The sequence below is a fragment of the Pipistrellus kuhlii genome, unplaced genomic scaffold (assembly GCF_014108245.1).
Source record: "Pipistrellus kuhlii isolate mPipKuh1 unplaced genomic scaffold, mPipKuh1.p scaffold_m20_p_82, whole genome shotgun sequence".
NCBI classification, from domain to species: Eukaryota; Metazoa; Chordata; class Mammalia; order Chiroptera; family Vespertilionidae; genus Pipistrellus; species Pipistrellus kuhlii.
This window is the reverse complement of record NW_023425587.1, coordinates 629,915-765,487: the sequence shown is the minus strand read 5'-3', so window position 1 is coordinate 765,487 and position 135,573 is coordinate 629,915. Positions and strand designations below refer to the sequence as shown.

Below are 135,573 nucleotides of genomic sequence, written 5' to 3'. Positions count from 1 at the left end.
CTCAGGAGCGGGGGACTCCTCCCTCACTCAGGCAGTACCCCTGTCCCACCTTAGTGCCTGGGACTCCTTCCTCACTCAGGCAGTACCCCCCTGTCTCATCTTAGTGCCTGGGACTCCTCCCTCACCCAGGCAGTAACCCTGTCTCACCTTAGTGCCTGGGACTCCTCCCTCACCCAGGCAGTACCCCTGTCCCACCTTAGTGCCTGGGACTCCTCCCTCACCCAGGCAGTACCCCTGTCCCACCTTAGTGCCTGGGACTCCTCCCTCACTCAGGCAGTACCCCCCTGTCTCACCTTAGTGCCTGGGACTCCTCCCTCACTCAGGCAGTACCCCTGTCCCACCTTAGTGCCTGGGACTCCTCCCTCACCCAGGCAGTAACCCTGTCCCACCTTAGTGCCTGGGACTCCTCCCTCACCCAGGCAGTACCCCTGTCCCACCTTAGTGCCTGGGACTCCTCCCTCACCCAGGCAGTAACCCTGTCCCACCTTAGTGCCTGGGACTCTTCTCTCATTCAGGGCAGTAACTCCTTCTCACAGAAATGCCTGGGCTGAGGCAGATATTTACTGTTCTTTAATGAATGAGGGCTCGGATGGATGGTGGGATGGTGGGATGGTGGGATGATGGGATGGATGGATAGATGGGTGGACAGATAGATGGACAGATGGATGAATGGACAGACGGATGGATGGATGGATAGATGGATTGACAGATGGGTGGATGGATGGATGGACAGATGGGTGGATAGATAGATGGATAGATGGGCAGATGGGTGGATAGGTGGGTGGGTAGGTGGGTGGATGGATTGATAGACAGATGATGAATGGATGAATTGATGGACAGATGGATGGATGGGCTAATTTTTCAGTAACTGGAAAGCTCTAGGAGCATGGTTCCTTGTCTCAGCAGCGGCAGCCATGACTGGAAGAAGCTGATTATGGTCCACCACTGGCCTGCGACCGTGTGCAAGGTGAGTGTGTGCCTCATGGCCCTCTGACCAGGGCCTCCCCTAAGAAGTCTCGCTGTCTCCTCTCTGGGGCTGGGGCTGTGACAGCGCCACCGCTGGGGGCTCAGGACGGCCGACATTGGTGCTCTGGGTTCTGGAGGCTGATTCCCGAAGGGACCTGCAGGAGGCACCCGATCAGTGATTCTCTCTCCTCAGCGACGTTTCTCTCTCCCTCTCCCCTCCTCTCTGACATCATACAAATATCTGTAACACAAGTGTCTCCCGGAACACAGCAGGCCTGCCTCCTCGGCCTGCTCTTGTCACCTGTGGTTGGTCTTTCTGTCTGTGCCTCTTGTCCTGGGCCCCGGCGCTTACGTGTCACTTCGGAGGAGCCTGCGTGGGGTTTGTGTTGTGCCAGCCCCGTCCCTGGCTCGCGGCGAAGGAGAGGAAGGGTGCTCAGTCCGTTTCAGTGACGGCAACGCGCCGACTGCCTCTGTCTTCTTCCAGAGCACTGAGCATGGCTGCAGAGAGCCTCCGGACTACTGGACCATCCACGGGCTGTGGCGAGTACTCGCGGCGGGAACCACGCGGCGCCTGTCCCGGGCGCTGCCCTCGGGAGGCTGCTGGGCTCATTCCGGGAGACCCCGGGCTCATTCTGTAGATCGGCCCTCACCGGGAGGCTTCGTTCCCGTGCTAGCATGGCCCCGTTCTGCTGCCCGGGGCTGTTCTCAGCAGGAATAGGCTGGGCCCGCGGTCCACAGAGCCCACTACCAGCAGCACAACGATGGAGGTTTCTTCGGAGAGCCACATTTTTTAAACTTAAACTTCTTCTAACGCCACTTCTTCAGAATAGACTCGCCCAGGCCGTGGCATTTTGTGGGAGAGCCACACTCCAGGGGCCAAAGAGCCGCATGTGGCTCTCGAGCCTCGATTTGCCGACCACGGGTCTAGGCTAAATATGTATTTAAGGGTTCTGAGTATGTGTTAGGGTTACTGAATTTTTAATTTTCTCATTTGGGGACAGTAAGTACCATATAAATATAAATCACACGCATAATCTGTATTAGCGACACCTCACAGCCGCCCAGATCGGCTGCCTGGCTGTGCCTGCATTCTGTGCAGCTCATCTTCATGCTGTGTGTGCACGGAGTGTGCTGTGAGTCACACACATTGTCCTTGCCTGGCTGAGAGGAAGCCCTCCCGGTGTCACTGTGCACCTGTCCCTCGGGGCGGGGTCAGCAGAAAGCAGCTTAGAGGGGGCTTGGGGACCTGGCCCACAGTCCCCTTCCCCCGGGCTTGTCGGGGGCCCTGGCTCTCCGGGGTCCTCGCCTGTGAGCGGGGAGGTCACCGCAGGGTGACGCTCCGTCCCGCGGTGAAGGTGGAGGCGGAGGCCCGGGGCCGGGACAGCTGTGGCGGCTGGACACACAGCTGGTCTGGGGAGCAGGTGGGGGACCCCACGGCCTGAGCTGCCAGTGGGCACAGGGTCAGACGTGGGGACAGGGTCACCGCGGGGAGGAGGGCGTGGGCTCGGCACTGTGAACGGTCACCCCAGCGGTCTGCCCACTTGCCAGGCTCTGAGCCTTCGGCACAGTCTCACCTCCTCAGCCTCACCTCCTCTTAAAGGGGCAGGCCTCCCGCTGGCTGACTCTTGGGCTGTGGAGCGGGCTAGCAGGGGGCAGGTCCCTGGGACCCACCGGAAACCCCTCCGGGGACCCCTGCGAGTGCCGTAGGCTCCGTGCTGTGTGCACAGGCCGGCCTCCACCAGTCTCCCCACCAGCTCTTTCCTGGAAGCGGGCTGTGAGGCTGCCCGGAGCCGGAGCCGGTGCAGACAGGATGGCCTGTGGCTCCCAGGCCCCCCTCCCACGCCCGTGTCCCCTGCGCGCTGAGCCCAAGGGCTTCCTCGTGTCCTCCAGAGCCCGTCCCACCAGGACTGACCTCTCCTGTCTTGTTCTTGCATTTCAAGGGCTGACAAAGCGGACATGTGTAACCGGTCGTGGCCCTTTAAGCTGGACGAGATTAAGGTATTCACATGGGTTCTGTCCCGGCCGGGGTGCCCCGAATGCATTCGCCAGGTCGCCGCCGGCCCCTCAGTGCCCTGGGTACCTATGGCGGTCCCACAGATCCACGGGGACGCCCTCACCTCCTCCGTCCACACCCCGAGGCCGGACGGGCCCGGAAATTAGCAGCACCCTGTGGGCCCTGGGGACTGGGGGGCAGAGCGCCCCTCTGTGCCGGGACCAAGCTCCGCTCTCCGCCAGGACCTCATGCCGGACATGAAGATGTACTGGCCGGACCTGCTGCACCCGTCCCCCAACAGCAGCTTCCTGTGGTGAGCGAGCTCGCGACACGTGAGAGCCGTGGGCGGGCGGGTCCCGGGGACCGTGGGCTCGGCCACAGGGTGGTGTGTGTCCCCGTGGCGTGGTCCAGCCGGAGGTGTGGACGGCCTCCCTCTCGCCAGCGAGTGGCAGAGGAGGGCAGTGGATTTCCGTTAGACACTCGTTTTTCATTGGGTCTTTCATTCATTGCTTTGCTTTTTTAAAATATATTTTATTGATTTTTTACAGAGAGGAAGGGAGAGGGATAAAGAGCTAGAAACATTGATGAGAGAGAAGTATCAACCAGCTGCCTCCTGCACACCCCCTACTGGGGATGTGCCTGCAACCAAGGTACATGCCCTTGACCGGAATCGAACCCAGGACCCTTCAGTCCGCATGCTCTATCTAATGGTTTTGGCCATTGCTTTGCTTTTAAAACCGTCTCTGTTGAGGTTTAAATAACTTGCGTATCTCAGGAGCCGTCTCTCCGGATCAGACGGGAGGGACTAGTTCTCAGGGAAGTGCTGCCGCCATGCAGTGTGTGAGGGAAAGAGCCCCGGGTCCGAGTGGGGGCGCCATGGGGAGGAGAGGGGGTCGCTGAGGCTCTGTCCTCCGGCCGCGCCAGCCAAACCCTTTGCTTCGGCACGAGCTGAGCGACGGGAACGAGGCTGTTCCGTCAGGGCGGCTCCTAACGCACCGCCTGGAAGAAGGCACCTTGGACGCGCTTCATGTTTGTGCTTTAGGGGCCGAGGACGCCCTCATGTCCGCCTGCTCACCCCGTGTGCCGCCTGCAGTTCAGGTCGCCGCTGATGGGAATTTGGCTAATAAGGCTGATGGGACCGGGGAGAGTTCTAGGCTTCAGGACAGGAGCCAGGGTGTAGAGAGAGGCTTTGAGCAGGAGCGGGGTGGGAGTGCCGTCTGTGGCCGGTCACTGGTGTCCGGGGCAGCTCTCCCTCGGGGGCGTGGCTGCGGGCACGTGGAGGCGGCCCGTGGCTGTGCCCCGCCAGCCCCTCCGAGCCTCAGTCTCCCCTCTGGTAACAGCCTGGGGAGCTGTGGGAACAGAGCATGTGGAAACCCTGGCCACACCGTAGAGACAGTCAGTAGCCATTTCCTCAAACACCAGTCGCTGTGCCGTGGCCGACCCCGGGCTGGGCTGCTGGTCCACGGATGTGGACGCCCGAACGTGGGCAGAGCCGGCCAGGCCGGCGTCTCAGTGACCGCCGGGCGCTGGGAGGGACCGCGCCGTGAAGCCGGCTGCGGGCGCTATTGGGGGGGGGGTGCCAGGTGGCGAGGGGGCAGCGCCTTCCTTCAGGGCCCCCCTCTCGTGCTCCTGGGAGGAGAGGGGGGTCCCCAGGAGTTCACAGGTGGCGCCCGGCGTGGGGGGCGGGAGGTCAGCACCGGGCGGCTGGGGAGCCGGTGCTTTCACCGGGAAGGCACCGCAGGCCTCCGCGGGCGCCCGCCGGGAGAGGGTGGGGACCCCCGGTGGTGCTCTGTGCCAGGGGAGGGTCGGGGACCAGGGACCGTCGGTGGGCGCCCCGGCCGGGAGAGGGCGGGGACCGGGGACCTCCTGAGGGCGCCCCGGCTGGGAGAGGACAGGGACCCCCGGGGGCGCCCGGCCTCCTGAGGTCCCAGCGGCGGCGCCCCTTCCAGGAAGCACGAGTGGGAGAAGCACGGGACGTGCGTGGCGCAGCTGGAGGCCCTGGGCTCGGAGAGGAAGTACTTCGGGAAGGCCCTGGACCTGTACCGGGCGCTGGCGCTCAACAGGTAGCATGGCCCGCCTCCCCCGCCACACACACACACACACACACACACACACACCCCCGCCTCGCTGTGACCGCCTGGCCCCGAGGGCGGGGGCCCGAGCCGCTGCGCCCGGAGCCCTGGTGGAGCTGCCCCTGCAGGACCGGGGCTCCTGTGAGGGTCTGAGACGCCCTCTGGCCCTTCAGCCTGCCCGGGCCCTGGCCACGGCCACGGGCTGCGGCCACGGACATGGGCCATCTCTCCGGGCGCGGACACTGGGTGCGGGGGAGGGGTGCGGGGTGACGGGGGGGAGAACGGGGGGCGGGGGGGGGGCAGCCACCTCGGCCACGCCCTGCCGTCCTCACAGGCCGCCTGCCGGTCCCGGGAAGTGGGGCCGGAGGACGTGGGACTGGGTCAGGGGAAGTGACGCTGAGAACGAGGAGGAGAGGGCCTGGCTAACAGCCTGTCCTCGCTCTGCTTCCAGCATGCTGCAGAAGCTGGGGGTGGTCCCGTCCGGGGGCAACTACTACCAGGTGAGTCACTGCCGCGTCTGCCCGCTGCGTCCCGCCACGTCCGCTCACCGGCCCACACACACACACACACACACACACACACACACACACACACCCCGGCCTGGGCGCTGAGGCCAGAGGGAGCCACTTCCCTCCCTGCTTGGGGCGGCTCCAGCAGACGTTTATCACTGATGAGAGAAACACAGATCGGCTGCCTCCTGCTCGCCCCACAACCCGGGCGGGCACAGTGTGGGTGAGGAGGGTTAGGCCAGCAGGAGTTCGGGGTGGGCCCGTGGCCAGACAGAGGGTCACCCTGCCCACGGTCTGCTCCGTGGCTGGGCCCGGGGGTCTGTGTCCTCCCCACGGAGGGGCAGGGTAGGACGGGGCCGGGGGACCGGGTCTCGCTGCCCTGAGCATCCTCCTCGGGGGCCCTGAGTGGGTGCAGGCCGTGGGGTTTGACAGACTCTCCTGGAGCGGATGGGGGCCTGACGTGGGGCTCAGGGAGGTCCGGCCACGGGTCCCGGCCACAGGTCTGGCTCCTCTGGGGCGTTCCCCTCTGACACGTCGCTCCATTCCAGGTGTCAGACATCAAGGATGCCCTCACCGGCCTGTACGGGGTCCCACCCAAGATCCAGTGTCTCCCGCCCGAGCAGGTCAGGGCCGTGCGCTGCGGTCTGTGCCGGGCAGTGGGGGCCACACTGCTGGGCTGTGTGCTGCTGTGTGTGTGTGTGCACGCGAGTGGTGCAGGCATGTGCTGTGTGGGGTATACACGGCATATGCTGTGAGTGTGGTGTGTGTGTGTATATGTGTGTGAAAGTGTGTGTGAAGAGTGTGTGTGTATGTGTGTGTGTGGGGGAAGTGTGTGTGAGTGAGTGTGTGTGTGTGTGTGTGTGAGAGTGTATGTATGAGTGTGTGAGTGAGTGTGAGTGTGTGAGTGTATGTATGTGTGTGTGTATGGGTGTGTGTGAATGTGTGTGTGTGTGAGTGAGTGTATGTATGAGTGTGTGAGTGAGTGTGAGTGTGTGAGTGTGTGTATGTATGTGTGTGAGTGTGTATGGGTGTGTGTGAGTGAGTGTGTGTGTGAGTGTGAGTGAGTGTGTGTTGAAACCACCTGTTCTTTGGCTCCAGGCCCTGGGGCAGGGTGTTGGTCCCTTCCTACCCGGGATGCACTGTCCTGGGAGGGGAGGTGGGTCCCTGTGGGCTGGCATCGGAGCTGGGAATGTCTGCTGTGACTTGGTGGCCCGGTCCAGTTCACACGCGGGCTGTGGCGTGCTGGGGGAGGCCTGGCGTGCCGGCAGCGCTGGGACGGGTGCCCGGAGCGGTCTGGGCTGGAGCCGCCTCTGGTCACCTCCGGGTCCCGCCAGGGGTGGGGGGCCCGGGCTCCGTCGCAGGAGGACTGAGTGACCGTCTCCGTAGGGCGTGGAGGTGCAGCTGCTGGGGCAGATCGAGCTGTGCTTCACCAAGGACCTGCAGCTGCAGGGCTGCGCGGAGCCCGGGCAGCCGGGGGGCGCCGGCCTCGCCCGGGACCTGCAGGTGTGCAAGGACGGCCCCGTCTTCTACCCGCCGCCCCCCTAGCCGGCCTGAGGCGCCTGGGCCTGGCGTTGGCGTGGTGAGAGGCCCGCAGCCTGCTGTCCGGAGGCGGGAAGCGCGTGGCTGCTGTGGCTCAGCTGTTCGGTTTCGCTTTTTACTCCCGGTGGATGGTTCCGCTCCCCGAATAAAGCCGTTCTCTCCCTCTGGTCTCTGCGTGTCTCCGCCGGGCGCCGGGGCCCCTCCGGGCTGCCTCCGCGGCACGGGCTCCTCTGGGCTCCGGCTCCCAAGCGGGGCCGTCCCCGCCCGCCTCGGGGCGGACAGTTCCCGGTCCCCGAGGCCAGAGGTGGCCACACGTCCCCGCAGCGTCCCTCCGGGCGCGGGTCCGAGGGCTGCAGTCTCGCCCTCCAGAGGGACCGGTGTGGTCGCAGGTGCCAGGCGGCTCCCGGCGGGCACGGCGCTGCCCTGCTCTCTAACCCGAAGGCCAGGCACTCAGGCCCCTCCTCTGTCAGAGGCCTGGGCCTCCGGGCCATCGGCCAGTCAGTCCTTGGAAACCGGGGTCCAATGTGGCCGGCCTTCGGGGCCCGCTGCCAGGCACCCGCATAGGAGCAAGGTGCCTGGATCGTGGGGGGCCCTCTCCCAGGTCACCCCACGCGGTCCGGGGGGCTGCAGGGCGCAGGCCCGTGTCCCAGCACGTGGTGACCGGGCCGGCTGGCCTGGCTGGGCCCGTGCCACTGCTCTGCTCTCTGGATAGTCGGGGTGCGTTCTGGGCCCCCCCAGACGTCACTGCTCGAGCGGCCGCAGTGCCGGCCCAGCCGCTGGGCTAGCGGGTGCTGGAAAGGTGCCTGGTGTCTCCCGAGTGGGCTGCAGGTCAGAGCGGACGGGAGGAGCCGCAGCCGGAGCGGGGGTGGGGGACTGGGGGTGGGAGGCAGCAGGTGCTGGGTGGGCAGCGGCTCCCGGTCCAGGTGATGGGCAGGGTTAACGCTGCTGAAGGCCCCCTGGGCCATGGGGTCTGGGCGGGGGGGACATTCCCTGAGGAGGGAGGACCCGAGGGAAGGCACCAGCCAGAGGGCCTGGAGCTGGTGACGATGATCTGTGATCACACCCACAGCGGTCCCTCTGCCTTCCAACGCGTTTCCCCAAAGTGGACGCAAACACGTATGTTCCCGGAAACAGGATCCACACACATGCTTGTCACATGGGTCCTTATAGTCATGAGTGACAAAACATGGGAGGTGTCTTTACACGTGAAAGGAGCCCTGTGCCCTGCTGGTGGGAATGCAGGCTGATGTAGCCACTGAGGAGGGCAGTCTGGAGTTTCCCCAAAAAACTAAATACGGACCTGCCGTCCGAACCAGGGATCCCCCCTCTAGGGCTGTATCCTAAGAGACCCGAAGCACCATCAGAAGACTACGCACCCTGTGCTCACAGCAGCACCATGGGCGGGAGCTAAGATCCGGAAACAGCCCAGGCCCACCATAGGCGAGTGGATAAAAAGCCATTCACACCACGGAATACTGCACAGCAACAAAGAAGGATCTCTCGCCCTTTGAGACAGCTTGGAGGGGCCTGGAGAGTATCGTGCTAAGTGAAATAAGCCCAGTCAGAGAAAGACAAGCGTCACATGATCTCATTTATGGTGAAATCTAATGAACAAAATCAATGGACAAACTAGATCCAGAGGCATGGGAGCATGGAACAGACTGAGAATCTCAGAGGGAAGGCGGGGCAGGGCAGGTGGGTGAAAGGTGATCAACCAAAGACCTTGTGTGCACACGTGCATAACCCGTGGTCATGGACAATAGGGCAGGTGGAGGGCGGGCTGGAGGGGGTCAATGGGGTACAGGAGGACCTATGCAGTGCTTTCAACAATAAAGATTTTTAAAAATACAAAAAGAAGGGTATTATAGGCCCGAGTAATTGAGAATCACCTTCAGGTACGGTTTGATCAGGCTCCCACTCAGCTCCTGTTGGCTGGGCTCCGTCCCCCCGCAGAGGCTGTTCCCGCCCCGAACGGTCTCCCCAGAACACAGGAACCAAACGGCGGCAGCTGGGCCGCCCGCCCCGCGCCATCGGGAAGCCCCAGGCTGTTCCCGGGTGGACCAGGCTCCCTCACGCCTGTCCTCCTCCTGTCTGCGTCGGGCTCGGGACGAGCGGCTCCCTCCCAGCTGGGGTTCCGGTGCACGGCCACACTGTGTTCCATGTGAATCACAGCGTACTGGGGCCTGCGTCCTAGCCGGTGCCTCACACCGGATCTTATTAATTCCCACAGCGAGCCTGCACGGACCCTGCCCTGGCACCTGGGGACCGACGGATGCTCAGCCCCTGCTCAGGGCGCAGCGAGGCTGCGGGCGTTGGAAACGCGTCAGAACCCGTGCAAGCACCAGCTGGGCCCACTTCCTGTCCCTGTGCTGCCGCTGCGAAGGCCAGGCTGAAGGAGCGGCAGCCTCTGCCTCAGGGCGATGCCCCCCTTCTGTGCCGACAGCGGGTGCCTCGGAGCCACTTCCTGCCCACAGCCAGCAGCCCCCTCCGCTTGGGGCTGAGCTGTTGCCAGCCTCTGCTGTGGGCGGGCCCTGCAGAGAGCGGGGAGGGCACTCCGGGGCAGACGGCTCTCCACCCCGAGGCTTTGTACCAGGCAGCCCTGTGCTGGGCGGTGTGGGCCTGGTGCTCGGTGCTCGGAGGGGATGGGGCGGTGTGGGCCTGGTGCTCGGTGCTCAGAGGGGACGGGGCGGTGTGGGCCTGGTGCTCGGTGCTCGGAGGGGACGGGGCGGTGTGGGCCTGGTGCTCGGTGCTCGGAGGGGACGGGGCGGTGTGGGCCTGGTGCTCGGTGCTCGGAGGGGACGGGGCGGTGTGGGCCTGGTGCTCGGTGCTCGGAGGGGACGGGGTGGTGTGGGCCTGGTGCTCGGTGCTCGGAGGGGATGGGTGGTGTGGCCTGGTGCTCGGTGCTCAGAGGGGACGGGGTGGTGTGGGCCTGGTGCTCGGTGCTCGGAGGGGACGGGGCGGTGTGGGCCTGGTGCTCAGTGCTCGGAGGGGACGGGGCGGTGTCGGCCTGGTGCTCGGTGCTCGGAGGGGACGGGGCGGTGTGGGCCTGGTGCTCGGTGCTCGGAGGGGACGGGTGGTGTGGGCCTGGTGCTCGGTGCTCGGGGGGGACGGGGCGGTGTGGGCCTGGTGCTCGGTGCTCGGGGGGGACGGGGTGGTGTGGGCCTGGTGCTCGGTGCTCGGAGGGGACGGGGCGGTGTGGGCCTGGTGCTCGGTGCTCGGGGGGGACGGGGTGGTGTGGGCCTGGTGCTCGGTGCTCGGAGGGGACGGGGCGGTGTGGGCCTGGTGCTCGGTGCTCGGGGGGAACGGGGTGGTGTGGGCCTGGTGCTCGGTGCTCGGAGGGGACGGGTGGTGTGGGCCTGGTGCTCGGTGCCTTCAGAGGGGACGGGGCGGTGTGGGCCTGGTGCTCGGTGCTCGGAGGGGACGGGGCGGTGTGGGCCTGGTGAGGGGACGGGGTGGTGTGGGCCTGGTGCTCGGTGCTCGGAGGGGACGGGGCGGTGTGGGCCTGGTGAGGGGACGGGGCGGTGTGGGCCTGGTGCTCGGTGCTTGGAGGGGACGGGGCGGTGTGGGCCTGGTGCTCGGTGCTCGGTGCTCGGAGGGGACGGGGTGGTGTGGGCCTGGTGCTCAGTGCCTGGTGCTCGGTGCTCGGAGGGGACGGGGCGGTGTGGGCCTGGTGCTCGGTGCTCGGAGGGGACGGGGCGGTGTGGGCCTGGTGCTCGGTGCTCGGCGGGGACGGGGCGGTGTGGGCCTGGTGCTCGGTGCTCGGAGGGGACGGGGCGGTGTGGGCCTGGTGCTCGGTGCTCGGAGGGGACGGGTGGTGTGGGCCTGGTGCCCGGTGCTCGGTGCTCGGAGGGGACGGGGCGGTGTGGGCCTGGTGCTCGGTGCTCGGAGGGGACGGGGCGGTGTGGGCCTGGTGCTCGGTGCTCGGAGGGGACGGGTGGTGTGGGCCTGGTGCTCGGTGCTCGGTGCTCGGAGGGGACGGGGCGGTGTGGGCCTGGTGCTCGGTGCTCGGAGGGGACGGGGCGGTGTGGGCCTGGTGCTCGGTGCTCGGAGGGGACAGGGTGGTGTGGGCCTGGTGCTCGGTGCTCGGAGGGGACGGGGCGGTGTGGGCCTGGTGCTCGGTGCTCGGAGGGGACAGGGCGGTGTGGGCCCCAGTGCTCGGTGCCACCGGAGGGGCGTGCAGGTCCTCTGAGGGGCAGTGTACCGGGCCGCGCACCGTGCTGGGCAGGGGGGGGCCCGGGAGGCAGGTCCCCTCGTTGCTGGGACCCACGTGTCCCCCTCTGTCGGCCTCTTCCATTCCCTGAGGAGTGGCTGCCCGGTCTCGCCGTCGCCATGGTTTCAGCCCGGGCGGCCTTGGATGTGCACAAAGCCGAGCGCCCGGGGTCAGGCCAGCTGTCCCTGCTCCGTGTGGGCGTCCGCGTGGCCAGAGCGAGGGCGGCGTCAGCTCCACGGAACCCCCTCCGGGGCCCCCTCCCCTCCTCCGTCCCCTCCCGGTCAGGGCTGTGCACAGGGGGCGGGAGGCAGACAGGACCGAGCTGTGAGTCCTGAGCCTGCAGAGGGGGCAGCTCAGCTCGCTCCCCTGGCTCCCCCGCCCCTCCGTCCTGCACCGCAGCCCGTCCCGGCCGACCCAGGCCTCAGCTAGAGGGAGGGGCCGTGAGACCCAGGCCCGTGGCTTCACATTTAACAACCGTGTGGCGCCCCGGCCGTGAGCTCAGTGGTTAGAGCATCGGCCCACGGACCACAGGGTCTCGGCTTCAGTACCCGTCAAGGGCAGGCAATCGTGGGGCAAATGATCACGTGTCTCTCACACATCGATGTTTCCCTCTCCCCGCTCCCGCATGCTTTCCTCTCCAGCAGTCAATGGAGGAAGGATCCTCGCCTCTGAGTGAGGATTAAACACCCTCCAGGCACGGGGTTTCCCACCCCTTCCTGTGTGAGGCCGGGGGCTCCGAGGGTGGGCACCTGGGCGCCGGGACAGCGCTCGGCAGGCCGCTCTGCACGGGGCCTGGGGAGTGACGGGCAGGCCTGCCGGCTCCTGCGGGAGCAGCTCCCACCAGCCGTCTCTCCCCGAGGACACGAAGAGTCAGACCGGGACAGGGTGACCGGGAGGCAGGGCGACCATTCGCAGAGGGCGTCTCAGCAGAGCCCGGGCGCGAGGTCAGAGGACAGCTCCCCTCGCCCGCCCGCCCGCCGCCGTCCCCCGTGTTTGGGGGAGATGGTCTCGGCTCGGGCATGGCATGGCAGGCCGGCCGGGCCTCTGTGGGTCCCGGGAGGGAGCTGGTGCAGGGAGGTCAGAGCACCACGCCCTGTCTTCCCGTGAACAGCCCGACTCCGGGGGCACGGCCAGACCCCGGCCCCGAGGGCAGCGTCCGGCCGGGCCGGTCCTGCTGGCCACCGCGCACCCGGCCGGCTCTGGAGCCCAGAAGCCCTGTCCTCCGGCTCTCAGGGTCGTTCGGAGCCTTTCTGAGGAGCGAGCCGGGAGCCGTCACGGGCCAGGCCGGGGAGCGCCGTCCACGCCACCAGAGGGCGCCTGGCTCTGCGGGGGAGGAGGCGCGGGCGCTGGGCCGTGGGCGCGCTGTGGGAAGGCAGCGTTCCGACACGAGACAAAGGCTGTTTCCAAAGAAAAGCGACAGCAAAGCGATGGAGGCTGCAGGCCCGCCTCACATGCCCACACGCGTGTTTCCCGGGAGGGAGCTCCACCCACAGGAGCCGAGCTGCCGGCCCAGAGGTGTCTCTGCTCTCCTCTCCTCGTCCTGGCTGGGCTCCGGGGGGTGGGGAGGGTCAGGCCGGGCTCCGGGGGGTGGGGAGGGGTCAGGTCAGGGCTCCGGGGGGGTGGGGAGGGTCAGGCCGGGCTCCGGGGGGGTGGGGAGGGTCAGGCCGGGCTCCGGGGGGGTGGGGAGGGTCAGGCTGGGCTCCGGGGGGTGGGGAGGGGTCAGGCCGGGCTTCGGGGGGGTGGGGAGGGTCAGGCCGGGCTCCGGGGGGTGGGGCGGGGTCAGGTCAGGGCTCCGGGGGGTGGGGAGGGTCAGGCCGGGCTCCGGGGGGTGGGGAGGGGTCAGGTCAGGGCTCCGGGGGGTGGGGAGGGGTCAGGTCAGGGCTCCGGGGGGTGGGGAGGGGTCAGGTCAGGGCTCCGGGGGGTGGGGAGGGGTCAGGTCAGGGCTCCGGGGGGGTGGGGAGGGGTCAGGCCGGGCTCCGGGGGGTGGGGAGGGGTCAGGCCGGGCTCCGGGGGGTGGGGAGGGGGGTCAGGCCGGGCTCCAGGGGGTGGGGAGGGGGGTCAGGCCGGGCTCCGGGGGGTGGGGAGGGGTCAGGCCGGGCTCCGGGGGGTCAGGTCTGTGGCCATGGTCCTACAAATATCCCGCCCGCCCAGGCGGAGGGGCAGTGCTGGTCGGGTGTTAGCTGACGCTGCGCCTGGGCCTGCCGCTGCCCTGTCACCGGGCCCACGAGAGGAACGTCAACGCCCTCCGAGACCCCCGGGCACGGCGATGGCGTCGCTGCCGGGGGGCCAGTCCTGTTTGTTCATTTATTACCCACGGGGTACCTTCCCATGTTTAAAAATATCTATGTTTATCGATGTCAGAGAGGAAGGGAGAGAGACAGAAACAGCGATGAGAGAGAATCCGGGATGGGCTGCCCCTGCCCGCCCCACACCGGGGACCAGGCCCGCAATCCCGGCACATGCCCTGCCCAGGACTCGAACCGCGACCTGGTTCCGAGGTCAAGGCTCAACCACGGAGCCACGCTGGCCGGGCTCCACCTCTTTCCCGAAGGCCGTGGTCACCACGTGGATCCAGCGGCAGCCCCTGGCCCACAGGATGCCGGTGCCTTTGGGACGAGGCCCAGCGGGTGGGACACGCTGGGCTGGGCCGGCCGGGCCACTGCGGTGGGCGTGGTACTGGGCAGCAGCTGTGGTCAGCTTTCGGGAGGCGGAGGGGAACCTGGGAACAGACGGGTCTGGCGGAGGCTGGGTGAGATGAACCGGCAGAGGCCCGGTGACAGCTGCTGCCCGGGAGCCGCACCGGGAAAGGCCCTGCCGGCCCTGCCGGCCCTGCCTCCGGGTCTGGAGGCCAGAGGCCGTGTCCCGGGAGCTTCCTGCCTGAGGTGCTGAGCTCTGGGGGCGCTGGAGCAGGAAGCTGGAGAGATTTCACATCCTCACTCCTGAAGGGTGCGTGCATGTGTGGGTGTGTGTACATACGTGTGCGTGTGCGTGTATGCATGTGCGTGTGTGTGCTTGTGTGTGTGAGCGCGTGCGTGTGTCCTGTCTCCAGCCTGAGGCTCAGGCTGGGCTGTTTTTCCCCAGAGGGAGACCCTTCCCGCCCGCGGGGGCCTGGCTGGCAGGGGGCGGGGGGTGGGGGGCCCGGACCGGCGGGGCCTGGCTGACCTCGGCATGAGGGGTGAGAAGGCGGCACGCTCCTCCCTCACAGGCCCTCGCTGGGACCTCCTCGCCCGCCGACAGCCTCACTGCTCAGCCTCGCTGAGCAGCCCCCGGAAGCAGCGCAGGTGCGCTCGGCCGGCCGGCCGCGCTGGAGGAAGTGGGCTCCTGCGGACCTGGGGGTGGGCGTGTGGTGCAGTCACCTCGGTGTCTTTCCAACCGTGCTGCCTGGGCTCCTGGGCGGCGGTTCCTGGGCACCGCTATGGTGACACCTGCAGTGTCACCGTGGCCGGCTGACACGGTGCGGCCGGAGCCTGGCACCTGCAGACGGGGTCTCCACACAGCCTCTGCGGGAGCCCGCCTCCCAGGCCCTCTATTCCGGCCCCGCCTGGGCGTCCTCAGCTCCCCTCCCGTCCCCAGCTCCCCTCCCCGTCCTCAGCTCCCCTCCCCGTCCCCAGCTCCCCTCCCCGTCCTCAGCTCCCCCTCCTGTCCCCAGCTCCCCCTCCCTCTCCCCATCCTTAGCACCCTGTTCCCCCTCCCCATCCTCACCTCCCCTGCCCCTCCCTCTCCTCAGCTCCCCCTCCCCCTCCCCGTCCTCAGCTCCCCCTCCCTCTCCCCATCCTCAGCACCCTGCTCCCCCTCCCCCTCCCCCCTCCTCAGCTCCCCCCTCCCCCTCCCTGTCCTCAGCTTCCCTCCCCCTTTCTCTCTCTGCTCCCCCTCCCTCTCCCCATCCTCAGCACCCTGCTCCCCCTCCCTGTCCTCAGCTCCCCCTCCCCGTCCTCAGCTCCCCCTCCTGGTCCTCAGCTCCCTGCTCCCCCTCCCTGTCCTCAGCTTCCCCCTCCCCGTCCTCTGCTCCCCCTCTCTCTCCTCAGCACCCTGCTCCCCCTCCCCCTCCTCAGCTCCCCCCTCCCCGTCCTCAGCTCCCCCTCCTGGTCCTCAGCTCCCTGCTCCCCCTCCCTGTCCTGCAGCGGCTGCAGCAAAGCACCAGGAGTGGTGCGGAGCCAGAAACCGCAGGGCGTCCCTCTGGGGCGGGGGCTGAGGGCCCAGGGGGGCATGGCCGGCCCCGGTAGGACGCTGGTTGTACTGAACGGGACCACCCCTCTCCAGAGGGGCCTCATCTTGAGAAATGACAACTATAGCCCAGCAGGTGGGGCTCCGGCTGAGCGTCAGCCTAGGAACCAGGAGGTCGCAGTTTGATTCCCGGCCAGGGCGCATGCCCGGGGGTGGGCACCATCCACAGTGGGGGGCGTGCAGGAGGCAGGGATCCATGATTCTCTCATCGTGGATGTTTCTACCCAAACCGCATGACTGCGATAAGCTAGGGGGAAAGGTCGCCCCAGGGGGAGGGACCCCGCTTTCTGTTGTGGCCTCACGGGTGCTGGGCCCTCCACCTGTGACCTGAGCCGGCCACGGCCCCTCTGCTCACATCCGACCCCACACAGGGACGCCCTCAAATCAGCACCAGGGGGACTCTGCTGCGGAGTCCGCTCTCATTTTTGTTTGTTTTTGCTAAATACAAAGTATCTGAGATTCTGGCTATTTTTTAAATTTAGTGGATTTTTTTTTTGTGTGTGTGTGTGTGTTTGTTTTGTTTTGTTTTTGCTAATAAACTAGATTTCTCAATGATTTTAAAAATATATATTTTTATTAATTTTTTTATAGAGAGGAAGGGAGCGGAATAGAGTAGAAACATCGATCAGCCGCCTCCTGCACACACCCCACTGGGGATGTGCCCGAAACCAAGGCACATGCCCTTGACCGGAATCGAACCCGGGACCCTTCCGTCCGCAGGCTGATGCTCCATCCACTGAGCCACACCCACCAGGGCAGATTCTCGGTGATTTTATGAAGATGGAAAGAAGGGGATGGAAGTAGTCAGAGGCAGGAAGCGCTTTCCGCGATGTTTTGCTCCGTGAGAGAGCGGTGGGGGAGCAGGAGGCTGTTAGTGGGCACTGCGCCCGGAGGACGGAGCTCAGGCACGCTCTGGGGCGGGAGGTCTGCATGGCCGTCCACCTGAGGCCGGCGGGGTGAGGAAGAAGACAAGAGACAGAAGAGAAAAGCAGGGAGTTTCCCCAGAAGGCGGTGCTCTGAGTGGCCCCGTCAGACCCGAGGGCGTCCCCGTGAGGCAGCCGTCCGGCCTGCCTGCCGCCTGGGCCCGTGGGGGGGCGCTCTCGCCTGTGGGATGGGTGTGAGCCACGTTGGGTGGGGAAGAGAGTGAGGAAGCCGGCGGCCCACGTGGCCCCTTCCCGGGCCCTGGGAAACGTGAAGATCCTTTCACCAAAGCTGGTCCTGCCTCGCAGACGGGGAGCGGGCAGAGTCCACTGCACTGCCTGTCCGCACGCTCTCCCAGGCGGCTCTGTGGCTCGGCACCTGCCTGAGGGCCGAGCTCCCCAGCATTCGGCTCCTGGGGAAGAGCCCGCCGGCCCCACGCCTCCCCCCGGCCTTGGGCCTCTCCACCGGCGCTGGCTGAGGCTTGGGCTTCTGGCGGCAGAGCCGCTGCGGCCGCCCTCGGCTGCGATGGGGGCACAGGAAGCCCCTCCAGGGCCCCTGGCCGCGTCCTTCCTGCCTGCCCCTCCTGACCGGCAAACGGGGTCCTACCGGCTTAGGGAGGCCCTTGGCAAAGGAAGGGAGGGTGTGTGTGTGTGTGTGTGTGAATGTCTATGCACACGTGTGTGTATGAGTGTGTGAATGTGTGTGTATGTATGTGAGTGGGTGTGCATAAATGTGTGTGTTGTGCATGTGTTGTGCGAAGCATGCATGTTTGTATGTGAGCGTGTAAGAGTATGTGTGTGGGTGAGAGGGTGTGTGTGTGTGTGTGTGCGCTTATGCGTGTGCGTATGCGTGTGCGTGCACGCCGGAAGGGAGAAGGGCAGAGCCTGCAGCAGGGCACCTCCCTCCTCCCGCCCCTCCCCCAGCCCTTGGTTGCTAGGCAGTTTCCATGGCAGCAGCATCCTCAGACCCAACTCTCACCCCTCCTTCCGAGCCAAGTAAGGTAAATAGTAGGGGGAGGCGATGGGGGGTGGGGGGTGACCGGATGCTGCCAGCTCGCGTGCTCTCACGGGGTCGTGGCTGGGTCTCCAGCTGCGGCTCCTTCGCCTGCAGCTGGAGGAGCCGGGAGCTGGGAGCAGCAGCGGCCGCGGCCGGGAGCCTGGGTGGCGGGAGGCACGCCCGCTCTCAGCCATATTGAGGACTGGGCTCCCTGCCCACTCCGCCGTCAGCGCTGACGTCCCGGGCCCCTCCGGCCCGGCCCCGTCTCCTCCCGCCCGTCAGCGCGGCCGGAGGGAAAGTTTGCCGGCATGCCGATCGCACAGCTGCTGGAGCTATGGAAGAGGATCGAGGTGGAGCCCATGGAGAGCGAGGTGCGTGCGGGGGTGCACTCCTCAGCCTGGGGACCTGCCGCAGCTCGGGGGGTGTGGACCGTGGACCGCGGCCGTCTGCGCAGGGACCTGGGCACCTCACGTGCATGGAGGTGCACGCTGTTATAAACATGCGTGTGCACACAGACACACACACAAACTCGTGTGAGTGTGTACACACGCTCACAGCACGGAGCGGGTGCAGACGTGTTTATGGACGAATGAATGGGAGGAGGCGCAGCTCGCCGCCCGCTCAGCCTGCCTCCCCTCGTTGCCGGGTTACCGCATCCCGGGTTTTCCTTCAACAAGTGGCCCCGGGGGAGGAAACTCCGCCGGCTGCAGGGAAGGGGAGCAGAGCAGCCTGCACAGTGGGGCTCCCAGTGCCTGGCCCTCACGGAGGCCTGAGGGGGCCGAGGGGGACTGAGGGGGCGGGAGATTCGGGGTACGGGCAGAACATCCAGATCAGCTGCCTTGGCCAGCGCTGGTTGGGGAGTAAGGGGGGAAACGGAGGCACTGTGCTCAGGGTGCATCACAGACGGCCCACAGACCCACTTCCTGGAGGAGGAGTTCCCAGAGTGACCGACAGACCGACCGGATTCCCCGGGGCCGGTGCTTTGGCAGCCGCACCCTGCATGGGAGAACGGCTGACTTCCGTCACTGGCTGAACCGGCACAAACCCAGGCCCTGATGCTCGCCTTGTTTCCCATTCCCACCGCAGGCCCACACATTTAATTCTCCCCGTGTTAAATGCTTCCTGCAGGCACGAGTGCGTGCTCCCTGCGCTAAGACAGTCAGACGACACGATTTCACGCTGAGGGAGGGTCCTGCTGTGGAGGAGGAGATACCAGTTTGTGTTTACTATGGTTTGGGGGCCAGGCCCCCGGATAGCGGGGCACGGGGTTTCCACAGAGAGGGGAGCGCAGCCGTGCCGAGCGAGCCTGCCTCCTGTGGACGGCGCTGGCCGAGGGAGAGGCTCCCATCGGAGCCGGCGCTGCTGCGGCCCTGACTGCACAATGGGGAAACCGAGGCTTGGCCCACGACAGCCTGAGACCCTGAGCAGCAAGCAGAGACGACCCCTCGGAAGTCCTCCCCAGACTCCGTCCCCCTCGGAGCGAAGCCGGCGGGGCCGCCCTGTCGCCCGGTGCCCCACGCCGCCGGCTGCTCCCGGTGAGCCTGGTGGGCGCTGCGCCCGATTGGCCGGTCTGGTCACGCGCACTTGTGGCTCTAACCCAGTGGTTCTCTGCCCGGGGGTCGCCTAAGACATCCTGCATGTCAGACATTTACATGACGATCCAGAAGAGCAGCAAAGTCACAGCTACGAAGGAGCACAACAACGGTGTGGCTGGGGCCACCACAACGTGAGAGCTGTGTTAAAGGGCGGCGTTAGGAGGGTTGAGGACCACCGCGCTGACCGATCGCCCTGCCCCGCGGCCTGTCCGGGAGGGTGCAGGGGGCTCGGGTGCGGGCGGGCGCGGGCGGCCACGCTCTCCGTGCTGACGGGTCCGGTGAGCTCGGGATCGGCACCGGCCCGCCATCACCCGCCTGCTGACGGCCGTCCTGTGTGCCTCTCCCCAGACGCCCGAGGAGGACATGGCCCTGGACCCCGCGCCCACCGCGGACGCGGACGCAGACGCAGGCGCAGAGGCGGCCGCGGAGGAGGTAACTGCACGCATTTCATTACGGCTCCGGGGGGAGGGGCGGTGAAGGTCTTACCTGGGTGTGCGGCCTTTTTACTTATCTTACTTTTTAAAATATGTTTTATTGATCTTACTTTTTAAAATATGTTTTATTTATTTTACTTTTTAAAATATGTTTTATTTATCTTACTTTTTAAAATATGTTTTATTTATCTTACTTTTTAAAATATGTTTTATTTATCTTACTTTTTAAAATATGTTTTATTGATCTCACAGAGGAAGGGGAGGGGGAGAGAGAGAGAAAAACATCAATGATTGGCCGAAATCATTGATTGGCTGCCTCCTGCACGCTCCCTACTGGGGATCCAGCCTGAACCCAGGCCTGGGCCCTTGACCGGAACAGAACCCAGGACCCTCAGTCCACAGGCCGACGCTCTATCCACTGAGCCACACCGGCCAGGGCTGCGCGGGCTTTTTAAAGAGGAGTGGCCTGTGTTTTAATAGCACAGGTGTGAGGTCTGGGGGGCTTGGTGTGAGGGCTCAGGGGGCTCAGGCGTGAGTGCCCGGCGGGCACAGCCCAGGCAGCGGAGGGATCAGGGTCAGGGGCCGCTCCACGTGGCAGTGCCTGGGCTGCCTGCAGAAGGAGGGGCCGCAGGTGGAGACAGAGCTGGGCGCTGTCGGGAGTGTGCGTCCTGGGGGAGAAATGGAGGCAGAGAGAGCCGGAGCTGGGGAACAGTGGGGTGTGCGGCTGACCCTGAGCGGCTCCAGGCCTCACTGGGGTCAGGGGGAGCCGTGGGGACAGTGGGCGTGTGGCCTCCTGGGTCAGGGGGAGCCGTGGTGCCCAGCGTTGTCCGCGGGAGCGTGGACGTGAGAAGGCCGAGCCCGAAGCCACGCCGAGGCTGCAGGAAAGGGGTCGTTCAGAATTCCTTCCAGGCAGCGGCACCCGGGGCGGGACAGGCCGGCATGACGGGGTGACGGGGTGACGGGTGCCCTGCTCTCCGCTGGGCTCGCCAGCTCTGAGCTTGCCGATGACCTGGCTCTTATTGACAATGTGCCCAGGTTCCTACAGCCTGTGTGGAACCAACTTGCGTATTTGTGCCCGTGACCGTCAGGCTCCTCCGTGGCCTGCTCGGCTGTCCAGGGAGGACAGGAAGCAGCGTGGAGCTGAGTCACAGGCAGCTGGGAGCCCAGCTCCAGGTCTGATTGCTGCTGTTCTGTCTCTTCCCGGCTGTCACGCGGGGAGACGCTCGGACCGGCTTCCGCCCTAATGGGCTGCGCCGTCTCTCCGGGCCCTCGTGGCTGGCAGCTCCTCCGTGAGCGATGAGTCAGACCCGCTGTCTGGACGCGGTGTCACGCTGGCTAAGTGCTTTTGTCTCCGCGTCGGCATGCGTGCGCCGTCCGCTGAGACAGGCACCACAGCGCCACGCCCTGCCAGCACGCGGCCACACGGCGGCTGCGTCCCCACGGGGAGGCGGGCGCCTTGGAGCCCCTGCCCCCGCCCCTCGCCGCAGGGGGACGGACACCCTCTCGGTTTGCAGGAGTGAAACGAGGGGCAGGCGACGCCCCTGGGCCGCTGGGCCGTCTGTGGGCTCACTGGGGCCGTGCTGCTCACCAGCGGACCCGGCACAGGCCCCTCGCCAGCCCGGGAGCACTCGCTGCGGGTGTGGGTTCGCGGGCGATGCCTGTGCCTCTCAGCTGCATCCGCAGAGCAGAGACCCCCGGGGCCCCTTTGTTCCCAGGTCCCCATGCTGTGGGGGGCGGGTCTCAGGGCGGAGCACCCCGAAATCACTCTCCCAGTGTGCCCCATCCACATCTTTCACCCCAATCAGCCTGTGGGGCAAGAGTGCCCGCGCTCGGCCGCCCAGCCCGCAGCCCCTCCCGGTAAGCGTGCGTGGTGCTGCGTCCGCGTCTCGGCAGAGGCCCCGAGTTTTACTGGCGGGAGGTTTAGGCAAAGAGAGTGATTGAAAATGGCGTTCCTCAACGAGCAATTAGCAGCGCACGTTTAACTGGTAACTGGTTCCTTCGAGTGAAGGTAACAGTGACAGTAGCTGGTTCATTAGCGGGCTAATTGTTTTCGTTCAGGAGGCAGTTTAGTCTCTGATGACACACGTCGTTGGAAACACACCTCAGGCACCATTACCTCCCAAGAGACGAGGTTTCTGGGCGCAGACAGAGTCCAGACCAGCAGCAGCCTGTCCTGCAGTCCCTGAGACAAACCTCCGTGCTCCCGGCAGAGGCACAGCCCCGTGCTGGTGGCAGGCCAGGCGTCTGGGCGAGACGTGGGCTGGCGGGAGCGTGCATGTGTCCGACCTGCTCGCTCCTGTCGAACAGCCCAAGGCAAAGCCCTCAGCTTGCTCAAGGCCTGGCTTCAAATGCGAGGAACCCACACATAACGGAGGCCAAGGCTAACCCGCACACGTGGGCTCAGCGCGGAGGCGTGCAGCTGGGCCGCGGGCTGAGCAGGGAAAGGAGATGGGGGTTCGAGGGCTGAGCGGGGAAAGGAGATGGGGGACTCCTGGAGGAGGAACGGGCACCGGAGGAGGGCTCTGCAGGGTGGGGAGGAGTTGGGCGTGTGGGAGGGGGCGTGGCCAGGGGGTGGGAGAAGCGGGCTGTGTTACAGACGTGAACGTTGAACGGTATGTAAGAGGTCCAGGAGGCAGGAGGCTGGGGTTCGGGGAACTGGGAGAGGAGGCTTTGTGCCGTGGCCTGGATTGGCCCCGTGAGAAGGGGGACGAAGCTACGTGCAGAGAGCCCACGGAGGCACGGGGCCCGCGCCATAGTCACCGAGCGCCTTTCCCGGCCTCAGAGGAGGCCGCAGCCTCTGGGCCTCGATTTCAAACCCCGGGAGCTCTCTCCTGGTCTGGTGCTCCTGGGAGTGAGTCCCACAGCTGCTTCCCGGGAGGATCCACACTTTGGTTGGAATTCCCTGCTTTTATTTGTAGATGAAAATGAAGACAAATAGGCCAACCCTGGGCCCTGTCCGTGGTCCTGAACCCTTACCAGAATAAGCGCTCCTCAGCCCTTCCCGCCGGATTCCTTGTTCCTCCTCCGAGGCCCTCCCTGTACTGTCTGCTCCCCGCCAGTCCTGTTGGCGTGGACCCTCCGCAGGCCAGCATGGCCTTCCCGGAGCGCCCGCCCCCTGCCGACGGGCCCGTGTCCGGGAGGAGAGACGGGACGGGACCTGCAGCCAGGCCTGCTCTCCGCGAGATGTCTGTCTCCGATGTTCGTGCTCCGACATCTCCCCAGGCCGCGTGGTACCCACAGGGCCCAGGGCCCGGGGACGTCACCACGCGGGAGGGCGTGGGCGTGTGGATTCAGGGTTCAGACGTGTCTGCGTCGTGAGCGTGTGGCTGCGTGTCGGCACTAGAAAGCCAAGCGGCCTGGAAGCCGTGACACGGCCCCACCGCTCAGCACTCTGACAAAACGCATGTTCGTCTCTTCCCACATTGCTGCCCACGAGGTCGCTGGTGAGCAGCCTTCCCCGGCTCCGCCCTCAGCCTGGTAACCCCACAATCCCCGCCCCCCGCCTCCCCATCTCTGTCAGTCAGGGGGACGCGAAGGAGATGAAACGTTTTCTAGACTGTGGGCTGGCGGCTGCAGAACAATTTTTTAAAAATATTTTTTTATTGATTTCAGAGAGGAAGGGAGAGGGAGAGATATCAGTGGTGAGAGAGAATCAGTGGTTGGCTGCCGCCTGCACGCCCCCCACTGGGGATCGAGCCCCAAACCTGGGCCTGTGCCCTTGGCCAGAATCGAGCCCGGGACCCTCAGTCTGCAGGCCGACGCTCTATCCACGGAGCCGCAGTGGCCAGGGCTGCAGAACGGTTTTTATTCCTGCTCCATCCTCAGCGCAGTGAGGCCTGGTCACTGCTCCTCCCGCAGACCGCGGACAGGAAGCAGCTCCCTGGAGCTGGCCCTCTCCCTGCCTCCCCCAGCGCCCCCCGCGCGCCGGCGGCCACCCCCGGCGGTAATGGGTTTGCGGGAGAAGCACCAGCACCCAGGAGTGCCGGCATCGCTCCCTTCAGCGCCTGCGAACGCTAATGAGCGGCGGGAAGGACGACGCTGGTCTCCCGCCTCGGAGGGAAAGAGCCGGCCTGCCCCTCAGGCCCGCTTTTAGAAACGAACTCCCTTTGCTGCTGGCTGGCTGACATGGTGCCTGTTAACACGGCTCAGATTGAAATCGGCGTCTCCATCTCCTTGAGAACACCGTGCCTTCCCACGTGGCATCCCAATGGGATGGTCCTGGTGCGATGCCAGGTTTTAAGCACAAAGCCATTCCTGTCTTTGAAAAACTTTAAATACGCTTATTGTGGCAACATGTGTGCACATGCCTGGCTGGTGTGGCTCAGTGGTTGAATGTTGACCTATGAACCAGGAGGTCATGGTTCAATTCCTAGTCAAGTGCACAGGCCTGGGTAGTGGGCTCCATCCCCAGTGGGGGGAGGGGGGAGTGCAGGAGACAGCCGATCCATGATCCTCTCTCCTCATTGATGTTTCCATTCTCTCTCTTCTCTCTCTCTCTCTCTCTCTCTCTCTCTCTCTCTCTCTCTCTCCCTTCCTCTCTGAAATAAATAAAAACTTATTTTTAAAACACACACACACAGAAAACAACAAACTGTGTGTGTGCCAGGATGTGGAATGAGCCAGGACGATGGGGCAGCCGGCTGCTGCTGAACGCCGATGCAGGAAGGTGTTGGCCGTCTTTGGGGTTCAGGCCCAAACCCCCCACAGGGAGGCGCGGGCAGAAGAGGAAGTGGAAACGAGGTCGTTACTCCGGGGAGCGAGCCTGGCCCAGGCCCTGGTGCTGCCTTCCTTAGAGAGAAACAGCGTCACCCAGGCCCTCTTTACAGCCAGAGCGAGCTGCTCCCACACCCGGTGCCGACCCGAGGGCCCCCACACAGATGCCTCCAGCCCAGCCCAGCCGGGGGGGTGGGGGGGAGACCCTGCGGAGGCCTGAGGGAGGCCCTGAGGGAGGCCGCCACTCCACGGGCGGGTCCTGGCGTGAAGGGAGAGGCCGAGGCCGAGGCCGAGGCACGGCGTGGGTCGGGTTGGCGTGAGGGCTCGCTGCCCCGAAGCCGGAGACGATGAAGGAGCCCCACAGGTTTCGGGGAGGAGGCCCTGCCCACACCAATGATGGCCGACACCTTGCCTGTCGGGGCTCAGCAGCAGCTGGCTGCCCCATCGTCCTAATTCCACGTCCCCGGGGCACACACATTTTGTTGTTTTCTGTGGGTGTGTTTTAAAAGTAAGTTTTTATTGATTTTAGAGAGGAAGGGAGAGGGAGAGAGAGATGGAAGCATCAATGAGGAGAGAGGATCAGGGATCAGGTCCGCGCCCCCCCCCCCCCCCAGGAATCCAGATGGCTGTGAGCTGGTGTGGCCTGGGTCCTGGCAGCCCGGGCGCCTGCCTGGCTCCTTCCAGGCACTCAGCATGATGCGGGCACCGGCTCCCGTCTCCACCGGGCATGAGGCAGACTGCGCTGGTCTCAGCAGCGCCCTCTTGGGGCCAAGGCGGTGTCACTGCCGGTCCAGGTCCAGGTCCTGCCGTGAGACCTCCCCTCCCCCCAGCCCTGGAGCTGCCCACAGGGACGGGGAGGGTCTCGGGTTCAAGTTCTTTGGAAACAGCCGAGGAGGCCATTCCCTCTGAACCGGGAATGGCTTTCTGCTGGGGCCGGTTCTGGCTTTGGCAGGAAACTGGATGCGGCTCGGTGTTGAGGGGTCCTGGGAGGGGAAGGGGAGTGGAAGGGGAGGATGAAGGGAGAGGGAAGAGGGAGGAAAAGGAGGTGAGAGGGGAGGGAGAAGAGGGGGAGGAGGACCTTGGAGGGAGAGGCAAGACCCCGCATAGAACTGGCATTTTGTTCTGCAGCCTGAGGCCCCGGGGGCACAGAGGGGAAGATCCTGGCGGTGTGTTCTCTGCTGCCCCCTCCTGGTGGCCAGGGCTCTGGGGCCTGTGGACACAGACTCTCTGGGAGTCTCCTGAGTGGATGGGATGGAGTGGGGTGGGGTGGGGTGGGGTAGATGGGTGCAGTGGGTCGGTGTGTGGGGTGTGGTGGACTGGGTGTGCCTGCCAAAGACACGTAAAGAATCAACACTGCAGCTGAAAACGTTTTGGCTCAGTGGATAGAGCGTCAGCCTGCGGACTGAAGGGTCCCAGGTTTGATTCCGGTTAAAGGCATGCGCCTTGGTTGCGGGCATATCCCCAGTAGGAGGTGTGCAGGAGGCAGCTGATCGATGTTTCTCTCTCATGGATGCTTCTAGCTCTCTGTCCCTCTCCCTTCCTCTCTGTGAAAAATCAATAAAATATATTTTTAAAAAAAAGAAAAGAAAAGAATCAACACTACAGAGGAAGGTCTGGAAAAACCCAACATCTTAAACAGCGATTTTTGATGTCTCGGTGTCTTCTCCGTGGCAGCGTGGGAGTCCGGTCTGAGGCCTCTTAGCAGGGAAGTCGCGGTCCTGAGTCCCTGGCCCAGCCGGTGCTCAGTCCTGCGCAGCAGTGCCACCTGCTGGTCCTCCTCTACTTCTCACCTCACCGGCCACAGGGGGAACGGGTGGGAAATGAGGAGCGAGGTCTGTTCAGACGGGGGAGGGGGGGCGCGTGCTAATGGCTCACAGGAGGATGCAGAGGCCGAGTCCTCGCAGAGGGAGAGGCCCTGGGATCCAGCCGGCCACTGCACGCCGCCCCCCCCCCCCACAGGTGCTGCCCCAGGTCACAAACCAAGACCCAGGCTGGGGCGGCCTTGGGGGTGCAGACTCGGCTCGAACCCTGTGGCTGTGTGGCTGTCGTGAGCGCGTGCAGAGGGTGGGACGGCGGGGGCGGGGGGGGGCTAGCTCAGCGGTTAGCGATGGGGACACCGGCTTCCTCTGCAGCGTCCGGTTGCACAAAGCAGCCAGTTCCCCTCGGGCGCCCAGAGGCCTCCTGAGCGGGTCCCAGGCGGCGCCATGTGGAGGTTCATGTTCCGAAGCCGGCGGTTCCCGGGCCTGGTGGGTGCCCTGCCTCCTGCTCCCACCCCGTCCCTGCTGACCGCCTCTCCCCTCCTCTGCAGGGCCAGGCCTGGTGGGTGCCCCTGCCTCCCGCAGCCCCCCCTGCTCCCGCCCCGTCCCCGCTGACCGCTCCTCTCCCCTCCTCCGCAGGGCCAGGCCTGGTGGGTGCCCCTGCCTCCCGCAGCCCCCCCCGCTCCCGCCCCGTCCCCACTGACCGCCTCTCCCCTCCTCCACAGGGCCAGGCCTGTGGGTGCTGTGCCCGCAGCCACCCCCACTCCCGCCCCGTCCCCGCTGACCGCTCCTCTCCCTCCTCCGCAGGGCCAGGCCTGGTGGGTGCTGTGCCCGCAGCCCCCCCTGCTCCCGCCCCGTCCCCACTGACCGCCTCTCCCCTCCTCCGCAGGGCCAGGCCTGGTGGGTGCTGTGCCCGCAGCCCCCCCTGCTCCCGCCCCGTCCCCACTGACCGCCTCTCCCCTCCTCCGCAGGGCCAGGCCTGGTGGGTGCCCTTGCCTCCCGCAGCCACCCCCACTCCCGCCCCGTCCCCGCTGACCGCTCCTCTCCCTCCTCCACAGGGCCAGGCCTGGTGGGTGCTGTGCCCGCAGCCCCCCCTGCTCCCGCCCCGTCCCCGCTGACCGCCTCTCCCCTCCTCCGCAGGGCCAGGCCTGGTGGGTGCCCCTGCCTCCCGCAGCCACCCCCACTCCCGCCCCGTCCCCGCTGACCGCTCCTCTCCCTCCTCCACAGGGCCAGGCCTGGTGGGTGCTGTGCCCGCAGCCACCCCCACTCCCGCCCCGTCCCCGCTGACCGCTCCTCTCCCTCCTCCGCAGGGCCAGGCCTGGTGGGTGCCCCTGCCTCCCGCAGCCACCCCCACTCCTGCCCCGTCCCCGCTGACCGCCTCTCCCCTCCTCCGCAGGGCCAGGCCTGGTGGGTGCCCTTGCCTCCCGCAGCCACCCCCACTCCTGCCCCGTCCCCGCTGACCGCCTCTCCCCTCCTCCGCAGGGCCAGGCCTGGTGGGTGCCCCTGCCTCCCGCAGCCACCCCCACTCCTGCCCCGTCCCCGCTGACCGCTCCTCTCCCTCCTCCGCAGGGCCAGGCCTGGTGGGTGCCCCTGCCTCCCGCAGCCCCCCCTGCTCCTGCCCCGTCCCCGCTGACCGCTCCTCTCCCTCCTCCGCAGGGCCAGGCCTGGTGGGTGCCCCTGCCTCCCGCAGCCCCCCCTGCTCCCGCCCCGTCCCCGCTGACCGCCTCTCCCTCCTCCGCAGGGCCAGGCCTGGTGGGTGCCCCTGCCTCCCGCAGCCACCCCCACTCCTGCCCCGTCCCCGCTGACCGCTCCTCTCCCTCCTCCGCAGGGCCAGGCCTGGTGGGTGCCCCTGCCTCCCGCAGCCCCCCCTGCTCCCGCCCCGTCCCCGCTGACCGCCTCTCCCCTCCTCCGCAGGGCCAGGCCTGGTGGGTGCTGTGCCCGCAGCCACCCCCACTCCCGCCCCGTCCCCGCTGACCGCTCCTCTCCCTCCTCCGCAGGGCCAGGCCTGGTGGGTGCCCCTGCCTCCCGCAGCCCCCCCCACTCCCGCCCCGTCCCCACTGACCGCCTCTCCCCTCCTCCGCAGGGCCAGGCCTGGTGGGTGCTGTGCCCGCAGCCACCCCCACTCCCGCCCCGTCCCCGCTGACCGCTCCTCTCCCTCCTCCGCAGGGCCAGGCCTGGTGGGTGCTGTGCCCGCAGCCCCCCCCACTCCCGCCCCGTCCCCGCTGACCGCCTCTCCCCTCCTTCGCAGGGCCAGGCCTGGTGGGTGCTGTGCCCGCAGCCCCCCCCACTCCCGCCCCGTCCCCGCTGACCGCCTCTCCCCTCCTCCGCAGGGCCAGGCCTGGTGGGTGCCCCTGCCTCCCGCAGCCACCCCCACTCCCGCCCCGTCCCCGCTGACAGCCTCTCCCCTCCTTCGCAGGGCCAGTGCGACTCCGCCTCGCGGGAGCCCCGGGCCGCGCCTGCCCAGGTAGGACCCTCCAGTTTGCTTTCTCTGCTCCAAAGCGAGTTGTTTAGAGAAACCATGAGAGGCGACTTCTCTCCATTTGTCTGGTTCTGCTCTGCCCGCGGCCGGTGGGAAGGATGGGCGACAGGTGCAGTGTGAGGTGCCGCCCGCCGCCCGCTGGTGTGCGGGGTGGGCCAGGCGAGGGCGCTGGGCCGCGGGGCTCTGCGGGGCGGGCGAGGCACCTGCTTCCTGGGAGGACTGTCTGCTCTGCGGTGTGGACTCAGGCAGGCCACACGGGTGCTTCCGGAATGTGCCGCACTCGGATTGACACGCCGGTCCTTATATAGAACGTAGAGGAATGTGAGACACTTTTCAGCACCTGAGTTCCGACGATGCGCGCTCCGCCTGGGCGCTGGGGTCGCCCCGTCAGGCACCGTCCGCGCCGTGTCCGTGCGGCCCCGTCACGGCTGCTGCGGTTCCGTCCGTGCATGTTGTCTGACGTACACGTGACCCCCAGACGGCCCAGGGGCACGGTAGCGAGCATTCTCTGTTCAAAGCCGAGTTTGGCTTCCCCCACATTCCAGATCAATGGGACCTGGAAAAGAGTGGAAATTGAGGGAGTGACCAGCTGCTGACGGGCGGGTGCATTCTGGGGGACACCCTGTATGAAGCGCTGTGTGCCCTGTTCTTTCAAAACCTCTGAGCTGCTTTTCACACGGCAAGGAAGTGAGAGTGAGCCAGAGCTGGGATGTGGGCCGCCTGCTGCGTCTGCCACCCCCAGCTGGCCCCCAGGAGGCGGGGGCCGGCCCAGGAGGCGGGTGCTGGCCCCCAGGAGGCGGGTGCTGGCCCCCAGGAGGCGGGTGCTGGCCCCCAGGAGGCGGGTGCTGGCCCAGGAGGCGGGGGCCGGCCCAGGAGGCAGGTGCTGGCCCCCAGGAGGCGGGTGCTGGCCCCCAGGAGGCGGGTGCCGGCCCAGGAGGGGGGTGCCGGCCCAGGAGGCGGGTGCCGGCCCAGGAGGGGGGGGCCGGCCCCAGCGGTCCCAGCCTCCTACCTGGGAGTCCAGGTTCCCACCAGGAGCTTCTCCAGGTGTTAGGCTGGACTGGGTCTTGGCGATGGGGGGCCCTGGGCGGGGTCCAGGGGCAGGAAGCCGCTCCTGCTCGGGTTTCTCTCGGCCACGTGGTGTGAGCACTCGGTTCTGTCCTGGAGGCAGTGCCCCCGGACAGACGGCCATGCAGCCCCTCCCACAGGGAGACCACACGTGAGGGCCGCACTGAGAGACGGTGTCCAGGCAGCTCCCTCCGAGGCTGGAACGTGTGAGCCCGATCGTCACGACAATCTCCGGTGGCCACACGGAAGGCTCCTGCCCTGTCACCATGGCAACCTCCAGTCCACATGCTGCCACGTACCTGCACTCGGAGCCCCTGGAGAGGGAGAGGGCTCTGACACGGCAGCCAGCCAGGGCCAGCGCCCGTCCGCCCGGCGAGGCCGTTCCCGGGCCCGGCCAATGCCTGTGCGTCTCGGGGAGCGCCTCCAGGTGGCGGGGTCGCGGAATACCGAGCCCTCTGACTGCTGGCCGCCCCCTCGGCCCTGCCCCTCCTGCTCTGTCCGGCACCGGCACCCGGCAGCCGGCGGCCGGCGCTTCCGGTGCTGTGGGCAGCGTGGGGGGGGGGGGCGAATCGGGGAGCCTTTTCCGGGCTTCCCCGTGGCTGTGCCCTCCTACCGGATCCGTCCTGGGAGGGAGACGGCCTCGGCTCCCGGCGGCCAGGCCCGGGCCCAAGGGAGCCGGCTCTGAGCGCCCTCCCCGGCGGCTCCCGCGCTCGCAGAGCTCCGTGGCTGCGGCCGGAGTGGTGCGGCCGGTCCTTGCTCAGCACTGGGACGGCTCCCGTCGGGGCAGACTAGATGGACGTGCCTGAGGGGCCATTTACACCGTTTCTCAAGGAGCCTGCGTTCTAGTTCGTGCGGAAAACAACCAAGACAATGTCTGTGGCCCAGGAGGCCGGCTGGTCCTCCAGAGGGCCGTCCCCGGCGGTGGGCGGGGGCTGTGGACGCCACGGGCTCGGCGTAGAGTGACCGGAGCCGTGGCTGGGATAACACCGCCCACTGAGGAACCTAGTGCTGGACGCCTGTGAGCCTCACGCAGGCCTGGACACACGTCCTTTGGCTAAATCAGAAACTACTAAAATAACTAAAACAGAATACTCAGGAAGCTACCACAGACCCTAAGTCTTAAAATATTTCATACCAGAGGCCGGGGCACAGATTCCTGCAGGTGCGTCCCTGGGCCTGGCCTGCGGGGACGGCCGGAACTGGCTCTCCCACGCCCCTTAGGCGTCAGGATGGCGAGAGGGCGGGCCTGGGTGACGCACCCCGGGATCGGCTCCCTCCTCTCTGGCTCCGGTGCGTCACCTGAACCACTGCTGCCAAGTGACGGCAGCTCGGTGGCTCCTGCGTGGAGCGTCTGCCCCCTGCTGGTCATTGAGCATCATGGTCCTGGCCGCTCAGCTGGGCGACCGGTCACCTAGGCTGTTATATAGAGCAGTGGTTCTCAACAATTAATTTGTTGATTTAAGAGAGAGACGTGTTGTCCACGTGTCCATGCATCCCTGGCTGGTCCTGGTACGTGCCCGACCAGGGACTGACCTGCAGCCTTGGCGTTGGGGACGACACTAACCGCCTCCATTGCTCTGCCCCCACCTGCGGGCACGCCCTCTCCCTGGTGCCGCCCGCCCCCACCCGCCTGCCGCCTGGGCCCCTGCTCTGCGCCCGCGGAGGGTGGGGACCCAGGCCGGCTGCTTCTGTCGCCATAGAGGCGTGTTCGCAGGCAGAGTGCCCCGGGGACCGGCGGCCACCAGAGGATCCGGCTCCGGGCTGTGCGGGCGGCCGTTACCAGGCTTCTTCGGTGCCACCACGGCCCAAGGGGCGCCCGCAGGGCAGCGGCCGGGCACCCGGTCAGGGCCTTCGCCCCCCGGCGCGGTGAGCCGGTCCGGGAGCCGCGTGCGTGCCGTCCTCGAGGCTGCTGGAACATGCAGGTGGGTGCACGGCCCGGGCCTGGCCGGTGCCTGTGGGCGCGGCAGCATTGCTCCGGGCCTCGGGGCTCTGCAGGCGCAGAGTCTGGGTCCCAGGTGGCCCCGGCGGTCGGTGGGTGGCAGCGCCAGAGCCTGTGGGGAAGGAGACTGCTCGGCTCCGGGCTCTGAGCCGGCTGCTCTCCCTGCTGTGGGGAGCTGGCCTGCCCGCTGGCCGGCTGGGAGCCGGGGTGACGGGCGGACGCAGGAAAGGTGAGGGGAAGGGAGCCCTGGCCACTCCGCATGCCCAGGACGGCGCAGCCAGCGGACGGCCCAGGTGTTGCCAGCCCTGCAGGCCCCGTGCCCGGTGCCGGGGCTGCGAGGGAGCGTGCCCGGGGCGGGGGTACCCCCAGGTCTCCGTAGAGTAAGCGGTGCTGTCGTCATAGCAGCGAAGGCCGTGGCTGCCTGCCCGTCACCTGCGGGTGCCGTGGCTGCCTGCCCGTCACCTGTGTCACACGCGGTAGGACATGTGACCGAAGCAGCTGGAGTCTGGTCCTGGCGATTGGGCTTGTTCCTCGGCCCCTGGAGCTGCCCCCCAGGTCGTCCTGCCCAGCTGCCCCCGCGGCTGCCGCCCAGGCCTGGAGCGCATCCCACGTGGTGGAGGCTCTGTCCGCCCAGAGAGCGCGGAGGTCCCCTGTGACCGGGCTGGGTGACCCCGGACGTGGAGCTGACACTGCACACACACATCAGACACACACACGCACACGTACACACACGCAGCAGGGAGAGCATGGCTTCCTTCCGAGGAGTCAGCCGCAGCCGCCTCGGAACGAGTTCTCAGCTCTGGCATCGGAGCTCGCCCTGCAGAATGAGGCCTCGGAGCGAGTTCTCAGCTCTGGCATCGGAGCTCGCCCTGCAGAATGAGGCCTCGGAGCGAGTTCTCAGCTCTGGCATCGGAGCTCGCCCTGCAGAATGAGGCCTCGGAGCGAGTTCTCAGCTCCGGCATCAGAGCTCGCCCTGCAGAATGAGGCCTCGGAGCGAGTTCTCAGCTCTCTAGGAAAGAGGAAGTGCCAGCGGTGGGCGACGCGTCTGGACGAGTTACAGCGGCGTGACTCACCGCAGACACCGCGGTTGTCACGAGTTACAAACAGCTGCTGGCTCCCGAGCATCTGTTTCTGGTGGTGGGTGTTCCCTCTCTCTCTCGGGACAGAAATAACGTGTGCTTTTCCCACGGTCTCCACTGAGCAGCGCTGCGGGCGTGGGGCTGAGTGCACGTCCCAGCCCCGTGTCCGCTTCCGAGACTCGGGTCTCACAGCACGCCCCGGGCTCCGGCCAGCCGGGGGTCTCCTGTCAGCTGGGACCAGGCTCCATCACAGATGACGATGGGGGGATGGGCGTGGTCAGACAGGGTGTCAGAAAGACGAGCTCAGGAGGGGTCTTGTGGGGAGCAGGGCGGGAGAGTGAGGGTCAGACACCCTGAGGCGGGAGGTGGGGGTGACACAGGGCGGGAGGTGGGGGTGACACAGGGCGGGAGAGTGAGGGTCACACACGCTGAGGCGGGAGGTGGGGGTGACACAGGGCGGGAGAGTGAGGGTGACACAGGGCGGGAGGTGAGGGTGACACAGGGCGGGAGGTGAGGGTGACACAGGGCGGGAGGTGAGGGTGACACAGGGCGGGAGAGTGAGGGTCAGACACGCTGAGGCGGGAGGTGGGGGTGACACAGGGCGGGAGGTGAGGGTGACACAGGGCGGGAGGTGGGGGTGACACAGGGCGGGAGGTGAGGGGTGACACAGGGCGGGAGGTGAGGGTGACACAGGGCGGGAGGTGAGGGTGACACAGGGCGGGAGGTGGGGGTGACGCAGGGCGGGAGGTGGGGGTGACACAGGGCGGGAGGTGGGGGTGACACAGGGCGGGAGGTGAGGGTGACACAGGGCGGGAGGTGAGGGTGACACAGGGCGGGAGGTGAGGGTCAGACACGCTGAGGGGGAGGTGGGGGTGACACAGGGCGGGAGAGTGAGGGTCACACACGCTGAGGGGGAGGTGGGGGTGACACAGGTCGGGAGGTGAGGGTGACACAGGGCGGGAGAGTGAGGGTCAGACACGCTGAGGGGGAGGTGAGGGTGACACAGGGCGGGAGAGTGAGGGTCAGACACGCTGAGGCGGGAGGTGAGGGTGACACAGGGCGGGAGAGTGAGGGTCAGACACGCTGAGGGGGAGGTGGGGGTGACGCAGGCTGAGGCGGGAGAGTGAGGGTCAGACACGCTGAGGGGGAGGTGGGGGTGACACAGGGCGGGAGAGTGAGGGTCAGACACGCTGAGGCGGGAGGTGAGGGTGACACAGGGCGGGAGAGTGAGGGTCAGACACGCTGAGGGGGAGGTGAGGGTGACACAGGGCGGGAGGTGAGGGTCACACACGCTGAGGGGGAGGTGGGGGTGAGCGGGGGGCTGTGAGCGGGGTGATGGCCGCAGTGACGGGGTTGATGTGGTGAGGACAGAGCGGCGGTGGGAAAAATCAATCGGACGCCGTGACTGGCTGCCCGGCCACGTGGGGCCATGGCACCGGGACATCAGTCGATCACGGCAGAGCTGCCGCGACTCCTGGGCGGAGGCGTGGCTTTGCCTCCGGTTCTCCCACGGGCGCAGGAGCTCCGAGGGGGGTGCTGGCTGGTGTGTGACCGGCACCCAGCGGCTCTGCTCTGCGGGTCACTCACTGCTGCTGGCTGTGTGCCCGCCGCTCCGGATGCTTCCGTGGTCGATGCCGCCACATCGACCCTCAGACTGTGACCCAGATTCCCGGACACGCCTTTCAGAGGACAGGCCGGCGGGCGCGCAGCCCGGGTTCCCGCACGGCCCATCTCACCGAGAGCATCTGCTCCCATAAACACTCTGACCCTCCGCGTCCCTCAGGCTCGTTCTCCCCGTGTCGTCAGTCAGGCACGACGTAAGGGGCCTGGTGTGGCTCCCGGAGGAACCTGGCAGGGACTCGTCCTGCCCCGGTTTTGGGTCCGGTTGCCGCAGGTCAGCTGTGGCGTGGGGTCCTCACACTCGGAAAAGAACAGACACAGGCGGTGCTCCTGGCAGGGTGGGTGCGTGGCCTCGGTGGCCGACCGTGTGGCTGTGGCCGGGGGGCGTGTGCGGGGCTGGTGGCTTGAGGATTGCAGAGAAGCACCATCAGGAGACTGCACGCACCCTGTGCTCACAGCAGCACCGTGGGCGGGAGCTAAGATCCGGAAACAGCCCATCACGGGCGAGTGGATAAAAAGCCATTCACACCACGGAATGCTACGCAGCCGTAAAGAAGGATCTCACCCTTTGGGATAGCATGGAGGGGCCTGGAGTGTATCATGATAAGTGAAATAAGCCAGTCAGAGAAAGACAGCGTCACATGATCTCAGTTATGCATAGAATCCAATGAACAAAATAAACTGATGAATCCAGAGGCCTGGGAGCATGGGGCAGAGGGATAAACTCCAGAGGGCGGGCAGGGTCCGGGTCAGGGGTTGGGTGGAAGAGGTGAACCAAACCACCTGTGTGAATTTAAGTGCTGCCCAGGAACACACAGAACAGGGTGGCGAGGGCCGGGGAGGGTCAGGAACCGGGTGGGAGGGGTCAGGGGGAGGGAAACGGGGACATCTGTAAGACTCTCAACAACGAAGGCACTTTTTAAAAACACCCACGTCGGGAGCAAGTGCGGGGAGCGTGGCACGTGGCAGCTCAGTGGAAGGGGTGTGTCCCGTGGTCTGTGGCCACGTGGCTGCTCCCTATTGGTCTGCGCCTGTGTGTGTGGCTGCCTCCTCCAGCCGTGAGCCCCCCCCCCCAGCAGGACCTGCCTCCCCCGAGGGCGAGGCTGTCACCGCGCAGGCGCCGGGCTGCTGTCCGCTCTGCTCGCTGAGCGGCTCCCGCTGCCGGGGCATCATCAGGGCGTTCACGTCGCCCGTCTGGGCCTGGCTCTCGCCCTCCGCTGAGACCGCTGGTTCTTGGGAGGGAGCGGTGTCACGGAAGCGGGCGCTCAGGAGGCTGTGCTGGGGCTGCGGGTCTTATCGGGCTCTGGCCTAACGGCCCTCTGACGCCATCCCCGCAGGAAGTGCTGCGCCGTTACGCCAGGGGCGGTGCGAGGCCCATCTGCACGGCCTCGTCGACCTCCCGTGTCTGATGGGGAAGTGGGGGGGCTGTCCGGCTCCCGCTGGCCTCGCCTGGCACAAAGGGGGGCCTCGTTACCACGGGGCATGGTGCCGCCATGTGGGGACATTGGGTGCCTCCTGACAGCCCGGCAGGGTCCCCTCGTTCCCGCACAGGGAGCGGCTCCGTCGGCCCCTCCTGCCTGTGCCCACGGGCATTCTGGGGTGACTGTGTTCTCCAGCTCCACGTGTGGGACACACGGGCGGGAGCCCCGGCCGCCCTCTCCCCGCCTTCCCGTCGCCGCAGGTTTGTTGCCTAGGAAACAGGTGTCGGGCGTGTGGTGTCTGTAGTGAGGGGAGTGGAGAAGCATGTCTGTCCACCATCCCGACGTAGAGAGAGAGCGCGTTGTTAGCGATGTGGGTGTGGGGCCAGGACGGCCAGGTGTCAGCCTGCAGCCACCGCCGACCTGCTGACCCGCCGACCTGCTGACCCGCCGACCCGCCATCCCCCAACTCATCAACCTGCCAACCCGCCAACCCCCAACCCATCGACCTGCCAACCCGCCTACCCCCAACCCATCGACCCGCTGACCCACCGACCGCCGACCCCCGACCCGCCAACCCACCGACCCCTGACCTGCTGACCTGGTAGCCTGCCCACCTGCCGACCCACCGACCCACCAACCCCCGACCTGCCGACCCGCCGACCTACGGCTCTGCTGCTACGCCAGCTCCCAGCGGCTGCGTCTGTCTCTGATTGACTGAAGCAGTAAAAGCGTCCTATGTGTCCGAGTGAAGTCAGGTGTCTGTCCTTTGCATTTAAAAGCTGGCTGGTTTGACTCAGTGGAGAGAGTGTTGGCCTGCGGGCTGAAGGGTCCCGGGTTCGATTCCTGGTCAAGGGCACGGATCTCGGTTGCAGGCTCCTGGCCCTGGTCCAGGACATGCCAGAGGCAACCAATTGATGTGTCTCCCTCACATCGGTGTTTCTCTCTGTCTCTCCCTCTCCCTTCTACTCTCTCTAAGAATCAATGGAAAATATATTCTAGGGTGAGGATTAAAAACGTTTTTTAAAAAGCAGCTGGTGTTGCTCAGTGGTTTAGTGTGGACCTGTGAACCAGGTCACAGTTCGATTCCCGGTCGGGGCCCAGGCCCGGGCTGTGGGCGAGGTCCTCAGTGGGGGGCGTGCAGGAGGCAGCCGATCAGTGACCCTCTCTCTCATCATCGATGTTTCTGTCTCTCTCCCTCTCCCTTCCCCTCTGAAATCAATAAAAACAGTATATTTTAAATGAGCTTGACCTCTGCTTAGCGGCCGTGTCAGAGTGCGCAGCAGAGAGGCCGGACGGGGCTCGGCGTCCGCAGGGGGAGCGTCCTTGCAGGGAGGACAGGGGGCACTCGGACCCAGGGCGACGCCGGAGGCTCTGGCCCTTCATGCAGCCGGCCAGGCCAGAGCGTCAGACTGAGAGGTGTGTGGGCTGGAGCCTGGCGCGTGCAGCCCCTTCGGACGAATTGCTTGTGTTTTGTTGACTTTGCCCCCAAAACGGCGAACACCGGCGAAGCTGCTGGAAGGAAGACACAGAGGAGGAGCCGAGGGGCACGGCTGGGGCTCTGAGCTGGGGCATCCGTTCGAGCGGCATCCGAAACTTCGAATCTCTGCCCCAGGGGCCTGGGCGGGATGTCCACGGGGTGCAGGTGGTTTAGAGCCACAGCATCGCAGGCTGATGGCCACGCAGGGACCACCCGGGTCCACGTGAGACATCTGTGGCCGCAGACGTGGGGCGCGAGGCTCTCTGTGGCTCTGAGATTGAGCTGCGTGGACGGCGGGATGTGGCTGCGTCCTCCGGTGTTAGGTTTCTTAGTGGAGGCCCTGCTGATGGTGCAGGGGGATCGGGGTTTTAAAACGACAAAATAGAGTCCCGGGGAGGGGGGGGCATAAAAACGGCATGAACAGCAGGAGGAAGGCCCGGCCCGGCCGGCAGCCGTGGCCTCGGCGTCACCGTGCCGAGCCGCTGGCGTGCTCCGCGGCGGCCGGCGGCGAGAACAGGTGGCCGCCCCGTTAGTGCCCGGAGGAAGAGCAGCCTATATTAAGCCGGTGACCCAGGTGCTGGCTCCCGTCCGCTGCTAAAAGCGGCTCTGACGTCCCCTCCGAGGAGAGGCGCGCCGGCCTCTGCGGACCCCTGCAGCCGCTCTGGCCCCGGGACCCCGCTCCGGCACGGAGGCCGGCGGCTCCCGGCCACGGCCACGGCCACGGCCACGGCCACGCCGCCGGGCGACATGCTCTCCCGCTTCCGCCGAGCCTTCTCCAAGGTCTACCGGGCGCTGGTGAGTCCGCGGCCTCGGCTTCGGGCTGCGGTGCGGGGGCTGCAGGCGTCCCCGCCCTGTGTGGGGCTACGCCGGCTGCCGGGGACCTGGCTTTCCCAGGTGACATGTGTGGCCTCCCCCTGGCGTCTCGGTGTGCCACTGGCTGTGGACCTCGGCGGGTGGTTTTTTAAACGTTCACTCTGCCGACTCTTCCTTTGGGTACAAACGGGTCCCTTTTTGCTGCTTTTCCTTACAACTTGCTCGCAGTCTCCTGCTCTGCGTGGCGCTGTTCTCTGCCCGGGTGACGCGACCTTGCCCTTGTGTGTGAAGGCCGTGTCTGCGCAGGTGCTGACCGCGGTGGTGCGGAGTGGCTGCTCCGTGGCCCCTCGGGGAGGGCTCGGGCGCGAGGGCAGCGTGGGCTGCGTCCTTCTCTGTTCTGTTCCCCCCCTCGCACGCTTGCTTCTCTGCCCTGGTCCTCACCCAGCTTCTCCTCCTCCTCTGTTCCTCCTGCCACAGGGGAGCGACGCCGGTGTGGCCCGCAGGCCGGGTCCCCGCTCCAGGCTCGGCTCCGTCACACGGCCCCGGCCCTCGGCTCTGTTCTTCCACGCCGCTCCGTTTCATTGCTTCTTTTCCCAAAAAACAGGATGCCCGTCCCGTTACTGATCCCGGGAGGGGTGGTTTCCGTGGTCACGGCCGTCCACTGCGCAGCACGGACGGTACCGTGGAGCTGTGGCCGGTGTCCTCCTGGCTGCCCAGCGCCCCGTCTCGGTCTCGGCTGACCCCTGAGCGGCAGGAGCCAAGCTATTTTGGGAAGTCAGCCGGCAGGTCTCTCCGGATTACCGGAGAAACTGAAACCAGGAAGTCTGTGGAGGCGGTTGAGGGGGGCGGGCCTGCAGGGCTGGGCCGGGGTGGGCGTGGTGAGGGCGGCGGAGGGCGGCCCGCAGCCTGGGCATGAGGTTAGGACCGGAGGCCGGTGCCCTTTGCATAAACCCCACGAGGCCCCGCTCCCAGCGCACATGGGAGACAGCACGCCGAGCGGGTCCCCCACACGTCATCCACGGCGGTGGCTCCCGGAACCTGGGGCCTTGCCACGTGGAAGCCGTGGAGGGCGTGTCACATGTCTGTGTGCTGCGGGATCGGAGAGACTGTCCCTCCTGTGACCAACTCAACCCATTGCCCTCCGTGCCTTTACCACGGGTGTTCTGCACAGAGCATCAGGTGTGGGCGGACCCGGACCGCACACCCACAGGCATGCAGGTGGCCTGCCTGAGGGCACAGGACACACACACACACACTCACACACAGGACCTGCACACGCACACACACACACACAGAGGCATGCAGGTGGCCTGCCTGAGGGCATAGGACACACACACATACACACACACACACACACAGGTGGCCTGCCTGAGGGCATAGGACACACACACACACAGGCACACACAGGTGGTCCGCCTGAGGGCACAGGACACACACACACTCACACACAGGACACACACACACACACACACACAGGCACACACAGGTGGCCTGCCTGAGGGCATAGGACACACACACACATGCACACACAGGTGGCCTGCCTGAGGGCATAGGACACACACACACACACAGGACCTACACACACAGGCACACACAGGCACACACAGGTGGTCCGCCTGAGGGCATAGGACACACACACACACACAGGACCTACACACACAGGCACACACAGGCACACACAGGTGGTCCGCCTGAGGGCGAGGCGGACGGAGGAGGCGGACGGGGGGAGGCAGACAGGGGAGGCGGACGGGGGAGGAGGACGGGGGGAGGAGGACGGGGGGAGGCAGACAGGGGAGGCGGACGGGGGAGGCAGGACAGGGGGGAGGCGGGACGGGGGGAGGCCGGACGGGGAGGCACAGGGGAGGCGGACGGGGGGAGGCAGACAGGGGAGGCGGACCGGGGGAGGCGGACGGGGGGAGGCAGACAGGGGAGGCGGACGGGGGGAGGCGACAGGGGAGGCGGACGGGGGGAGGCAGACAGGGGAGGCGGACGGGGGGAGGCGGACGGGGGAGGCGGACGGGGGAGGAGGATGGGGGAGGCGGAACGGAGGAGGCGGACGGGGGAGGCGGACCCGGGGGAGGCCGGATGGGGAGGAGGACGGGGGGAGGCGGACGGGGGAGGCGGACCGGCGAGGCGGACGGGGGCGGGAGGGGGCACTGGCGTGGGTTCTGCTCTGACCTCAGTCTAACTGCGTAACCCGGGTCACGTTGTGACTGAAGGCAGGCTCTCGGGTCCGGGGACTTTTAAATTATTTTAAATTATTTTAAATTATTTTAAATTATTTTAAAATACCTTTTTATTGATTTCAGAGAGGAAGGGACAGGGAAAGAGTGGGGAAAAAACATCAAAGAGAGAGAATAAGCAAAATACAAACTCTCCAGCCAGCTTGTGTGGCTCAGGGGCTGAGCATCAACCTACGAGCCAGGAGGTCACGGTCAATTCCCGGTCGGGGCACAGGCCTGGGTTGCAGGCTCAGTCCCCAGTGGGGGATGTGCAGGAGGTGGCCGATCCATGATTCTCTCACATCATTTATGTTTCTCTCTCCCTCTCCCTTCCTTCCTCTCGGACATCAATAAAAATATATTTAAACAGAAGACAAACTTCGAAAACAAAATGGGCCAGAGACACGGACGTGATTCACAAAATGGAAACATAATGCAAACACCCCAGCATTTTACACACTAATAACCACAGATGCCCATTCAGTCAGTAAACAGGTTTCGGCCATGAGTGTGGCCATGCGTGTTGGCCATGCATGTTGGCCATGCGTGTGGCCATGTGCTGCGATGGCAGGTGCGCTTTGAGTGATGTGCGTTAGCTCTGCTGGGGGTGGGGTGGGGCGTGAATTGGTCCAAGCTTGTGGAAAGCCACTGAACACGTATGATTCACCTCGAAATCTCTGTGGCTTTACCTCAGGGTTCCAATGTGCAGGAGCGTGCTGGTTCCAGGGGGGCAGTGAGACATTAATTAGTGATTTGTGTTCGCGTGCTCCATGCCTGTTACCTTTTCACTTAAAAATAAGGAGAGGGAGGTCCCACGACGATGCCCACACAGGCGGGCGCTGTGCACCCTCAGAGGCCGGAACAGCGCTGTTGTCCGGTGTTGAGTGAAGAACCGGGCTTCCCAGCTGCAGGCTGTCAGCGCTCGGTTCGGGGGGGGGGGGGGGGGGGGGGCGGGGGAACCACTTCCCGGGAGAGAGCCCTCGTGGTGGGCGTGCGCGTGTCTCCAAACAGCACGTGTCTCCCCGCGAGGCGGGTCCCCGGGCGGGTGCCAGCAGACACTCACCGGTCCTCCATGTCTGTGCTCAGCATCTCGCTCCCTCTCTCTCTCCCTTTCTCCCTCTCTCTCTCTCTCTCTCTCTCTCACACACACACACACACACACACACACACACACACAGCTGCAGGCCCACGCACACTCACGCGTTGTAAGAGGCCAGACCACAACAATAGTGCTGATTCCACAGGTTAGAGACTCTGCTTTGGACAAATGGCTTGTCTGCGTCTGACTCTGGAACCACTGCGACCAGCGCCATGAAGCAATTAGCACGCCTGTACGGTCCCCAGCCCGGCCCTCAGCCGTGCCTTCTCCTCCACAGAAGCCATTTCTGAGCGTCCTCGTTCCCTGGTTCCTCTCGCTCAGCAGGCAGGTGGGGCGGCCTCCCATCCCCTACCCAGGCTGAGGTCCCGGCAGCGCTGTCCCGCCCGCGTGGCTGGTGCGGGCCAGAGGGCAAGTGGACGCGGGCTGGAGCGAGGCCCCAGGGTGGACACTCCCCGGTGCTGCCTGTCACCGCCTTCGGGGACGCAGCCCTGAGCCACCGTCCTTCCAGAGCTCCAGTCGTTTAGGAAAGAAAAACAATGTGGAAGCAGTTTCTTCAGGAGGCAGTAAGGAAAAGACAGTCCTGTAATTCACCCTGTCCTCCTGCAGGCATGTCCTCCTGCAGGCGGCCACAGCGTGGGCGTGTCCTCCTGTGGACGGCCACGGCGAGGGGTGTGTCCTCCTGCGGACGGCCATGATGCGGGGCGTGTCCTCCTGCAGACAGCCATGATGCGGGGCGTGTCCTCCTGCGGATGGCCACGGGGCAGGCGTGTCCTCCTGTGGACGGCCACGGTGCGGGGCGTGTCCTCCTGCGGATGGCCACGGGGCAGGCGTGTCCTCCTGTGGACGGCCACGGGGCAGGCATGTCCTCCTGTGGGTGGCCACATGCATGGCGTGTGGACGGCGCCCGCCCTCTGTGATGTCCCAGTCGCCAGGAGTCCTTCCGGACCACGGGAACTGGGGAGGGGTGCCTCGGGGATGGGGGGAGTCATCGTGCAATTAGTGCTGTCAGCTGTGTTTAAATAAGACTTAATGAGGGATCCCACGTAATTTTAATTTCACCTTTTAATTAGCAGGCTGGCATTGAGACGGGACTTTGTGTCTTAACGTATCAGCACATTGGGCACTGCTTCTTCCTCCTCATTAGTGCTGCGTCCGGGACATCTGTCCCTCTCTGTCCCTCTCCGCGGGCGCCGTGGTCCCTGGGAGCCGCCGTGGTCCCTGGGAGCCGCCGAGGCCTTGGGGAGGGAACAGCTTGACTGGCGGGCAGAGGGTGAGGAGGAGGAGGGCGACCACGAGGGCAGGGGTGCCCGGACTGGACAGCATGGAGCCTAGAGGGGAGAGCGTGGGGGTCACTCCGGCCCCCTGGCTACCGGCCCTGGTCAGGGTGTGAGGTTGGGCTTACGTTCCTGGCCTGTCCTTACTCCACGCCGAGCACGTGTCACGGCTGACACGGTGTCACAGCTGACACGGGGTCACGGCTGACACGGGGTCATGGCTGACACGGGGTCATGGCTGACATGGGGTCACGGCTGACACGGGGTCACGGCTGACATGGGGTCACGGCTGACACGGGGTCATGGCTGACATGGGGTCACGGCTGACACGGGGTCACGGCTGACACGGGGTCATGGCTGACACGGGGTCATGGCTGACATGGGGTCACGGCTGACACGGGGTCATGGCTGACACGGGGTCATGGCTGACATGGGGTCACGGCTGACACGGGGTCATGGCTGACATGGGGTCACGGCTGACACGAGGTCATGGCTGACACGGGGTCACGGCTGACACGGGGCCACGGCTGACATGGGGTCATGGCTGACACGGGGTCATGGCTGACACGGAGCCACAGCTGACACAGGGTCACGGCTGACACTGGGTCATGGCTGACATGAGGTCACGGCTGACACGGGGTCATGGCTGACACGAGGTCATGGCTGACACGAGGTCATGGCTGACACAGGGCCACGGCTGACATGGGGTCTTGGCTGACACGGGGTCACGGCTGACACGGGGTCATGGCTGACATGAGGTCACGGCTGACACGGGGTCATGGCTGACACGGGGTCATGGCTGACACGAGGTCATGGCTGACACAGGGCCACGGCTGACATGGGGTCTTGGCTGACACGGGGTCACGGCTGACACGGGGTCATGGCTGACATGGGGTCATGGCTGACACGGGGTCATGGCTGACACGGAGCCACGGCTGACACGGGGTCACGGCTGACACTGGGTCATGGCTGACATGAGGTCATGGCTGACACAGGGCCACGGCTGACATGGGGTCATGGCTGACACGGGGTCACGGCTGACTTGGGGTCATGGCTGACACGGGGTCACGGCTGACACGGGGTCATGGCTGACACGGAGCCACAGCTGACACGGGGTCATGGCTGACTCGAGGTCATGGCTGACACAGAGCCACGGCTGACATGGGGTCATGGCTGACACGGGGTCACGGCTGACACGGGGTCATGGCTGACATGGGGTCATGGCTGACACGGGGTCACGGCTGACACGGGGTCACGGCTGACATGGGGTCATGGCTGACATGGGGTCACGGCTGACACTGGGTCATGGCTGACATGAGGTCACGGCTGACACGGGGTCATGGCTGACATGGGGTCATGGCTGACATGGGGTCACGGCTGACACGAGGTCATGGCTGACACGGGGCCACGGCTGACACGAGGTCATGGCTGACATGGGGTCATAGCTGACACGGGGCCACGGCTGACACGGGGTCATGCACACAGCGGGTGGGAGACGGAGCCACAGGCTGACCTTCTGTGGGATGATTGCTTCCTGGTCCGTGCTGTCCCCAAGTCCCTGTCTTGGGGTGTGCCCCCACAAAGAGCCACACCCCAGCCCACGGTTCCTGGATGCCCTAGGGAGCCGGCGGGTGGGCGCGGCCTCTCATCCCGCCCTTTCCCACTGTGAGCCGCCCCCTCAGGGCTCCCCCTGCACGTCTCCCAGTGACAGATGGGGACACGGAGTGCTTTTCAGGAAGAGATGTCACTTCCCCAGCGCACCAGCAGGTGGCGTGGAGAGTCCTGTTCCTTTTATTGATTCCTTATTACTAGTTCAGAGAGCGTGAGGAAGGGGGAGGGATGGAGAGCGGAACACAGGTGAGAGAGAAACGTCATCGACCACCTGCCTCCTGCAGGCCCCAGCAGGGGATAGAGCCCACATCCCGGGCGTGTGCCGTCACCGGGAATCGACCGTGACCTCTTGGTTCCTGGCTCAGCGCTCACCACTGAGCCCGCCCGCCGGACCCAAAGCAGAGGCTGTCTTTCTGCGTCGGATTGAAGAGCCCTCGGGGCCAGTGGATGGAGCGCCGGCCTGTGGACCAGCGGGTCCTGGGTTCGGTTCTGGTCAAGGGCATGCACCTCCGTGTCAGGCTCCTCCCGGCCCAGCCCTGGTCAGGCACGTGCAGGAGCCACCGGGCGATGTGTCTCTCTGTCTCTCCCTCTCTCCTCCTCTCTCCCCCAAATCAGTGGAAACATCCCCGGGTGAGGATCAACAGCGGGAAGAATCCGTAAGGGCTGTCGCCACCCCAGCGGACTCTGGGAGGGGTGGGGGGCATGTTGGATCCCTGTCCCCAGGTCTCGGGCAGTGGGGTGCTCAGGTGTCGGGGTGCTCAGGTCTGGGGCAGTGGGGCGCTCAGGTCTGGGGGTGCTCAGGTCTGGGTCAGTGGGGCGCTCAGGTCTGGGGGGGCTCAGGTCTGGGGGCGCTCAGGTCTGGGGGTGCTCAGATCTGGGGCAGTGGGGTGCTCAGGTGTCGGGGTGCTCAGGTCTGGGGCAGTGGGGTGCTCAGGTCTGGGGGTGCTCAGGTCTGGGTCAGTGGGGGCGCTCAGGTCTGGGGGTGCTCAGGTCTGGGGGCGCTCAGGTCTGGGGGTGCTCAGATCTGGGGCAGTGGGGTGCTCAGGTCTGGGTCAGTGGGGTGCTCAGGTCTGGGTCAGTGGGGGCGCTGAGGTCTGGGGCAGTGGGGCCCTCAGGTCTGGGGCAGTGGGGCGCTCAGGTCTGGGGCAGTGGGGCCCTCAGGTCTGGGGCAGTGGGGCCCTCAGGTCTGGGGCAGTGGGGCCCTCAGGTCTGGGGCAGTGGGGCCCTCAGGTCTGGGGCAGTGGGGCCCTCAGGTCTGGGGCAGTGGGGCCCTCAGGTCTGGGGCAGTGGGGCCCTCAGGTCTGGGGCAGTGGGGCCCTCAGGTCTGGGGCAGTGGGGTGCTCAGGTCTCAGGCAGTGGGGCGCTCAGGTCTGGGGGTGCTCAGGTCTGGGGGTGCTCAGGTCTGGGGCGGTGGGGCCCTCAGGTCTGGGGCAGTGGGGTGCTTCAAGGTGGTTTTGTCTCCGTCTCGCAGATAACGGCTTTGGTTTTCCGTGGTTCCCGCTTCGGGGAGAGCTGTTGGCTGGTGATGACGTGTTGTCTGAGCGAGCACACAGCCCGTGGCGTGCCGCGTCCCCGGCAGCGTCAGGAGCCCACGGCGGGGGTGCCAGCCCCGGTGTGCCTCGGCCGCGGGCAGGTGCGCTTATGAAAGGCCGCCCGCCTGGGCCCGGCGGAGTCTGCCTGCCGCGCTGCGGACGGACGGTCAGCTCGAGGGGAATGGCAGGGACGCGGCTCTGGGCTAAAGCAGAAGTCTCCATGGAACCGGAGACGCGGGCGCCCACCGCACCGGGTCCTGAGCAGAGCGGGTTCCGGGCCGGAGGGTGCGGCCGGGAGGAGCGGGGGGAGAGGGGATCACGGCCGCAGGGCGCAGGGCCGGCCGCGGGCCTCACAGGCAGGTCGGGCCGCGGCGACAGGGTTTCATGACCCTCACGTGATGGCAGAAAGCAGCAGGAGGAAAGTCCGCCCAGCTCCCCCGTCCCCTCAGCCCGCCTCCCCCCCTGCTCCCCTCCCCCCCGCCTCCCCCCCTGCTCCCCTCCCCCCCCTGCCTCCCCCTCCGTTCCCCATGCCCCCTCTCCCCCCCTGCTCCCCTCCACCCCCTGCCTTCCCCCCTGCTCCCCATGCCCCCTCTCCCCCCTGCTCCCTCCCCCCCGCCTCCCCCCCCTTCCCCTCCACCCCCCGCCTCCCCCTCCCTGTTCCCCAATCCCCCTCTCCCCCCCTGCTCCCCTCCACCCCCTGCCTTCCCCCCTGCTCCCCATGCCCCCTCTCCCCCCCTGCTCCCCTCCCCCCCCGCCCTGCCCCCCCGTTCCCCTCCACCCCCCGCCTCCCCCTCCCTGCTCCCCATGCCTCTCCCCCCCTGCTCCCCTCCACCCCCCGCCTCCCCCTCCCTGTGCCCCATGCCCCCTCTCCCCCCATGCTCCCCTCCACCCGCCGCCTCCCTCCCGCCCTGCTACCCTACCCCCCACCTCCCCCCCGTTCCCCATGCCCCCTCTCCCCCCCTGCTCCCCTCCACCCCCTGCCTCTCCCCCAGCTCCCCATGCCCCCTCTCCCCCCCTGCTCCACCTACACCCCCTGCATTCCTCCCTCTCCCCGTGCTCCCCTCCACCCCTCCAACCCCCACCCCCCCCCCTTCCCCATGCCCCCTCTCCCCCATGCTCCCACCAACCCCTGCCTTCCTCTCCTCCTGCTCCCCTCCACCCTGCCTCCCTTTCTCCCTGCTCCCTTCCATCTCCTGCTCCTCCTCCCCCACCCCCTGCCTCCCTCTCCGTTCCCCATGCCCCCTCTCCCCCCCTGCTCCCCTCCACCCCAAACCCCCCCTCAGTTCCCCTCCCCACCAGGCCCCCTCTCCCCCCCTGCTCCCCCACCACCCCAGACACCCCAGAACGCCCTCCCCATGCACCCCTCTCCCCCCCATCTCCCCTCCCCCCACCACCCACACCACACCACCACATCAAACACCCAACACCAGCCCATAATGCTCCCCCTCAACCCATACCACCACACACGCCCCACCACAACACCTCCACCCCCACACTCCCACCCCCCCCTGCCCCCCACGCCGCCCCCCAACCCCCACACCCAAATCCCAAACAACCTAAACCCCGGCCCTCCCTCTCCCCCCCCCATGCCTCCCCCCTCCACCCCCCCCCCCTGCCTCCCTCTCCCCCACCCCCTGCCCCATTCTCCTGACCCCCGTGCCCCTCTCCCCCCCTGCTCCCTCACCCCCCCTGCCTCCCTCTCCCCCCCCCCCCGCCCCATTCTCCCTGACCCCCGTGCCCCCTCTCCCCCCCTGCTCCCCTCCACCCCCTGCCTCCCTCTCCCCCACCCCCTGCCCCATTCTCCCTGACCCCCGTGCCCCCTCTCCCCCCCCCTGCTCCCTCCACCCCCTGCCTCCCTCTCCCCCCCACCCCTGCCCCATTCTCCCTGACCCCCGTGCCCCCTCTCCCCCCCCCCCCCTGCTCCCCTCCACCCCCTGCCTCCCTCTCCCCCACCCCCTGCCCCATTCTCCCTGACCCCCGTGCCCCCTCTCCCCCCCTGCTCCCCTCCACCCCCTGCCTCCCTCTCCCCCACCCCCTGCCCCATTCTCCCTGACCCCCGTGCCCCCTCTCCCCCCCCTGCTCCCCTCCACCCCCTGCCCTCCCTCTCCCCCACCCCTGCCCATTCTCCCTGACCCCCGTGCCCCCTCTCCCCCCCTGCTCCCCCCACCCCCTGCCTCCCTCTCCCCCACCCCCTGCCCCATTCTCCCTGCCCCCCGTGCCCCCTCCCCCCCCCTGCTCCCCTCCACCCCCTGCCTCCCTCTCCCCCACCCCCCTGCCCCATTCTCCCTGACCCCCGTGCCCCCTCTCCCCCCCTGCTCCCCTCCACCCCCTGCCTCCCTCTCCCCCCCTGCTCCCCTCCACCCCCTGCCTCCCTCTCCCCCTGCTCCCCTCCACCCCCTGCCTCCCTCTGCCCCACCCCCTGCCTCCCTCTCCCCCACCCCCTGCCCCATTCTCCCTGACCCCCGTGCCCCTTTCCACTCCACCCCCACGCCTCTGGCAGCCGCAGTCCCGTGTCCCTGTCCCGGTCCGGGCAGAGGGGACGGCACCGTCTCCAGGTCTGGGAGTGAGAGAGCGCTAGTGAGATTCCGGGAGACCCCAGAATAGAAGCCGGGGGCGGCCGCTCGCCCACGGAGCCGGCCTGGGAGCAGCCGGGAGGAGCTGTGGGACTGGGAGCCGGGCCTGGGAGCAGCCGGGAGGAGCTGTGGGACTGGGAGCCGGGCCTGGGAGCAGCCGGGAGGGAGCTGTGGGACTGGGAGCCGGGAGGAGCCCGGTGGCTTTAGGAACGAGCGCCATCGGTCACCCCCTCACCCGGCGGCCGACCCCGCGGCTCTGAGGGCACGAGGGTCACCGGCTCAGCCGCCTGCCTGCGCCGCCGCCTGCCGCCCGCGGAGGTCTGGCCGGCCGGCCGCCTGCCGGGAGCCGTGGGAGCCGCAGAGCAGGCCCAGCCCCCAGGTCCTGCCCGGCTGCTCCGCGCTGTCCTGAGTCCTAGGGCCGCGCCCTCGTGCACAAGGGTTCCCGGCCGGGAGGGGCCGAGGGCCTCCCAACGCCGCGGTCTCCATCGGCTCCCACACGGCCCCTTTCTGAGCATCTGCCCCAGAGCGCAAGGCGCTGTGGGAGCGGAGGCCGTGGAGCGGAGGCCGTGGAGCAGAGGCCGTGGGAGGGGAGGCCCTGGAGCGGAGGCCGTGGAGGGGAGGCTGTGTAGGGGAGGCCCTGGGAGGGGAGGCCGTGGGGGCGGAGGCCGTGGAGCGGAGGCCGTGGAGTGGAGGCCGTGGGAGGGGAGGCCGTGGAGCGGAGGCCATGGGAGGGGAGGCCGTGGGAGCGGAGGCCGTGGGAGCGGAGGCTGTGGGAGGGGAGGCCGTGGAGCGGAGGCCGTGGGAGGGGAGGCCGTGGGAGGGGAGGCTGTGGGAGGGGAGGCCGTGGAGCGGAGGCCGTGGGAGGGGAGGCCGTGGGAGGGGAGGCCGTGGGAGGGGAGGCCGTGGAGCGGAGGCCGTGGGAGGGGAGGCCGTGGAGCGGAGGCCGTGGGAGGGGAGGCTGTGGGAGGGGAGGCCGTGGAGCGGAGGCCGTGGAGCGGAGGCCGTGGGAGGGGAGGCCGTGGAGCGGAGGCCGTGGGAGGGGAGGCTGTGGGAGGGGAGGCCGTGGAGCGGGAGGCCGTGGAGCGGAGGCTGTGGGAGCGGAGGCCGTGGAGCGGAGGCCGTGGGAGCGGAGGCCGTGGAGCGGAGGCCGTGGAGCGGAGGCCGTGGGAGCGGAGGCCGTGGGAGGGGAGGCCGTGGAGCGGAGGCCGTGGGAGCGGAGGCCGTGGAGCGGAGGCCGTGGGAGGGGAGGCCGTGGAGCGGAGGCCGTGGAGCGGAGGCCGTGGGAGCGGAGGCCGTGGGAGGGGAGGCCGTGGGAGGGGAGGCCGTGGAGCGGAGGCCGTGGGAGGGAGGCCGTGGGAGGGGAGGCCGTGGAGCGGAGGCCGTGGAGGGAGGCGTGGGAGGGAGGCCGTGGGAGGGGAGGCCGTGGGAGCGGGAGGCCGTGGGAGCGGAGGCCGTGGAGCGGGAGGCCGTGGGAGCGGAGGCCGTGGGAGCGGAGGCCGTGGGAGGGGAGGCCGTTGGGAGCGGAGGCCGTGGAGCGGAGGCCAGTGGGAGCGGAGGCCGTGGAGGGAGGCCGTGGAGGGTAGGCCGGAGCGAGGCCGTTGGAGGGGAGGCCCGTGGTGAGGGGAGGCCGTTGTAGGGGAGGCCGTGAGTGAGGCCGTGGAGGGGAGTGCCCGTGGGAGCGGTAGGCCGTGGTGAGCGGAGGCCCGTGGAAGGGGAGGGCCGGGTGGAGGGGAGGCCGTGGATGGGAGGCCGTGGAGCGGAGGCGTGTGGAGCGGAGGCTGTGGGAGGGGAGGCCTGGGAGCGGAGGCCGTGGGAGGGAGGCCGTGAGGGGAGGCCGGGGGAGTGGAGGCTGTGGAGGGGGAGGCCGGGAGGGGAGGCTGTGGAGCGGAGGCCCTGGAGCGGGAGGCCGTGGATCGGAGGCCGTGGGAGGGGAGGCTGTGGAGCAGAGGCCCTGGAGCGGAGGCCGTGGGAGGGGAGGCCGTGGGAGGGGAGGCCGTGGGAGGGGAGGCCGTGGAGCGGAGGCCGTGGAGCGGAGGCCGTGGGAGGGGAGGCCGTGGAGCGGAGGCCGTGGGAGGGGAGGCCGTGGAGCGGAGGCCGTGGGAGCGGAGGCCGTGGGAGAGGAGGCCGTGGGAGGGGAGGCCGTGGGAGGGGAGGCCGTGGGAGGGGAGGCCGTGGAGCGGAGGCCGTGGAGCGGAGGCTGAGAGACTCCAGGACAGGTGCCCCCCCGGCACCGGGGAATATCGCCTCGGCCTCAGATTTGGCCTGAACTTCTCCCACTCACAGCCATGCTTTCTGGGACGAGCATTTCCCCTCGTTTCACCCAGCACTTCCCGGTGTGCGTCTCAGAAACCGCCCTCCACACGTGTAACCTGCACAGAGCCCAGCCTGGGCCGCCGCCTCCCTCTGACGGGGCGAGGGGGTGATGGGCCACGGCCAGGGCCGCGGGCAGCGGCCTACACCCCTGACCCCTCCACACGCACACACACACACACACACACACACTCACACACACACACACACACATACACATACCCACACACACACATACCCACACACACATACCCACACACAAACATACACACACACACCCAGACCCACACACACACACACCCACACACACACCATACACACACACACACACACACACACACACACACACACACACACCACACACACCATACACATACACACACACACACTCACACACACACACATACATACACACACACTCACACACACACATACACACACACACACCACACACACACATACACATACCCACACACACACATACACACACACACATACCCACACACAAACATACACACACACACCCAGACCCACCCACACACACACACCCACACACACACCATACACACACACACACACACACACACACTCCACACACACACACACCACACACACACACACACACACACACGCACACACACCTCCCCCACACACACACACTCACACACACACACACACACACACACACACACATACACACACACATACCCCCTCCACACACACACACATACACACACACACAGACCCACCCCCCCACACACACACCCAGACCCACCCCACACACACACACACACACACACCACACACACACATACCCACACACACCCCCCCCCACACACACACACACACAGACCCCCCCCACACACACACACACCCCACACACACCCAGACCCACACACACCCCACACACACACACATACACACACAGACCCCACACACACACACACACATACACACACACATACACACCCAGACCCCCCCCCACACACACACACACCCCACACACACCCAGACCCCCCCCCCACACACACACACACACACCAGTGGGTGTGTCCCGTCCGTGTGCAGAGTGCGGGAGCCCGCGTCACCTCCCCAGGCACAGGAGATCCCGAGCCGTCGCCGCCGGGAGCTGGGAGTCTTGCTGAGCTGGCTGGCAGGGACTGGGCGTGCTCCTGTGAGACCCCCTGTGCTGGGGCTTTGCTTTTCCGTGTGGAGGCGAGAAACCCTCCCTGCTGTCCTTGTAACCTGTCCCTCTTCCTGCCGACGCCCCCTCCCCAGGCCCCGTAACCTGTGTGTAGGCTCGGACCCGCCCAAAGCAGCCCCTCATCGCGCCACGCTCTGCTACGTTCCTGTACACACCAGGGCGGGCGTGTCCGTATAGGGCCCCCGCGATCGCCGGCCTGGTCCCGCCGAGGCATCGGGGGGTCATGGACCGTTTGACCAGACGGTCATGTGTGCGGCCTCCGAGTGACGTTATAAAGATCCCGTGGCCGCTGGTCCACGCGACTAGACCGGACGCCCCGTTGTTCTCCGCCGTCCTCGCAAGCTCCCCGGGACCCGCGGGGTGAGGAGAGCCGTGTCCGGTGCCCCTCTGGCCGGCGGGAGCCGCACCCGGTTCCTCCAGTGAGCGGCTCTCACTCGGCAGACAGCCCCCTGCGCCCCAGGCTGCCACGTCCCCACAGACTCAGAGGTCCCTGAGGGGCTGGACACAAGGGCGGTGCCCCCCCCGCGGGGCACCCTGTCCTCGGGGAGAGGGGCCCCCGGCTGGGGAACAGCTCAGCGTCTGCCTCACCAGCAGCATTACTTGTCCTTGGAATGCTGACATGGGTACCGCTGCGTCTGGGGCTGGTGGGACTGCTCCTTCGTCACCATGACACCCTGTCTGTCCCTCCGTCACCCTGCCCACCCTGCCCGGTGTCTCCTCACCCCCGGGAGTTGCCCCAGTGCCCCTCCACCCAGACTTCTCCCGTTAAGGTGGACTCTCATTGATCTCCGTTCACATAGCATTTCTTTTCTTTTTAAATTATTTTATAATTAAGTTTTTAGGTATTTTAATATGCTTTTATTGATTTTTTTAAATTTATTTATTTATTTATTTATTTTTAAGAGAGGAAGGGAGAAGGATAAAGAAATAGAAACATTGCCAAAACCGGTTTGGCTCAGTGGATAGAGCGTTGGTCTATGGACTGAAGGGTCCCGGGTTCGATTCCGGTCAAGGACATGTACCTTGGTTGCAGGCACATCCCCGGTGGGGAGTGTGCAGGAGGCAGCTGATGGGTGTTTCTCTTTCGTCAATGTTTCTAACTCTCTATCCCTCTCCCTTCCTCTCTGTAAAAAATCAATAAAATATATTTTTTAAAAATAGAAACATCGATGAGATAGAAACACTATGGACCGGCTGCCTCCTGCACGCCCCCCACTGGGATGGAGCCTGCAGCCCGGGCCTGTGCCTGACCGGGAATCGAACAGGTGACCCGTGGTTCCCGGCCGGTGCTCTCCCTGGAGCCGCACTGGCTGCCCATACGGCGTTTCTCCTGTGTCTCTTCACTCGGCATACAAGCTGCTTGTGTGTCTCCTCTGTCCTCCTCCCTCCCGCCATGTGGACTTCTGAGGGTCAGGGCCGTGTGACCGCCTCTGCGTCCCTCACGAGGGCCCAGCCCTGGGCTTGGAGGTGACCCCAGTCATCGCTCGGGCGGAATGGCGAGCCTGGGAGCCCGCCGGCGCCCTTAGACACGGAGCCGCCCGGTCCAGTCCGTGCTCACGTCAGGGACTCCGGGGTGTGCCCAGCTCCGCACGGGGTGCCACCACCCTGAGCCCCACACCCCTCGTCCGGGCACCGCCTTTGTGCGGTTCGCTGTCCTTCGACACTCGGACCCGTGCGAGCCCCCCACCGCCCCCCCGCTTGGTGGAATGGAGGCCTCCTTGTAGAGACATGTGCGTGTGGCCGGTGGGTGGTGCAGGGGCGGACACGCCTGTTTACCGGGACGGAGACGAAGGCAGAGATGGGTCCTAGCGGTGGCAGGCTCTCCCCGGGGAAACACGAAGGCTTTCTCTCTCTGTCATTGGGTTGTCCACCTTCAGGGGGCCAGTCCTGGCGTCCAGGTGTGTGTGTGGGGGGTCATTACTGTCCTGGGAGGCGTCTCTTTTCCGGCCCTGTCACCCCCCAGGCCTCTGCCCCAGCCGGCCTGGCCAGTCCCTCCCGGAGCAGCTCGGTGGAGACGGCCCTGCCCTGGTCCCTGCTGACCAGCCGGCCAGTGTGCGTCGGGGCAGCACCGGGCATAACCCCACCTGCCTTTGCATTGCTTAGAGCTGGGGCGCCGGAGTGGTGTGTGTGTGTGTGTGTGTGTGTGCGCGCGTGCATGTGTGTGTGTGTGAGGAGGGGTCCCAGGGGGTGAAAAGCTGGTCCCGGAGCAGGAGCGATCGCCCTGAAGGAGAACCCCGGAGGGAAGCAGGAAGGGGGCTGGGCGTGTACTTTCACGTAGATTCCTCGTGAGAACACAGCATCGGCTGAGCCAAGTCCACAAGCCCGCATCCACACACACTACAAACACTACACACACACACCACCACACACACACACCACCACACACCACCACACACACACTCACCACCACCACACACACACACACACACACACTCTCTCCGATGGCTGCTGAGCCCCCAGCACCCTCTGGCCCTGAGGCCTCGCCTGGGACCTGACACAGCGAGGACTTGCCAGCTGGCGTTGGGGTCACCCCTCTTCGCTCACTCTGGCGCGGGTCCTGTCACAGGTGTCAGTGTGGCTTCTGCTTCCGCCAGCGGATGGCATAGCTGTGGGGGCGGGAGACACAGGGGGCGGCGTGCCAATGAGGCCGTGGGCCAGCCCGAGCTCACACAGCACGTGGACATCGCACAAGGTAAACAAGCCGGCTGCGCAGATGCCTGCGCACAGGTCTGGGACTGCCTCCAGCCTCCGCCCCCTGGCCCCCCGCCCCCCAGCCCTCCAGCAAGCATTTGTGGGGGGGAAAAAGTCCGTTTCCCTTTAAGGCAAGTCCCTCGCCGCCCCGCAGCCGGCAGCTGGCCTGAGAGCCCAGCCTGGGACACGCTCCTGCAGGCCCGCGGGTCACGCGTTGGGACAATGTTCTATATATGGAGCCGAAGGTCAGCGGGACGGATGTGTCTTTGTTCTCCCGCCGCCGGTGGCAGCCGCGTGGGGAGCTCAGCGCCCGGCGGGGCGGCGGATCCGGCCTGGGCGCCGCCTGCAGGGCCGGGTGGGTGGGGTGGGGTGGGGGCCAGAGCGCACGCCCCCCCCCCAATTTGGGTCCATTCCCGAGAAGTGCTTGCTCATCAAAGATTAAAGTCTTGTCCGGCACAGGTCATGCCAAAGTGTGTGCATGTGTGCTTTAAGAGGAGGAAACACCAGGAGCCCCTAATCCTGGGAACCCCGCAGGGTTAACGGAGCGGAACCCAGACCCCAGAAGCGAGAACAAGCGGCGGGCGCGGCGGAGCTGTCCTGGGCGGGGCTCCTTAGATAAGCGCCAAGGAGGGCGCTGATTGGTGGTGGGCGGCGGTGGGCGGGGCCATACAGGGCGGGGCCAGGGAGTGAGTACTATGGACGAGGAAGGAGGAGGGCGGAGGGAGAGCCTGGGCGTGGAGCGGCGGGCGCTGATTGGCGGCGGCGCAGGAGAACAAGGAGTGGGTGTGGCTGGGCGTGGCAGCGGGCGCTGATTGGCTGCGGCGCAGGAGAACAAGGAGTGGGTGTGGTTGGGCGTGGCGGCGGGCGCTGATTGGCCGTAGTAGCAGGGAGCGGGGCGGGGTGGGCGGGGCTGCCCGGGCCGGTGCTTGCGGGGGCGGGGAAAGGGGCGGGCGCGCCGGGGGCGGCGGCCGCTGATTGGCGGAGGTGGAGTGCCCGGTCCTCGCCCGGGGCAGCAGCTGGAGGGGCCGGGGAGGAGGAGGGGGCGCTGGCACCCGGGCCCGGTGGCCGCCGGCCCGCCCTTTGTGCCCGCAGCCCGTGCCCCGCGCGCCCGCCCGCGGACCTGACCTCCGCCCGGGGATGCGCGTCCCCGGCCCGCGGCTCCTCGCGGCGGGCGCGGCGATGGAGCTGAGCCGGAGGAAGTTCACGGTGCGCCGCTTCTTCTCCGTCTACCTGCGCCGGAGGTCCCGCGCCAAGAGCTCCGGCCTCGGGCGGCTCGAGGTACCGGTAACGTCGCGCGGGTCCGGGTCCGGGTCCGCCCCGCGCCCCGTGATGCCGGGTCCAGGCCACCCCAGCGCCGCCCGCAGTCGCAGCGCGGCTCCCGCCCCGCACCGCCCGCCCGGAGCTCAAGTTGCGGGAGGGCCGGTCCGCTCCCCGGGACCCAGGGTTACTGCCGCGACTGGCGATGGGGACCGGCCACGTCCCCGGTGATGATCTCGGACCCATTTGGGTCCGCGGTCCGGGCAGACTCGGGCGGGCGCCTCGGCCCTGAGGGAGGAGGGCCGGCCGGTTCCTCTGGGGCGCCCCTCCGAGGTCCCAGGTGCAGGACCCCGGCCCGGCCCCGCCCCGCCCCGCGCCGGTGGGGTGTGACCGCGCCCAGACCGCGCCCGGCGCCCCGCGGGGCCGAGGGCTCCGGGTGAGTCGGGGGAGAAGGACAGGGATAGACCCGCAGCAGCACCAGCGCCGCCGGTCTGCGGAGCTGATGCAATCCCTGCAGGTCCGGGTGAGGCAGGTTCCCCGGACCCAGGACCCTGGAGAGCCGGCCTGACCCGGTCCCTTCTCGGGTGTCCAAAGTCAGAAGCTCCTCCGATGTGTCTTTCATGTCAGCCTCCCATCTTCCTCTCTCCACCCCGTCCGCACCGCCCTGACTCTGGAGATGAGGAGCCGGGGAGAGCCAGGCGGTGGGGGTGTGGGCAGGGAGGTGGAGGGGGGTGGGCGGGGGGATGGGGGTGTGGGCAGGGCTCGCTCCCAGTGGAGGCCGCCTTGGAGTGTCCTGTCCAGGCCACAGGCAGGCCGGCCCCTGCGAGGTCCGGGCGTGTCTGTTTGTCGTGAAGTCAAGTTCATGGGCACAGCGTCCCATTCTTCCTGTGGCTTCTTTGTTCCGACGCCGTGGTGAGAGGCAGCAGGCGCTGTGACTGGAGACCTGGGGCAGCGCTGGGGAAGGACTGGTCCCAGAAGCTCCTGTTCCCGCCTCGCCGAGTCCGAACGAAAAGCTCGGAAAGGGGGTTCGCGGCTGGTTTCCACACAAATGCGGCTCGAGAGGCTGCGGGCAGGGCTGGCACCGGTCACGGGGCGCGGGCGGGCGGGGTGCGCGAGAGCTGACACAGCCTCGGGGCAGCGCTCACCTTAGACCCCACCCGCCCTGGCTCCCCCAGGCGCCAGCTCGGGGTGCAGCTGCGTCTCCGTTCATTCGCCCTCCTTCCCGGGGAGGCCCATGGGGAGCGGACACGGGGACCCCGGAGGGTCAGCAGGGCGCTCGCCTTGCAGTTTGGATTCCGCAGGGAGCGGGGCTGTTGCGTGCCGCCCAAAATGCAACGCAGCCACGGGTGGCAGGTTAGAAATGACATCTGGTCGGTGTGAAATGACATTCCTGGAAACCACTGGTAAATGTCAGAGCCGCGGGTCTGAGCATTAGAGAGAAAGGTGGTCCATCGGCACAGAGTCAATGAGCATTTGTCCGACCCGGAGCTGGAGAGAAGTGCCACTAATAACTAATAATCAATAATCAATAACCGATAACTAATAACTGGTAACAATAAAGCTGACCAGCTCTGACAGGCTCTCCACTCCCTGCATGTGTGCTCACCGGCCTGCACCAGAGATGCTTCTGAAGCCGTAGGTGGCTGTCTTACCTGACGCCCACTGCTGAGGGCAGAGCCTGCGGCCTGGGGGCCTCGCTGACCGGATGATCCTTCGGCACGGGCTTGCCCACGACCTGCCACGGGTCAGCCCTTCCCTGGGCATCGCAGCTGAGATCCAGGACCAGATCCTGGCCACAGGTGCCTCCCTCTCGGGGACCTAGCAGGGGCTGCCCGGCATTGGCCCAGAGTCCTGCCCAGCTCTGCCCTGGCGTCTCCCAGGGACGCCCGCCTGGGGCTGTATACTCCCAGCAGGCTACACGCTGGAATCACCCACCAGGAAGGTAGAGTTTAGGAGGGCAGGGCTGTTTCAATTTGAGGTTGAATAGAACACTTAACAGATGCATATTTCCTGTGTTTGGACTAATGAAAAAGGTAACACGTATTGAAAAAAAAAGTTGGTTGTTTCTTTGAAATTTATATTTTTAAATATATGTGGAGCCCAGCCAGTATGGCTCAGTGATTGAGCATCAACCTATGAACCAGAAGGTCATGGTTTAATTCCTGGTCAAGTCACATGTCTGCGTTTTGGGCTCAATCCCCAGTGTGGGTGTGCAGGAGGCAGCGGTTTAGTGATTCTCTTTCATCATTGATGTTTCTCTCTCTCTCTCTCAATCTCTCTCTCTCTCTCTCTCTCTCTCTCTCTCTCTCTCTTCTTCTTCTTTGCCTTTCTCTCTGAAATCCATATTATATATATAGATAGATAGATATTCAGATATAAATATAGATATAGATATAGATACGGTATATAGAAGCCTAAGCTACCGTTAGACCAGTAGCTATGACATGTACTGACCACCAGGGGGCAGGCGCTCAATGCACAGGCATGGAAACATGGAACAGACTGATGAATCTCAGAGGGAAGGGGGCGTCGCTCTCAGGGTGCTTTGGCACGTGTTCTACACCTACAGTCACCCCGAGAGCCTTCTCTGGGCCTCGCGTCCCAGGGCCAGGCTCTGCTGCAGGTGCCCTGGACCTGCCCTCGCGGCTGCCTCTCACGGCAGGGTCTCCGGACCGCCCTCGGCCTCGCTGTTCCTCCTGTGAAATGGGCGCTCTGGCCCTCCCTCCGGGGCTAAGATGATGCAGAAGCACCGGGCGTGGGGCTGGGCGGTGGAAGCGCTGGGAGCGCCGTCCGCTGCGGCCAGAGCCAGGAGAGCCGGCCCCCGCGGCAGGACCGGCCGCACACACTCACGCCGGACGGGGCTGGGACAGGCGGCGGGGCTGGCGGGAAGCTCTGGTTTAGAATGAATGAGGAGGACGGGAGTTCCTCAGACAGCTTTTCCTCCAGTTTCCTGACGGCACCAGCACTCTGTTCACTGGACCCGCTGCCGAGGGCGGGCGGGGCCGCCGGGCGGGGCCTGGCCCTTGGCCTGCATTTGCCGTTTGACCGAGGACAGTTGGGGTGAGAAGGACCCAGTGTGAGATCTGTCACTGGGATGCGATCCGGTGGCCGTGCAGGGAGAAGGTGTTACTGTTTGCTCGGTCGTCACACACTCGCGCCGGCACCCGCGTGTGCCCCGTGCGCCTCGCGCTGAGGAGCGGGCGAGGCTGGCCTCTGCCCTCGGGGGACGGAGCGAAGGGGGGGGGCCGCTCAGGACAGGCGTGTCTCTGGGGAAAGCACCGCTTTGCGATGGGGGAGACGAGGACGGGCTGGTCTGTAGGACGTGGGACGGGGGCTGAGGCCCTCCTCAGCTTCCCCCTGTCCTGTGCTCGTCACATACACGGAGCTGGCGGGCCCTGTGGCTCAGAGCCAGGCCCTGGTGTCTGACGGAGCTCAGGGGCTGGGCTGCCCTGCCCCAGCGCCGTGTTTGCTGATGTAAAAGCTGAGACGTTGAACGCCAGCAGGAATTGTCAGCGGCTTGTTAAGCTGCAGTGACTTCAGCAAACAGGTCAGACATGAGCTTGTTTGGTACAAACCTCGTGGGTGTCTGGGCGCAGCTGTCAGCCTCACGCGGGCGGGCGACGTCGGTGCAGCGCGTTAGCACGAGGCCAAACACGGTGTGGGAACCACGGGATGTGCGTGGACCAGGACTGTCCCCCACACTCTACCCGCACCCGAGCCCTCCTCTGCCCCCGTGAGGCCTGCACGCCCGTCAGCAGGAGTCCTGCTGGGTGGGTATAGAGGACCCGACCTCCATACGGGGTCGCCCTCAGCTTCTGTCTGACTCTCCTCCCCTCCCCCAGGCGATGCCTTGGAAGGACCCGGCGGGTCAGCTTAGAGCAGGGCATTGGGGAGAGGTTATTCATTGCCTGACCGGACGGGCAGGCTCACGTTTAAGCCCGTGAACGGCGTTATAAATACCCAGTGGCCTGTGGCAGGAAGAAGGTCCCACCCTGGTGCAGAGACTCAGCTGCCCCTGAGGACACCTCCGTCCCCCCCCCCCTCCGCCCCCTCCGCCCGCCCGCCCCGCCCCGCCCGGCCCCTCGGCCTGGATCCCCTCTACCTCTCCCCCGCCCCCTCCGCCGGCCCCGGAGGAGCCCCTCGCCCTCGCCCTCTGGGAGTGTCGGACAGCAGCGGTTCCGGTTGGCACATGACCCACGTGACCTGTGAACGGTGCCCAGGACGGCCGATCAGGAGCCGCTCCTCCTCCAGCTCCGGTTCCCAAGGTCCTGGCCCCACAGCCGGTGTTCCTGCCCGACAGCCGCAGAGCCTGGCACAGGCCCGTTCCCCGCCCTGGACGGGCCTCCTGCAGGCTGCCCCCACCCCCGGCCGGGCCCCTCACACCCCCTGTCCCCCTGCTGGCTGCCCCCTACCCCCGGCCGGGCCCCTCACACCCCCTGTCCCCTACGGGCTGCCCCCACCCCCCGCCGGGCCCCTCACACCCCCTGTCCCCTACGGGCTGCCCCCACCCCCCGCCGGGCCCCTCACACCCCCTGTCCCCCTGCTGGCTGCCCCCACCCCACCCGGCCGGGCCCCTCACACCCCCTGTCCCCTACGGGCTGCCGCCCCCACCCCCCGGCCGGGCCCCTCACCACCCCCTGTCCCCTACGGGCTGCCCCCACCCCCGGCCGGGCCCCTCACACCCCCTGTCCCCCTGCTGGCTGCCCCCCACCCCCGGCCGGGCCCCTCACACCCCCTGTCCCCCTGCAGGCTGCCCCCCACCCCCGGCCGGGCCCCTCACACCCCCTGTCCCCCTGCTGGCTGCCCCCCACCCCCGGCCGGGCCCCTCACACCCCCTGTCCCCCTGCTGGCTGCCCCCCACCCCCGGCCGGGCCCCTCACACCCCCTGTCCCCCTGCTGGCTGCTCCCCACCCCCCGGCCCGGCCCCTCACACCCCCTGCCCACCCCCGCGGGCCCTCACACCCCCTGTCCCCCTGCTGGCTGCCCCCCACCCCCCGGCCCGGCCCCTCACACCCCCTGTCCCCCTGCTGGCTGCCCCCCACCCCCCGGCCCGGGCCCTCACACCTCCTGTCCTCCTCAGGCCTCCCGGCCGCTTCGCCCTTTGGCACTCCGGTGCCATGGGATCGAGTGACAGCGCCAAGCCCAGGTACCGAATGCTTGCCAATGGCGCACACCGCGTCGGGGAAGGGCCTGCACCGGCTCCGGGTGCCGCACTGCTGGCCTCAGCCCCCGCCCTCCCTCCAGCACACGTGTTCCATGTTTGTGTGTCGCCAGGAGCAGCAGCTCCAGCTGGAACTCTGCTCAGGTTACGTCCACGTGGCCGGCGGGGAGACATGACTCCTGGAGCAGCCGCTCCTGGGGGAGCAGCCGGCTCGCTGCGGGAGCGGGGGGAGGCAGCCAGGCTCAGCGCCCACAGAGGGAGGAGCCGGCAGTGGTCTGCTCTGGCTCCGTACAGGAGAGCATTGTTCCATGAGCTGCAAGGTCCAGCCCGCCGGCGTGGCCCGGTGGCTGACAATTGGCCTGTGAACCAGGAGGCCACAGTTTGATTCCCGGTCAGGGCACAGGCCTGGCTTTCGGGCTCAATCCCCAGTGTGGGGCGTGCAGGGGGCAGCCGATCAATGACACTCTCTCATCTATTTTTCCCTCTCCCTTCCTCCCTGAAATCAATACACACACACACATACACACACACACACACACACACACACACACACACACCCTAGAGGCCCGGTGCACGAAATCTGTGCACGGGGATAGGGAGTGGTGCCCCTCAGTCCAGCCTGCACCCTCTCCAGTCTGGGACTGCTCGAGGGATTCAAACTGCCTGCTTGGACCCGATCCCGGGGGTTGCAGGGCTGCGGTGCGGTGCGCGGAGCAGGAGCAGGAGCAGGAGCAGGAGCAGGAGCAGGAGCAGGAGCAGGAGCAGGGAGAGCCCTCTGGTGCCCGGGGGATGGGGGGGCGGTAAGGGGGAGAGGGTCTTCTTTCTGTGGCCTCCCCTCTTCCCAGGCTAGGCCACAGGACTCCGAGCTTCCAGGGAACCCTGGTTTGAGAATCACAGTCTAGACAAGCATCTGTCTATGAGGAGGAATTACATAGCAGCTTCCTGTCTCTCGCCTCCAGCCGCCATCCCACAGTGCGGGCACCGAGGCACCGGGCTCCCTCTGCCCGCGTCCGCAGAGGCCGGCCGTTCCGTGCGCAGGAAGTGAGCGTCCGCCCGCCCCACATTGTCCCGTCGTCCTGCCGAGTTCCTGTCCCGCTCACAAAGGCTCTATTTTTAAGAGAGCCTTCGCTTCCGGTGCGTGGCTCTGGGGTGAACAGGACCGTGTGTCAGCGTGTGTCAGCGTGTGTCAGCGTGTGTCAGCGTGTGTCAGCGTGTGTCAGCGTGTGTCAGCCGTGGAGACGGCAGACGCCCAGAGAGCGGCTGCATACCTCTCACCCAGTTACCCCACTCGGCGGGGTCACCCCGGGGGACTCCAGCCCCGCCGAGACCCCCTGACACTGTCGCCAGACATCCCGTGGCCGGTGCCCGCCGGTGCCCGCCGGTGCCCGCCGGTGCCCCCGGGCTCTGGGAAAACTCCAGGCTTCCCCTGGAGCTGACTCGGTGGATTGAGAGGAGGGAGCTCCCCTGAGCAGTCTGTCTCTCAGCCGCCTCAGGAGTCATTTTGTCTGAATTCCCGCAGGGACACAATCCCTGGTAGGGTGTATGCTTTGCGAACATCTGCCCGTGGTGTGGGCGGTCCTTTCGCGCTGCCGATGGCTTGTTTGCGGCACCGGTGCCGTGGCCGTGGTCTGTGGTCTCCAAAGCAGTGGCACAGAAGCCGGACTGCGTGCGGCCAGGGGCAGAGTGCACCGCCTTCACCGTGATGCTCACGTGGAGGACCCGGGGCCCGGCCGGCCTCGGCTCAGAGACAGCACGGGGCCTCCGCGGGGGGCGAGAGCCCCTCCCCGCTCTCCGGGGAGCGGGCCGGTGCTGAGCGGCCGGCCGTGGAGGCCGGAGCGGTGGCTGATGGCTCCCTGTTTGGCTACATTCACGTCCATCTGCGAAGTAAACACCTTCTGTTCGGGGGGAGGTCCTGGGCGGGAAGGCTCTTCCCCCTCAGCCCTCGTCCTGTCTGCTCTGGGTTTATCACACCGCAGCCGTCTTCGGGTGCTCGGCCCCTGGAGCCGGTGTGCGCGTCTGTTCCAAGGTCACCTTAGACACCTCGGCGGAGCCCGGGAGGGAGGGAGTGGTGAGTCCAGCTTGCTTCCAGCCCAGGTGCCGCCCCCACGCCGCCCTCTCGGCTCCCGGGAGGCTGTGCGCTCGCTGTTCGCGATCCTGTCACCCTGGTGTGCGTGCCCACACAGAGGTATTTTAAACCGGGAGAGGAATATCTGCTGCAGACGTGCAGCTATAAGCTTCCTATCCGAGTGGCAGGAAGCCGCATGGGCAATGCCGAGTTCCCAGCCAGGCCTGAGGACTCGTCAGTCTCACCTCTCAGGCCCTGCTGACTGAGCTTCTAATACAACGGGGACAGCCACGTTCTGGGGTCACGGAGGCTGTGGGGTCCGGTCCCGGCGTGGGCCAGGCGGGGATCCGCCGTGAGGCCCTGCGGGAAGGCCCAGGCGGAGAGGGCCGGGGCCGGGGCTGGTGGTAGAATGAACGCGCGTCCGCGACCATGGGCCTCAGGAGCCGGGACCCAGAGCAGCTCCTCCGAGGCCAGAATCTGTGAGAACGTCCGATGGACACGCTTTTCTGAGCGAGAGTCGGACGGAGAACGTGGGGAGGGGGTCTCTGAGTGAGGGGCACTGGGCCAGGCGGGAGTCGGGCACCTGTGCGCAGCACTGCGGGGGGCCGGGGCCGGGCGGGCAGAGCCCCGGCTCAGAGGGTCCGAGCTGCAGGCGGGAGGCCCGGCTCAGAGGGTCCGAGCTGCAGGCGGGAGGCCCGGCTCAGAGGGTCCGAGCTGCAGGCGGGAGGCCCGGCTCAGAGGGTCCGAGCTGCAGGCGGGAGGCCCGGTGCGGGGTCAGAGGCGGCAGCAGAGGCTGAGCTCCCACGTGGCGCTGCCCCTCCTCCTGACGTGCCGGGAGGCTGTGGGCGGTGGGGATAACGGCCGCTCTGCCCGGGCAGCAGCCTGCCTGTGACTGGAGACGTCGCCGGGCGCTCCTGAGCCCAGGACGGGACAGCGTGGCCGTGTGACAGGAAGACGACGGCTCGCACACACGCTCCATCTGCCGCGCAGTCCCCTGGTCCGTTACGGGGCCGAGGGCTCCGAGGGGAGGGGAGCAGCAGGAGCTGGGGCGGGAGGCCGAGGACGGGCCTGGCACAGCCGCCCGGAGAGCCGCACGCAGAGCGGAGAGAGGCTCTGGGGCTGGGTGCTGCCTGTCTCGTGGAGGCCGGGCCAGTCCCTGGCCGTCCCCGTGTGCGGTCCTCCGTGTGCCTCCACGTGGCCTCGGTCGCACTGGGTCACCGCCCTCCCCCACCTTCACCACTTCCATGTGCAGTGGCTCGGTGGCCCGGGGTCATGGCCAGGGGCCGGGGGCCAGGACTTCACCCCATATTTCCTGGGGGACACACTGTAGCCCCTAACGCAGGCCAGTTACCATCTGGCGGCCGGTCTGAGGCGGCTGCTGGCGCCCCCAGGGCCTCCATCGCTGGCCCTCGGCTTCTCCCGCCTCTGCTGTCCTCCCTCCTGTCCTTCCGGAAGGAGGGGCCTGGCCGGCATCCCCCGGAGCCTGACGCTGGCCCTTTCCATCCCGTCCGTCCGGCGAGGTGGAGCCTGAAACAGGATCTGCTCTCTCCGGGCCTCAGGGCCATCCGAGGTCACGTCCGGATCTGCAAACCCACCTTACGCTGATGGTGAGCCCCCGGACCGGCCGCTCTCCCCCCTGCGGGCCCCCACACCCCCGCCGGGGAGCTGGTAACTCACTCCTGAACTCGTTTCCCCGATTCGACTTTTAACCAAAAGGTGGAAACCAAACAACCTGGAAAGGAAGCGGCTGACCAGGCGGACCTGGTTCGCCGCCTGCCTCCTGCGGCCTCCCCCTGCCCACTGAGTCCTCCGGCCGCCCCGGGGAGCCAGCCCGGCCCCCCTCGCCCGCCTCCTCTCTGCCCACACGGCCACGTGGCGGTCCTCGCTCCAGTCAGTGTTTGGGAAAGAAGATCTTGCCTCCGGGCTGGATGACGAGTTTCTCTCCGCTCGGGTCACGTTGCAGGAGTTTATCTTGTTTACCAAGGGAGAGGGGTTTTCTGTCGGCGCAGCCTGTGTGGCCGGGCCTTCCGAGAGGAGAGCAGGCTCCCGGCTTCCCACGAGGAGACGCTGGGCCGGGAGGCGTCTCGAACACACTTCTTCCCCCTGAATCTCTGCCCAGAGGCAGCGCTGGGGCCCGTTTCAGCCACGAGTGCAGCCCTGTCCGGCCCGCGGGGCCCAGTGGCTGAGCATCGGCCTGTGAACCGGGAGGGCCGTGGTTCGAGTCCCGGTCAGGGCACAGGCCCAGTGTAGTGTGTACAGGGGCAGAGATCCATGGTTCTCTCTCATCACCGGTGTTTCTCTCTTTCCTCCCTTCCTCTCTGAAGTCAATAAAAATACATTTAAGATAAATAAATACAGCCCTGAGTGCAGTTTCCATTCTCTGAAACCACCTTCGGGCCGCCAGCCCTGTGACTAAGAAAGCTCACGCACACACAGGCGGAGGGCGGATACATCATGGATGCAGGTTTTCCATAAAACACGGCAAATTCCAGCGGGTTTCTGAAATTCCGACGGGCCGGCCATGGTGCCAGGAGCACAGAGGTGAGCGTGGAGGCTGGTCCCCGGCCGGGGAGGCGCCCAGCTCGCTCTCCTGCGCCCGTGGGAATCGGTCAGAACACGGGCCACACCGTCCACTGAACTGCACGTTCCACCGAGTAGCTCTGCAGACAGGTCCCGCCCACTCCTGTTCCTTCTGAGTGAACATGGGCCTCGGTCCCAGGCGGGCCCGGCCCCCTCAGGTGCGGTTAGAGACGGAGCCGGCTTCCTCCTGCTGGCCGGTAAGCGCTGTGGCCAGCGTTTTCTGTCAGCCTCAGAGCTCAGAGCCCCTCCCGCTCTGGGCACCCACTCCCGCAGCCCCTCCACCACCGTCTCCTCCCCCACGTGGAATCCAGCCATTAGAGCAACGTGGCCCTCTGCTCTCTGGACCTGAGCCCGGAGCCCACACCCTGCAGACACAGGCCCCCGCCCAGGTGCCCGCCGGGCAGTGCAGGCCTCGCCTGCCGAGTGTCTGAGCGCTCCGCTGATCTCAGCACCTCCCACGCGAATCTGCAGTCACGGTTCTGAAAACCCCGAGTTCTGCCAAGCGTGTGTGAGTTCCTGGATCGGAGACACGTCTCAAACAGACGTCGTGGTCTGCACCACAGGAAGCGGGGCCTCCGGAGGTGGGCTCTGGGATGACAGCCTTCTAGGAATGTATTTACCAAACCCTGCCGGCTAGCCGCCTGCTCCTTTACGCTTCCCGGCGGGGGCCACTGCACCACGGCGGAGAGAGCGACAGACCTGACCCCACCCCACCGCACACGGAGATGAGCGCAGGGCCCCGTGCTGGACCGTGTGGCACGCCGAGGGCCCAGCGCGCCCACAGCAGGCCGGGCGTGATCCGTGTGGACGGTATCTCATGGTGTAACTGTCCGGCACTTCCTGGCCGTGAAATAGATATGAGAGGCACATTTTTATTGGCCCTTAATTAATTCAAGTGTGTCTGTCCCGGTGGGCCAGCTTCGGGTCACTGTGCATGCACGTGCTGACTGTCCACTGTCACGACCCGGTGCCAGCGACGGAGCACAGCGCTGTGGACAGCCGGCCGCACACGGCTCCCCGAGCACATTCGTTCTTGGTGCTAATTTTTCTTCTCAGAGAAGCTCTTTGCTCATAAATCTGGGATAAGCTGTTTTCCACATATTTACTCAAGTAAGCTTAATTTTTAAAATATGTTTTTGTCGACTTCAGAGAGGAGGGAAGGAGGAAGGGAGGGAGAGAGACAGAGACATCAGTGATGAGAGAGAATCGGTGATCGGCTGTCTGCTGCACGCCCCGCACTGGGGATCAAGCCCACAATCCGTGCTCCGACCAGGAATCGAACCCGGGACCCTCAGTCTGCAGGCCATGCTTTATCGCCTGAGCCACACCAGCTGGGGCCTAAGGGTAACGTTAGCCCACGGCTCACATGTGCTGCTGGCTAAGGGACACTAAGCAGACTGGGTCCCAAACCATAAAACCAGGAGGAGGCAGGGTCCAGACTGAAACGCAGGCTTCCGAACTTGAAACATCTCGTTCTCTGCACAAAACTCACACAGCGCGTGCTTGTTTGTGTCCTGGTGGCTCAGACTTCGCCAAAAGCCTTTGGCGGCCCAGCTGGTGCAGGCGTGAGGCCTGCGTGCCGATGGCGGGCCCGGGCGTGAGGCCTGCGTGCCGATGGGCGGGAAGGGCCCGGGCGTGAGGCCTGCGTGCCGATGGGCGGGAAGGGCCCGGGCGTGAGGCCTGCGTGCCGATGGCGGGCCCGGGTGTGAGGTCTGTGTGCCGATGGCGGGAAGGGCCCGGGCGTGAGGCCTGCGTGCCGATGGCGGGCCCGGGCGTGAGGTCTGCGTGCCGATGGCGGGAAGGGCCCGGGCGTGAGAGGCTGCGTGCCGATGGCGGGAAGGGCCCGGGCGTGAGGTCTGTGCCGATGGCGGGGCCGGGTGTGAGGCCTGCGTGCCGATGGCGGGAAGGGCCCGGGTGTGAGGCCTGCGTGCCGATGGCGGGTCCCGGGTGTGAGGCCTGTGCCGATGGGCGGGAAGGGCCCGGGCGTGAGGCCTGTGCCGATGGCGGGAAGGGCCCGGGTGTGAGGTCTGCGTGCCGATGGCGGGAAGGGCCCGGGCGTGAGGCCTGCGTGCCGATGGCGGGCCTGGGCGTGTGGCCTGCGTGCCGATGGCGGGCCTGGGCGTGAGGCCTGCGTGCCGATGGCGGGCCTGGGCGTGTGGCCTGCGTGCCGATGGCGGGCCCGGCTGTGAGGTCTGTGCCGATGGCGGGGCCCGGGCGTGAGGTCTGTGTGCCGATGGCGGGAAGGGCCCGGGCGTGAGGTCTGTGTGCCGATGGCGGGAAGGGCCCGGCTGTGAGGTCTGTGCCGATGGCGGGGCCCGGCGTGAGGCCTGTGTGCCGATGGCGGGAAGGGCCCGGGTGTGAGGCCTGCGTGCCGATGGCGGGCCCGGGCGTGAGGTCTGTGTGCCGATGGCGGGCCCGGGTGTGAGGTCTGTGTGCCGATGGCGGGCCCGGGCGTGAGGCCTGCGTGCCGATGGCGGGAAGGGCCCGGGCGTGAGGCCTGCGTGCCGATGGCGGGAAGGGCCCGGGTGTGAGGCCTGCGTGCCGATGGCGGGAAGGGCCCGGGTGTGAGGCCTGCGTGCCGATGGCGGGAAGGGCCCGGGTGTGAGGCCTGCGTGCCGATGGCGGGCCCGGGCGTGAGGCCTGCGTGCCGATGGCGGGCCTGGCTGTGAGTTACCCGTTCCTGCGGAGGCGCTGCTCTGCCCGCGCCCCCCCCTGGCTTTAGGTGGCTCAGGAGGAGATGGAGCTCCCGGCTCCCTGCAGGCAGGGGTGGGGGTCCGGGGCCTTGGTAACCGAGAGCATCTCATTCTCACTCCAGTGACAGTGACCTCCCATCTCTCTCCCCCGGGGAAGAGGAGGAGGAGGAGGGAGAGCAGGAGGAGGAGGAGGAGGAGGAGGAGGAGGAGGAGGGAGAGCAGGAGGAGGAGGAGGAGGAGGAGGAGGGAAGAGGAGGAGGAGAGGGGGAGGGAGGGGAGAGGAGGGGAGAGGAGAGGAGAGGAGGAGGGGAGGAGGAGAGCAGGAGGAGAGGAGGGAGGAAGAGAAGAGGAGGAGGAGAGGGCAGCAGGAGAGAGAGGGAGAAGAGAGGAGGAGGGGGAGGAAGAGAAGAGAGGAGGAGAGAGAGCAGAGGAGAAGGAGGGAGGAAGAGGAAAGGAGGAGGAGGGAGAGCAGGAGGAGGAGGGAGGAGAGGAGGAGGAGAGGAGGAGGAGGAGGGGAGATAGAGGAGGAGGAAGATGGGGAAAGAGGAAAAGGAGGAGGGGAGTCGGAGGAGGGAGAGAGGAGGGAGAGCAGAGGAGGAGGAGCAGGAGGAGAGGAGGGGAAGGAGGTGGAGGAGGCATGGCAGGGGAGCGGCATGTCAGTTGAGTTGACTTCAGCTCCAGGTCTGCTTCTCTAAGCAGGAAGCCAGGTCTGGACACAGTGAGGACAGGTGATGGGGGGGAGGAAGGGGGGACTCGAGGCTCCCTCCTCTGTCTCTGTTACAAACGGGGAGATTTCCCTGTAAAAGCCGCCGGTCTCCTGTGGCTAACGGGGTCCCGAAAGCAAAGGTGGGGCTGAGGGTCTTCAAATGAGCCCCCCCCCCCCGCACCTGGGCCGAGAGAGCACCCAGCGTGTCCGCTCACTGCCCGGGCTCAGGGCGCTGAGTTGCTGTCTGTTTTCGCGAGCAGAGAAGCCGTGGCTGGTCCTGGCAGAGTGGCCTCCAGGTGTGTCCTATGGCCACTGGGACTGGGAGGGGCGGGGCGGGGCCTGGCCTGGGGCGGGCTCCACCCCCTCCAGGGTGTCGCTATAGGGCGTGGAAGCAAAATAAACCTTTAACTCTCGAGAAGGAAGGTTCTTTCAGACATCCTGGGGTCTTCAGACGCAAACATGGCTGCTGTGATTTCCTTTAAAAACACTGGCTCTTCCGCTAAAATACGGGAGGAGCCGGTCCAGCGCTCCCCTGGGGCCGCGGGGTGGGTAAGCCCCTCGGGGCGGGGCGAGGAGTAAAAGGGACGAGGCAGGAGGCAGTGTCTGTGGCCACGGGACCTTCCGTCGGACGGCGTGCGGTCGGTCTCGCAGCCGCCGCCTCTGGGGCTGGTGCCCAGGGCCACACGGTCCCGTCTCGGTCACCGGTGAGCGGGCAGACGGACGGCGGACGGACGGCAGACTGGGCCTCCAGAAGCACAGGCGTGCGTTCGAGGACGGTTAGGCTCTGACGTCAGGAAACCGTCTCCGGTGTTCAGTTTCCAATCGCTGACGCCGGGCAGAGAGCAAACCCTTTCCTCTGAGGGGACTCCTCAGGTGAAAGCTTCCAGGGTTCTGTCAGTTTAAAATCGGCTTCAGAGCGGAAGACAGAGGGAGAGAGAAACATTGATGATGAGAGAGTCACTGACCGGCTGCCTCCTGCACGGCCCCTCCATCCCCCAACACACACACTGGGATGGAGCCTGCAGCCCGGCTGTGCCCGCCCGGAATGGAGCCGGGACTCCGGACTCAGAGGCGGACGCTCACCGGCTGAGCCAGCCGCGGGCTGTCAGTGTTTCAGCTGAGAGACCAGGCCGCCTCTTCCCGGGGGCGCGCTCGGGGCTGCTGAGCTGCCGCCGCTGCGACTGAGCTGCCGAGGCTCCCGGTGGGACGGACTGGGGGCTGCCAGGCCTCTGTGTGTGCACGTGTGCGCGCGTGTGTATGTGCGTATGCGTGCATGTGTGTGTGTGCATGTGTGTGTGTTAACCTGGCCCCTGTCTTGCAGGAGGAGGGCGTGGTCAAGGAGATCGACATCAGCCACCACGTGAAGGACGGCTGCGAGAAGGCCGACCCCTCCCAGTTTGAGCTGCTGAAGGTCTTGGGGCAAGGCTCCTACGGGAAGGTTAGCCCTCTGTGCCTCTGAGCGTGTCCCCCCTCCCGTGGCCGTCCCCTCGCCCCATACCCGGTCCCCCCTCCCGTGGCCATCCCCTCGCCCCATGCCCGGTCCCCCCTCCCGTGGCCGTCCCCTCGCCCCATGCCCGGTCCCCCCTCCCGTGGCCGTCCCCTCGCCCCATGCCCGGTCCCCCCTCCCGTGGCCGTCCCCTCGCCCCATGCCCGGTCCCCCCTCCCCGTGGCCATCCCCTCGCCCCATGCCCATCCCCTCTTGCCCCATATCCGGTCCCCCCTCCCCGTGGCCATCCCCTCGCCCCATGCCCATCCCCATCCCTGTGCCTGTCCCCTCTCCCTGTGTCCTTCTTGGGGAGAAGGAGCGGCTGATGGTGTCCGTCTCTGCAGGTGTTCCTGGTGCGCAAGGCGGTGGGGCCAGATGCCGGGCAGCTGTACGCCATGAAGGTGCTGAGGAAGGCCACGTTGAAAGGTGGGGCTCGGGGGTTGGAGGGTCAGAGGGGGCCCAGGGGAGGGCGCAGGGGACACCGGGGGGCGCAGGGGTCTTGGGGGCTCCGAGGGCCGGGGGGCTCGGAGGGCCGGGAGCTCGGAGGATGCCCACTCTGCTCCCATCGCCTTCCTGCAGAGCCACGTGGTTTAGGGGCGTCCCTAACGAGGAGCCCAGTCACATGGCTCTGACTGATAAACAGTGTGAGCTTCCGAGCATCCGCATCCCTCATTCCTGGAGTACAGCCGCGTGGCGTCAGCACCCTCCTTCCACGCATGTCCACACGTGCTCTCGTGGCACGGAGCCTGGAGCGGGCGGCCGGCAGGTGGTCACGCTGCGTGTGGCCGGCTGGCCGGCCTGAGTTGTGGCCGCTCTGCATCCCTTTGTGGTCGCAGGGACAGTAGAAGCCCGGCCCATGCCTGGTTCTCAGCCCTCCAGTGCCCACTGCCACTGAGCACAGGTCCAGAAGGGAGACCTGGGCACGTGTGTCCCCCACACACGTGCATGGGGTGTCCGTGCCCGGACGTCCATTCTCACGGACGCCAGAGCGGCAGGGCGGTCAGAGGTGCAGCTCCATGCCCAAGGGCGCCGATGGCGTGGGGTCCTCACAGGGCCCAGGGCGAGGCCCGGGCATGGCTGGCACATTGCGGCAGTTAGTGGGGAGGGGACGGCCCGGCGGGGAGCAGGCCTTCGCCGTGTCACCGCCTGGCCCGTGTCTGCAGGCATCACGTCACGGGGCCAGGCGTGGGGGCGGGACAGGCCGATGGGACAGGCCTTTCCCCAGAAGGGGACCCACTGCGGTGACGGAAGACATGCCACAGGCTCGATACCCGGCCCCAGTTGGGGGTGTGCGGGAGGCAACCCAGATGTGACTCTCCCATCGATGTTTCTCTCGGTCTCTCCCTCTCCCTTCCACTCTCTCTAAAAGCCCATGGAACGTATACTTGGGTGAGGGTTAACAAAACTAAAACAAAAGAAAGAAAGAGCAAAGGACCAACCACGTGTGGGCTTGAGAGCCTCCTGGTGGGGAGCCCGCGGTCAGTGCGATGGGGCGGGATGGGGTTCGGTGAGTTCTGTCGGAGAGCTAATGCCCTCAGGCGCTATCCGGTTGGTGGTGTAGGAGATCAGTCATCCTTATTCCCAGGGGGTGCTGGCCTGGGGTCATGGTGTTGGCTGTTGAGAGGTTGAGAGTCAGACATCTGATTAAAGTGTGTGTGTGTGTGTGTGTGTGTGTGTGTGTGGAGAGAGAGAGAGAGAGACAGAGAGAGAGAGAGAGAGAGAGAGAGAGAGAGAACGCAAATGCAGCGATTGGGGACCTCCTGGTCCTCGCCCTGACTCCACTCCAGTGCGTGTGGATTGCCGGGACGAGAGAAGGGGTTGTGTTAACGGGGGGGGGGGGGGGGGGGGGAGCTTGCCGGGCTGGGCCAGGCCGCTCAGCGAGCCTGTTCTGTCCGCAGTCCGGGACCGTGTCCGGTCCAAGATGGAGAGGGACATCCTGGCCGAGGTGAACCACCCGTTCATCGTGAAGCTGCACTATGGTAACCACGGGGAGTAAATAACCACCTGCTTCTGGGACCCGGGCAGCACCCCACAGGCACCGAGAGGAGCCAGCGCCAAAGGGGGCCCCGAGTCATCACCCTGACCCCCCTGTCCCCCCCGAATCGTCACCCTGCCCCCCTGCCCCCTCATCCCCGAGTCACCCTGCCCCCTCCCAGGCCCTCGGCATTCTTTTTCTCAAAAGGAGCAAGTGCTTGTTTTTCTCTCGAAGACCTGCTGTGCACTGGCTGTACCTACTGGTCTTTAAGGCACAGCGTCCGCCCAGGGACACGAGGGCCGGACACTGACCGCCGCTCTCCCCTCACAGCCTTCCAGACGGAGGGGAAGCTGTACCTGATCCTGGAATTCCTGCGGGGCGGGGACCTCTTCACCCGGCTCTCCAAGGAGGTGAGCCTGGCCCGGCAGGCCGCCCTTTCTGCCCAGGGCCCGGGGGCAGAGGAGGGAGAGCCTGGGGGGTGCTCTCTCCCTCATTTCCTGGGGGTCCCTCAGCAGTGGGGCGGTGACATGGGGGCTACTTGCAACATCGTTCAGCCTGAGGCCACGGAATCAGACCCAGTTCTAGCTAAAGCCCTCTCAGAGCAGCCATCCCTCCTGGGGCGGGTGCGTGGTCCCCCCTGGGGCGGGTGCCTCCTGGGGTGGGTGCGTGGTCCCCCCTGGGGCGGGTGCCTCCTGGGGCGGGTGCGTGGTCCCCCCTGGGGCGGGTGCGTGGTCCCCCCTGGGGCGGGTGCGCGGTCCCCCCTGGGGCGGGTGCGCGGTCCCCCCTGGGCGGGGTGCGCGGTCCCTCCTGGGGCGGGTGCGTGGTCCCCCCTGGGGCGGGTGCGTGGTCCCCCCTGGGGCGGGGCGTGGTCTCTGTTGTCCTTGCACCGCAGTCGATGCCGGAGAGCCGGCCTCCGGAGAAGTCTGTCCCTCTGAGCGGAGGGAGGTGCCCTGGCTCCGTGCACAGGGTGCAGTCGGTGAGGGGAACTAGGCGGCCTGGGAGCTGGCTGCGAGCGCGGGGGCTGCTCAGGAGCTGGGGAAACGCGGACATTGGAATGGAGGCTGACGGAGACGGCAGCACCAGGCGTCCCCCAGGCTGTGGGCACGGTGCCCGCCCCCCTGGGAGGGTCCCTGTGTGAAGGGAGGTGTTTGTCCGTGTGAGCCTGGCAGTCATATCCGGTGCCCATGGCCCGACGCTGCCTCTTGCTCACACCACGCACGATGGAACTATTTCACGGGTCGCGGGCGCGCTGGGCTCCAGGGGTGACCTTGCTCGCTGACGGATGAGGATAGGGTCCCCGTTGGCTCTGGCTCCCTGTCAGGCACCCTGCCCAGCACCTCTGCTCTGACACCTCGGGGATGGGTGTCCTGGTGGCCCCTGACCTCAGTGTGCGAGATCCCCCAGCCTGAACCAGGCGCCCCGCACCTTGGGCCCCCACACCCCCAGGCCCCTGTCCCCACCTCGGGGTGTCGTCCTGGGGGAAACCGACTGCCCTCTGGGTGGGTGTGAACCCGTGAGGTGGCTGAGGAGAGGGGAGGAGCCATGCCAGACGTGAGGTCACAGCTCCTCACCGGACGGCTGTGGCTCGGCCGGCTGGTCCCCCTCAGAAGCTCCTCTGGAATGTGGGCCGGGACGCGAAGCTGTGGCCGTGGGCGAGGACCCCGGAGGGGGGTCCGGGCGGGGCGTCAGCTGAGCAGGCCACGCTCCTCGCCGCCCTGACCTCACGCTGTAATAGACCCGTGTTCCCACTGCACCCCCCGGGCACCGCGGGCGTGGGGGGGACCCCGCACATGGATCACGGGGCTGAGCCGTCCCAGGCGGAGTGTGTGCGGACGGACCAGCCGCCAGCGCGCCCCGCTCTGCTCCCAGGTGATGTTCACCGAGGAGGACGTCAAGTTCTACCTGGCGGAGCTGGCCCTGGCGCTGGACCACCTGCACGGCCTGGGCATCATCTACCGGGACCTGAAGCCCGAGAAGTGAGTGGGCCCCTGCTGGGCAGCCCCCTCCCCCCCAGTTTCCACATGAGGTCACCCCGAGTGGGCGGGGCTTCCTCACTGCACCGCCCAGGGACCCAGGGGAGCTGAGGAGTCCCACCCACTGCCCCGCGCTCTGGCCGGGCTGACAGAGCCTCCGCTCTCCCCGCAGCATCCTCCTGGACCAAGAGGGCCACATCAAGGTCACCGGTGAGTGAGCCCGGGCCCCCGAGGCCCCCGCTCCCACTCCCCCTGCCCGGCCGGCTCTCAGGGCCGCTGTGGGAGGGGGGGAGGGAGGCAGAGGAGAGGGATGTTTCTATCTCTCCCCCTCCTCCCTCCTCTTTCCCTCCTCCCTCCTCTTCCCTCCCTCCTCCCTCCTCCCTCCTCCCTTTTCCCTCCTCTTCCCTCCTCCCTCCTCTTCCCTCCTCCCTCCTCTTCCCTCCTCCCTCCTCCCTCCTCCCTCCTCTTCCTCCTCCCTCCTCTCCTCTTCCCTCCTCCTCCTCCTCCTCCTCTCCCTCCTCTTCCCCCTCCCCCCTCCCTCCTCCCTCCTCTTCCCTCCTCCCTCCTCTTCCCTCCTTCCTCCCTCCTCTTCTCTCCTCCCTTCTCCCTTCTTTCCCTCCCAACAAGTCTGGTCAGTGGTCCCCGTGCTGTCAGCAGTCGGCTGGCCGGGTGGGCCTGTTAGGAATCAGGTCTCTGGGGGACTTCATGGTGGTCACTAAGAAGTACGATTTATTTTTAAAAATATATACATTTTATTGATTTCAGAGAGGAAGGGAGGGGGAGAGAGAAACATCAATGATGAGAGAGAATCACGGATCAGCTGTCTCCTGCACATCCCACACTGGGGATGGATGGAGACCTCCTGGTTCATAGGTCAGCGCTCACCACTGAGCCTCACCAGCCAGGCAGAAGTGCAATTTCTTGACCTTCCAGGGCTCCTGAACCCGCAGGCTTCTGAGGCTGTTGCCCGGGAAGGCCAGGTCCCGCAGCGCCTGAGGGCGTGGGCGCTGGCGCCGGGGCAGAGCGGGCAGACAGAGCGGCCGTGGTGCCCAGCTGGCAGAACTCAGGGAGTGCCGGCTGTGCCCGGACTGAGAAGCCCGCGCTGTTTCCTCAGACTTCGGGCTGAGCAAGGAGGCCATCGACCACGACACACGCGCCTACTCCTTCTGCGGGACCATCGAGTACATGGCGCCCGAGGTGGTGAACCGGCGGGGCCACACACAGAGCGCCGACTGGTGGTCCTTTGGCGTGCTCATGGTGAGGGCGTGCGTGGTGAGGGGCGTGCCACGGTGAGGGGGGTGCCATGGTGAGGGCGGCTGCCACGGTGAGGGGGCAAGCCATGCTGAGGGCGGCCTGCCCGGGGTGTGCCATGGTGAGGGGGGTGCCATGGTGGGGGGTGAGCCATGGTGAGGGGGGTGCCATGGTGAGGGCGGCCTGCCCGGGGGGTGCCATGGTGAGGGCGGCTGCCATGGTGAGGGGAAGTGCCATGGTGAGGGGGTGAGCCATGGTGAGGGGGGTGCCATGGTGAGGGCGGCTGCCATGGTGAGGGGGGTGCCATGGTGAGGGGGTGAGCCATGGTGAGGGCGGCTGCCATGGTGAGGGGAAGTGCCATGGTGAGGGCGGCCTGCCCGGGGTGTGCCAGGCCCTCGCACCTGCCCCTCTGCACCCCATGCCATTCCAGAACCTTCTCTGGGGTCTGACGCCCCCGCTCTCTCTCTGCAGTTCGAGATGCTCACGGGGTCGCTGCCGTTCCAGGGCAAGGACCGGAAGGAGACCATGGGCCTCATCCTCAAGTGAGTGGGGACGCCGGCTCCACCGGCAGCGCCAGCTCCCTCCCCGGAGCCTCGGGCTCCGCGCTGGGGCCTGAGTCCCCAGCCCAGGGGAGACCCCGGAGACCAGCCTGGCCCCTTAGTCCCAGGACAGGCCCCGGTGGCCGGCGCTGTGGCTCTCGGCGGCTCCATTGTGGAAGCCGGGAGAGACTCAGTCTGGTTTCTGCGTGGCCAGCATTCCCGGCCGCCCCCTGAACAGGGTCCCCTGAGGCCCAGGCCGGGCGAGCTGCCGCCACGCGAGTTCACTGGTCTCAGTGCTCGGGCACACCTGGTGGCCGTGGCCGGGTGGCGGGGTGGTGGCACCTGGTGGCCGTGGCCGGGCGGCAGGCGGTGGCACTGACCGCCGCCGCCTGCTGCAGGGCCAAGCTGGGCATGCCTCAGTTCCTCAGCGCGGAGGCGCAGAGCCTGCTGCGGGCACTCTTCAAGCGGAACCCGTGCAACCGGCTGGGTGAGCGCCCCCCGCGGGGACACCGGGACGGGATACCGCCCGGCCCCAGGGGGAGGGGGGAGCTGTCCACACCCCTGTTCCCACTCCGGACGGGGCCCTCCTGCCGCCTCCCGAGTCAGAGCCAGGATGGCCCCGAGGGGCCGCTGCCAGGTCAGCCCTGCACGGCGGCGTCCGGCGGGGCAGGCCCAGTTCCGAGGTCGCCACGCACGCTCCACAGCAGTCTCTGCCGGTCCCAGGGGCCCCGGGTCGCCCTCGGCGGGGGCTCCTGCTGGCCCTGCGGCCCCCCGTTCACACTGTCCTGGCAGGTGCGGGCAGCGACGGCGTGGAGGAGATCAAGCGCCACCCCTTCTTCGTCTCCATCGACTGGAACGTAAGTGCGGGTCCCCCACACAGGATGGAGGGGGCGGGCACACTGGCCAGGGCACCCCGAGGCCACGCCCACCTGCACCTGAGGGCTCGGAGCCCTGGCTGAGACGGGGTCACCCATGGGTGCAGGGACGGGGCGGCCCACCAGCCGGGTCTTACCCCCAAGACCATTTCACTCCGTGCTGAGCTCAGGCAGCTCTCGGGGCTCCCAGCTGCCCCACAGCCCCGGCTCATCAGCCTGGGGAGGGGGTTAGCCTGGCCTCCTGGAGGCCGGTGCCCAGTCGTGCACGGTGGGCGGGGCCTGTGGGAGCTGCGCTGCGGGAGCTCCCCTCAGCGCGGCCAGCGAGCGGCTGTGCCTGCCGTGGCTGCGGCTCACCCGCCGCCCGCCCGCCCGCCCGCCCCCTGGGGTGGCCCAAGGCTCCAGGCTGAGCCGCAGGAGCCCCGCTCGGCCTCCCAGGGGTGCTGGTCCTCAGGCCCCGCCCGCTCCCCGCCCGCTCCCCCTCCCGCAGAAGCTGTACCGGAAGGACATCAAGCCGCCCTTCAAGCCCGCCGTGGGCCGGCCCGAGGACACCTTCCACTTCGACCGCGAGTTCACCGCCCGGACGCCCACAGGTGTGCGCCCGCCGGGAGGGGTGCCGCCCGGGGTTCTCACCGGCCGAGGGTCCTCCTGCCCCATCAGAGGAGCCGGCCTCAGCGCGCCTTCACGCTCACCCACCACCTGCACAGGCCACGCCGCCCCACGCCCCACGCTGCCCCACGCTGCCCCACGCACCACGCTGCCCCACGCCCCACGCTGCCCCACGCAGCCCCACGCCCCACGCTGCCCCAGGCCCCACGCCCCACGCCGCCCCACGCCCCACGCCCCAGGCCCCACGCCGCCCAGGCCCCACGCCCCAGGCCCCACGCCGCCCCAGGCCCCACACTGCCCCACGCCCCACGCCCCACGCCGCCCCACGCCCCACGCCCCACGCCGCCCCACGCCCCACGCCGCCCCACGCCGCCCCACGCCCCACGCCGCCCCACGCCCCACGCCCCACGCCCCACGCCCCACGCCGCCCCACGCCGCCCCACGCCCCACGCCGCCCCACGCCCCACGCTGCCCCACGCCCCACGCCCCACGCCGCCCCACGCCCCACGCCCCACGCCGCCCCACGCCCCACGCCGCCCCACGCCCCACGCTGCCCCACGCCCCACGCCCCACACCGCCCCACGCCCCACGCCCCACGCCGCCCCACGCCCCACGCCCCACGCCGCCCCACGCCCCACGCCGCCCCACGCCCCACGCCCCACGCCCCACGCCGCCCCACGCCCCACGCCCCACGCCGCCCCCACACCGCCCCACGCCCCACGCCCCACACCGCCCCACGCCCCACGCCCCACACCGCCCCACGCCCCACGCCCCACGCCGCCCCACGCCCCACGCCGCCCCACGCCCCACACCGCCCCACGCCCCACGCCCCACGCCGCCCCACGCCCCACGCCCCACGCCGCCCCACACCGCCCCACGCCCCACGCCCCACACCGCCCCACGCCCCACGCCCCACGCCGCCCCACGCCCCACACCCCACGCCGCCCCACGCCCCACACCGCCCCACGCCCCACACCCCACGCCGCCCCAGGCCGCCCCACGCCGCCCCACGCCGCCCCACGCCCCACGCCCCACGCCGCCCCACGCCCCACGCCACCCCACGCCGCCCCACGCCCCACACCCCACGCCGCCCCACGCCCCACACCGCCCCACGCCCCACGCCACCCCACGCCGCCCCAGGCCGCCCCACGCCGCCCCACGCCGCCCCACGCCCCACGCCACCCCACGCCGCCCCAGGCCCCACGCCACCCCACGCCCCACGCCACCCCACGCCGCCCCACGCCGCCCCACGCCCCACGCCGCCCCAGGCCCCAGGCCCCAGGCCCCACGCCGCCCCACGCCCCACACTGCCCCACGCCCCACACTGCCCCACGCCCCACGCCACCCCACGCCGCCCCACGCCGCCCCACGCCCCACGCCGCCCCAGGCCCCAGGCCCCAGGCCCCACGCCGCCCCACGCCCCACACTGCCCCACGCCCCACACTGCCCCAGGCCCCACGCCACCCCACGCACCACACTGCCCCCAGGCCCCACACTGCCCCACGCCCCACACTGCCCCAGGCCCCACGCCGCCCCACGCACCACACTGCCCCCAGGCCCCACGCCCCACGCCCCACGCCCCACACCGCCCCACGCCCCACGCTGCCCCACGCCCCACGCCGCCCCACGCCCCACGCCGCCCCACGCCGCCCCACGCCGCCCCACGCCCCACGCTGCCCCCAGGCCCCACGCTCCCCCACGCCCCACACTGCCCCACGCCCCACACTGCCCCACGCCCCACGCTGCCCCACCAGCAGCCCCGCAGCCTCCCGAGCGGACCACCCTGTCCCCGCAGACTCGCCTGGCGTGCCCCCCAGCGCCAACTCCCACCAGCTGTTCCGAGGCTTCAGCTTTGTGGCCTCCAGCCTGGTCCAGGAGCACCCCCAGCAGGACCCGCACAGGACAGCCGTGCACCCCATCGTGCAGGTACCCCCCCCCCAGGGCGGGGCGGGGCCACCGGTGTCCCAGGCACACGGCCGGCCATCTCAGCGGGCAGTGCTGTCCGCCCTGACTTCTGAGCCGGCCGTGCTGTCTGGCCGCGGTCTGGTCCTTGTTCGCTGTCCTGAGGTGGCGGTCAGTGTGGGCAGAGCCACAGGGGCATGGGGGTCAGGGAAGGCGGCCTGTGGTCTCCGACCTCGCACCTCCACAGGGGGGAGCCCTCTGCGCAGAGCCCATGGGAACTGTGTCTGAGGCTGTGGCCGGGGCACGGGGGCTGGGTTTCCCGTCTCCCTCCCGCTTCGGGGCAGAAGGCAGGGGGTCCGAGGGGACAGCGCTGGCTGGGAGGGCGCCCCGGCCTCGGTGCTGAACGTGGGGTGACCGGGCCTCACGGGGTCAGAGTCCTGTGTAGGGGTCAACACGCAAACACGCTCCGGACCGGGTCTGAGCCCACGCCTGGGCCTCCGGCTCCGTCCCTCCTGCTCCAGACTCACACTGTCCGCCACGGGGGAACTGGCCGCCAGCCCCGAGCCCCGTGTCTGACAGGGGGTGACCGGAGGGGGAGGCTGGGGCGCCCCCCCCCCCGACCTCCGTGTGGAGGCACACAATCCGGGCCCCTCTGCCCTCGCCATGGCCTCCCCCCCCCCCCCCCCCCCCCCCCCCGGGAGCTGAGGGCCCCCGCCGTCCCCGCCTCAGGGTGGGCACAGCCTGGATCCCGGTGCACATGCGCTGTGCCCCCTCCCCCTCTCCCTCACCCCCTCCCTCCTTCCCTCCCACCCCGGGAGCTGAGGGCCCCCTCCGTCCCGCAGCAGCTGCACGGGGACAACGTCCACTTCTCCGACGGCTACGAGGTCAAGGAGGACATCGGGGTGGGCTCCTACTCCGTGTGCAAGCGGTGCGTGCACCGCGCCACCGACACCGAGTACGCCGTGAAGGTGAGGCCGAGCGGGCAGCTGCCTGCGCCCACCTGCCCCGCCCTGCCCCGCCCCTCCCCACCTCTGCCTCCGAGGCTCCCGCAGGACGGGGCTCCCTGGCTTTGAGGTGAGGCCCCATTTGAACTTTATTTGGCAAATCGTGGCTGCTTTCAGCTCCAGGCACAGCGAGGTGCGGACGGCTCTGCAGCTGTGGGTGACCCACGCTGGCAGCAGGGCTTTGGCACTCGTGTTTGGGAATGTAGCATGGGGGCGGGCATAGCGATCAGCAAAGGGAGGGGAGAGCGGAGGAGGGAACGCGGCACAGTCCCCACGAATCAGGCCGGGAATTCCCGGTCCGCCTTGTCCCTGGGAGCGGGCGGTGGAAGGTCTGTCCGAGCCGCTTGGCACCACGGTCTGTTCCAGATCATCGACAAGAGCAGGAGGGACCCCTCGGAGGAGATCGAGATCCTGCTGCGGTACGGCCAGCACCCCAACATCATCACCCTCAAGGACGTGAGTGCCCGGGGTGCCCGTGCCCCTCGTTCCTCCTCAGTGCTCGGCCGTGCGGGGGACCGGTGTGCATGGGGGGGGCAGCCAGAGTGCTCGGCCGTGCGGGGGGGGGGGGGACCGGTGTGCATGGGGCGTGGGCAGCCGGAGTGCTCGGCCGTGCGGGGGGGGGGGGGGGGGGACCGGTGTGCATGGGAGGGGGCAGCCGGAGTGCTCGGCCGTGCGGGGGGGGGGGGACAGGTGTGCATGGGGGAGGGGGGCAGCCGGAGTGCTCGGCCGTGCGGGGGGACGGGGGGAGGGGGGGCGCAGCGCTGACCCCGCCCTCCGGCCAGGTCTACGACGAGGGCCAGTTCGTGTACCTGGTGACGGAGCTGATGCGCGGCGGCGAGCTGCTGGACCGCATCCTGCGGCAGCGCTGCTTCTCGGAGCGCGAGGCCAGCGCCGTGCTGTGCACCATCGCCCGCACCGTGGACTACCTGCACTCGCAGGGGGTGAGCGGCGGGCGTGCACGCGGCCGCTCGCCGCTCCCTCTGGTCTGATCCCTGTGCCCCGACTCCCAGCCCTGCGGGGCGCGCTGGGCGTGAGGCCAATGTTCCCCTATATCTACGTCTACGTCTGCGTCTGCGTCTACGTCTCTATCTATATCATCTATATGTCTATATCTGTATCTGTATCTATATCATCTATATGTCTATATCTGTATCTGTATCTATATCATCTATATGTCTATATCTGTATCTGTATCTATATCATCTATATGTCTATATCTGTATCTGTATCTCTATCTATATCATCTATATGTCTATATCTGTATCTGTATCTATATCTATATCATCTATATGTCTATATCTGTATCTGTATCTATATCTATATCATCTATATATCTATATCTGTATCTATATCTATATCTATATCATCTATATGTCTATATCTGTATCTGTATCTATATCATCTATATGTCTATATCTGTATCTATATCTATATCTATATCATCTATATATCTATATCTGTATCTGTATCTATATCTATATCATCTATATATCTATATCTGTATCTGTATCTATATCTATATCATCTATATATCTATATCTGTATCTATATCTATATCTATATCATCTATATGTCTATATCTGTATCTGTATCTATATCATCTATATGTCTATATCTGTATCTATCTATATCTATATCATCTATATATCTATATCTGTATCTGTATCTATATCATCTATATATCTTTGTTGATTTCAGAGAGGGAGGGAGATGGAGAGAGATAAAAACATCAATGATGAGAGAGAATCATGGATCCAGGCACAAATATTCATCTTTAGAAACCTTCCTATTCAGGTGACCTGAGCTCTCCACATTCCCTTTTTTTTTTTAAATCCTCACTCCAGGATGTTTTCATTGCTGATTTTTAGAGCGAGAGGAAGGGAGAGGAAAGAGAGAGCGTCGATGTGAGAGAGGAACCCGGTCAGTTGCCCCCCGTACGCGCCCGGATGGGACCAAACCTGCTGCCTCGCGCTGCCAAGACAGCGTCCAACCGGCTGGGCCCGGCCAGGGCCGCCCACACCCGTCTCCGCCTGAGCCGCCGGGGCCAGCAGAGCTTCTATTCACTCAAACCTCTTCACGTCCGGGGGCTTGGCTGCCTCCTCAGATGGGAGTCGGTGTGGAGCAGGGGGGGGGGGGGGGGGGGCTCTGAGTCCAGCGTCCAGGCTGCCTCACCTGCTGCCCTGCCGTGAGCAAAGGGCTCCCAGTAACCCGGGTTCCCAGCGCCTCTGCTCTCCGATCCCCCCACCCCCGCCGCCCAGGCCCCCCCTCAGGCCCCTCCCCGTCACCCAGGGCCCCCCTCAGGCCCCTCCCCGTCACCCAGGCCCCCCTCAGGCCCCTCCCCGTCACCCAGGACCCCCCTCAGGCCCCTCCCCATCACCCAGGCCCCCCCTCAGGCCCCTCCCCCTCCCCCGGGCCCCCCTCAGGCCCCTCCCCGTCACCCAGGACCCCCCTCAGGCCCCTCCCCGTCACCCAGGACCCCCCTCAGGCCCCTCCCCGTCACCCAGGACCCCCCTCAGGCCCCTCCCCCTGCCCAGGGCCCCTCAGGCCCCTCCCCGCCCAGGGCCCCCTCAGGCCCCTCCCCGTCACCCAGGCCCCCCCTCAGGCCCCTCCCCGTCACCCAGGGCCCCCCTCAGGCCCCTCCCCTCGCCCAGGCCCCCCTCAGGCCCTCCTGCCCCTGCAGGTGGTGCACCGGGACCTGAAGCCCAGCAACATCCTGTACGTGGACGAGTCCGGGAACCCCGAGTCCATCCGCATCTGCGACTTCGGCTTCGCCAAGCAGCTGCGCGCCGAGAACGGGCTGCTGATGACGCCCTGCTACACCGCCAACTTCGTGGCCCCCGAGGCAAGCGGGGATGGGGGGCAGGGGAGCAGGGGGATGGGGGCGGCCTCGCCCACACACCGAAGCCCGGGCCACGGACCGCCCAGACCGGCTTCTTTTACCCGTTTACGCTGCACCTGCCGGCCGGCTCGCAGCGGGGGAGCGGGCCGCGGGGGAGCCGCCGGTCAGGAGTGGCCGGAGGAAGGGCTGTCCCCAGTGGAGGGGGTCCGCCCGGTGACACGGACGCTCCTGAGGACATCGAGGAGGAGAGGAGCCGGGCTCCCGGGGGCCCTCTGGCACCTGGCGGGGCAGGCACAGGCGCAGAGGCGGGCGCAGGGCCAGGCCGGGGAGGGCGGAGGCGGGGGCGCAGGGTTCCGGGGTGGAGGTGGGGCTCACACAGCGAGGCCCACCCAGTGGGGCTCCTCGGGGGTGAGGGTGTCGGTTTTAGGTCCTGTCTGACCTCCATTGAAGCAGCTCTTCTGCCTCAACCAGCAGTCGGCAAACTCATTCAACAGAGCCCGATACCAACAGCCCAACGACTGAAATGTTTTCTGAGAGCCACATTTTTTAAACGTAAACTTCTTCTAACGCCACATCTTCAACATAGACTCGCCCAGACTGAGGCATTTTGTGGAAGAGCCACACTCAACGGGGCCAGAGAGCCGCCTGTGGCTCTGGAGTTTGCCCACCACTGGCCTTGACAATGCGATGCACCCTCCTCCGTCTGCCAGCCGGTGTCCGCGGGCTGTGGCTCCGCAGGGCTGGCCTTTGGGGGGCCCGTGGGGCACACGGCACCGGCTCTGCCTTAATGAACGACACCCCGTCCCCACACTGCGGGATCGGGGCCGCCGGAGCCGCACGCCGAGGCCCAGGCCGAGCCTGCCTCCGCCCGGCGCTCACGGTGGCGTCTGTCCCGCAGGTGCTGAAGCGGCAAGGCTACGACGCGGCCTGCGACATCTGGAGCCTGGGCATCCTGCTGTACACCATGCTGGCGGGGTGAGCGCCCAGCCCCTTCCAGGAGACCGAGAAGCAGGCGGGGCCCTGGGCCAGGCCTCCTCCAGGAGGTCCCCCCAGATCAGGGACCCGGCTGGCTGCAGGCCCCCACTCACCCACGGACACGCAGGCCTGGGGCCTCCGCCCACATCCTCCCCTCCACACGCTCCCGCTCCTGAAACCTCGCTCCTGGGGCGGCCGTGGACGCAGGGGCGCGGGTTCGATCCGGTCAGGGCACATGCCCGGCTGCAGGCCCCCTCCCTGCCCCGGTTGGTCTGGCACTTGAAGAGCAACCAATCCATGTGCCCCTCTCACATCAATGCTTCTCTCTCTCCCCCATCCCTTCCACTCTCTCTAAACACCAATGGGAAAATGTCCTCGGGTGAGGATTAACAAAAATAAAAATAAATAAGATGGAACCGTCCTCCTGAGCCAGGAAGCGCCCGCCGAGGCCCTGGTCAGACGGTACCGGGGCGGGCAGCCGACGGGGCCGTCCGAGGTGCGGGGACCACTGTCCTGGGACCAGGCACCTGGGGGTGTGGGGGTGGGTCATGTCTCCGCGAGCTCAGCGGCCCCCTGCCTCTGAGCCAGAGGCAAACGCCGTGTGGTGCCTAAGCTCCTTCCAGCCGAGAAGTCCAGCACCCTGACCCCTGTGCCCAGCGTTTTAAGTCGAATAAACACGCGAGTGGAGGGACTCCTGTCCTTTTTACGGCTGCGAAACGGACCCAGTGCCTCGGGGAACGATGGGCAGCCGGGCCATGGTCTCGTTGTAAATCGGTGACCAGTGCCGAAGGGGCAGCGGCCGGCTCCCGGCCTCATGCAGCCCGGTCCCCGGCGGAGGTCACTGCCCGGCGGTGAGACCCGCCAGAGCCCCGTGTAGGGAGAGCGGGCACCCGTGGACACAGCCAGCACCTCCCATGATGGGGACAGGAAACACCCGTCGTGCATTCGCGGTGGTCACGTGCTGAGCTCACATGTTCCGTGTGTTTGCCCATGGTTCTACCCATGATGCAACTGAAGCGCAACGGTAATTTGTCCGAGAGCCCAGAGGTGGCGATAGGTGAACCGGGGTCCTCAGACCTCGAGGCTCCAGCTCTCAAACACCCTATCACGCTGTCCCCATGGGCACCGAGCCAGGGGCGACCACAAGCGGTTCGGGGAGCTCGTGCCGGCCCGCGGAGCGGGGCCCCCCGCCCTGTGCGCCCGCCGTGGCCGCTGAGGACGTGGCCGGAGCCCGGAGGAGGAAACGGTGCTTTGCCGCGGATGCCGGATTCGGAGCATAATGGGGAAGAAATGGCCGCTTTTAAAAATATTTTTTATGGACGTCAGAGAGGAAGGGAGAGGGAGAGGCAGACACATCCACGATGGGAGAGGATCAGGGACTGGCTGCCTCCTGCAGGTCCCGAAGGCGGATCGAGCCCCAGTCCTGCATGTGCCCTGACCGGATCAAACCGTGACCCGTTCATCGGTCGACACTGGGCGGCACCAGCCGGCTATAATAAAAACGCCGCTTTTAACAACAAAAGGCAGGGTTCCGTGCGGACCGAGACCCGGGCCCTCTCGTTACCCAGATTCACGCCGTTCGCCAACGGGCCGGACGACACCCCGGAGGAGATCCTGGCGCGCATCGGCAGCGGGGAGTACGTGCTCTCCGGCGGGAACTGGGACTCCGTCTCCGAGGCGGCCAAGGTGAGCGCCGCTTCCTGCACCCATGCCCGCCCGGCCAGAGGCCCGCCCACAGGACCGCTCAGCCAGTGGCCTCACGGCTGCTCAGCTCACACAGTCCGGCAGAGCTATCCCACAGCACGCTCCACACTTCCTGCCGCCGTGGGGCCAGAGCCAGGCAGACGTGTGTGTGTGTGAGAGTGTGAGTGTGTGTGTGTGTGAGAGAGAGAGTGTGTGTGAGAGTGTGTGTGTGTGAGAGAGTGTGTGTGAGTGTGTGTGTGTGTGTGTGAGAGTGAGTGTGTGTGAGTGTGTGAGTGTGTGTGTGTGAGTGTGTGTGTGTGTGTGTGAGTGTGTGTGTGTGTGTGAGTGAGTGTGAGTGTGTGTGAGTGTGAGTGTGAGTGTGTGTGTGAGTGTGAGTGTGAGTGTGTGTGTGTGTGTGAGTGTGAGTGTGTGTGTGTGTGTGAGTGTGAGTGTGAGTGTGAGTGTGTGTGTGTGCAGAGAGGAGAGGGAGACGCTGGGGTTTCCCGTGGGCTCTGTGACGGAGGTGGGAGCCCCTGCACAAGGAGGCGGCAGCTGGAGACAGAGCCGAGGCCGGGTCTGTCCTGAGGGCGGAGGGTCCCGGGCGGCTCGGTGCCCACGCCCCCCCCCGCCTCCCACAGGACGTGGTGTCCCAGATGCTCCACGTGGACCCGCAGCAGCGGCTGACGGCGCTCCAGGTCCTCAGACACCCGTGGGTGGTGAACCGCGAGCTCCTGCCTCAGAGCCAGCTCAGCCGGCAGGACGTGCACCTGGTGAAGGTGCCGGGTGTCAGGAGGACGGCGGGGGGGGGGGGGGGCAGCGGGGGGGCCCAGCGGGGGGAGGGGGGCGCGGCGGGGGGGCGCGAAAAGGTGCTGTGATGCCTCCTCGTTCACCACATACACTCACCACAGAGGGCGCTGAACAGGTGCAGCTCTGTTCGTGTCACAGTTGCAGTGCATGCCAGAGAGGGAGGGGGAGGGAGGGAAAGAGAGGCAGAGGGAGAGGGAGAATCGGGGCTGTGCCAGCCCCTGGTCCCAAGTCCTCAGTTCCAGACCAAGGTCTGCCCCCCTCCCACGGCCCAGACAGTAAATATTTGAGGTTTCCGGCGGTGCCTCTGTCTCAGGGGCTCCGCTGTCCTGCGTCCCACGGAAACCCCGAACAGCAGGCCCGCGCTCGGGGTGGCTGCATTCCGGAAACACTTCACTCACACGCAGCAGCCACCGGGTGGCCCCCCCCCGCCATCCCCCCGCCCCCCCCGTGAACACATACCCCCCCAGTGCACACACCCCCGGTGCACACCCCCCCCGGTGCACACCCCCACCGGTGCACACACACACCCCCGGTGCACACCCCCCCCCCCGGTACGCACACACACCCCAGTGCACACACACCCCAGTGCACACACACACACACCGGTGCACACACACAAACCCCGGTGCACACACACACGCCCCGGTGCACACACACCCCGGTGCACACACACACACCCCGGTGCACACCCCCCCCCGGTGCACACACCCCCGGTGCACACACACACACACCGGTGCACACCCCCCCCCGGTGCACACACCCCCCGGTGCACACCCCCCCCCGGTGCACACCCCCCCCCGGTGCATAGACCCCCCCCCGGTGCACACACACACCCCGGTGCACACCCCCCCCCGTGCACACACACCCCGGTGCACACACACCCCCGGTGCACACACACACCCCGGTGCACACCCCCCCCCGTGCACACACACCCCGGTGCACACACACCCCCGGTGCACACACACACCCCGGTGCACACACCCCCGGTGCACACACACACCCCCGGTGCACACCCCCCCCCCCGGTACGCACACACACCCCAGTGCACACACACCCCAGTGCACACACACACACACCGGTGCACACACACAAACCCCGGTGCACACACACACGCCCCGGTGCACACACACCCCGGTGCACACACACACACCCCGGTGCACACCACCCCCCGGTGCACACACCCCCCGGTGCACACACACACACACCGGTGCACACCCCCCCCGGTGCACACACCCCCCGGTGCACACCCCCCCCCGGTGCACACCCCCCCCCGGTGCATAGACCCCCCCCCGGTGCACACACACACCCCGGTGCACACCCCCCCCGTGCACACACACCCCGGTGCACACACACCCCCGGTGCACACACACACCCCGGTGCACACCCCCCCCCGTGCACACACACCCCGGTGCACACACACCCCCGGTGCACACACACACCCCGGTGCACACACCCCCGGTGCGCACACACACACCCCGGTGCACACACTCCCCGGTGCACACACCCCCCCGGTGTACACACCCCCCAGTGCACACACCCCCCGATGCACACACACCCCCGGTGCACACACACACACCCTGGTGCACACACCCCCCGGTGCACACACACCGCCGGTGCACACACACACACCCCGGTGCACACACCCCCCGATGCACACATACCCCCGGTGCACACACACACACCCCGGTGCACACCCCCCCCGGTGCACACACACCCCCGGTGCACACACCCCCGGTGCACACACACACACCCGGTGTACACACCCCCCAGTGCACACACCCCCCAGTGCACACACACACCCCCCCCCCCCGCAATATTCTCACAGATTCCCTGGCACATCCCCAGGGCGGGGCGGGCAGGAGGCAGCCCGTCAGCGATTCTCTTGGCTGATGTTCCTCTCTCCTCCTCTCCCTTCCTCTCTCTGAAATCAGTTTTTTTAAAAATTGTAAGTGGCCACGAGGAGGTGGCCAGGCCCTGGCCCGGTGCCAGGTGCGGGGGGACAGCAGCCGGCGCCCTGCCACCGTGGGGGGCTCAGCCTGGCCCCGGGGAGTCCGATGTTCACCCCGCGTCGGTGCCGCGGGGAGGAGACCCCGGGCCGCGGCAGCCCGCACACCGCACAGGCGGGCAGACCGAGGCCGGAGCCGTGCGCCGGCTCGGCAGGAGCACGCGGTCACCGCCGCCCTTGCCTTGCAGGGCGCCATGGCCGCCACCTACCTGGCCCTGCACCGGACGCCGCGGGCGCCGCGGCTGGAGCCGGTGCTGGCGTCCGGCCTGGCCCAGCGCCGCGGCATGAAGAGGCTCACGTCCACGCGGCTGTAGCCGGCAGGACCGCCCCGGGACCCGGCCGGGCGCTGCCCAGGGACCGCGGCGCCTTCGCCGGCCCGCGTGTCCCTTCAGCCCGAGGGGCCGGCGCCCTCCCTGCCGCTCTGCCGCCTGCGCCTCCCTCCCGGCAGCTGCACGCGAAGGCCTCCCCCCGCACCTGCCCGGCGGGCGGATCTGCCCAGGGAGCACCGTGCTCGGTGGGAGCAGGCGGCCTCGGTAGCGCCTCCCGGAGGGGCCGGCGTCCAGGGCGGGCGGCTGCCGGTGACGGAGCAGAGCCCTCGTCCTGCCGCCCCCGTGTGTGACCGAGGCCCCTGTGTCCTCGCAGAGAGCCGGGCGGGAGGCACCCTGAGCCGCCGGGCTCGGCCTTGGTGCCCTCGGTCTGTGCGCCTCCCCGGCTCTGGGTGGCAGTGCCGGGCTGGGGGCCCCGGGCTGAGGGCCCGGCTTGCTCCCCCGCTGCCTCCGGAGAAACTGTGACCTCGGACCCTGAGCTCGGTGTCCACTGGGCGGGGGCTCGGCGGGGGACCGTGGCGGAAGCTGAGCTGTGTCTGCGCTGCCCAGCGTCTGTCCCGGCGGTCAGTCAGTGTGTCTGTGTGTCCCGGGCCGCGTGCCCTTCGTTAATAAAATCCCGCCCGCTCCGCCCGGGGCTGCCCGAGGCAGCGCCTGTGTCCTCCTCTCCTCCTGCTCAGCCCACCCAGGGAGCACCCCACCGGCGGGGAGGACTGCCACTTGTCTGTCTGTCCGTCCGTCCCTCCGTCTGTCCACCCCTCTGAGCTCAGGCCAGGCTATGGGAGCGACTGTTGGTCACAGCCAGGTTTTTCCTAAAAAGACGATATTTATTGTTTCTTTTGTCCTTCAGTCTCAACTCCAGTGACACGCACACACGCACACACTCAGGCGCGCACACACACACACACATGCACACACTCAGGCGCACACACACGCACACACTCAGGCACACACAGGGCTGCCTGCCGGAAAGTTCTCCCTCGCTGGGCTGTGGTCTTCAGGCCCCAGAAGATGAGCGTGGGGGCCACGGCCGCTCTCTCCCAGCACCAGACACAGTGGCACGTCCGTGCCCGGTTCCGCAGAGCCGGGCGTCCTGGTTCCTCCGTGGACAGAGCCCCGAGGCTCCATGTGTGACTCCCCCTTCCTCCCTCCTCCACCTCCCCCACCCCCGTCGTCTGCCTCGGTCCTCGCTGCCTCGCTGCTATCGGAAACGGGAACAACGGGCTGCGGGCCACCCTCCTAGACCTGGCCCAAGGCGCGCGTCCTGTTTGCTGGGCCAGCCGCCTGCCGCCCGTGGCTGGGTGTCTGCCGGGGGTGCCGGGGGGGAGGGGAGGGGGTGTCCCTGAGCTGCCGCGTGGAAACCGAGCCGGGGAAGTCTTAGGGCCGCAGCGGCCGCACCGTCGGTGGGAATGCCGGGTCTGAGGGTCCACGCGCTTGCACGGGGCTCCCCGAGCCCAGCGCCGGGGAAGGCTCCCCAGGATCCGCACCGCCCTGCTCACACCTCGGACCGTACCCCCTGGCTCTGACCCCGGCCTCCAGCCCACCCCCTCGCAGGCCCTTCACCCCCTCCGGGCGCTGAGAGCGGACTGGGACCTGAGCGGCGAGGAGCCAGTGACTCCGTGTGGCCTCGCCAGCCGGGGGGGCGGGGGCCTCCAAGGCTGTGCCCGGAGCGCTGTCCGCCCGCCCTCCACGCCGCACTTAGCTCGCCTCCGCCTTGCGTACAGCTCCGTTCGCTTCGGGCTGTGTGCGGGCGGCCCGCACGGTATTTATTACGCTTTCCAGACTTTCTGAACAGGTTTTTTAATAAACACGGGTTTTATGAAGTGTGACGTGTCCCTGGCGTGGCCTCTCGGACTGTCTGTGCTGTCACCCAAGCCGTCTGCACCTCCTCTTCCTCCCGACCCACCAGGCTCTGCCACGCGCTGCACGGCGGTGCTCCACGGGGGCTGCGATGGGCATGCGCCGTACCCCCCAGCCCTGCGTGTGCACGCACACGTGTGTGCATGTGTGCGTGGACTCTGTGCACGCCGCATGTGCACATGCGTGTGTGTGCGCACTCCGCGTGTGTACATGTGTGTGCGTACGTGTGTGCACTCCGCGTGTGTACATGTGTGTGCGTACGTGTGTGTACGTGTGCACTCCACGCAGAGCCCGGTGTGTGACGGGGCGGGGCAGCAGGAGCCAGCGGAGGTCGTGTTGGTGAAGCAGGTGCCCCCACATCCCAGCACCCCCCGCCACCCCGCACACCCCACCGCCTGCCCGCACACCGCCCCTCCTTCCTTTATACAGAAAGACACCCGCACGTCCGCTGAGGGTCTGCACAGAATGCACGGCATCAGCGATGTGCCGGGCCGAGGGCAGAGGCCGTGGGCCGTGGGAGGGGGTGCGGTGGGTCAGAGAAGGCGCCCTGGGCGGCGAGAGGCTGGGCAGGTGGGGGACTCTCTGGTCATAATGTTCCTTAAAACCGTCAGCTCCATCCGCAGACAGAGCCACAAAACTCCGCCTGCAGCTCAGGCCTGGGCCCGCTGGCCTTGTCCGGCGAGGCGGGCACCGGGCACCGGAGCGGGTCTGGGGCAGGAGCCTGCCTGCCGCCCGGAGCAGCCAGCACCACGGCCGCCTGTCCCCGCCCAGCGCAGGCCGGTGGGCGCCCGAGGTTCGGAGCGGGACCTGCGGGCGATGCTCAGCCACCTCCTGGGCCCGCGCGGCCTGTGCGGCTCTGCCCGGGCTCTGCCAAGCCGGCGAGGAGGCCGTGGCCGGGGAGGTGGGCCACCTCATTCTCTGCTTCCTCCCAGACCCCGCCGCCTCCGCGGGACGCCTGCGGGGTGTGCTTGGCGTCCACAGCCCCCACCGGGCGAGCCCCGCGCCTCCACAGGAGCACCGGGGCCGAGGGGCCGACTGAGGGGCCCCACTCCGCCCGCCCTCCCCGGGTCCAGGCGGGGCCTGCACAGCCAGCGGGGCTCTCAGCCCGCGGGGAGTCTGCGATCCGCGTCCCGTGAGGGGGACGGTGGGAGGGTCGTAAACGTGCCGAAGGGAGAAGGGCCTTGGCTGGGCACTGAAGGTCACGTCCACGGCTCCCGTCCCGGCTCCAGCCCCAGTAAGCTGTGAGGGGCCGTGGTCTTGGGGTGTCTGTGATGTGACTGTGGGAGGAAGTGTGGCTGTCACTCCCTCCGGTGGGGACATGTGTGAGAGTGCACGGAACACGGGGGGGGGGGGGGCCTCCGGTGGGGACATGGGTGAGAGTGCACGGAACACGGGGGGCCTCCGGTGGGGACATGGGTGAGAGTGCACGGAACACGGGGGGCCTCCGGTGGGGACATGTGTGAGAGTGCACGGAACACGGGGGGGGGGGCCTCCGGTGGGGACATGTGTGAGAGTGCACGGAACACGGGGGGGGGGGGCCTCCGGTGGGGACATGTGTGAGAGTGCACGGAACACGGGGGGCCTCCGGTGGGGACATGTGTGAGAGTGCACGGAACACGGGGGGCCTCCGGTGGGGACATGGGTGAGAGTGCACGGAACACGGGGGGCCTCCGGTGGGGACATGGGTGAGAGTGCACGGAACACGGGGGGCCTCCGGTGGGGACATGGGTGAGAGTGCACGGAACACGGGGGGCCTCCGGTGGGGACATGGGTGAGAGTGCACGGAACACGGTGGGGGCCTCCGGTGGGGACATGGGTGAGAGTGCACGGAACACGGGGGGCCTCCGGTGGGGACATGTGTGAGAGTGCACGGAACACGGGGGGGCCTCCGGTGGGGACATGGGTGAGAGTGCACGGAACACGGGGGGGGCCTCCGGGGGGGACATGGGGGAGAGTGCACGGAACACGGGGGGGCCTCCGGTGGGTTCATGGGTGAGAGTGCACGGAACACGGGGGGCCTCCGGTGGGGACATGGGTGAGAGTGCACGGAACACGGGCCAGCCCCCCCCTCACGGGGAAAGTCCAGTCACCTCATTGCCATTGGAGCAGTGTCCCCTCAGCCAAAGGCCGAGGACACGGCCTGCCCAGCCAGTGCCCCTCCACAGGGGACGGGGTCAGGACAACCAAATATTAGCTTTCAGATACGCTGCTCGGCCCCGCCTGCAGGTCCCAGCGCCGGCGACCGGACGCTGCTCTAAGGTCGAGCATGCGGACCTGAGCCAGCACCGGCCAGCTGCTCAGGGGTGACAGGCTCGACCCTCCCGGGGGGGGGGGGGGGGGAGGTGTGTGTGTGTGACAGGCCCGCCCAGGGGAGACAGGCCCGCCCGGGGGTGACAGGCCCGCTCGGGGGTGGGGGGGTGACAGGCCCGCCTGGGGGGTGACAGGCCCGCTCGGGGGGGTGGGGGGGTGACAGGGCCCGTCGGGGGGGTGACAGGCCCGCCCGGGGGGTGGGGGGGTGACAGGCCCGCTCGGGGGGTGGGGGGGGTGACAGGCCCCGCTCGGGGGGTGGGGGGGGTGACAGGCCCGCCTGGGGGGTGACAGGCCTGCTCGGGGGGGGGGGTGACAGGGCCCGCTCGGGGGGTGGGGGGGTGACAGGCCCGCCCGGGGGGTGGGGGGTGACAGGCCCGCCTGGGGGGTACAGGCCGCCCGGGGGGTGGGGGGGTGACAAGGCCGCTCGGGGGTGGGGGGGTGACAGGCCCGCCCGGGGGTGGGGGGTGACAGGCCCGCCCGGGGGGTGACAGGCCCGCCCGGGGGGTGGGGGGGTGACAGGCCCGCTCGGGGGGTTGGGGGGTGACAGGCCCGCCCGGGGGGGTGACAGGCCCGCTCGGGGGGTGGGGGGGTGACAGGCCCCGCCTGGGGGTGACAGGCCTGCTCGGGGGGGGGTGTGACAGGCCCGCTGCGGGGGGGTGACGGGGGTGGACCGGCCCGCCCGGGGGGGTGGACAGGCCGCCCGGGGGGTGGGGTAGTTGACAGGCCCTCGTGGGTGACAAGGCCTGCTCGGGGGGTGACAGGCCCGCTCGGGGGGTGGGGGGTGACAGTGCCGCGCTGGGGGGCTGACCAGGCCCGCTCGGGGGGTGGGGGGGGTACAGGCCCGCCCGGTGGGTGACAGGCCCGCTCGGGGGTGGTGGGGGGTGACAGGCCCGCCCGGGGGGTGACAGCCCGCTCGGGGGGGGGTGGGGGGTGAAAGGCCCGCCTGGGGGGTGAAGGACCGCCCGGGGGGTGACAGGCCCGCCCGGGGGTGACAGGCCCGCACGGGGGGTGGGGGGGTGACAGGCCCGCCCGGGGGGGTGACAGGCCCGCCCGGGGGGTGGGGGGGTGACAGGCCCGCTCGGGGGTGGGGGGGGTGACAGGCCCGCCCGGGGGGTGACAGGCCCGCCCGGGGGGTGGGGGGGTGACAGGCCCGCTCGGGGGTGACAGGCCTGCTCGGGGGGGGTGACAGGCCCGCCCGGGGGGTGGGGGGGGTGACAGGCCCGCCCGGGGGGGGGACAGGCCCGCTCGGGGGGGTGACAGGCCCGCCCGGGGGGTGGGGGGGGTGACAGGCCCGCCCGGGGGGTGACAGGCCCGCCCGGGGGGTGGGGGAGTGACAGGCCCGCTCGGGGGGTGACAGGCCTGCTCGGGGGGGGTGACAGGCCCGCTCGGGGGGTGGGGGGGTGACAGGCCGGCCCAGGGGGTGACAGGCCCGCCCGGGGAGTGACAGGTCTGCCCGGGGGGTGACAGGCCCGCCCGGGGGAGACAGGCCCGCCCGGGGGGTGACAGGCCCGCTCGGGGTGTGTGGGGGGTGACAGGCCCGCTCGGGGGGTGGGGGGGTGACAGGCCCGCCCGGGGGGTGGGGGGGGGTGACAGGCCCGCTCGGGGGGTGGGGGGTGACAGGCCCGCCCGGGGTGCGGGGTGTGAGAAGCCGCTGGCCTGGTTCGCGGGGCAGGGTGTGCTCTCCTGTGAACAGCCTCACACTCAGTGTGTGTGCACGGCACATACACACAGCTCAGCGGCCGTCCGGGCCTCCGGGGCGCAGGTCCCGGCCCCGGCAGCAGCATTGCCTCCCAGCCCGCGGCTCCGGCTGGGGGCGGCGCCACTGGGGGCGGCTGACGGAGCTCGTGCGGTGACTGGGGCGAGACCAGAGGAAAGCTGCACAAGAGACAAGGCCAGGGAGACACCGGACACTAGCAACCGACCGCGTCGGAGAACAGCCGGGCCGGCAACTCGTGGCCAGTGAAGGAAGTCCACGTTCAAGAAAAACACGTTAGGCAGCAGCATGCACTCAGAACGTGCATCAACGTTTCAACTGCTGGAAACTCCATTTAGGTTGTACTTTATTTTTTTAAATATATTTGTACTGATTTCAGAGAGGATTGGAGAGAGAGAGAGAGAGAGAGGGAGGGAAAGAGAGAGAGAGAGAGGGAGAGACATCAATGATGAAAGAGAATTATGGATCTGCTGCCTCCTGCACGCCCCCTACTGGGGATCAAGGAATGTTGCCAGCCGTGGCCTGAGAGGTGGGAGCGTGGGGTGTGTGCTGTGGAGTCTGAGAGTGTCCTCTAGAGGTAAAAACCTAATTTCTATTGGCTGAAAATCAAGACTTATTAGTATTTTTACAAAAGACTGGACGAAACGGGCCATAAGCTGACCTGACAGCTCAGGGGAGGCCTGCATGGCGGTCTTGCAAACTCAGACCTAAACTCACCACAAAGGGTGGTCTGAAATGAAACTTTTAACTAAACGCAGTGATGGTGGGTAGTTACGTCCTATCTGTCTTTTTGTATCTATGATAACACACCCTTGAAATGTCAGGGTAACTGGTAACTTCCCTTTTTCTGGAGCCCCTGGGGCACAACCTAATGTGCTGGGCGCCAGGACAGAGGCCATAGATTCCTTCATTATTATGTTCATTGTTCCTGCACTCACCTGAGTAGAGTCCATCATTTTACTTTTTATCCAATCCCAGGGGTTTCCCTGCTTTGCTTTCTCCCACCCCCTAATCTGTCACCAATGGATTTCAGGTAACCCACCCGTGTCCCTCCTCTGATGGAATGTATAAATACAGGTGTAACCCGCCATTCTCCGGAGCGCTATCTCAATTTGTTGACGTACTGCTTCCTGGCATATGTCGACGGTTTGGCTCAAATGAACTCACAAAGATTCTCTACAGGTGTCAATGGCTTTTTACAGGTTATTTTCTACAGCTCCGTTCCAGGCTGTGATCCTCGGTAAAAATACCGATGTTCCTTTTCCGAGGCCGATGCTGAGGGAGAGTTCTGACTCCTTCGTTCCTGTGTCCCGGTGCTCGGCCCCTCGTCCATTCACAGACCGACCAGAGGGACCGAAGCCAAGGAATGCGGCCCTGCCTGCCAGGCCTGTCCGCCAAGCCAATCGCTGGGGGAAAAGCTCCAGGAGGTCGATGGCAACTTGACCTCTGACTCAAGAATTCCTTAAAGTGACGGGGCTACTGCCAAATGTGGGCTAATGGAGGGCAGGGCTGGTGTGCTCCCTCCCCAGCCACAGCTGATGGGTGAGCGCAGCCTGGAGCTAAAGCGTTTGTGATGCAGCTGGACAGGGAGGCAGGAGCACTCATCTTACTTACTTTTAAAATGTATTTTTAAAATTGATTTCACAGAGGAAGGGCGGAGGAAAGAGAGAGAGAAACATCCATGCTGAGGGAGAGTCCTGGATCGGCTGCCTCCTGCACGCCTCCCACTGGGGAGCGAGCCCGCAATCCGGGCCTGCGCCCTGACCGGGAACCGAACTGTGACTTTCTGGCTCAACTCCTGAGCCATGCCAGCCGGGCTGGAGAACTTATTTGCAATTGAAATTTCCGGAATACAAATCCGTCGTCATGTTTTTGGAAATGTTCCTAACACGCACAGGCAGAGCGCTCAGCGGTGGTCATCAGCCTCGTGCGAATCAGCTGCACCATCTGCCCCAGATGGAAGCGATGTGGATCAGCGGGTGCTCCACTGGCCTCTGAGCTCAAAGGGAACACAGCAGAGTTGCAACAGAGGAGGAGAATTTGCTCAACGTGGACCGGGGTCATTGTGAAAGCGAGGCTGCTTCTGCCTCCAAGAGAATTCTCCTGTGAAGTGTTTTGTCCATGTGAGTGCAGAGGTTAAAGGGGGCAACCTGGGGAGGTGCTCGATCCAGTCGGGGATTCCAAGCTGTGTGGGGTGACCTGGGTGTGGGGACATGCATCGTTAAGCGGTAAACCCCGTGAAACGTAAATGCAGACCGAGCATTGCCGACGAGGAACTGTAAGTCTAAATGCTCACCAGACTTAGAAGGGGAAGAAGAACCTAAAATATTTCAATAACTTCTATGTTGATTCCATATTGAAATAGCATCCTGGCTGTTTGGGACTAAGCAGACGAGTAAGATCGATTCCACCTGTTTCCTCTTGCGGTTTAATGAGGTACCGACACCTCACACTACAGCGGCGGCGGCCCCCGTTCCGTTTCCTCTGGGCTGCGTCCGCCCGGCAGTCAGTCCCCTCCTCACGCCGGGTGTCCTCCATGTCGCCCTGTCCTCTCCACTGCTCCCTCTCAGACGGACGGGGTCCATGCTTGGGCTAGTTCCTCTCACCCTTTTTTCCTGGGCCTGGGGGCGGAGTTGCAGGCCCCATTGGGTTCAGGTCGCCAGCTGTTTTCTTGGTGTGGCATCGCGCCAGGAGACACCCGGAGTCATCAGCGGGGCCTCCTGGTCAATCTGTGAGTGACCCGGGAGGGCCTCTGCTGCCGGAAGCTCCCTGCCCCCACGCCTGCCCTCAGGGCTGTAATATCCATCCCGGGATGCTGGCCTCCCCGATCAGTCACTCCCCTGGGTTCTCCTCCTTCAGGGAAGTTTGGTGGTTTTGTTTGTTTACTTGTGAGGGGGCGGGGGAAGCAGTTGGGCTTTCATCCAGGAAGCCATTCAGCTTCTTACACCCACCTTCGGGGTTGAATGAGGAGAAAGTGTACCAGTGCTTCCTGGCCAGCAAAGGACACCTATTAACATTGCTAATAACCAAAACCCCTTTGCCCCTTGAGGCCACCGCTCCCCCCTCAGCAGGAAGCACAGGCTGTGCCCACCTTCCTGGTGCTGCCAGTGTTAGGGGCGACCCGCAGGAGACGACCCCCAGACAGGGGTCAACATTTCTGGGTCTTTATCAAGCTGGCCAGCGGCTACAGCGGCAGCACTTCACCGCGGCAAAGGCAGCACTGCAGTGCCGGCCACAGGAATCCACAGAGGGAGGGAGGACAGCTACAAGGACAACCCAAAGGTTACAAACGCCATTGCAGCCGTTTCAGGGCACAGGTGCAACGGCTGGGCACGCCTGGCCGGAGCGTGAACTGCCCCTCCCTCCAAACTCCAGCGGGCCCATTGTCGGTGACTGCTCCACCTCCCTCCGCCCCAGGGCATCCTGCCTCCAGGAGAGAACGCCAGGAGGCGGCCCTGTGGACGGAGGCCAGCTGTGACCGGGAGGTCCGAGAAGAACGTGATTCTCATCCATCAGCGGCTTGCTAGTTCTTAAAAGCATTTCTCCTTCTTTAATGCCATTTATTTGTTAACAGATAACACATGTTCATTCTTCAAACGTCCAAAGGGGAACGAGGGCCCAGGGAGGCGTTTCCCTCCATCCCTCGAACCCTTAACCATCCTCAGGCCGACATGTCTCCTGTCTGCAGGCTGTTTCGTTGTCTCTGTGTGCAAGAGAGTGGCGTGTCTGACATGGGCCTGCGCCTCGAGGCCGTTCCTGTACATGTTAACGGTCGGCCCACACCGCCTAGGGCCTGTTCTTCCCACCTCCACAAGGAGGGAGGCACAGGGACCACCAACTCCGCCCGGGGAGGGTGCACACGCCCGCCTACAGGGCTGGGGCTGTAGAAAATTGCCCGTTGGCCCATTGCTAACGTGGACACAGGCTCCCATCACCCCCTGTTCCAATCGACCATCCCCTATCCCAACTGATCACCCCCTATTCCAATCGACCATCCCCTATCCCAACCGATCACCCCCTATTCCAATCGATCACCCGCTATCCCAATCGATCACCCCCTATTCCAATCGATCACCCCTATCCCAACCGATCACCCCCTATTCCAATCGATCACCCCTATCCTAATTGATGCTCCCGGGCCAGGTCGGTCACCGAACGCAGCTTAAATGACTTAGATCAGCGCACTGAGGGCCAGTCCCAAGAACCAAACAGTAAAACCCGAATAATAGGACCCCCGCTGCGGAACCTCGGTGAACCGAGGCCCCGCGCACGCTGAGGCCTCGGTGACCTTGGCCCGGGGCAGCGGCAGCGAGCGGCCCTGCTGCGCCCGCACCTGCGGCCGGGGCTGGGGCCGGGGCGGGCGGGGACCCGGCGGGGCCCGGGGCCGGAGGTGCGGGCGCGGTGCCCTTGAGGGGACGCCGCGGCGGGTGCCACCGCCTAGCAACCGCCAGCCAATCCCCGCGCGGCCCGGCCATTTTATGGCAGAAGCCCCGCCCCGCCGCCGCCGAGGGGCGGGGAGAAGTGTGCGGCGCGCAGCGGCCAATCCGCGGGCCGCCTCCCACGCCCAGCCCTCCCATTGGCCGAGCGCCGCGGCCGTAAGGCGTGACGCGCGGCGGTCGCGGCGGTGTCCTCTGTCCGCTGGGCCGGGCGCTGGGCTCCGGGAGCGGCGGCGAGGGCGGCGGGCGCTGCGTGCGGCACGGCCATGGCGGGCGCGCTGGTGCGGAAGGCGGCGGACTATGTCCGGAGCAAGGACTTCCGGGACTACCTCATGAGGTGAGCGCGGCCGCAGCTCGGGCCCGGAGGAGGGCACGGGCGGGGCGCGGGGCGGGGGCGCGGGGCCGGGGCCGGGGCCGGCGGGGGCCCGGGGCTGGGACGGCGGGCGGGGCCGGGGCCGGGGCCCGGGGCTCGAACGGCGCGGGGCAGCCCCCGGCGGGGCGGCGGGAGCGCCCTCTGCACCTGCCCGGGCGGCGGGGCCGGGACGCCGCAGCCGAGCCCTGCCCGGGGACAGGTGCGCGGCGAGGCCGCCTCCCCGTTCACGGACTGAGACCCCCAGTGTCTCCCGTGCGGGGCGGGCGCTCTGCGCCCCGGGAGCCCCGCTCCGCCCCCGCCGCCCGCCGCCCGCTTATCTCCGATCGGAGCTCCCGCAGCCGGAGCCGCTGGGCGGCGGCGGGCGGGGCGCCCCGGGAGGCGGGGCTGCGGGTCCGGGGGCGCGGGCCCGGCGAGAGGTGCCGGGTGGCTGTCCGCGCCCCCGGGCCTGGGGCGGCACCGTTCACTGCGGGCCCCGCGGGGCGGGCGGGCGGCCAGGCCGGGCCGCGGCTCCGGTGTCGGAAAGTCTGAGCGAAGCCGTCCCTCCAGGGCGGTCCGGCGGGCTCCGCCCTCTGTCCCCGGTGTCGGTGTCCGAGCCTCCCGGGTCGGGTGCAGCGATTGGGTGTCTCCGAGGAGGCGGCCTTGGCGCCGTCCGTGCCGGAGGCGGCGAGGATGCCCGTCCGGAGCGGAGCCGGGTCTGGGTTTCTGGCTGCTGCCGCCCCGCTGCTCTGGGGGCCGGGCTTTCAGCCTCTGGGCCTCGCGGCCCCCCCTTCCCCCTCCATTAACTGAATCGGGCCGGACCGCTTCATTTTTTTCTGGGAACTTGTTTTTCCTGCCGTTCTTGGCAACAGCGGCTTCTCCCTGTGGCTGCCAGGCGTTCTTACGCAGGACCTTTGGGTTGGGCGGCTCGGAAGGCAGTTTCTGGTCCCTGCCCCTTTCTGCCGCCACCTTCAGCAGGGCTCCTGGGCCTGCGCACCCGTGGAAGTGCAGTACAGGAAACGTGAAACCAGAAGGCACAGACTCCGGCCTGGCCCGGGCCTGGCCTGCCTGTTACTTACCTGAGTACACGTTCCCCTTCGGCAGATCAAAGGGAAGGCTTGGCACACAATGTGAGGGTGTCCGGGTTAGGGAATGGCCTTGAGCCCCTAAGCCCACAGCAGGGCAGCAGTGTGCTGACCTTCAGCCCTGCTGAGTATCAAAGTCCATGGCCTTCCGATGTTTTCTTTTACATTAATAGGCCGACTGCTGTTGGCTCTAGCCTCCGGCACCTTTCTGTTTGCACCAAAGTCACCTGCTGTAAACTGAAGTTAGAATTTGAACTATTGTCAATTCCAGGAGAGAGTCCTGAATTGAAAACTAAAGTATCTCCAAGATGGCATTTAGATGCTGAGTACTGCACCTTTTAAAACGTTCCTGTCGGGAAAGGAGCATGTGTTGTTGCCAATACTAGTTCAGTGAAAGGCCTTGTTCAGGCCGGAGCCAGTAAGGGGAGTGGCCATGGCTGTCTCCCACCGCCGAGGCCATCGCTGCTGGTGTGGACTTGCTGTGACACGTCTGAGGCAAAATTTATTAGGCTTTTTGCTCCTTATATTTCATAGCAGAACCTACTTAGCACTGTCAACAGACAATTTGTGCTGTGAACTAGGGTCTCCACGGACTCCGGATCAAAGCCAGAAGGGTTGTTTGGACGCGTCTATGACAGAGTCTATCAGAGTATTTCAACAACTTGTTCAGTAGATAAACTAAGATTTTACCTTCACAGAACAACCTAGCTACATCCTGGCAGGAAGAATTGCCATTTCAGAAATAAAAGGAATTCACTGAAACTTCCTATATATCGATATTCTAAATGGGATAAAGCTCAGTGCTCAGGAAAACAGTTGGGTTGACATTGGAAGTTTTTACTGTTCATTTACTCAATAAATGTGTTTCTGAATGTCCTGGGAATGGAGGGCCCCCCTTCAGAGTCCTGATTCTCAGTAGTAAACAAAGTAAATCACACACCAGCTCTTCTCAGGGGCTTCATTCGGTGATAACCTACGAGTAAATAAAACGGGAAGCTGTTGTTAACAGAATTCTGCAGCATTGTGCTTCTCTCCAACTTGTCATTTTCTAAGGAATGGTCCCCATGTGGTGTGAGAGCCATGAGCCACCTGAAATGTGGCCCGTCCCTGTGCCAGCACACACCGCATACAAAGTAGAACACAAGATGTCGCATGCATGCGTCGCCACTGGTTGCTCAAATTACAGTGCTTTGGACATGTGGGAATAAATAGACTTAATATGATAAAATTAACTTCTGCTTTTCCTTCTAGAAATTTTTAAACTACGTATGTGGCTCCTACTTGTGACTTGCATTATTCTTCTATTGGTGCCCTCTAAGGACTACGTTTATTTTTTATAAAATTAAGGTTTAATTTCATTAGGTCCAAGTTGTTATTAGAAATGTCACTAGACTTCTCAGGGCAAAGAGAGCCGTGCCGCCCCCTGTGCAGCTCCGGCACCGAGACCGCGCAGACTGAGGGGCCCCCCCCCCCCCCCCCCCCCCCGCCTAACAGGACCCCCGCCTCTGGAAACGCCTGACCTTTTCCTTCTCTTTTTTTTCATGTTTCCCTGTCTGCACCTCGGGGACTTCTCACAAAACAGCACGGTAAGAATCCTTCCTCCTTCACTTCAGGCTGGTGTAGATCCTGCACCCACAAAGTTAGGGACAGCAGGACAGCAGGCCCCTTTCCGGAGATAGCCGAGGAGCACCAGGGCCCGGGGAGCGGCTGAGCGGTCCTCGGCCCCTCCCAGTGCACGCTCTGCGGCGCCCAGGGACCCGGCTCGCTGGGAGCAGTGGGCACAGAGCCTGGCCGCCGAGGAGCAGACTCCACACCAATAGTCAGATCACGGCGCTCCTCATTGGTGTGGATGTTCTTTAACCCAAGTGACGAATTTGTAACGAAATAGTAGAAGTATTTTTCCATTTAATCCAAAATATGTTCCTTTTTCCTTTCAAATGTTTATCATGAAATTCCTTCTTTTTCTAGACATTTATGGTGAATATCTGCTAGAGCGTAGACCTAACGTACTTTAAAAAGGGACGCGAGCACGAGAGCCTTGCGCTAGGTAGAAAGCACGTATTAAGCTCGTGAGGTAGGTACCTTAGCCAGCTAGTGTGAGTTATCTGTGCCTTTGTGTGCTTTTTAGGGCTGTATTTACGTACCGGTCATTGCTCACTGCCCCCTCACAGGACCTCCTACAGGCAGCCCTAGCTCGTCACGCCAAGGCTGAGTTGGCGTCCCTGCTGTTACACATGGGTATTCTGATGAAAAGCTGTTGGTCCATTTTTAAAATAGAAATTGTTGCTATTATTTTACAAGTATTTTCCAATCCTTTTAAAATATATGTTTTTATTGATTTCAGAGAGAAAGGGAGAGAGAGAGATTGAAACATCAGTGATGACAGAGAATTATCGATCAGCTGCCTCCGGGCCCACTACTGGGCATTGAGCCTGTGACCCAGCCATGTGCCCTTGTCTAGAATCAAACCCAGGTCCCTTCAGTCCCGGCAGTGCTCTGCCCACGGGGCCACACCAGCCAGTCTTAGTATCTGGGGCTCCTGAGTGTAGTGTCCCAGGGTCTCAGATCTTAAAATAGCGCATGAGCCAAAGCCATTTCCCCGTATTAAACACAGCTTCTTTCTTCAGAAAAAGGATCCAGGTTAGGGTCTGCATATTAAGAGATGTCAATAAAATTTAAAAAAGAAGTTTTGATAGATGTAAGCATTAAATTATGGAGAATAGCTATCACACATTTTGAGTTATGGCAAGACGGAATTGTGTAAGAAGTTTGGAGCTCTAAGTGGGACAGTCAGAGGTTACTTGGTTGTCATCGGAAAGTTGGTCAGGACTGGTAAGCTGCCCAGTCCCCTCTGGCTCTGAGCTCACCTGAGGGAACTGCTGACTCACAGGCAGACCTCAGCGGTGACCAGTAAGCCCGCAGGACGGAGCTTGGGATTTGTTCCCCGAGGCTCACAGTGATGAGAGAGGAGCACAGCTGTTCACAGCTCCGCCCTAATTCCTCCTCTCTCCTTCCCCTTCCCTTCCCTCCATAGCACTTCTGGGGCCCAGTAGCCAACTGGGGGCTCCCCATTGCCGCCATCAATGACATGAAAAAGTCCCCGGAGATCATCAGTGGGCGGATGACGTTCGGTGAGTGCTCGGCACCCTCACCCTCTCCTGTGCCGTTAGCATAAGCAGCTCCAGCGGCAGCTCCGGACGGGACAGCCCCTTAGAAATGCATCGCCCCCCCATGGGAGGGAGAGCAGGGCTCGGAAATGCTGTCCCGGGAGAGCTGGGTCTGCTAGCCGGCAGGCTGACACACCAGCTATCTGATATCTGGCCATAAAGCTGCTGAGAGCTGACAGCAGTCCTGCGGTGAGGGACTGTGAGCAGCCCGGGGGGACAGGACCGCGGCTGGAACTGAGGAGCCGCCCGCCCTCCGACACTCCGTCCTTAACGTGCCCCACAGGGAGCCCGGTATCCGCTGAGCTTCCCCTTCCGGGTGCATCTCCGCCAGAATTACCTCCTGGCAGAGGCCTTAGCGGGAGGGCTGCCCCGTGGCTCAGGCGGGCGCGCTGTGGACCGGGGGCCGCCACGCCCGTCTCCGAGCCGTGAGTCACTGCCCTCTGCTTGCTCTTGGCAGCCCTCTGCTGTTACTCGCTGACGTTCATGAGATTTGCCTACAAGGTGCAGCCTCGCAACTGGCTCCTGTTCGTGTGCCATGCCACCAATGAGGTGGCCCAGCTCATCCAGGGCGGGCGGCTCATCAAATACAAGTAAGCGGCGCGGCCCACCCTCTTCGCTGAGGGCGGGAGGCGGGCCGGGCCTGCTGGGCGTTTGGGCCGTGAGTGAGCGCAGTGGATGGGAAGCCGTTTCTGAGGCAGCGGTGCTGTAGAGGGTGAAGCAGTTAGCGCCTGCGCAGGTAATGCCACGCAGCGCAGATGCACTATGACAGCAGGGAGTCGGGTGTGTCTTCGTAACACTGAGGCGAATGTTGTGTGAGGTCTTCCCTCCGGCCTTGAAACTCCCCATTTCCTTGTGTCTCCCTCCAGGATGAAGGAGAAGGCATCAGCGTAACACTGGCAGGGAGGGCTGGCGCTGGCAGGGAGGCTCTGCCCGCTGCGGAGCCACCGGCTCTGGCACAGGACGTCTGCTGAGGACCCGCCGATGCTGTTTTTACTAACCCAACCGTGTCCACCGAGACAGCAAGAGCCCCCGAGCCCTGACCCGCCCCCAGCGAGTAGTCCTTCCCGTGATCCCAGCGATGCTTGCTCCGAGCTGTGTGTTACCTGTGAGGACTTGCTGAACGAGCGAAGCCTGAGGCTCTGAGACCTGAGTGCTCAGCACGCTCCACTTGCTGTGTACGACCACGAGGCATCCCACAGCTGGCTCCGTCCTTAAGCTTTCACCCCGGGTCTGAAAAGTACCCGTTGCCATGCAGTGTGTGTCTGGAAGGCTGTAACTAACGGCAATAAATGATTTAAATGTTTGTCAATGGGAGTGACAGGTGCCCGCCATGTTTGAAGGCTCTGCAGGGCCATGTCCCTGCAGCACAGGCTCCGTCTAACGTGAACTCCCTCCCCGGTGCTGAGGGGAGAGGACGGGAAGGCAGCTTCCGGGGTGCTGTCCTCCGAGCAGTCAGACGGTTCTTTCTCACCGGCCACGTTAGGAAATGCACCGTGTTGTCCCGGAGATGCCCGGCTTCCTCGGCCCTGCGGGGGCGCTGGCCTCCTGTCCTGAGGATCCCGAGCTGGGCAGAGCTGGGCAGTGTCCCTGTGGGGCCGTCCCTGCTGCAGGGGAGGGGGGACCAGGTAGAGGAGGGACCTCCGGGAGGGGGGACGGGGACTTGGTGGAGACCCCGCTGCGCCAGGGTGAGCCCAGGAGACAGCGTGGAGCGTGTGCCTGGCCTGCGTTCCCCACTTCACCCACACCCGCTCGGCCCGCGGAGGGCTCTTCCTCGTCTCTTTCTGATGGAAGGCTCTGGTGCTTTAAAAGGACCGTATCCGCTGTCTGTCGCTGGCACGAGGGGCGCTGAGGACACCTGGGCGGGCGGAGGGAAGCGACCCAGTGGCACAGAAGACAGACCCAACAGCCAACCTCTGCTCCGCGGCCGGGCGGCGGGAGGTGCTGGGGGGCTCCTGCTCTGTCTTCGGGGTTTGCCGAGCTCCGTGCCCTAGAGACGCGGGAGGTCCCGGCCCAGACCTGTCTGGTCCGTGCGAGAGCAGCGCACCGGAGGCTCCTCTGGCCGGCGGCCAGTGCGTCCTCCCAGGGCCTGGGGTTACGGAGAACGGGGCCATCCATCCCCAGCACCGGGTACACACCGGAGACCCTGGGAATGGAAGTGTGAGAGCGAGGGTGGGCGACGCCGGCCTGGGCCGCTCCCACCGCCAGGACAGGTCAGCTGCCAGCTGCAGACAGCCTCCCCCGCAGAGGGCCCAAACCGCCCGTGCCGTCCGTTCACGCAGTGGAGAGAGCGGAGGACAGCAGCCGGGCTCCCGTCCAAGGCCGTGGGCACCGGATGTCGCCGCGGAGGTGCCCTGCTGGCCCCGCGCTGTGATGGGCTCGGGGACCAGGTGACGATTGACAAGCACTTCCTGCTCTGCCAGGGCCGGCCGAGCCTGCTGGGGTCCTGGCACCGAGGAGCCGCTGCCCGCGGTGTTCGGCCGGGCAGGAAGCTGGTGAAGGGCCTCTTGTTTGGCAAAGCCCTTCGGCCACGGTTGGTTTGGGGCTGTCCCTCCCTCCTGGCCTCCTCCCACGCCCCAGGCAGGAACCGCAGGAACCCTCTGCTGCTCGCTCCAGGCTGCGTTCCATTGCTCCCGTCCGTCCGCCTTCTCACTAGGTTTCTCAGTGCAGACAGTCTGAGACGGGAGCCAGCAGGCGGTTTGTCTCAGTTTCCAGTTTACGGTCCAGAAGAGAAGCGAACACCAGCACCGCGTCACCAAAAGCAAAGCCCGGGGACCTGGGGCTCGAGGCGAGGCAGGTTGGTGGCCCTGGGAGGGCAGCACACCAGTTGCCATGGTAACTATTTTGAATTTTTTCTGGCTTTTTCTCTTGAGCATGATAATAGACTCGAACTTTTATAGACTTAATGTGTTGTTTTAAATTCTCATCCAAAGATAGGTTTTATTGATTTTAGAGAGAGGGAGAAAGCAAGGAACATCGATGTGAGAGAGAAACATCGGTAGGTTGTCTCCCGTATGCCCTGCTCAGGGATCGAATCCACAGCCCAGGTATGTGCCCTGACCAGGACTGGAACCCACATCCTGCTGGTGTACAGGATGGCACTCCAACCACGTGGGCCACCAGCAGGGCGAGACTTACTGTGTGTTCACCAGCTGCACTTCTCTTGGCTCCTGTGCTGTTACAGCAGCTGCCGGGCGGCGGGGGTCCTGGCTGCTCCTGCTCTGTCTCCTGGGGTCTGCACGTGGGTGTCTTTGGGAGTTCCTCTTGTCCCCACACAAGCTGGAGGCTGCCTGCCCTCGGCTTGCCCGCCCACACAAAGCCACACCCGGGCCCTGGCCGGGTCTGAGTGGTCCCTGCACCACGCCTCGGGCCCGGTGCCAGAGCGGCGCTGCTTTCTGCCCTGCTGTGTCTGAGCACGCCAGTTCCTAGTAACGGTTCTGAGTGCACGGAAAGGAGCCGTCGATTGTTACGTAAGCGCTTTCCCGAGGGAGCTGTCTGCAGTGGTCAGAAGTTCCGAGAAGCGGAGTGCCAGCTGCTGACCGTGTCCTCACTCAGACCCCGGAGTCCACCTCCCGGGCGGTCAGAGCGGCGGGGCCCCTGAGCAGCTGTCTCCGAGCATCAGTCCTCATCCCTCCGTCTGCACCGAGGACTTGTGGCCAAGCAACCCCTCTGCCTCTTACTGTCTGATTCCTGGTGCCGTTACCGCCAGAGTTCACATGTTCAATCCTGTCCCATGCGAGTTTTATCTTGTGCCTCTTTTTAAGTTACAACTTTTCTCTTTAAATAAAAGTGATAGCCAAATTTTCTACCTACCGTACTATGTATTTTCACACCGAGGCTAACATCTTACAAATTCAGCTAATTCTCAGGCACCGTTCTCCCGAGTGAGGCAGTGTTTCATTTTCCCCGAGGGGTGAGTTTTAAGGAGACGGACGGGTTGCACGGGGAGCGAAGGCGGCCTATGTCGGTGCAGGCTCTTCGGGGCTTTGTCTGCAAGCCCTTCACGCAGAAGCTTCTGTTTGCATCAAGGGCTCTCACCGCCTCAGACAGGACTGGGCCTTGGTCGTGCGCCCACACCTGGCGATGAGAAGTCAGCGGCAGCACGCGCACCTGCCGGTTCTTACCGAATGACAGGGCGGTGTCCTCTCAGGAAGGCCTGAGCCGGTGGGCGCCTCGGTGCCTCACTCTGCACGCTGCCAGAGGAAATGGCCTGGAGAGGTGTAAACCGATGCCTCTTGGAGCCTGCAGGGCCTGTCTCACCGAGTGGGGAGGAGAGGGGAGAGAGGGCTAATGGCAGGATGGGGCTGCATTCGACTACAGGTGAGTCTGGGAGGAGGTAGAGCAAGAACTGTGAGGGAAAACGGTCAGTTTTAGCAAACTGCATATTTTGAGTTTGCAATAAAACACTCCCCGATGAAATTGGATGCTATCACATATCGGCAGGGGAACGGCCCTTCCAGTGCGAGGTGAGGTCTCCCAGGGACCGACCCCAGGGCTGCAGGGAGAGTCTGCACCCGGGAGCCCTCACACCTGCCCCTCCCCAGGTGTGAAATGGTTTTGTGGCAAAATAGTGCCACCTTGTGGCCTCATTGGATTGAAAAGCTGAACTGAGGAATGTTGCCTAGGCCCATGTTGACAAGTATCTGTCCAGCACGTGTGGCTCCGTGGTTGAGCACTGACCTACAAACCAGGGGTTGTGGCTCGATCCGCAGTGTGGGGCGTGCAGGAGGCAGCCCGTCAGTGATTCTCTGTCGTCATTGATGCTTCTGCCTGTCTCTCCCGTCCTGAAATCGAAATATCTTCTATTTTATAAAAAAAAAAAAAGAAAAAAAAGCCTGTGGTGGTCATGCCATCGCGCTGGAATGACCAATCAGCAGGAGGCTGTGTGCTCGGGGTGCATGGGGACTTGACCAGAGGCGCCGGTGGGATTCTGGGTCCCGGGTCTCGCGAGATTTCACACTCTGGGCTTCTAGTATTTAAATAAAAACAGTCTTCAAAACAGTCTCCTTATGGAACCCCCCCCCCCAATCTACTGCCACACACGTGGGAAGCTAAGACAAGCAGCTCACGGCTCTCCCAGATTGCTTCTCAGGCAGAGCAGACTGAGAAAAGTGCCTGAGACTATAAAACCGTTTTTTTTGTTTTGTTTTGTTTTTTGTCTAATCAACAGACTTGATGCAGAGTTGGCATTGGCACTGCCCGTGGCTGTGCCCGAGGACGGGGCTGCGGGTGATGGCGGTCTGCTGGTCTGGAGGGAAGGGTGAGGACGCCGCTCCCTGTCCTAACGGGACACCTCCCCGGCTCTGGCTGTCGAGCCATTCATCAGCCCGTGTCTGGGTGACGTCGGCACGGGAACGCCGTGAACAGTTCTATGGAGGACGAGCAGCACAGTTAGAACCAGGCTGTCTCCACTCAGTCATTATCCCCGTTCTCCTCTCCGCCCACCTGCAACTCCGTTCTATGGAGGACGAGCAGCACAGTTAGAACCAGGCTGTCTCCACTCAGTCATTATCCCCGTTCTCCTCTCCGCCCACCTGCAACTCCGTTCTATGGAGGACGAGCAGCACAGTTAGAACCAGGCTGTCTCCACTCAGTCATTATCCCCGTTCTCCTCTCCGCCCACCTGCAACTCCGTAGCGCCTGGCTATGTGGCGGCAGGTAACTATGGCGACAGGCCTGCTCATAGGCAACCGACTGGCTCCTTCACAAAGCGTGTGGGTCCCGGTCCTTAGGGAGAGAAGCCATGTGTTCCTCTGGGTGCCAGGATGTGCTGTCAGTCCCGGGAAGTGATGGCGACAAGCTGATGGGACAGTGAACAGTGAACGGCCAGTGGTTAGACATCACATCACATATCACTCCCACCCACCCCACAGGCCGGGTTCTGTGGGCCATGGCCCTTCAGCCCCGCAGGCAGCCCCGTGGGGCTCACTTCCTGCCACGTCATGGGAGTGTGTGGCCGGCTCGGCATTCCCACCTGCCTGGGTGCGCTCTTAGCGCTGGGAGGGAGACATGTAAACAGTTCTCATCGTCTTCTTCCAAAACCCTTGGATGTAGCCACAGGGGAAGGTTCCCGCACACCGTCCTGCTGTCCCTCCCTTACAATCCTGGGGGATGGGGGCCCCTTCCACCAGCCAGCTGGGCAGGGCGGTGGGTGGCGTGCGGGCACTCAGGGGTACGGCTCCAGGCGGGGAGGGAGTGCTGGTCACATTTGGTTGTGGTTTTACCTGCAGAAAGGACCAGACTCTCCAGCTCCCATGGCCACTCCCCCAGCAGGGCAACCTCGCTGGTTGACTAGCTCCTCTCTGAACCTGGCTCCGGGGCTTTCCTGCGGTGATGGGGGGTGGGAGGGGGGGTTGGTTGCCCTGCAGGCCACTCTCCGAACCCCCTCAGCTCGGGAGGGCCTGGAGGAGGAGCCCGGTGGCCGTTCAGGGTCAGGGTCAGGGTTAGGCAGGCTGTCAGATGCCCTGCCTCTCACCCCCCTCGGCACCTCCTCCTGTTGGTGCCTGTGCTGCCTGTGTGTGTGCGAAGGCCCTGGCTCTGGCCAGCTCCCCAGCTGAGCAGCAGGAGGAGGAAGAGAGAAGCCACCAGATCTTTTTCTAGGTCTGTGGTCTGTGGGCACCAGGTGCAGACCGGCTGGAACAGTGCGCTGGGTGGGCAGGGCCGGGACCAGAGCAGAAGGCACACAGCAGTGACTCCTCCTCTCAAACCGCGCGTTCGGGGCACCTGCAGGGCAAGCCGCCCGCAGCCGCGTGGGGTGCGGGGAGGCTCCGCATCAGCAGCACAGAGCTGGCTCAGCTCCGGGAGGCGAAGCCCGCGTCCTGGGTCCTCCGTCCCCGGCGTCCGTGCTCACTGACACCCCCTTTCCGCACGCTGCTGCCTCCTTGGCACTGACCTCGGCCAACCGCACGCGCCTTTGCCTGGAAGAAGCCCCTTGCCGAAACCGGTGTGGCTCAGTGGATAGAGCGTCGGCCTGCGGACTGAAAGGTCCCAGGTTCGATTCCGGTCAAGGGCATGTACATTGGTTGTGGGCACTTCCCCGGTGGGGGGGGGGGGGTGCAGGAGGCAGCTGATCTCTCATCGACGTTTCTGACTCTATCCCTCTCCCTCCCTTCCTCTCTGTAAAAAATCAATAAAATATATATATATTTTTTAAAGAAGCCCCTTGCACGTCCCGGCCGCCGCCCTGAGGACCGGGATGGAGCCGGGCAGTGGTGCGGGGCCGCGGGAACGGTGAGGTCCCCCAGGAGCACGCAGGGGGAGTACGGCGGACAGGCGCCTGCCAGGAGCCAAGGGGAGCGCAGACCGCCGGGCGGAGAGCGCGCATGCGTGCGCCGCGGAGGGGGGCCGGCCCGGACGCGCCGGAAGCGGGGCACCCGGATTTCCGGTCGGCCCGGGGGGGCTTTCGGTTCCGGGTTCTCGGCGGCCGGGCGAGTGTCGGCCGCTGGGCCCGGGGCGCGGCCATGGAGAAGCTGCGGCGGGTCCTGAGCGGCCAGGACGACGAGGAGCAGGGCCTGACCGCGCAGGTGGGCGCCGGGCCGGCCCGGGGGCGGGGGCGGGGCCGCGCTGCCCGCACCTGGGCTGCGGGAGGGCTGCCTGCGCCCGGGGTCTGGGGCGCCGGGCTCCGGGGGTGCGGAGGCGGCTGAGACACGCCCGTCTGCTGCCGTCCGCCCCGCGCTGCCTGCCCGCCCCGCCGGGTCCGGGCGGAGGGTGCAGCCCTGCGCGGAGCTGCGCGCCCCGTGTGCCGGGCATCGGAGCCGCCGGAGGGGCGCTGTCTGTGCGAAGGAGGGGCTGCCGAGTGGAAGTTGCCGGAAAAGAGATTTAAAGACCTCGTGTCCACCTCCCCGGGGACTTGATAAGGTTACTTCCTCTGTGAAGTTAAAAATAGGAGCGAAACTGCCTCCTCAGTGTTTTTTGTGCGTTGCATGCTGACCAATTCCTGTTGGCCTGGCCCAGAACTGGGCCTTGGGACAGGATTGTAGGAGGATGTTTTGTCTGCCCCTTCCCTGTCCTCACTCCCTTCCCTGTCCTATTGCTCAGCACACCTGTGGGCGGGGTCCCGGGGCGGGGGGCGGGGTCCTGGGCGGGGGGCGGGGAGGGTCCCGGGCCGGTGGGCGGGGTTTAGAAGCTGTAAGACAAGCACTTGCTCTTAGGGAACTAACCAGTTTTTGAGTCAGTGGTAGTGCCAGAGCCCACAAGTCCTAATAGGAGAGATGCCAGCGTGGCAGGAACGCGTCACCAGCTCACTCTTGAACAGTTGTGCCCCAGTTCATGTGCTCAGTCTCTGCTGTGCATTGGCCACGGCCACCGCCACACCTGACTGTTTGCCCTGATTACGGTAGTGTCTCAGTTGGGAGCTGGTGGAGGGCGTGATGGAGTGCCCGGCAGGCGGGGAGGAGCCTGGGGGTCTTGCTGTTCCTTGGGGTGAAGGACAGGAAGTTGCTTCTAGTCCTGGGAGGTGAGGCTGGAGCTCCCCTGGTGCCTGGCATGTGCCAGGAGGGTGTGCCCCGGGGTCTCCCCCGGTGGCTCTGGAAGCCAGGCCCTGGCCAGGCGACAGGCCCGTTTCTGGGAGCGAGTGAGGAGTGACGGGAGGTTGGTAGAACGAGGGGGGGCTCTCCTCTTGCACCCTGCTTCGTTCTGGGCCCTCGCAGGCCTCTGAGCGCGTCCGTGTCGCCCAGGTTCATCAGGGGCCCTCCCTCCTCCACCTCCACGCTGAGCTCCTCCTCACAGCCCTTCTGCCCCGATGGTCGTGGGTGGGCACTCGCTGTGAGGACAGCGGCCTCCTGGTTTCCCAGTCAGGAGCTCAGCTGAGCGGGAGAAAAGCCAGTTAAACAAGCCAGAGTGGAAGGGCTGCTTCCGCCTGCTGCCCCCTCCCCACCGGTCCCATTCTCCCGACAGACGGCACGGTCTGAGTCCGGGAGACAGGGAAGACGGGGTCCTCTCACCGCGGAGGAGGAAGCCCTGGACAAAGCCAGGGGGCAGTTCTAGGAGCCCTGCGGTCAGGGGGCGCGGAGGGGTCAGAGAGGAGAAAAGCATCTTCAGGTCCCCTCGCCCTGTGAGCGCCTCGCCGGCTCGATGGGGGAGGAGCTTCGGCTGCCCAGGGCTCGGGTGAAGAGACCAGGCAGAGGGTGTGAGGGCGTGAGGCGTGGGGCTGAGCTGGGCAGGGGCTGGAGGCCCAGGGCCCGTCCTCCGCTGCAGCTCCTTGCAGCCGCCTGGTGTGCTGTAGGCAGGGCAGTCTCCCGACACCCTTCACCAGAGGCAGGCTCCTCCCAGCACTTGGAGCTGGCCCCTCGGAGCACTCAGTACGAGATGCATGGATGGGAGGGTGGATGGATGGATGGGAGGGTGGTGGGTAAATGGGTGGGTGGATGGGTAGGTGGATGGATGGATGGGAGGGTGGGTGTGTGGGTGTAGGTAAATGGATGGGTAGGTGGATGGATGGATGGGAGGGGGGTGGGTGGGTGGGTGGGTGGTGGGTAAATGGGTGGGCGCATGGAGGGGAGGTGTGTGGCTGGGTGAGCTAGCCAGCAGAGGCTGAGGGTGAAGTCAGAGAAAAGCTTCCCTGTTAAGGTGGGGAGCGCGTCAGCAGGTCTCGGGCGGTGGAGATGGTCTCGGAGAGAACAAGGCTCTCCATGGAGGGAGCGGAGGCCGGTCAGTTCCCTGGGGCTCCAAGGGTTGGGCCTGAGGCTGGGAGCCGGCGGTGATCCAGGGCAGGGAGGGCAGGGAGGGGGTCTGGAGGGGCTTGCTGGTTGGTGGCAGCTGGCAGTGGGGCCTTCCACCCACGGCCTCCGTTAGTTTCCAAGGCTGTGGTGGCTGAGCCTTCGAGGAGGGCGGGCCAGAGAGGGCCGTGGCCTGTGCTCCTCCACGTCCTCCCGTTCGCTCGGTGGTCTGAAGGAGACGTGCAGGAGCTCTGCTCCGAGGGGCCTCAGCTGAGGCCACGTGTTCCTTGTTCAGTGCCGCGAGGCGCCGCCCGCACAGCTGTGCCCTGTGGTGGCCAGTCTCCCTTCTCCGCAGGAACCAGCGTCTCCCGCTGTGGCTCGCTCCTCCCTAAGCCGGCCGTGCTGTGTTCACGCCGTGTGCTGGCCACGAGCTGGTCCCGGCTGTGTGTGTGTGTGTGTCCCCGCCCACCGTGACCCACAGCATGCAGGGGGAGCCGTACGCTGGGGAGGAGAGGTCGCTGAGGGCCTGGTTTTCCTGGTTTTCCCCGTCGCTAGGCACGATGGGGGATCTAAAGTGGTTAGAAAGCGCCCTGCCTGGTTTGGCTCAGGGTAAAGCACTGGCCTGCGGACAAAGGGTCCCGGGTTCAGGTCCAGGCAAAGGCATGTGTGTAGCTCGGTTGCAGGCTCGCCCCCGCCCGGCCTTGGTCAGGGCCCGTGCAGGAGGCAGCCATCCAGTGTGTTTCTCTCACACCAGTGTTTCTCTCTGTCTTCCCCTCTCCCTTCCACTCTCCCTAAAAACCACTGGACACATATCCTCGGGTGGGGGTCAACAAAAACAAAATAAAATGGGTTAAGAGTGATGGGTGTTCCTTTGACAGAATCCTTATTCAGTTATTTTTATCTACTTTCATGCTACGTAAGGATTCACAGACTAATGGACACAGGTAAGGACATAGCAAAGGTATTGGGGCTTTTGCATGTGAAACTGTCTGTTTTTACTTCATTGTTCTTGGAAACACATTATCCGCAGGCTTGTTAAGTCTGTGCTGCAGTGCTGGACATTTCAGTTTTGGAGTGTAAGTTCTCACGTGTGTTTCTCCTGTCCCGCCTTACTGGGAAGCCGTGTGTTATGGCGCCCGTGTACCCGCGTGTGCCCGCTCACGGTCATGCATGCCGCTCTGTCCCGCCTCCCGCGGGCCCAGGCGGCTCCGCCTGCCCACGGTGTTAGCCCTTGCGTGATGAGCAGGGATCGCCAACCTTTGGGCCTCCCGGGCCGGTGGTCCGCAGACCCAGCTGGGGACGGCCGCTCTGGAGTAGGTGGGTAAGCACAGGAGGTTAGCGCTGGCGGCCGCCCCGGCTCTCCCAGCTGCTGCAGTGACACTGTACAGCGGAGCTTCAGTCAGGGGGTCCGACGGCAGACACTGCTGGCTGTGCAGGTCCCCATCGCCAGGCCGCTGTGCCCCCGGCCTCCAGGATCTGAGCCGCTGGCGGAGGAAGGTTCCGGAAGGCCTCTCCAGCCCCACCCTCCCCGCAGGCACCTCATCTCAGCCACCCAGACAGGTGCTGGGGGCGGTGTGAGCCCTGGGCGCCACGCCGGCTCAGCCTTTGTGAGCAGCTCGCCCGCCTTCTTGTACCTTCCCCTGCTGCTCACACCCCGTGCTTTACCCTCTGTCTTACCTGGATGCCGTGTCCGTGTTGGAGTGACGTGCTGTCTAACCGGAGCACTGTCCTGGCTTCGCACCCGCCCAGAGGCCAGCGGTTCCTCAGGGCCGCCCGGTCCCGGGCCGCCTTGAGCTTCCCTAACCATTGGGCCCTCCTGCCGTTGGCACAGTGACACACGTCCCCCCCAGGCTCGGGGACTGGCCTGGGTGGGTGTGAAGAACGGTGCTGTGTGGCCCCAGCGCGCTCTGTTCCCTCCCAGGTCCTGGACGCCTCCTCCCTGAGCTTCAGCACCAGGCTGAAGTGGTTTGCCATCTGCTTCGTGAGCGGCATCTTCTTCTCCATCCTGGTGAGTGGAGGCGGGCCCTGTCCTCTCGGCGGCGGCGGCTGCGTCCGGGGCTCGGGCTGGGTGGGGCCTCGCCAGCCTCGTGAAGGAAGGGCAGAGATGTGCAGAGATCCTGCAGGAGTTAATATTGGGGGATTAATGGTTCCTTCAGTTAAAAAAATCCGAAGGAGCTGGAGCCAGTAAGTGAGATGTTAATACCTTTTAACTCCCTGTAAAAGGAGGGTGAGTAGACTTAGCACACGTGTGAGGAAGCTGGGCTGTGGCTCAGCTGTCTGTCCTTGAGACAGACCCAGGATTCAAACTGGCAAGTAACAGTGACGTTAACATTGAAATGGCCTGGGCCTGCGTCGAGCGCACTTAGGCCTAACACTCCCGCGTCCCGAGCCCCCAGCACGGCTCAGGGAGCACGGCTCAGGGAGCACGGGCAGGGAGCACGGGCAGGGAGCACGGCTCAGGGAGCATGGGCAGGGAGCACGGGCAGGGAGCACGGCTCAGGGAGCACGGGCAGGGAGCACGGCTCAGGGAGCACGGCTCAGGGAGCACGGGCAGGGAGCACGGCTCAGGGAGCATGGGCAGGGAGCACGGCAGGGAGCACGGGCAGGGAGTACGGGCAGGGAGTATGGCTCAGGGAGCACGGCTCAGGGAGCATGGGCAGGGAGCACGGGCAGGGAGCACGGCTCAGGGAGCACGGGCAGGGAGCACGGGCAGGGAGCATGGCTCAGGGAGCACGGGCAGGGAGCACGGGCAGGGAGCACGGCTCAGGGAGCACGGGCAGGGAGCACGGCTCAGGGAGCACGGCTCAGGGAGCACGGCAGGGAGCACGGCTCAGGGAGCACGGCAGGGAGCCCTCCCCCTGCAGCCCACCGCTCTCCGTCTCTGCAGGGCACGGGGCTGCTGTGGCTGCCGGGCGGCATCAAGCTCTTCGCCGTCTTCTACACGTTTGGGAACATCGCCGCGCTGGCCAGGTGCGTGCGGGCGCGGCTCCTCGCCACCAAGTTCCTTCCCGGCACACCTCCCGGCAGGGCGTGCTTCCGTGGCTCTGATTCCGTGTTCCCGCCACGAGTGTGTGACTCCTGCGCCCTCTCCCCACAGCACGTGCTTCCTGATGGGGCCCTTCAAGCAGCTGAAGAAGATGTTCGAGAGCACGCGGCTGCTGGCCACCATCATCATGCTGGTGAGTGGCGGGGGGCGGGGGCCCGGTGATGTGTGTCTGACCGAGCACCGTCTGACCTCTGTGAAGGGCCGGCCGCATTACTGCCTCCCCGCCACGCCGTCTCCCTCAGCCTGCCGTTCTCTCTCTCTGTCTCTCTGTCTCTCTCTCTCTCTCTCGCTTGCTCGCTCGCTCGCTGCCTGTGGTGGTGACGGAGGCCCCACAGGATCGGGGGAGGGAGTCCGAGCCGCTGCCTGTCCTGGTCCGGCCACGCGCGCTCTCGGGGGCTGCTGTGGGCGCTCTGGAAGGGGCTGGCCGCCTGGGGGCCTCTCGGAGGCTGGCTTTCGTTCAGTGCCCTGCGCCCTGCGCTGTCCCTCCGTCGCTGGCTCCAGCTGTGGGCTGTCCCTGGCCGTCGGCCCCACTGCACTCAGTGCTCTCTGGTCTCTGGGTGTTGGTGTTAGGAACATTTATTTCACTGTCACGCGTGTGGTGTTCACGGACCTGGCTTTGGGCGTGCTGGGCAGAGGGAGCCCCCACCCCTCCCGCCAAGCCTGTCCGAGTGCTGCCCTGCGTCTCCTGCAGAGCTCTCCCTAAGCTGCGAATGAAGTGCTGGCTCTTTGAACACGTCTCTGCAGGTCTGTAGGTAGGAAGTGTTCAGGGTAAAGTGGTCTTCTCCCTCCTCCTGGCAGAGAGAGACCTTTCAGCCCAGTTCTTTATTCGTGTCCTTACTCAGCGTCCTCGTCCTCGTCACATTGTGTCCATTGTGTCCCATGGGCCTCCTGACTGTCCTGCCGGCTCCTGGAGCAGCAGGGGTGTGACGGTGACCTCTGAGGCGGAGGCGGTGCCCGCACTGTTAGACGGAGGCGGTGCCCGCACTGTTAGACGGAGGCGGTGCCCGCACTGTTAGACGGAGGCGGTGCCCGCACTGTTTGACGGAGGCGGTGCCCGCACGGTTAGGCGGAGGCGGTGCCCGCACTGTTAGGCGGAGGCGGTGCCCGCACGGTTAGACGGAGGCGGTGCCCGCACTGTTAGACGGAGGCGGTGCCCGCACTTTTAGGCCCCGCAGGCCCCGCTCACTCAGGTGGCACCCGAGCCTGAGTGCAGCGCCCTGCCTGCCCGGCACCGTTAGGACACAGCCTCCCGGGGCTGCGCGAGGCGCCTCAGGCCTGACGGTGCTGACTCCGCACTCCCGGCCGGACGCTGTGCACGGCCTCGCTGCTGCTGACGGGATTGTGCCTGACCACGGCGGAGGCGTGCTGGCACTTACACCTTCTGAGTGCCGCCCCCACCCCCAGCACGACAGACATGCTCTGATCTGTTCACTGCGAAGGAAGGAGCAGGCGGGCAGGTGCTGTCCTTTCAGGGAGAGGTGACCGAGGCCCAGACCTCCTGCCTGTCACTGGCCCGTCGCTGCCCCTCCATGGGAGAGGACACTCCGGGTGCTTCTGAATGCAGGGTGCTCATCGCCTTTGGGGCCTGCTGCACTGCGGGCCGCGGAGTGGGCGCCTGGCTGCACGCTCTGGTGACAGCCACGCCAGCGGAGGCGGCGATGTGTGCCTCGTCCAGCTTCTGCGAGGACGCACTCACCGCGCTCTCCTCCCCAGGTGTGCTTCGTGCTCACGCTGTGTGCTGCTCTGTGGGTGAGTACGTGGGCCGCCTGCTTCCCACTCCCCGTGCCCTCCAAGGAGCTCCCCGCCTGCCCTTAGACCACCCACGATGGTGTCCCTAACACTGTGGGGGTGACAGACCTGCCTGGCTGCTGCGGCTGGCACGGCCGGGCTGGCTGTCCTCCCTGCGGCCAGGCTGCCCGCCCGGGAGAGCGGACACCACGCCCCGTGATGGAGGGAAACTCCTACCAGTCCTTGCAGGTCCCGGAGAATTGCTTTCTGGCTTTGGAACGGGCTAGCAGCCGTTTCTTTATAAGCGGCAGATTATGTAAAAAGTAAATGACAAAAACGGACAAGGAATTCTAAAGGTGGATCATGTAAAAAATCATGGAAACTGTTTATTATGCATTATAAAAAGATCCCAATCAAAGGCAGTTTTCCTTCAAAAAATAATTCAAGAAAAGGGGCAAGTGAGACTGAGTAAGATCTGCAAGTTCTACAGAGCGGTCAGCTCTGCTAGTTCCGAGGGGGCAGCGGTCACGTGACTCCAGCCCTAGCCGTGCAGAGGCAGCCTGTGCGGCACCAGGCGTGGGGAGGAGTGAAGTCAGCGGCTGCGCAGTCAGGTTTCACACCTGCTGGCGTGTCCTGGTCACGCTGGACCTGCAGAGGGAGCTGCCGGCTGGCTGTGGAGGGGGCTGTGCAGGGGGAGGGCACAGGAGGTGGGAGTCTGCCAGCTCCTCACCGCTCTTGTCTCCCGCGCCAGTGGCACAAGAAGGGGCTGGCCCTGCTCTTCTGCATCCTGCAGTTCCTGTCCATGACCTGGTAAGTCCCGCCCGCGAGGAGTCCACGCTCCTGCTCATGGAGCAGCTGCTCCAAGCCGGGTGTGCTGGCGGGGGGGGGGTGTGCCTCGGTGGGCCAGGCCCCGGACCTCTGCTGGGGGCGTCTGCCGGGGTCCCCCAGGACTTCCCGGACTCCGTGGTGACTGCGGGTGTGTGTGTGTGTGTGTGTGTGTGTGTGTGTGTGTGTCAGGTGGGGGAGGGGTCCTGTATAATCACACCAGGTGCCTGACCTTGTCTCTGAGATTGAGGGAGAAGTGGTAACACGTGCAGGTGATGCTGGAGGAGTGCTCTGCTCCTCGCTGGGCAGGCGCTGAGGTTCTGGTTCCCGCTGAGGACCGAGGTGGGAGCAGCTGTGGTCCTGCTGTCTGTGCCCGGCACGCCCTGCTCCCCGCCCTACGTGGCCCTGAGCCCTTCGGCCCGGCCGCACCCAGTGAGGGGCTGAGTGCTCTCCTCCCACCGTCTGCGTCCCCAGCGCAGAGTTTGGTTTTTTCCTCCCGGGGCCAGCCAGCCAGCCCTCCTGCTGGCTGTTTCCCAGCCTGGGCCATCTTTCTTTGGCCCGTTTCTTCCTTTCCGCCCCTACGTGTACCGTCAGCGGATGTTACCCCGCGGCCGGGGGCTGCTGGGGGCCTGCCCCCCTGCGTGTTCTCTCCGGCTCTGGGCCTGCGCGTGGCCCCTCCTGGGCTGATCACAACCGTTACAGCGTCCCAGCCTAATTTGCATATCACCTCTTTTTATATAGATAGATAACTGTAAAAGGGTAACTTCTTATTACAGCAGCTCAGACTGGAGCAGGCTGAGTGCTCAGAGTTTGGGCTCTGGAGGGTGCGGAGGCGGCGGTGCTGAGCTGCTGGCCGGGTCTCGCTGGGGTGGGGGGGTGGGGGGGCTGTGCCGGGCCTGTGCTGCTCCGGAGGAACGCGTTGACTGCGTTTCAACAGCTGCCCTTCCCTTGCAGGTACAGCCTATCGTACATCCCGTATGCAAGGTGAGCTGTGAATCCCTCCGCGTCAGTTAGTGACACAGAAACCATCGGCTTAGTCGTTCTCACAGTAAATTGTGGCTTAGATGGCGGACATCCTTCCCACAGGAGAAGGCATTCTAAGCGGGACGGGTAAAAGGAAGTTAGTGTGGGGGCGCCATGTGACCGTGCTGGCGGGTGGGCTGGGCACGGACTCCTGTCTGGTCAGTCGCCTGGTCCTTTGCTGCCGGCACCTTGGACGAGAGCTTCTGGATCCTTCCACCACGGCAGAGTCGCTAGATGGGCCGCGGAGACTCCAGCAAGACAAATTCTATTTCTTTAAAGAGAAGTTAGTGAGAGAGTGGGGTCTGGCAGGAGGGCCGTTCTCAGCCGTAGAAAGGTCTGTCCTGTGTCAGCCGCTGCCCTGTCCCTCAGACCTGGGCTTGTCCTGGACGGCAGACTCGCCTGCCTGGCCGCCCGGGCCGCACATGGCGGCCGCTCTGCTCGCTGTAACGGAGGCCGGTGCGAATGAGAAGCAGCGAGGCTGTGGCCTAAGAGCAGCGGAGGCAGCGGGCAGAGGGTCCCTGCGCTGGCAGATTCTGACCTGGTTAACCCCCCGCCCCCCAGGGACGCCGTCATGAAGTGCTGCTCCTCCCTCCTGGGCTGAGGACAGACCGGGACCCGCCTGTGGAGTGGCCGCTGGTTTGGTGTTTTCTGAGCCGGCGACCACCCTCCCGCCGTGCCGTCAGCACAGGGACCGCGGCCGAGTAAACTGTGACGCTTTCCCCGGAGGCCGACCAGCCCTCGAATGCCTGTAGCGTTCTCCTAGTCCTTCCCAGCCGCATTGAGCTGTGAATATTCAGGGCTAAGTCTCCGCTGCACGAATCTTTCTGGCTTTCCTAAATGTCAAGATTTAAAAATACTTTAATGTGAAAGTTTTTACTTTAAACTAAAAATTGCTTATTATATGTAATAAAATAATATATAAATGTTTACAATTTTAAAATAAGCCCATTCTTGGATTGAATTTACAGTCTTTTAAGTGGGCGGAGCCTTGGTTCAGTGGAGTGAAATTTGGGACTCCGTGGGGAGAGTGGACAGCAGGCGGGCAGGTGGGGGACCAGCCGCTGGCCACCCAAGAGCCTGCTGGGGGGCAGGCCAGAGCTAGAGCATTGGTGGGATTATCACCAAGGAGACCCTGGAGGGCCCCCTCCCCCCCGCAGGTCCCCCAGCCAGGTCCCCCCAGCCAGGTCCGCCCATCCCCCCCCCAGGTTCCCCCCCGCCAGGTCCCCCCCCCAAGTCCCCCCAGCCAGGTCCCCCCATCCCTCCCCCAGGTTCCCCAGCCAGGTCCCCACCCCCGCCCCCCGCAGGTCCCCACCAGCCAGGTCCCCCCCAGCCAGGTCCCCCCCCCCGCCCCCCACAGGTCCCCACCAGCCAGGTCCCCCCCAGCCAGGTCCCCCCATCCCCCCCCAGGTTCCCCAGCCAGGTCCCCCCCCCCCGCAGGTCCCCACCAGGCGGAGGAGCTGCCCTCGCTGCCCTGGGTCCATGCAGCCTGGCGGCTGGGGGCCCCTCAGGCCGTGCCCATAGGCAGTGGTGCTTGGCCCCTTCCGCCTCATCCCCAGGCCCCACTCCGACAAAGCCCCCACTGCCTCCGCACCTGTTCCCCTTCACCACGCCCCTGCCCCCCACACACACACACACATGCCGAAGTGGCAGCACCTGGAGCCAGTGCTGCGCCTTCAGAGCCTGGAGGGGCCTGGGGGCTGGGCTGCCCGCACTCACCACTCCCCCACCCCCACCTCCACCTCCCCTCCCCCCAGGACCTGAGCGGGTGGGAGGGGAGAGTGAGTGACAGCTGCGGCCGGTCTGGAAGCTGCACTTGCACTGGGAGGAGGTGTGAGTGTGGGGTGGTTTGGGGGTGCTGCTGCAGATCGGGGTGCAAACCCTCCTCCCTCCCAGCCCTTCCCGCTGCGGTGCCTGGGTCCTGGCCCAGAAGCTCCCCGGCTGGAACACGGGCGTAGGGTGCAGGGGCGGCCAGGGGCTGGGAGGGCTGCCCTGCCCGTAGGTAGGACCACTGGCCCAGCCGTCTGAGTCCCCTCTGACCTCTGGCCGCTGTGCGCTCCCCTGGGCGCCGGGCGCTCTTGCTCCATCAGCCGGTGTGAGATGTAACCGAATGTTCTTGGGAAGCAGGCGCTTCCCTGCGACTGATGTTGAAAATTCATGTGTGTTTATTGATTTCAGAGCGGAAGTGGGAGGGGGAGAGAACACCAGTGATCCACCGTGACTCTGAGCGGGGTGGGGGCTGAGGCGGACTGGCTGGTGCACCGCGTCCTAACCGCTCAGACTCAGCCCCCCTCTGAAGGCCAGGGCGCCCCCCAGCCAGGACCTAACTGTGGGCGCTCCCATCGGAGCCCCCAGGAACCTCAGAAAGGCCGGCTCCTTCCTGCCTCCTGACCCTCAGGCACAAGGACCCCTGTGCCCACCCGAGCTGGGCAGCTGGGTGTTCCTTCTGAAATGCCGGCCCAACGTGAGAGCGATTCACACGGGGCCTGTTCCCCCGTCCGCGCCCCAGCCCGGCGTCTCCGCCCGCCTCCGGCTGCGGCCGCCCTGGACCCGGGCAGCGTCCTGGCCGCTTCTCCTGCGGGCGCGGGGGCACAGGAGCCCGGGGAGGGCGGAGGGCGGAGGGCGGAGGGCGCGGCCTCCAGCCCCGGGAGCGCCCAGCGGGCTGAGGAGGGAGGACGGGCCGACGGGGAGGGCCGGGGACTGGGGTCACCGCTCCTCTCAGCGCTGTGCTCCGGGCTCCAGGCTCCAGGCTCCGTGCCCTTCCGGCCGCCCCGCTCCGGAGGCCCCTGCCTGCCGCGCCCCAGGCCCGGCCCCTGCGCTCCCTCTGGCCCGGCCAGCCCCGTGCGCCCCGCGGGGACCCCGGGGCCACCGCGCTCTCCCCCGCGCCCCGCCCCGCCCCGCGGCCCCCGAGGGCCCCCTGGAGAGGCCGCCGCTCCGCCCGGGGCCGCCCTCTCGCCCTCCGACGCCCGGGTCCAGGCCCGGGAGGCAGCCCCGGGGCTGGGCCTGCGCCCTACTGCGCCCCCGCGCCGCCCGCTCCCAGGAGGCGCCCAGGCCCCGTGTCCAGTTCTCGGCGTTTAAATAAAAGACAAGCCGGGCCTGCCTTTCTGTTTGCGGAAGATGCGGACGCCCGGCCAGGAAGAGCGAGGTCCCCAGGCACACAGAACCCTCCCGGGGGCAGAGGGGGGTCCCCATGGTGCCCCCAGTGTCTGGGGCTGCAGTTACCGGGGCCAACGTTCAGCGATGACCAGATATGACGACGACAATGAGGCTTTGGTCCCAAAGGCCGGAGAGCTGCTTCCAGATGCCCCCGAAGATGGGCCGCCAGGCTCGGGCTGGCCGCATGGACTTCCTCCTCTAACAGTGTTTCCCGAACTTCCGACCTGTGTGCACCCCTTCTATCATTTTCCTAACGCTGAGGACCCCTCGTGCTCATGAGAACGTAGAATTAGGCGCAGCTAAGCACGGTGCAGGGCATATCCCACCAAACTCCCCGCACCCCTGGGGGTGCGCGTACCACACTGGGAAACACTGACCTAGAACATCCTTCTTCCGCCAAAAGCAGGTTCCCGGGGACAGGCACAGCCATCGGAAGCTGAAGGTCAATGTGAGTGACGGGCGGGCGGGGCGGGGCTGAGCCTGGCCCGGGGCACGGGTGCTGGCCGGCCGGATCTGCCGTTGGCGCTGACTGGCAGAGCCAGGCGCCCGCACCCGGGAACGGTGCCCGCTCTGCACCGACGGGGCCTCGGACAAAGGCCCCTTCATGCCTCGAGCAGACAGTCCCCCTCTGAACCCTCAGCGGGTCTGCGGAGAAACACCGGGGTGACGGAGGGCGAACCCCAAACCTCGGAGGAGATCCCTGCGAACAGTCGCCTGTCTGCCTAAAGCACAGCCGTCCCAGCCCCGGCAGCTGCGGCGCCCATGGCCCCTGGCCTCGCCCAGGGGAGGTGCTGTCTGAGTGACAAGCGTCACGGGACTGTGGACACAGACAGTGGGCAGTGAGGGCCAGCGCTGGACGAGGTCAGTGCGGGGAAGAAGGACCTCTGCAATGTTTTCAACAACAGATTTCTTTAAAAAAATATTGATTTTTTACAGAGAGGAAGAGAGGGGGACAGAGAGTTAGAAACAATGATGAGAGAGAAACATCGATCAGCTGCCTCTTGCACACCCCCTACCGGGGATGTGTCCGCAACCAAGGTACATGCCCTTGACCGGAATCGAACTTGGGACCTTTCAGTCCACAGACCGACGCTCCATCTACTGAGCCACACCGGTTTCAGCAACAACAGATTTTTTTAATTAGGAAAGTCCCGGCACTCTCCCTGAGGACGCTCCTCGGAGTCACGCCCTCCCGCAGACGAGGGAGAAAAGCTCACGTGTTGTAAGTGCGGCACAGAGGTGACCTGCCGACTCCCGTCCGAGGAGAAGGTGGTGCAGTGGCACCAGAACCACAGCTTCTGCCCCGCGGAACCCCAGGGCGGGGGCAGGTGGGAGCGGACACAGGCCGGAGGGCGGGACCAAAGGTCTGCACGGAACCACAGCCTTTGCAGCCGCGGGCGCTGTCCAGCAGGCTGTGGTGCTGAAACCTGAGGTCTCATGGGGACAAGCGAGCCCCCTTCTGGCCACAGGTTCTCGCCCAGCTTCTGTGTGTTCGAGAGGTCAGCCCGGCCCGGGTGGCTCAGTGGCTGAGCACCGGCCTATGAACCAGGAGGTCAGGGCACAGGCAGAGGGCGTACAGGAGGCAGCAGATCCGTGACTGTCTCGTCACTGATGTTTCTCTCTCCCTCTCCCTTCCTCTCTGAAATCAATGAAAATAGCCTATTTTTTTGAAGCTCATTTGGCCCTATTGCTCCCTGAACTCGCTCACTCTGTATATTTGACTCAGACGTGGGGGTGTAAGGAAGGTGGGCCTTCCTCTGGGTGACTGCTGACTTCCCGGCGGAGTAAACACGAGCCCGGTGTGCTCAGGGGAGGCCGGTGGCTCTGGAGGTCACGAGTCTGGAAAGGTCCCCGGAGAAGCCCACGTTTCTGTGGGCGGAGGCCAGGCCTTGGGGAGCAGGTGCGGGCGCGGCCTGAGTGCACGTGACACAGACCGCGTGGTCTTTAACGTCCTCTGTCCGGGTCCTCAGCTCATCCCCGGCGCCGGGCCACGCTCGGGGCAGTGGCCAGCCCTGTGTCTTTGCGGGCGCCTGCAGCCTGGCCGGCTCGAGCCGAGCTGAGCTGCCCGTTGGGACTCAGCTCTGAGCCGAAGCCACTTGCACGTGCGTGAGCCCACGGAGCACGTGGCAGCTGGAAACCCGCCGGGACACGGAAGCCCATGCTGTGCTGGGTCTCACATTCCTTCTGTCCACTGCTGAGCTGTGCAGCTCCCGGTTCTCGGGCGCCCTCTGGAGGCGGGAGGGGGAGTGGGCGCGGCCGTGGGGGCCGGGGGGCAGGTGGGGGCCATGGAGACCTCAGCCTCCCCTCACGGCCACGGCCATGCGAGTCGCAGGACAGCGGTGTGCAGGCAGGTCCCCGGATGCAGTGACGTGGATTTGTGGTAACTCTGGGGCTTCCTGTGTTCTCTGAAGGGGCAGGTTCTGCAGCCGAGGGGTGGGAGGGGGTGAACACGGAACAGTGAGTGCACCTGCAGCCCGGCCGCCGGCCCCACTGGAGCGCGGGGGCTGAGGGAGGCGGGTGGTGGTAAGGGATGTCAGCAACGAAATCCGAGTCTTTACTCTTCCTCAGTCCACACGCTGCCCCTCTGAGCCGCCTGCTCGCCCTGTGCTAAGGGTCAGGGTCTGTAAGAGGCGACACCAGACACCACACCGGGTCAGAGGTGCAGGCGTCAGGGAGTTAATTGGAGAAACCCTCGGAGGGATGCTGGCTGGGCTCATGGAGAAAGCTGAGGCAGGTGAGGGAGCTGAGCTGGGACTGGGGACCGGCGAGCAGACCACGGGATTCAGACGGGCCTCTCCCTCTGATCGTGCCTGGGGCCGCGGGAATGAAGCCAGCTGAGCTGCCAACCCACCGTCTCTCCATCTCTATCAGCTGGACCCCAAGGAAGCAAGATAAGCAGCAGCTCCTGATTTGGACCAGTGGTTAGAAATGCTAAGGGAAGAGCCACATGTTCCTTAAAAAGAGGAAACCCCCAAACATCCATACTGGGCAAGTACAGGCCCTGCCACCCAGCACACCTCCCACCCCAAACACACACACACATGCGCACGCGCACACACACACACGCACACACATGCTGCACACACACAGACCTCCCACCCCCAAACACACACATGCCGCATACACACACACGGGCACACACACATTGCACTCTCACTCACAGGCACACATTGTGCAGGACAGCAGACAGTGAGAGCCAGGGGCAGCCAGGGGCTCTGGCAGAGAACAGGGTCCGCCTGAGGCCTGGAGCGCAGAGCCCACACACATTTCCTTTCTGACGCGGAGGAAAACCACGGCCTGGCTGCATCTCACAGGTGAGAGCGGTTACTTCCCGACGCGGGAGAGATCAGTCAGGATTGCTGTCAGACTGAAACACTCTTCTCACTAACAAGCCACGGAGACTGTGGCAGCTGCCCTGACCCCCGCCTGCAGCCCCGCCTGCAGCCCCCTGTCCCAGGTGCGCTCACCTGTGCAGGGGGGGGGGGGGCGCAGTGTTAGGATTTTTGGTTTTTTAAAAATAGATTTTAAAATATATATATATATTTTATTGATTTTGTACAGAGAGGAAGGGAGAGAGATAGAGAGTTAGAAACATCGATGAGAGTCATTGATCAGCTGCCTCTTGCACACCCCCTACTGGGGATATGCCCACAACCAAGTATGTATATGCCCTTGACTGGAATCGAACCCAGGACCTTTCAGTCCCCAAGCCGATGCTCTATTCATTGAGCCAAACCGGTTTCAGCTAAAAATAGATTTTTTTAAAAAAAAGGAGAGAGGGAGAGTTGGTAAGAGAACGAACAGTGATGGCTGCCTCCTGGCACGCCCCTCACGCTCCAGAACGTCACAGGTGGGAGAGGCGAGGTCCGGGGCGAGGAGGGAGCAGCCGCGCCTGTGTCCCGCAGGTGAGAACAGAAGCAGCACAGGTCACAGAGGACGGGGGAGGGAGGGAGGTGGAGACGCTGACCAGAGCAGACGTGCGTACAACAGACACGGAGGACAGCGGCTGACGGCCGGAGGGGGCAGGGCTGGGTCTGCGGGGAGGGGGCAAAAGGGAGGGAGATGGGGGACATTTGTAATAATGTCTACAAAGAAAAAAAAAAGAACCCAAAAAGAGACACGCAAAGTAAGCTCAAACCAAGCAGAAGGAAGGAAGGAATAGGGATAAAAGCAAGATTAAATGAAATTGGAAACAGACAAATAATGGGGAGACGCAGAGCTGGCTGGTTGAAAAGGTTAACTGACAAACACGTGGCCAATGGACAGTCACTCCTGTCAGCCACGGGGTGGGACTGTCACTGTGAATGCGAGGCATCGGCCGCTGGCTCCGGGGCTGTGCGTCCACCTGTGAACCAGGAGGTCAGGGTTCGATTCCTGATCGGGGCCCAGGCCCAGGTTGCAGGCTCCATCCCTAGTAGGGGGCGTGCAGGAGGCGGCTGATCCGTGATCCTCTCTCATCATGGATGTTTCTAAGTCCCTCTCCCTCTCCCTTCCGCTGTGAAATCAATAAAAACATTAAAAAAAATAACACAAGAGACAACTCTATACCATAAATTTAACAACTTAGACGTAACGGGCCAATTCCTCCCCAAACTGCCACAGCCACCGTGAGAGAGCTCCCTCGAATCGCCCTGCAGCTGTTCAGGAAGCGGATGGTGTCATTTCAAACTCCCAAAAGCAATCCCCAGGTCCGCATGACTTTCCTGGAGAATCCTGTCCATTACCTGAAGAAGGAACATAAACTTTATACAAACTTTCCCGGAAAATAGGAGTGAACATCCCAGTTCATCTCATGGGGTTGCTTTCAGTCCGATACCAAAACCAGAGACCCTGGAAAACGAGCCAAAAAATCCCCACCCCCAACCCAAACACCGGCACAGCAATGTCCCTCCTGAATACAGACCCCAAATCCTCAACAAAACCCACAATACAATGTGGCGTGCACAGTCACACCGCACAGCAGGCTGGGTCTGCGTGTGCAGGGCGGGCTTGGCATCTGGTGATCCCATAATCACGACCACCCACCGGAGAGAACACTGGAGGCAGCACGGGTTCCGGGTACGAGCTGTCAGAGACTCGGTCAGAGGGACACTCACTGCGGGCTAAGGATCTGGAGGAAGAGCCCTCACACTGCTTCAGGGGACGGCTAACTGTCCCTTCGAGGCTGCCCTGAGGGGCGAGGGGGAGGCGGTGCTGGGCCCCTTGGATTTAACGGGTCCGGCAGGCTGGCCCGGAGCGGCTGGGAGGAGGGGAGGCGGCCGGTGGGTCTCGGGGTCTGAGAGCCCAGGGAGGAGCGGCAGGTGCCAGGGCCCTGGGGACAGGAGACACAGGCTCTGGAGGCAGAGAGGCTGAGCTGAGGGGGTGGGGGCAGGGGGGGGGGCACTGTGCCCCGGCCTAGCCAGGCTGTGGCTCTGTCTCTGGGTAAGGAGCCCCACAGGGCGGAGCAGCGAGGGCATGAGCTTCGCTTCCTGGCACAGCCCCCTCCCTCAGGCACAGCCCCCTTCTCCCTCAGCATCCGCCTGCCTCTGGGTGTCTGCGGCTGAGGAGGGGCCGGCTGTGTGTGTGGTGCTCTGCCCCCGGGCCCATTCCCCGCCCGCCCTGTGGGAGCTCCGTCTCCTGATAGCGGCCGTGAGACGGAGCCTCCCCGTTTACCGAGGACCCAGGGTGGCCATTCCCGTCCATTAGCTGCCCAGGCAGGTGGCTGCTGGGGGGCAGCCCCGGGGGGGGGGGACGGTGGAGGGGGATGGGGGGACGAGCCCCACAGAGGGGAGTCGCCCGCGGGGAGTGCGAAGGACCTTAAACTGTGTCCCTCAGGGGCGGATGGGGCTCTGGAAAGAAAGTCTTGGAGACCAGTTAGAATCAGGCCGTGCGGGAGGGGCACCGGGACTGGGGTCCCCCCGAAGGGAGACGTCAGTTAGATCCAGGCCGTGCGGGAGGGGCACCAGGACTGGGGTCCCCCCGAAGGGAGACCAGTTAGATCCAGGCCGTGCGGGAGGGGCACCAGGACTGGGGTCCCCCCGAAGGGAGACGTCAGTTAGATCCAGGCCGTGCGGGAGGGGCACCGGGACTGGGGTCCCCCCGAAGGGAGACGTCACACCGGGCGGCGGAGGAGGTGCTGCCTGGGTCCCGGCAGCCAGACGAGGCTGGGGGCCAGGGGTGTTCTGGGAACCCCGTAGACATGCAGGGTCTGAGGCCCCGGCCGCTGGGGGCGGGGCTGTGCGCCCGGAGGGCTGGGGCGGGGCTGTGCGCCCGGAGGGCGGGGGCGGGGCTGTGCGCCCGGAGGGCGGGGGGCGGGGCTGTGCGCCCGGAGGGCTGGGGGCGGGGCTGTGCCCATGGGGTGGCAGCGGCGGGGCCCTGGGTGTGGGGGGCACAGGGGAGGGGGGTGAAGAAACAGCCCAGCCACCTGCAGACGAGGTGGGGTTCTGCAGAGGCCCCTGGGGGGCCGCACCTGGAGGTCAGGCCCGGAGCCCGCTCCCCGGCCCGGGATCTCCCTCCGCCCCCGCCCCCCACCTCGACGGGGTTGGAAACACCCACCTCGGCGGCGGCCTCCGTCCTCGGTGTCAGCGCCGCTCATTAGCATCCGGAATATGTGCATGCGGCGTCTGCGCTGAATACACAGCCCAATCAAAGCCGCTTCCCACCTTTTGCCGCTCCTCCCGGGCTGTTTGTTTTAAAGCCGCTTCCTCCCCGGTTTCCTTCCTTCCAGGAACTCCTCTCCATTTTAAAGGACAATTACCCCTTATTCCCCGCCCGACTTCTGAGGACCCTGATGGGGCCCCAGACGGCACTCCCGCCTTTAGGGCCGGGAGCCGCCCTTGATGACCACAAAGGCCCCGTTCCCAGCCGGTGCCTGGGGGGGGAGGGGGGGGGAAAGAGGAGAGGGGAAGGGACTGAGCCGGGCCCGGAGGTCAGTATGGAAAGGAGGGTCTCTGGTGTCTGTAAGGACATTAAAGAACGGGTTTCCTCCCCGAAGTAGCACGCTGGGACAGAAGACTGAGAACGGCTCTGAGCTCAAACACAGGAAAGCACAGGAATGTCCAGTGGGAGGGCTAGGGTGTACCGAGGCACCTCTGATGCTTCCAAAAGTCAAAATTGGGTGTGCATGTGTGTGTGCTCGCGTGTGAGTGTGTGTAGAGGGTGGGTGGACCAACACTGTCTGCCTCTGAGACCGGTTTCCTGGCAGCAACAGTAACTGCTTTAATGGCCTTCTCTTCGTTTTCTCACGGCCAAAGGCATGACCGTCTCCAGCTTAGTGCCCTTGGGGACCCTTGGCTCCAGCATCTCTCCCAGGGCGGGGTTGGGGGGAGGAGGCATGCCCGACAGGCCCCCACCCCCGGCTCCCGGCTCCAGGCTCCCGGCTCCCTGCGCTGCAGAGACAATGCCTTTTGTGAAGGTTTAACGGTCCTTTGTCCCTGAAGCGGCCGTGGCCGCCGTGCATCCTGGTCCAGGCCGCGGTGCCCTGGTCTGTAAAGTTTAGTCAAGACTTGCCCGTGGGGAAGTCTCCGGCCCTTTCCCATAAGCCCCTGCAGACCAGAAAGTTCTGTACTGGACTCCAGAGGGGCTTTGGGCTTAGCATTGCAAATCCTAGGGCCCCTGGCCCCTCACGCACTTCAGCCTTCGTTTCCTGCCTTGTGGGTGGATGGCTGAGCAGGGAGGGCGGTGGGGGGGGGGAGAGGGGGAGGCCATGGGGCAGGGGGCAGATGGGCTGGATCTCATTTGCTATCATGTTTGGGGATTCTCTCCGCGTAGCGTGGCCTCTGTTAGGCCCCGTCGTCCTCACCAGATTCTGGGTCCCTCCCTCGGGCACAGAGCCCAGGACTCTGCTGTGCTGGGCACAGTCCTGCTGGAAGACACGTCTTCACGGCAGCGAAATGAGGCTGGGGGGCGGGGCATGGCGTCTGTGGTGGTCCCCGCCAGCGGGCAGTTTTCAGGCCGTTCTGTTTACAAGAAGCTTCATCGGAGTGAGTTTCCAGCTTAAAGTGACGCACTGTTTCCTGGCTCGGTATGGAAAGCAGGACTTAGAATTCCCAGAACAGCTGCCCCGTGAGTCACCCACCGGCAGTTCGAACCCATCTGAGAGGAAGGTGGTGTCGCTGGGCAAAAGCAAAAACCAGTTATCTTCTGGTTAGTTTTCTGTGGATACATCACCCTGCCATGGAAGGAGGCACATCCCCGCGGCAGTTCAACCTGGAGGAGCATAGGATGGCGAGGCCGCTCCTGGGTCTGTCCAGCGTTACAGGAAGTAGGAGCAGGAGGAATTTTCCAATCCGTTCAGGAGACCCGTGTTTCCCAGTGAGGAGGACAAGGACCCGGAAGCTGGGGTGACTTCCTGGGGACAACAAGCCTCTTCCCCAGGGGCTTGCAGGCCAGAGCTCCGAGGGAGGGAGTCCCAGTGAGTCTGGGTGCGGCCCTTTAAGAGGAGCTGCCTGGGACTCCAGCGGCCTCAGCCTCCACAGTCAATCCTGCTGGGGTTCACAGCCAGACCTTATGGGGACTCCCTTCCTGGCGCTGAGACCTCCCTGCAGGGGGCCTGGTGTGGCGCTGGGACCCCGCTCCTGTGGGGGGACCTCCACAGCTGAGGTATCCTCCGATGTTTACCCACCACTCAGGGGTGGGACCGGCCTGCTCCGCCTCTCCACCCTCCCCACGGCGTCCACACTGCTTCTCCTTTAAATACCAGTCGTAGGACTTCCCTGCAGCCGGGTTTCGGCAGTTCTGTGGTTGAGCTGTACTGGGGCTGTGGCTGTGGCTGTGGCTGTGGCTGTGGCAGTGGCTGTGGCGGTGGGAGAAGGCGAGGCCCACGTTACCTATGTTGCCCTTTTGGCCGGCAGCCTGGTCGTTCTGTCACTTAGAGGATTTGGCTGCTTTAACCGAGTTAGTTGGTTAAACATCCAGTCTGCTGCTGACGGAGCGGAGCAGAGCAGCGCAGTGCGACTCAGAATTTGCAGGCAGAGCTGGAACCTGGGCTGCCCCCCACACCCGGCTACGGGGTTTATCCCCCGGGTGTGTGCTTCAGGCCGGCTGGGAACACGTGTGCAGGACCAGGCCAGCGACCGCTTTCCCCCTCCAGAAGCTGCTGGCAGGGCTGCCGCTCATTTTCCACACCCACAGGCGGCTGGGCGGGGCGTTGCTGCTGAGAGCAGTCATCTCCCCTCAGTGGGAGGGCTAGGGAAACGCAGAGCCCAGTGCCTCAGGCCAGCGGTCGGCAAACTGCGGCTCGCTTGCCGCTCTGCTGACGAATGAGTTCGCCGACCACTACTTAGGGGAAAACATTTCAAAAACATTTTAATAACGTCCTAATGGGTGAGGGTAATGCCGTAGCAGTGGTCAGCAAACTCATTACCCTCACCCAGAGGTTTTGACTTCAGGTGAAAGACATCAGTACGTCATTAAGATGTTTTTGAAGTGTTTTCCCCTAAGTAGTGGTCGGTGAACTCATTAGTCAGCAGAGCGGCGCACCGCGGCTCTCGAACCGCAGTTTGCCGACCACTGTCAGGCAGAGCTGGCCACGGGACGGCCACGTTCTGGGAGGACAGCAGGTCTGGGTCCAGCAATGAGCTCAGTCATTCCACACAGAATGTGGGGCTCTCAGCCCAAATAAAGCCACCACCCAACCCCACTCACCTACGCAATAGCGGGTCTCCCAGCCGCCATCCCCCTGGTTTCAGGATCTCCGTGTTGTTGTTGTTGTTGTTTTTAATTGATTTCAGGAGGGAGGGGGCAAGAGAGAGAGAAACGTCAATGATGCCCTAACGCAGTGTTCGGCAGACTGGTTCGTGAGCAGCGGTTTGCAGTTCTGTTGACAATGAGTTTGCCAACCGCTGCCCTAACCGGTGTGGCTCAGTGGATAGAGCGTCGGTCTGTGGACTGAAAGGTCCCAGGGTCGATTCCGGTCAGGGGCATGTACCTTGGTTGCGGGCACATGCCCAGTAGGGGGTGTACAGGAGGCAGCTGATCCATGTTTCTGTCTCATCGATGTTTCTAACTCTCTATCCCTCTCCCTTCCTCTCTGTAAAAAATAAAATATATCCAGAAGAAACGTCAGTGATGAGAGGATCATGGGATGGAACCTGCAGCCCGGACACCTGCCTTGATGGGGAATCCAGCCGTGACCTCCTGGTTCACAGGTCAACACGCAGCCGCTGACCACCGGTGGGCTCAGGATCCCGTTTTACGTCTGAAGAGGGCAGACTGCCGTCGCTCCCATTCCCGAAACCACCCATGCAGCCTCCTCACGGAAGGAGAGCTCCGGTTCCCGGTCCCGAGAGTGAGACCCCTGGGGACAGTCCCTCAGTGTGAGTGGGTGGGGGAGCGGGCGGGGTGGAGTGCCAGCCTGCACAGATCTCCTCGGGTTGAAAGCTCCTCTCACCCGTTATTCTCAGCAAACGTTTTCCAGGGCCGGTCACTGTCCTCCCGATAAGTACACTTGACATTCATGTCAACTAGGTAATCAATACAAACCTACAGGTCAGCAATGGGGAAAAGGCCGGCCATTAAATAATTATTTCTGGAACTAGAGGTAATGGAATGGTTTTCAAAAATGACAGGAAATTCTATTTCTTTTGCTACGTTGCATGCATTAAGGGCACAATAAATATTGGTTTCACGGGCTTTGCTTGCAAAACAGCAAGACAATCCATTATTTGATCAAAATGGTGCAGTCCAGAATATGATTTCCTCTGACCCTGAACTCAGGGAGAGGACTAGACCCTGGAAATTCACATCGTACCCCAAAACGGTGGCCAGAATCCATCGAGACAACCCCTCCCGGCAGCTGGCGCTGCTCTTTTGTTACAGTGGAGAGCTTTCTGCCGGGCACAGTGGCGTGAAGTCCACATTTATTACTTTCACGAACGGATGGTGAGCTGTTGGCACGGCTGCTGTTCGTGCTCCAGACTTTCCTTCACGATGCGGTTCGGGCTCCTCTGGGCCACAGCAGCTGGAGGCAGGCTTTCTGGTTGGTTCCCTGTCCAGTTCGCTGCACCCTCCAGACGGGCCGGGCCGGGCTGGGCCTCGCACCCGGTGCCGGGCACACCGTCCCTGCGCCAGGCGGGGCGGTGCTCGGGCCGGGCCGGGCCGGGGGGCCGCCCGCAGGTTTGCTTGGCGCCGAGCGTGTGTCTCTGTCTGCGTCCCCGGGTCGGGGCCTCAGGGCCTCAGGACCGCGGACTCCGCCTCCATGCAGCGGCCGGCGGAATAGGTCTTCCCTCTTGTACGAGGAGAGCGTTTCCTGCACAAAGTCAGAGCCGAGCTCCCGAAGACGCAGCAGCGCAGAGCAGGAGCCGGACAGCAAGCGCTGCCTCCGCGGAGGGCGGGGCTCCCTCTCCCGGGGCGGTCCCTGCACCCCTGTACTCCTGGGGCGGACCCGGTACCCCCGCACCCAAAGGGCTTCCTGCACCCCTGTACTCCCGGGCGGACCCGGCACCCCTGTACCCCCGGGCCAACCCAGTACCCCCACACCACTGGGCGGACCCGGTACCCCCGCACCCAAGGGGCGTCCCTGCACCCCTGTACTCTGGGGCAGACTCGGCACCCCTGTACCCCCGGGCCGACCCAGTACCCCCACACCCCTGGGCGGACCTGGTACTCCCACACCCAAGGGGCATCCCTGCACCCCTGTACTCCCGGGGCGGACCTGGTACTCCCACACCCAAGGGGCATCCCTGCACCCCTGTACTCCTGGGGCGTACCCCGCACCCCCGCACCCCTGGGCGGACCCGGTACCCCCGCACCCCTGGGCGGACCCGGTACCCCTACACCCAAGGGGCGTCCCTGCACCCCTGTACTCCTGGGGCGTACCCCACACCCCTGCACCCCTGGGCGGACCCGGTACCCCCGCACCCAGAGCAGGTGCCGTGGGGCGTTCCCTCGGTGAGAGTGGGAGGGATCTTGGCAGACGATGGTGAGGCTGGAGGTTTCCGGACGCGGATGGGAATCTAACAAGAGCTCTGGACGGCGAGGCTCCGGGAGTTCCCAGCAGGAAAGCCTCGCACAGGCTCCCTGAGCCCAGAGGACACAGCAGAAGGGCGTCCGCCCCGGGCCCCGGCCCCTCCAGGTTCCTATTGGTTCCGTCCAACGAGCACACGCAGTGCGTACGGATCCCCGTGTCCCTGAGACCAGACCAGGGGCAGGGGGAGCGATGGCGCGAGAGGGGCCATGTCAGACCACAGGTGAGTCCGGGCAG

At 65.6% G+C, this 135,573-nt stretch overlaps 4 protein-coding genes and 1 long non-coding RNA gene across 10 annotated transcripts in view; 4 read left to right on the top strand and 1 right to left on the bottom strand.

The window, feature by feature from the left end:
* The window catches only part of RNASET2 (ribonuclease T2), a 10,123-nt gene extending 2,875 nt beyond the window's left edge, over window positions 1-7,248 (top strand). For 3 of the 4 annotated variants that reach the window (XM_036425599.2, XM_045577100.1, XM_045577099.1), the window contains 8 exons: window positions 904-967; window positions 1,451-1,506; window positions 2,907-2,964; window positions 3,202-3,272; window positions 4,909-5,022; window positions 5,483-5,531; window positions 6,089-6,163; window positions 6,927-7,248. In XM_036425599.2, the coding sequence (XP_036281492.1) occupies window positions 904-967; window positions 1,451-1,506; window positions 2,907-2,964; window positions 3,202-3,272; window positions 4,909-5,022; window positions 5,483-5,531; window positions 6,089-6,163; window positions 6,927-7,085 (646 nt within the window). In that variant the 3' untranslated portion in view covers window positions 7,086-7,248. The remainder of the gene's footprint in view (window positions 1-903; window positions 968-1,450; window positions 1,507-2,906; window positions 2,965-3,201; window positions 3,273-4,908; window positions 5,023-5,482; window positions 5,532-6,088; window positions 6,164-6,926) is intronic. The other variant, XM_045577101.1, reaches the window with a different exon arrangement.
* Window positions 7,249-17,647: 10,399 nt separating this feature from the next.
* RPS6KA2 (ribosomal protein S6 kinase A2) lies at window positions 17,648-89,144 on the top strand. Of its 2 annotated transcripts, XM_045577098.1 has the most exons (23): window positions 17,648-17,801; window positions 19,374-19,457; window positions 28,346-28,393; window positions 70,122-70,238; window positions 70,631-70,712; window positions 72,185-72,265; window positions 72,592-72,671; window positions 74,131-74,237; window positions 74,407-74,444; window positions 75,349-75,491; window positions 75,957-76,027; window positions 76,423-76,511; window positions 76,817-76,881; window positions 77,387-77,489; window positions 79,301-79,431; window positions 80,250-80,375; window positions 80,778-80,867; window positions 81,194-81,352; window positions 83,092-83,253; window positions 84,149-84,225; window positions 85,794-85,911; window positions 86,547-86,684; window positions 88,909-89,143. In XM_045577098.1, the coding sequence occupies exons 1-23, from the start codon at window positions 17,739-17,741 to the stop codon at window positions 89,032-89,034; spliced, it is 2,298 nt and encodes a 765-aa protein (XP_045433054.1). In that variant the 5' UTR covers window positions 17,648-17,738; the 3' UTR covers window positions 89,035-89,143. The 2 variants fall into 2 exon arrangements, with proteins under 2 accessions (XP_045433054.1, XP_036281482.1); XM_036425589.2 differs by lacking the exons at window positions 17,648-17,801; window positions 19,374-19,457; window positions 28,346-28,393 and adding an exon at window positions 55,339-55,616 and having other exon boundaries at window positions 88,909-89,144.
* A 10,384-nt stretch (window positions 89,145-99,528) lies between these two features.
* On the top strand, window positions 99,529-105,272 carry MPC1 (mitochondrial pyruvate carrier 1). Its single transcript, XM_036425605.2, has 5 exons — window positions 99,529-99,700; window positions 102,380-102,383; window positions 103,832-103,928; window positions 104,422-104,554; window positions 104,831-105,272. Exons 1-5 carry the CDS (start codon window positions 99,630-99,632, stop codon window positions 104,853-104,855), a joined length of 330 nt encoding a protein of 109 aa, XP_036281498.1. The 5' UTR covers window positions 99,529-99,629; the 3' UTR covers window positions 104,856-105,272.
* A 3,561-nt stretch (window positions 105,273-108,833) lies between these two features.
* LOC123651812 lies at window positions 108,834-110,980 on the bottom strand. Its single transcript, XR_006740757.1, has 3 exons — window positions 110,186-110,980; window positions 109,585-109,761; window positions 108,834-109,330 (listed from the first exon to the last, which is right to left on the bottom strand). It is a non-coding gene; the product is annotated as an uncharacterized LOC123651812 (long non-coding RNA).
* A 371-nt stretch (window positions 110,981-111,351) lies between these two features.
* SFT2D1 (SFT2 domain containing 1) lies at window positions 111,352-121,133 on the top strand. 2 transcript variants are annotated; one of them, XM_045577094.1, is made up of 9 exons: window positions 111,352-111,484; window positions 114,539-114,561; window positions 115,539-115,625; window positions 116,505-116,587; window positions 116,715-116,796; window positions 118,377-118,412; window positions 119,143-119,201; window positions 120,171-120,200; window positions 120,801-121,133. In XM_045577094.1, the coding sequence occupies exons 2-9, from the start codon at window positions 114,552-114,554 to the stop codon at window positions 120,942-120,944; spliced, it is 531 nt and encodes a 176-aa protein (XP_045433050.1). In that variant the 5' UTR covers window positions 111,352-111,484; window positions 114,539-114,551; the 3' UTR covers window positions 120,945-121,133. The 2 variants fall into 2 exon arrangements, with proteins under 2 accessions (XP_045433050.1, XP_036281497.1); XM_036425604.2 differs by lacking the exon at window positions 114,539-114,561 and having other exon boundaries at window positions 111,422-111,484.
* Window positions 121,134-135,573: the final 14,440 nt, after the last annotated feature.

Excerpts from the sequence above, each read along its gene's own strand:
- RPS6KA2 (XM_045577098.1), top strand. The coding sequence starts at position 17,739 with ATGCCGATCGCACAGCTGCTGGAGCTATGGAAGAGGATCGAGGTGGAG. Across the intron at positions 77,490-79,300 it reads CACCGCCCGGACGCCCACAG|ACTCGCCTGGCGTGCCCCCC; the intron begins GTGTGCGCCCGC and ends CTGTCCCCGCAG. Across the intron at positions 80,376-80,777 it reads ACACCGAGTACGCCGTGAAG|ATCATCGACAAGAGCAGGAG; the intron begins GTGAGGCCGAGC and ends GGTCTGTTCCAG.
- MPC1 (XM_036425605.2), top strand. The coding sequence starts at position 99,630 with ATGGCGGGCGCGCTGGTGCGGAAGGCGGCGGACTATGTCCGGAGCAAG. Across the intron at positions 103,929-104,421 it reads CAGTGGGCGGATGACGTTCG|CCCTCTGCTGTTACTCGCTG; the intron begins GTGAGTGCTCGG and ends TGCTCTTGGCAG. Across the intron at positions 104,555-104,830 it reads GGGCGGCTCATCAAATACAA|GATGAAGGAGAAGGCATCAG; the intron begins GTAAGCGGCGCG and ends GTCTCCCTCCAG.
- SFT2D1 (XM_045577094.1), top strand. Across the intron at positions 116,797-118,376 it reads TGGCCACCATCATCATGCTG|GTGTGCTTCGTGCTCACGCT; the intron begins GTGAGTGGCGGG and ends TCTCCTCCCCAG. Across the intron at positions 119,202-120,170 it reads CAGTTCCTGTCCATGACCTG|GTACAGCCTATCGTACATCC; the intron begins GTAAGTCCCGCC and ends CTTCCCTTGCAG.